Source organism: Pezoporus flaviventris, unplaced genomic scaffold (assembly GCF_033815535.1).
Source record: "Pezoporus flaviventris isolate CSIRO_AGI_PZ_B2104156 unplaced genomic scaffold, CSIRO_AGI_Pfla_v1 ptg000013l, whole genome shotgun sequence".
In the NCBI taxonomy this organism is placed as follows: Eukaryota; Metazoa; Chordata; class Aves; order Psittaciformes; family Psittacidae; genus Pezoporus; species Pezoporus flaviventris.
The window spans coordinates 32,873,833-33,018,011 of NW_026892561.1; the positions used below are offsets into that span (position 1 = coordinate 32,873,833).

The 144,179-nt window shown below is 40.0% G+C and overlaps 2 protein-coding genes and 1 long non-coding RNA gene across 10 annotated transcripts in view; 1 reads left to right on the forward strand and 2 right to left on the reverse strand.

The window, feature by feature from the left end:
- Positions 1-30,345: 30,345 nt before the first annotated feature.
- LOC133268213 (uncharacterized) lies at positions 30,346-105,602 on the reverse strand. 3 transcript variants are annotated; one of them, XR_009743002.1, is made up of 6 exons: positions 105,515-105,602; positions 41,008-41,126; positions 40,398-40,488; positions 36,347-36,461; positions 30,753-30,858; positions 30,346-30,588 (listed from the first exon to the last, which is right to left on the reverse strand). It is a non-coding gene; the product is annotated as an uncharacterized LOC133268213 (long non-coding RNA). The 3 variants fall into 3 exon arrangements; XR_009743003.1 differs by having other exon boundaries at positions 36,347-36,488; XR_009743001.1 differs by having other exon boundaries at positions 40,398-40,541.
- A 3,375-nt stretch (positions 105,603-108,977) lies between these two features.
- Positions 108,978-113,938, reverse strand: OTOL1 (otolin 1). Its single transcript, XM_061451073.1, has 5 exons — positions 113,813-113,938; positions 113,259-113,618; positions 111,851-111,940; positions 110,867-110,938; positions 108,978-110,738 (listed from the first exon to the last, which is right to left on the reverse strand). Exons 1-5 carry the CDS (start codon positions 113,823-113,825, stop codon positions 109,843-109,845), a joined length of 1,431 nt encoding a protein of 476 aa, XP_061307057.1. The 5' UTR covers positions 113,826-113,938; the 3' UTR covers positions 108,978-109,842.
- Positions 113,939-133,471: 19,533 nt separating this feature from the next.
- Positions 133,472-144,179, forward strand: part of SPTSSB (serine palmitoyltransferase small subunit B) — an 11,343-nt gene continuing 635 nt past the window's right edge. The window contains exons 1-3 of one of the 6 annotated variants that reach the window (XM_061452615.1): positions 133,619-133,692; positions 141,452-141,848; positions 143,193-144,179. The exon at positions 143,193-144,179 is cut by the window's right edge and continues 635 nt beyond it. In XM_061452615.1, coding sequence (XP_061308599.1) covers positions 141,826-141,848; positions 143,193-143,466 — 297 coding nt within the window. In that variant the 5' untranslated portion in view covers positions 133,619-133,692; positions 141,452-141,825 and the 3' untranslated portion in view covers positions 143,467-144,179. Of the gene's footprint in view, positions 133,693-133,726; positions 133,928-134,547; positions 135,166-135,573; positions 135,609-137,267; positions 137,479-141,451; positions 141,849-143,192 lie in introns of those variants that run through there. The other 5 variants (XM_061452614.1, XM_061452616.1, XM_061452621.1 and 2 more) reach the window with 5 other exon arrangements.

The following is a 144,179-nucleotide window of genomic DNA, read 5'->3' on the forward strand; positions in this document are numbered from 1 at the left end:
TTTAATCACAAATGTACATAATAACAGAATTTTTACAGGCTGAAAGATCATTTAACACAGGTCTGCATCATTTTTTGGCGAGCACAAGGAAATGTCACAAATTCCAGCTGCAGCTAAACATGCATTTTCATGCATGAATCATTCAAGAAAGATGCATGCTTTGGTGACCAGGAATGTTTTCTAAGCTCAAGAAGAAAACATTTAGAAACCAATGAAAAATTCATTGTCCTCCAGGGTAAGTTTGATTCCAGAAAAATCTTCCAGAGGAGAGCTGGCAACTCAAAAGTTTAAAGTCCTAAAACAATGCTGGGAAGCATCTCTGAGGAATTTGCAAGCAAAGTATTTAATTTTATTTATATCCCTTTTTATTCCTAACACCAAGCCATTGTCCAAAATCCGAGGGTATGGGGGAAGCCAGGCACTCCATAAAGTCCTCTAGACCACCAAGCATTGCCACACATTCCTGTTGGAAGTTCATAAATAGGAAGTAGTATGAAATCCTTAAACTAATTAGAGAGAGTCTGCCCTGTAGTTCATCTCCATCTCAACGCCCATTTCACTGCCTCTTTCATTTTCTCATAATTCTCCTTTACAATGTTTCAAGGTCTTTCTTCAAAAGCTGCAGGAAATCTGTTCATTTCTTTGAGCTAAATTTTGTCCAAGAAGGTGTGAGCTAAAATCAAAAGCTGTCAGGTAATCAGGTTGCACGTTGCCATACCTACTGATGCTACTTAAATGACCTAACTGTATTACTCAAATTAAATTCTGTAGTCTGCATTAAAATTCATCTTAACTCACTAGAAAAATTACCATTAGCTGCAAGAAGTTTTGAGTCCAGTACACTTGTAGAATTCCTGTACCTTTAATTTTGGAGTTTTTCTGAAGTTAAAATCATCCTTTCTGGCAACAGTGAACAGCCCACTCTCAAGAAGCTTAAAGTGTCACAACTCAGTAAGTGTGTCAAATGAAGAACACCTACTCACCTTCATCCCACAGTACCAAATACATCTGCCCCTTGCCATAAAAGAAATTTTTACTTTAGGAACATTCTCCCCTAGAAGTTCAGCTCCCTTCTTAGAAAATAAATGGGATGGTTTTACCTCATCCCTTACCCTGTGGTGGGAGTCCTTTCTGATAACCTTTTATTCCATTGGTGTTTTGACAAACTAATCAATGGGACAGTAGAAAAAAGCAACATTTTTCAATACTTCTGACATTATATTGTTGCTGGCAGTCAGTTTATTACCTCTTCTGTGTCAATGTGATTTCTGAGACTGACTGATTGGCTCTCACCTTGGGGCTAAAATACAAGTGATGCTGGGGCTACCATCCAGAAAGGCTTCAAGTTCAAAGTAGACCTTCAGCCCAGGTGAATAAGTGCCCTCACCTCTTTTACAGCAAATACAGGAAATGTGATGCTCTTTGAGACAGCAGGGGAGATGCATGGACCCTCAGCTTTTCTTCTAAAGGGCACTGCAAACACAACCACAAACTAGAAGACAAAGACCATGAAAACAACAACTATTTTATTCATTCTTAGCTCATGCAAGAACTGTATCATTCTCACTACCCACTATCCCAAACTCAGTGTCCCCAAGGCTGCTACAGCATGACAGTGTGCTGAAGCTCTCAGCTCTGACATGCCGTGGGAGCACATGCAGCCAGCAACCCCACAAGCCCTTGCCACTATGTCATGTCTCACCTTGAGGAGTTACACACATGGTAACAGCTGTGCTCATCCTGCACAGCCAGAGCATCCAGAGCCCTTCTACAGTGACAGGCACCCCCAGCTTTCCTCAGCTAGGCAGGAAAAAACAAAAAACAAAAAAAAAACCAACCTACACATACACACAAAAAAAAATCCATACACCGAAAAGCATGGGGGAAACAAAATGTTAATGACAAAATTCTCCCACCTTTTCCCAAAACTGTCAAACAGCTGAAGGGTAAAGCCAGAAACAGAACTGAGGTCTCCAAATTCAGTATCCCAGTTCTAGATTTCCCAATTCAACACATATCAGCAATAAGCAGAGTCCAACCCACTATTCATAGCCCCAAACCAAAGGTAGTAATCACAACATTTTACACATTAGAGATGTCTTATGTGAACTATAATATCCTCAATTTTTTAGAAGTCTACTTTTTCAAATTTTCCTCTAATTCTGAGGTTTAGAACAGTTATTTAAGGAAAAAAAAAAAAGGAAAAAAAAAGAAAACCTCTTGGAATTCTCCCCAATTCTTGCATAATTTACATAGCCTTACACAGACTTGGTCAGCTTGAGCTACTGTGAGAGAAAACATTGGCTCCAAGGTTAAAAATTAAGTCACAAAAATTGGCAGACTCCTGCCTGTAAACAACTGCTCACTCCTGAGTGACTGCCTCTTGTATTATACTTCAAGGGTCCTTTAGAATCCCATATTCCTGCCTTTCACTTCCCACTGAAATTAAAATGTAGTTAATACAAAAAAAAAAAAACAACCAAAATCTGGCCTAACATTACATTACAGTAAAGCATCATTTTCTTCCCTTATTGATTTAGAACAGCATAACTCCATCAACTTAATCTTAGTTATTATTCTGGTTAATCACAATGCTGGTGGAAGCAGAATCAAGCTCTAGGGGTTCTTAATGATTTTTCTTTTCTTTTAGTGAGTTTTGCTAATACGACACAACTGAATGAGTTTCAGAAGCCACACAGAGAGTCAAGGCAGCTTCTAGGCTAACTTTTCAGGTATTTCTTACATAAAACTCCCCTAGGATGTATGCAGCCAAATTGGTAGCTGAAGAGACTGGACATACTCATACTCCCAAGGGAAAACTTACAACCACTGTACATTGGCTCTAGTTTTCTCCAAATGTATTTGCTATAGGCAATGCAAATCTCAGAAGAATACTTCTGAGATTCAGTAGAGGAGAAGCTGCTGAACATTAGACCTGGGACAAAGGAATAGAGAGTCGAGAGGTAAAAGAATGATAAAGGATTATTTTTATCTTAGAAAAGGTCACTGTGAAAGTTGAATTAAAATGAGTAGCCGCAGTACAGAATAGCCCTGGGATACTTCAAAAAAAGGTTATTCAGTGCAATGTGAAACTGCATACACTTGCTAGGAAGCAAGGTCATACCTCCTATGAAACTTCTTCACGAAAAACTGATTAATTGTTTTAATGTAAATACTGACATTAAAAGAGATCTACAAAAAATACTTAGAACTCATGATGCATCCTTTAGGTAGCACTTCTGAAGCTGACTTCTTTCAAGCAAAACCTTACCTCCTCCACCAAAAAAAATATCATAAGAACTAAACAAGGGCAGACCCTAAGTTAAAAAACATAGTCTGCACTGATTTTCCTTCAGATACTGTCCTGGGTTTAGCAGTAGTAGTCCATTTTTCTCCTTCTTGGTAGCTGGTGCAGTGCTGTGTTTTGACTCTCAGCCTGGGAACAGTGCTGAGAACACTGACGTTTTTAGTTGTTGCCAAGTAAAGTTTACCCTGACCAAGGACTTTGTGAGGCTCATACTCTGCCAGGGAGGAGGGGAAGCTGGGAGGAAGCAGAGACAGGACACCTGACCCAAGCTAGCCAAAGAGGTATTCCATACCACAGCACGTCATGCCCAGGGTGAGGGGTAACTGGGAGTTACCCAGAAGGACACGGGGTCTTCAGGGTCAGACTTGTTTTTTTGGCGGGTGGTATCGTATTCTCTTCCCTTGTTATTTTCTCTTATCATTGTTGTCGTTGGTGGTAGCGGTGGTGATTTGTGTTGTACATTGGTTGCTGGACTGTTCTTGACTCAACCCATGGGAGTTGCATTCTTTCGATTCTCCTCCCTATCCTTCCTGGAGCAGGGAAGGGGAGAGCCCCTGGGGCGGCGGACACGGGCCTCGACTGCTTCCAGCCCAGCACCACTCACTGGGAGTGAGTGAACGATCTGGCTGGCTGGGTTTAAAACACAACAGTTCTTTTTGGCGCCCAACGTGGGGCACGAAGGGTTGAGATAACAACAGATCTACCCGGATTAATAGTCACTCGTCACAATGCTGATTTATTGGCTCTCAAAGTTGTTCCTCTTGATCTCACAGTTTCAGTATATTGCACCTTGCTTCGAGCCGGTATTTGCTGTATTAGTGTTTTTCAAGTGTGGAGCTTGGGCTAAGGTTCTTGTCTCATTGTGCTTTATGGTAATGGCTTGTAATACAATAGAATCATTGATCATGAAACTGATCTGGCTTATGCTCCCAGTTCCCAGCGCTGCACCAGCTACCAAGAAGGAGAAAAACTGACTGCTACTGCTAAACCCAGGACAGGCACTTTAGTAAAGAGTGGTAAATATGACAACAAAGAGAACTCAGATTACTAATAGTTCAGGTCCATAAAGTACTTTACACAGAAAAACACTTCAGAGCAGTCACCCAGAGCATATACAAGCTCTCATGTATGAAGAACTGTTGAACACATGACAGTTTGCAAATAAAATTGAACAGTAAAAAGCCTTAAACCTCTATTTTATTTTCTTACAAACGTTACTGACACCTATACAGCAACATATTCCAGTATTTTAACAAGAGGTCAGAATATGTGGGTCTTCTACAGAGCAATATTTACCCATGTAAGAAGCACAGTCACATTCAAATTTAACCAGGGTGAGAGCAAATCAAGCAACAAGCCAAATAAAGTCTGCAGCTTCTGGTGGAAATAGTACATAATGCTCATTTTTTAATGCAGTGGCAATGTAAAGAGTTATTTCAAGTTAATTTCATTTGCTCTTCTGAGACTGCAAACCAGAAACACTCCCACAGTTTTTGTACTTGGTCATCATTTTGCTGTTTGTCAAAAAAAGCAACCTTAATCCTTTCAATGTAATTTTAGTTCTGAAAAAGCAACTAAATAAACATTTCATTGAAAATATTTAAATAAAAAAACAACTAAATTATAAATATTTAAGTAATAAGATTATATTAAATACTTCAGAATAGTTGCTTTTGATATCAAGACTCATTTAAAGATTCTTTTGAAAAATCCTGTTTGCTCACGTATTTTCAAATATAATATTTCTGTTTACCATGTTAGCATAACATCCCCAAAAGAAACCAGCAACATCGTGATGCTTTTCAAGACCAGAAGAAGGGTAACTGCTCAGATACACATGGAGAAAGGGAGACACTATGGATATGTAAACATCATTTTGTGCAGTTGCTGGTATAGTAAGGCTTCCTTCCAACTTCCTTCCAATAGAGCAAGGAAGCTAGGAGCTGTCAGGATATCTCGACATTTTTCCTGTTTATTAAAAGTGGAATTTAACAGCATACCACTGCAGAGGAGCACCCAACCAACCTCTTCCTTCAAGGTAGAGTTTAGTTCTCAAACCAAAATATTTTGGTTCAAGTGAAATAAAAAGAGCGCTTCCTTTTATAAGATCTTTTCCTGATCTAATGCCTTTATAAGGATCCATTTTCTCAATCTCTCACCATATTTCTCAGACATTTTGCTGGTTTATTTGTTACTGGAGGTGCGGATATCAGGCATCCTAGTAGTAACTGCTGGATTCTAAGACCACATCTGGAATTCAAGGACATATCTGGAAGACGCATGAGGTAAAGATGAGTCTTTCCACACCCTTCCTATCCTGAAGGGACCTTCCTATTCAGCAGTGCCTTCCTCAAGGCAGGCCTGGAAGAAGCTACATGAAGAATGCCGCCAGATGTAGCTATTTCTGCTTTCAGGGAGTCTCCGTTTTTCCTAGTATTTTAAAACAAAGTGTGTGACCTCCAGCCTGGGCTTCTTCCTCCACTGTCCTATTCTTGCAACTCTGTATTTGCAGTATAATCACTCTGAGAATTTAAACCCACCAGGTAGGTCATAGTGAATCGTAACTGTAATAGCTGCACTTCTGGAATAGGGATTTGTCCATGCTCAGGAGACACAAAAAAAAAAGCATCACCAAATCAGCCAGGATTCAGATATCCTCTAACAAAAATAGTCTGCAACTCGCATTGCAAACCTGAAAAAAAAAACCAAACAAAAGAACCCCACAACCCCAACAACAACAAAACAACCACCAAGCCAACAACAACAACAAAACAACCAAAGGTTAACCATTTTGCTATTCCAAGACCAGATTGAAAATACTCATCTCTTTAGACCGATTTTTGTTTTGCAGTACTTGCAGAGGCTGCATACACATTTTGCAGACAGCAGGCTGTTCTCACACCAGGGAGCCTGGGGACCAGGCAACCTCTGTGCCTCAGCACTGGACACCCCATAGGTTTCTAAGAATAAGACATTGAAAAGATTCTGTTTACTACAAGTTGAATTCATTTTTCACTTTGGTTTTCACTTTGGTTTTCTTTTTTCTCTTTTTTTTTAAGTTTGATAGCTAATTAGCACCTCATGCAGTATTATGGTTTAGAAATTTCAAACCTGGATTTAATTAAGCAAAGTTGCAAAGAGCTTTAAGTTGCAGTTTTGTCTTTTATTTTTGGGGGAGAAAAATATTTCTCTGCAAGTAAGCCAGTTGCATGTTTCTGCCTATTTCTTGAGTATTTGTCATAGGAGAAGCTGAACAAAATGGGGCTGAAATTTGGTCACTTTTATACGTTATTTGGCAATGGGCAGTCCTGACAAAATTAATAATTAAAATTCATAAAAGATGTCAACCCACACCCTGGTCTTCCAAGTATGTTGCCCTCTGATCAGCTGCATTTCTATCCTCATGGAGATATAGGTCTGTCACCAAATTGTAGATTTCAGAAACTCAGATCTGCATTAGAAAACTCACCTGCTAACCAGGAGCTCTGTGCAGAATAAGAGAGCCAGAGCTCATAAGGATTTATGCCTATGGCCAACCAGTAAATCCAAGATGAAAGCAAGATTTCAGATGTAAACCTGAGAAGACCTGGAAAGTGGAAAGATTAATCAAAACAAGTGAACATTTTCCAAGAGAATATCCCATTAAAGTTTTTTCAACCCAATCTATACGTGCCACTAAATCTTTCAGGCTATTAAGTGTCAACCAATTATCAGTCTTAAGTCACATTTTGCCAAAGTCTACAAAATCTAGCTTCTAGCTAGATTTGTGTATTCTAACATTTAATACTAAATACTACTGTTTACATTTTGGTGCATAATCACAGAACATGGGTTCAAAAATCAAACACATATTGACAGAAGAGTAAGTTTTACCTTTATGCATGTAGCTACACTATATGAGCCATAATTTGAGTGCAGGCAGTTACATGAGAAATCAAACTGCCTTAGCCTCTGGGAATTTGATTAATTGACATGTCTTCCATTACTGAATTCTCACTTTGCACAGTGTCACTGGATTCCTTTTGTACTGAGTCTCCTTTTTCCTTTCCTTGAAAACATCTCCAATATTCCCCCTTGGAGCAGATAGAGATGCACATTGCTAACACACAGTCTCACAGATTTGCAAACTCTTCTGGAAGAACAGTCCTCATCTTCACTGGTAAGAAGACTTTAGCTACAAAATTGTGCTTCAAAAGAACTTACAACTTTGGCCATCTGTTTATAACATCGTTTTTGCAAATTCTCTTTGAAGAAAAAAAAAAAATACAAAAAAAGTGGATCCGGAAGTTAACAGCTGTTTCAGCTAGAAAGGTATTTCACACATTGAGAACTTGCTTACACAATACTAAAATTATTGTGTTTATATAGACAAAAATCTGGTTTCCTAATTAGCACTGGGAGGCGTGTAAAGCAAGCTAGATGCTGCCTGGCCAGTATTCAGAAGACTGCAAGTTTACAGTATTTGTTCAGGGGTTTTTCCCTACGGAGAAGGTTTTGAAGAAATGAATCCTCCTACATTAAAATAATGACTTGACACACAGCTCATCAAAATGCCTCCACAATGAAATGTTTCTTTGACTGTTCTGCTTAAAAAAAAAAAAAAGAAATATATAATTCCACAAAACTTGTACATTAAGTATTAATTAACTAGAGGAAAAATGCAAAAAACCCCACTCAAATAAATAAATAAATGTAAGCGGTGAGGAGAAGCAAGACAGGCCAACCCAATATGGGTGATAAGCAAACTTCTACTTTATTTGTGACGCACTTTGCTTAAATCCACGTGGTGTTTAGCCATGCCTGCTAGGCACAACAGTATTGGTTAGCTCTACACAGCTTCCTTCACGTTCTCCTCCCACATCCGGTATCCGGTTACCTGTGAGGCCTACCCCTTGCCTTGCTCGCACAAGGCCTCTAAGGCTCCATGGCCTTGCTCTTAGAGCCATTCTGCAAAAATAAATAATCATTAATCCAATGTGATTCAATAAAATAAGAGCCACTGAAAATTTAAAGTTACTCTTAACATGAAGTATAGATGCAATATATTCCTGTGAACATATATTGAGCTGCTAATAGTTTTCTTATTAAAAATAAACAGATCATAATTTCCAAAGAAGCATCTGGATGCTGGGGATATTTAAAAAAGGGTGGAGATAGACTTAAAGTTGTGTCCTAGTAGGCTGGGTTCATGGATAATAGAGATACACAGGACACAAACTTTCAAAACAATTGAGCGGTTTTATTATCTTGCCACTCAGAAATTTACTTTCTGTATGCTTTCTACTCCATCTGCTAAAACCCTTTTCTGCTACGCTACAAATGAATTATCAACACTACTTTCTTGGTTTGTTAAGACAACCACCAGTCTCATTCAGCCAACCCATATCAATTTTCCCTCGCAATCATTTATTTGTCTTGGACGATGAAGTCTTTGAACTCTGAGTTTTAGGAAGGTTGTTCAGTGGATTCAGATACAATTCATAGAATCATAAAATTTTTAGGGTTGGAAAGGGCCTTAAGATCATCAAGTTACAATCCCCTGCCATGAGCAGGGGCGCCTCACACTAGACTACGTTGCCCAAGGCTCTGTCCAACCTGGCCTTGAACACCGCCAGGGATGGAGCATTCACAGCTTCCTTGGGCAACCCATTCCAGTGCCTCACCAACCTTACAGTAAAGAACTTCCTCCTTATATCCAATCTAAACTTCCCCTGTTTATGTTTAAACTCATTACCCCTTGTCCTATAGCTACAGTCACTGATGAAGAGTTCCTCTTCAGCATTCTTGTAGGCCCCTTTCAGATACTGGAAGGCTGCTATGAGGTGTCCATGCAGCCTTCTCTTCTCCAGGCTGAACAGCCCCAACCTTCTCAGCCTATCTTCATATGGGAGGTGCTCCAGTCCCCTGATCATCCTCGTGGCCCTCCTCTGGGCTTGTTCCAACAGTTCCATGTCCTTCTTATGTTGGGGACACCAGAACTGCACACAATACTCCAAGTGGGGTCACACAAGAGCAGAGTAGAGGGGCAGGATCACCTCCTTTGACCTGCTGGCCATGCTTCTTTGAAAGCAACCCAGGATATGGTTGGCTTTCTGGGCTGCCCCTGAACTGCCATGTCTCATCAGCTTGCAGATGTTGGTCCAGCCTCTAGTGCATGTATGGAAGGGCAGTGAAGGTTTAGGTCTTATCTAGGGTCTCCCTTCTCACAGCATGAGTTGTGTCACTCCTAGGATCTCATATATATTAAAAAGAGACTATGAAAAAACAACTTCAACAAGAAGTCAAAAAATGAAAAATGGGTTCATAAACTCTGATGAATTGAGTTAAAGGAGTTTATCAACAGAGCAGGGGTAAAAATGGATGTAGTTCAAGCTATTAAAAAACTGTGGTGGGCACAACTTAATGCTGACATTCAGCACAGCACCGACTGAGCTAAGATCACTGTGCTCTAGATGAATTACTAGCTAAAGTGCCCAACACTGCCATAAATACAAGAAACTGAGACATATCCATGTTCATCTCCTCCTGGAACATTTAAGTGTTTTAATTCATCATGTAGGCACAGCACCTTAGCCCTCAGAATCTGAAAGCTGAAATGACATGCAAGGCACAGGTATATGAATTAACTTATAAACATAATATTCTCAAAGAATATAGTACAATTTGAATTTTCTTTTTTTTTTTAGAGAAAAAACAGCATATATGTCCCTATCATGCAGATGGATTTATCTCCCACTCTTCAGCCCTGCAAATTTGCTGTCCTTCATAGCCTATCATCATCAAACAGCACTTCAGGGCACAAGAGAGACTCACTGAAAGACCCTGTGTGGCAACACCTTCAATTTAGTCTGAAATTCTAGATCCATTCAGCAATAAGCCAAGTCATTGTCAATGACACCAGAAAGTCTTTGTAGACATCTATTGTACTCACAATGTTTCATGGCTTTCTGCAAAGCCACAAGACAGTTACTAAAGTCATGCCACATTTCCACAGTAATGTTCTAATTTCATCACTGCAGCAGGCTACCTGCACAGGAGAGAAACCAGATTAGAAGTGCTCAAGAAAATCAAAATTATATGGAGAGAGAAATGCTCATTGTACGCCTACATACCAGAAGCTAGGCACGTAGAATTTGGAAAATTAAGGGATTTAAAACACACCCCCATAACCCATCAGCATGTTTCATGACCAGAGGCAGAATATAACAAAACTTAGGCAGAATAAATGTTTATTAGCTAAAAGTGATAGCACAAGCGCATGGACTCTATTTTCATGTTGAGAAGATTCAGTAAAATCAGGAGGTGAAACTTTACCTCAAATATATCAACTGTGAGAATACTAGATTCTCTAGAGTCATTTCATAGGCTAAAATACCTTCAGATTAGGATTTATACATTGTACTCACTGGAGCAAAATGTCCAGCCTTTGGGATGTCGCTTGCAGGGTTGTTAGATGGATTTAGGCAACATTATAGTTCTAAACTGAATTACAGCATATAAATGAAGATGTGCAAAGCCTTGAAAAGTCAAATGGATTAACAGCCTCACAGAAGCAGCAGTATATGAAAGAAAGGGACATAATTTTAAAATAATGAGAATTTGGAATTTTTTTAAACTCACTCTAAAAAACAACATACAGCGATCAAAATTACCACCTAGCCCACAGCTTCAGTGCACGCTGAAGGGGTTGAAAACAGGAAAAGATAAAAAGACAGCATTCTATCCTCAGAGGAAAACATAGCTGAGTCCCACACAGAAAACATGGTTTGTAGAGCTACTCATGCACCTAGGTCTTGCAAGGCAAGTCCTCCATGTTCCAACCACTAGACTGCAGTGAGCACATATAAGCATTTTCTACCTGATGTTCAGAGTTTGGCTTTGAAAGGGTAAAAGACACTTTATTTTGAATGACAGGATAAAGCCCGTTTCTGCCTAAGCCCCCTCATGCGGCAGCAAAGGGGGCTGAGCCTCCCAGCACACAGATGCAAGCACTGCACAGACCAAACAGCAGCTTCATCAGTGCATGGCACAGCAAGCTGCAGATGTGGGGCACCAACAGGCACCACTGGTAAGGAAAGCAGAGAACTGCACCGCAGCATCACTGTCACCAGCACCATCTCCTTAAGTTTCATTATGTCCAATTTTCTTTCTTGTGGTTTATAACTTGACATTTTAAATTGCACTAAGCTCAAAGGTAGCGTGTACCTTGTCAGGTTGCACACCCTGTGTTCCCTCCCCTTATGAAAGGTAACACTAATTAAAGCACAGATTAGATATTAAATTCTAAACCATTGCTTTCTTCAGGTAACATTGTCTATTGCTATTTTTTTTTTTATTTTCACATGTGGATTCTGAAGAGGATGGCTGTGATTTGTCTTGTTTCTTTCCATAAATATTACCTGTCTTAAGATATTTCTTAATTCCATATGCACATATATGCATTTGCATGCTGTCACCACAAGTTACAGCAGCACAAGGTCTCAGCAGACATGCTGATCATCTTTTGACCACAGGCTCCCAAGGAAACCAGAGAGCCTCTGGTCTAGCGTATAAATACACCAACAGCCATCCTGGACACAGAGCTCGAGCCATCTGCCCTGGTGTCAGGCTGTGGCGTTTTATTCCACAAGGAGAAACTCATTCTTCTGTAGCAAATGACACTGTAATGACAATAAAAGCAGGAGCAATTTGGAACTAGATGTTTTTTCTCACTAGGATTTTTAAGTTACTCTGGAATAGCACTTGTTATGGTCTGAAGTTTTGCACTATTGTTTTCCAGAATATGAACAGGAACCAATAAATGTAAGGAAACCTAAAAATCAAAGGAACTGTCATCAAAGCAGGCAAAACCTGTAAGTCCTGCTCCCCTTAAGTCCTGTAAGAAAAGAGGCTGTTAGCTTTGAGAACAAAAGGATTTCAGGCTTCAGGATGAAGTCCTTCCATGGCACAGGCACAGTCAGAAACACTTACCATCTTGAATGCTCATCTCACCTGGGTGAACTTTATGTCCTTTAAAAGAAATAATTAATATCAGAATATTACTTTTAGCATACATTAGGACATCATGACATAAATGAATGCAGGGACCGTTTAACAAAGCAATAGAGGAGTTTTGTTAGCCTCTTCTGAGATCCTTACAGACCCACCTCTCAAGCAGAGCACCCAGAGACAGGGCTGTTAGCGCACCTATCTGTAGTGCCTGGAGTATGCACAGGGAGTGGGGGCTTATCAAAATTGATTTGGAGCACATGGGACAAGAATAATATTCTTGCATTAAGGAATTAAGGGCATTATGAATCACCCAGCTTCCGTTTGATGGGAGTTGAACTGAACCCTTGTTGAATAAGATACGGCATATGAATATGGAATAGCGTGTAAGAGCTAAGCACAAGACAGGCTCCAGTGGGTGCCCCTTGTGTTGGATTTCTAGCACCTTACATCTAAGGGGCTATAAAACAATCTCTGTCTTCTCACAGACTGAATGTACCTCATACTGACTTTGTACTTCGAAATACAAGTTTTCTTATGGCTCTGCGACTACATGCCAAAATACCTGTGCACGTCTGCTCCAATCTCCCACAGATTCTAGGACCAAAACATTTTCAAAGCTGTTTTACCAGTAGCTTTCCAACAACTCATCTATACATCTACAGCATTAAATCTTTTCTTAAGATTAATTTTGCAGTCTTTCTGTTCAGATTTTGAGTGAACTATTAATCATAAGACTAAGAGATTCTTAACTAATTAATGGCTTTATGGTTATAGCTGTGATTAATCAAGTATTGTTTTGCTGCACTCTTTATAAAATACTATTTTATATTTTTATCAATACTTCACACCTACCTTGTCACATTCTCAATTGCTTTTATATTTAATGCAGAACAAAACGATTCACAAGCAAAATAATTAGCCTTTTTTTGAATACAAGTGCTGGATTTTAAAGTGAAAAATGCTTAAAGGTATTTGATGCAGATTTAACACCAAAATAGCAGAAGTTTGAAACACTTGCTAGTGGTTTCCATGACATCTCTGTCTTGCAACAGAATTACAGCATCGGAAGACATTAGGCACAACAAAAGACGTCTTACAAACCTCACCCTACTTCAAGGCACAGTATCTTTCATGGTTCCTTTTGAATAGCACCAGCAAATTGCCACATTCCCCAAACTGCATTCAACCTGGGAGACAAAACAAAGACACAAGAGAACAGACCCCAGCAGCCAAGACTAAGGGGCTGAGAAATCAATGCCGGTCTAATCTCCATTCTAAAGTCTTCAGCTCATATGCATTCCCCATGATATTTTTAAAAACACTTTCTGATTTTCCTCATCCATGAAGTTACTTTTCCAGCACTAAATGCTCTGTGTGGTATCCATCTCTACTCAAATGGCAGAAGTGCATCCTTTGAATGCCAACAATCTTTATAGCTGATTATTTTATTAAATAAATAAAAATATGCAAACTGCATGCAGGGGGAATATATTTTGGGGGGATGTGAAAAACACCTATGCATATTAAACAGCTTATTAGTGGTTTCTAATTTGCAGGGCAAAATAAACTTTGGTTGAAAACATACTTTACCTTCCTCCTTTTTACCATTTGGCAGACAAGATGTGGTCCTGACAAGTCATATGCACTTCACCTCAAGGAGACATTGTTATGTCAGAAAGTTATGAGGCTGTATTTACTGTGATCACTGATAAATTAATTAAGATTCCTTTAAAAGTGGTGGAAATGGCCTATTTATAGTTCAAAGTGTATTTACAAGCCTCAGAGGAAAATTGCAATTACATTTTCAGTTTAAAAATGTCATTGTCTCCCCTGACCTTTTGTTGCTTTCTCATGCCCTTCAAAGCAAAATGAATTCATGAGAAGTGCCAGATAGAAAACTTTAGCAGTTATGTTATCAATTTGCAGAGCAGAGGCTCTGGCACAACAAGCTTTTCTTCTTGTTGAGAGAGACCTTCTCTGTGAACACTGCTTTAACTTTTAACCACCATCATAACTGATGCAACTATGAAGGATATGGTAAATATGCTGAAATGTAAAGTGAGGTCAGGCTGAGATTTGCAAAATGTACGAGTCTGCTAGACCCAGCTGTGACAGAGGTAAGGTACCAGGGCCATAGAGCTGCACAGCCACTCTGCCCCAAAACCTGGCATATGCACTCTTCATTGGATGTGCTGTGTGGTGAGCATTTTCCTGGCATTTATCTGACATGAAAATCTATCCTTGCTTGCACAGTAAGAGCCCATCCTGCAAGCAGTATGCTACAGCCATAACCATGCTCACTGCTTTCCCAGGGACCCTAATGTAAAAATCATGTGCTTCTCCTATTTATTCCCCCTTCTCATTTCCATGGTCTAAGCAAAGGTCAGCAGGTTTGTAGTCAATTACTGCACAGAGAGGGATACCAGTGCTGTCTCCTGCAGCTCTTTAAAGTCTACACAGAGAAAAGGCAGAGCAGAGGTAGGTACCAGCTACTCCTCCCAGCCTCTTGAGGGACATGGGGGACATGCTCAGACTTGTGAGGGCCTTAAGACCCTAAGGTGTTTCCAGTCAAAGTGTCTCATGATACCTCAACAAAAGGGTAATTCACCTTCTGGAATGTTCTTCCCTTCTCTTTGTTTCCTACCCTGTCCTGCTCCCCTCCTGCTTGCTTATTTATTTATTTATTTCCAATGCTTTCAGTGAAACTATGAATCAGGACACAGAGTTCAATGCAAGCTTCCCCAGCCCTGGGAAGCTCCATGTAATCAACCCAAGTGTGATGATACTTTCAGTAAATCACCAGGCGTTTCTTATAATATGTTTTTTAGATGACTTATTGCTTGTTATCAGCTAATTCATCTTCTAAAAAAAAAAAAAAAAAAAAAAAACAACACAAAAAAAAACTTAAAAAAAGAAAACAAAACAAAAAAACACCAAACAAAAAAACAAACCAAACAACTCTTGCACAGTTAAAAATCAGCAGTAGATCAGAAATCGCAGACATGGGTAGGGTTTTGCTCCCTGTGGGCAGAAATTAAGACTCCTAATACAAGCTAACATCTGGTTTAGCCTTTCTGTCATCCAGTCCAGCTCCACATTACATCCTGAAATAAGCATCTGCAAAGTAGTTAAACAATCACTTAAACTCCTTAGCTAACTCAGTTTAATGAGCAATTAATATATTTAAACTAAAACAAGTATCTAACCTCTCCAGTCTAGATATGGCCATCACTGGGGTCTGATCAACTGCCATTCTGCTCCTTGCCCTGTTATTTACACTTGCAAATTATGAGCATAAAATATCCTCAAATAAGTAAATGCAAAGAAACAGGAAACAGTCTTAGGGGGACAAATTATTTTCTCATTTACATCAGGGTAAACCCAGAGTAACTCATTCAACTTCAGCCAAATTAAGCTGTGCTTATCCTATGGTAAGCAGGAACTCTAATGACTCTCTAGTTTTTCAAGTCCAACCCCCAGGCCCATTGCAGTGAAATCTCTGCTATGGTACTCTCTACAACACCTGGAGGTTCACATGCTTCAGTTATTTGTACACAGATTTCTTTTAAATAGACTCTTTCAAAGGTTTATGATTAAACACTCCATTAAAAGGCTTAAACTATGTTACTCAGTTCACATTCTCTGCCCAAAGCTGCAGCTGATCTGTACACAAGACAGAGAGCACAGCACAGGACCACTGCAGTTATTCCCATATTTTGCAGCATCTGGCTGTACAGAAAATCCTGGAAGCATCCCATACCCACCCCCAATAAAAACTACAAGAGCAGGGATATATTTGTTTTCCTACTTGGCTACAATGTGACTCAGCTTCCAGATCAGCACTTTTAATATAGCTCAAATTAGTTTAGCTATAGCTCAAAAAAGCATTTTGCTGTTTCAGGCTGTTAACCACAATGTCTTATAAAATGAAGCATGTTTACTGTCATTTTGGAAAAGTCATTCTTCCTTTATGAATTTGGCTATGAAGGATTCAAAAGATACCAGTGTGGGACTGCTATCATGCCCAAGCCAAAGCTGTCAGGCTTCATTACTTCCAAGACAAAAATTACAGAATAACGTATTAAATGCTTGAATAGAAATACGTAGCATGCCACCACTATCCCATGGTAATGGGATGACACCAGCTGCTGGTGCATTGCACTGCACAGCCTCCCCTGCACTGCAGTACAGGAGCCTGCAGATAATGAACACAGCAGCCCCAAGCCAAAGGTGCCTGCTTCTTACAGCAGCCCCCAGAAACACCTCCAATGGTGGGAGAAGGCTACATCTTCCTGCATGGGAAACCAGCAAGCTGGTTTTGAGGCCAAATGAATACAATTAATAAATACATGCATTTGTAAAATAAGCCACATTTTGCTCTAGAGAATACAAAGGGGAGAAAGGCCCACTTTCTTTATTGGGGTGCTGCAACCAAGAATTGCTTTCTAGAAACAGCATTAGCCATCAGTGACTCTCACTGTACTTTGTGCCTGACTTGGGTTTGTTTAGTTATGGGGGTTTTTTGGCTTTTGGGAGCTGGTTTGGTTTTTTGTTTTGGGGCAGGGAGGGGTTGTATGGTATTGAGGGGGCAGTATTTTTGTTTTGGTGGGATTGGGTTTTTCCTGGGGAAGCAGCCCTAACCTTATTAAACAGCACACTGAAATTCACAAACATCCATAAACATACCGCCTAGACCCTCAGCAATCTCAGGAGCTACCCAGTTCCCTCAGGTTAATCAGTGCCCTCTCAGGTAAAATACACACCAGAGCCTGGTACTGCTCCTTTCCACCTGCCTTGCTGTTCTTCATCCCTTCTTTCCCCCACTGGATCCCCTCCCTTTTATCCTCCCACACCATCTCCTCAGATCTTTCATCATTTGAAGATAAAACTGTAGCCACAGTGAGTCAGCCACCAGCCTCTGCCCTCTCCATGACAATATTATCCCGCTTGAGGGGCTAGCGAATAGATTTGGGTCCCGATTTGTACACCTGTATAATAGACACCTACTTAGAGCTTGACTTAGCATTGTGTTTTCCAGTTTCCCCTAAACAGCTTATTTTCCAAAAAATAAGCTGCCAGGGTGAGGTTTACCCACAGGCAGAACACTTGCATGAAACCCATTCACTTCAGCTCAACTTAAGCCTTACTTTGATGGTTTAACAGGAATTTACATGGTATACAGGACTCACTCAAGTTCCCTACACAGGGAAGATTTCACCCTCTTTGCACTTCAAAGTCTCAGCTTTCTCAACCAGCTTTTCAGAATGTGCATCCCATTGTGCTCTTAACACTTTTCATCCCTTTCAAATTTCACTATGGTATCTTGCCGAGCTATAATAGTGTCAGTCCATGACCAGCAGGGATCAGTGAGCCAACTGGAAACACAGGGTAGCTCCAAGCAGCATGAAGCAAATGTCCTACACCAGTCTCAGCAGTATCTCACAGTACCATGCAAACAGCCTCGAGAAGCCAGTTCCCACTACAGAGCTGTACCTTCAAAACATTAGCCGTTTTGAAGAAAGAAAGAGAGGAAAACTTTTCAAGATTGACTTCTTGCTCTTGCTGCTGGCAAAAGAACCAATTGTATGTACTGCTCAATCCATGCAAACAAAAGCTTTACCACATCCTCTGTCTTCCCACATTGAAAGGCAAGATAACTGGAAAAGGCCTTTTAGCAATGGCACCTACACTAGAACTGCTATTTTCAGGAGAAGGGCTCTAAGTTAACTGAGAGTAGAAGTGTGTGGCCTTGACATAGCCCCAGATAGAAGAACAGTGCCTCCCAAAGTGCAGAAGTACACAGAATGCTAAAACAAACAAAGCCAAGCTCCTATAATTAAGGTATTTAAATTTACAACAGAGCAACCATCAAGGCATTTGTACTTTCTCTTTCATGTGTCTTAATTAAAATTTTGTCAGAAACTTAGGGCTGGCTTTCAGAAGTGCCCAGCACTCCGTATTTCCTGTTGTGAAATTAATGACCAGGTTTTCAAAGGGATTTTTATCATGCTTTCTTTAAAGCAATAAATATTTTCGTTGTGCATAGTTCCAAAAAGTACACATGATCTCACTACACCAACAGACTCACAACACTCATCTTAGACATGAACTCTGTGAGCAAACTTTGGTTCTTATAAAAGCCAGCTTATGGAGTAGGGGAGGCTCTGGAAAACATCCGTGGGAAATACCGCAGACAGATCCCATCCCTGCCTAGGATGAGGAGTCTTATTTTGTCACGGATATTACCATTCTGTCCCCTGCTCAGAGCTTTCAGAAAGCAAGCCAGCTCTCTTTCTGAAAAGAGAAAGGCCTGAAGATGGTCATGAATGAGTCCAGCAGTTACAGTGTAGACCTGGATTCAATTATCTCCTCTCCCCAAAGGGAATTTATTGATTATTACCTTTGGAAGGAATCCAAATGCCCTGAATCTTCTGCCTGGGTCACAGGTATGTTTTTGAACCATTCTGCTACAGTAGTTTCATTAATCTCACATCTTCTTTAGATGAGAATTACACCTTAATGATTGGTCAGGCTATTTATCTCTATCCTCCCTATTTAAAACTTTCCCTATTTTATGTTATGGGAATAGCATTCTACACTGAGACACAAATGAATCATGTCCTGGGATCTAAATGTTTCCCAGAGCCAACTCAACAACAGAGTCTTTCTCAAACTTTTGCTGAAAAAAAAATATTAAGCAAGGAACATTTTATTCTTTCTAACAAAGCAGAAAAGTTTGTGCAGAAAAGCCTACAGCCTAACCTGATTCTGGCATATGTAAATTAGGGAAAAGAGCTGAACTCAAATCTCCTGCTTCCATATATGCTAAGCCGCTGAACTGTTTCAGAGGTGGATGGGCTTATTGAGTGGCTTGGTTTTAGAAACCCATGAGCAACTCTCTGTATTAACAGGAGTTTGACATGGGTCAGAGTAGACTTAACATGACCAGCATAATTCTCCATCAAGTATGAATCTTCTGGTCCTTCCCCAGTTGAATCAGAGCCCTTGGCTATTCAAAACACAGCACACCCCAGGGATAAGGGGACTCTTCAGAGTGCTGGGGCAGGGCTGCTGCATTTCTGATCACCACAGAGAAGTTAAAAAATGGTCTCCCTCTAGTCCAAGCTTACTCAGCTCCTAGCAGGATGGTGGAAAGTCTCAGACATCAGTTTAGGACTTTCTCTGTGAATTCCACTGTGTCTGAAGGTGAACCGGATGGAATTTAAGGTCTTCAAACCCATTTCAAGAAATTCACCACAGCTTTTAGCCACTAACCTCAGCTAGCAAGTACCTATTTCATGGGGGGGGGGGGGGGGGGGAGGGGGAAAGCTTTACAAATTAAACTAATAGCATGATGCTTTGTGCTACATTTTTCAGACACTATTATGCATCATACAATGAACACTGGGGTGCCAGGATATCAAGTCTTTGTGTGACCTCAGGTACTCAGAATTTCTCTTCCCCATTAATACAAAGATTGCACTTCTTAGGGGTCATTCTGATTAACATTTCTTAATTGAAGGCTTTCTTGCTATCTGTCATTTGGCACTGACTGCACCCACTAAATGCAATTTTGTAATCCTTTCTCATTTAGCAGTCCAGCCAGCAGCAGCCTTCTCCTCGTAACACCTGTCCCAAAAGCTGACTGAGCTCAGGCAGTATTAATCCAGAGAAAGCAACTTCTGGTTACAGCCCTCAAAATACCAGGCTGTAGAAATAAACACCTGCTGCTACACAGGTGTTTTGGGCAGAAACGTAAGGCAGAAAGAACTGCGGAAGAGAGGAGAACAGACTAGATGCAAAGAATTGGATTATTTTCTTTAAATAGAGGTAAAAGACCAATAATAAGATGAAATGAGGTGAAGACAAATCAGGAGCAAGAGGAAGAAGGCTATTACCCAAAAATAATTATTAGCAGTCTTCCCTTCTGGACTCTAGAGCAATGGTACAGGGACTGTTTCACATCACCCTGCTCCAGCCAGGACTACTGTCTCTATTCATCCATCCTAAATATCAAAGTACCTTCTACTGGCCTTCTGCATAAAATAATGTCCCACATCAGTCAGAGGAAGAGAAACACATTGTTAGTTGACTCTCTCAGAGTTTTGGCCTGCTCTTTTGCTTTAATCATTTATTTTGTACACACTTAAATGTGCATACAAGCATAGCTGTTATGACAACACTGGAGACTGCCACATGTTCCTGGGATGACATTTGCTGTGTCAGTGAAATAATGAATGGGTTTCCTTAGACCCAAATGTTCATGATATATAAATACTTTGTCCTCTTTAAACATGATATGAGTAACTTTCTCATGTCTGCTTCGTTGATGAAGTTTTCAATAATTTGCTTGGATAGCACTACATACCTCTGATATATTTTTAAAGTTAAAGAGTAAGGAACATAACACATCATCTCCTCTGGAGCAGTAAAATGTTGCCCAGTGTGACGAAAGCTTTTTTCCAGCAGTACAGGCTAAGTGACAGGGCTGGGCGATGTTGGTTTGAGGTTTTTTTCCTGCTAGAATGGTTACAGGCAACCAGAATGGAAAGAAGTCAAGTAGCTAATGGCATGAATCAATCTTAATTGCTTTCTACATTGTACAGAAGCAAGGAAAAAAACCTTGACCTTACCAAGCAAAATTGGCAGGAAAATATAGCTTCTCCTTAGAACAATCTAACCTTCAAGCACTCCCCTTCTAGCAAGTTTCTCTAATCCCAGACAGATACACTTATCAATCATAGTGGATGAAAGAAAATGAATCTGTCAAAACAGTGACATTGCAAAAATTATAACCAGCAGTGCCATTTGTTAATTTGCCCAGTACCCCTCATTCTCAGATTTGAGGATTTATCAAATATATATTTCATCCAACAGACAAAATACTTCACCTCTGCCTGAAAATAATAAAGATTTAGTCTGGAATTTATTCTGGCTCAGGATCCTGGGACTCCTGCAAGAAGCTTTTGAGGGGGCTCTCACATATCCCAAGACACGGGACTTCAATTTATCTTTCCATAAAATAAGGCCAATATCTCATCCCATGGAGGTGATATCACTTCAGCTATCAAAACTGGAGAAAAACATCATGCGAGCTGAAAGAATTTTTTTTTTAAATATATATTTTAAGTGCTCTCCCCTTGTTTATTACATTTAAGTAACATTTTAATTGAATTTAACATGAACAAACAGCAAAAAACGGATTTATCAGTGCAGCTCTTCCCTACATTTGTCTGCTCACACAGCATTTTACATGTCTGAACGATGTACTATGACTCTGAACCAGGAAGATATCTGAACAATACAAGGATGTTCCAGTTAGGACAATCTCAGCTCCAGTCTGCTTTTAGGTACATGCATCCTTTCCACTGGATAAATTCTGCATCACACACGAACATCTGAGGCCTCCATCTGGCATTCAGCTGGAACAAAAAGTTTCTGTTGAAAGTAACTAGAAACACAATACTTACAAAAATTAGTCTCCAGACTTCCACATCTTGCATAGAAATTAACGGATTATTCAGAATGTGAAGCTTAGTCTTGGTTATATCAGTCAGAACAGCACCATAGGAGAAACTGGGATAAAGATGAAAACATTTAAGGGGGGAGGGGGGGAACCTAAATTTGTATAAAATATTATTCCACCAGAAAAAAAAAAAAAATAAATCCCACTCCTGTCACTGCCAGTATTTGCATCAACTCTTTCAACCACTTAATTTGCAGCCACCTGGATAGCTTAGTTATTGGTCAGGTACGGCTTTTAACTATTTAAAAATACATGAAATATTAATAGCAAAACAAAAATCCACTTTCAGACCAGGCTCTCACCTTTGTCTAAAATGTGTCTATTTTCATCACAAAATCCTTCAAGCAGAGACAGATTTTATTTTTTTTTCTAGCAAGAATGGGACTCGTTTTCATGCAAGGTAGGGCTAATTCCTGAGCAAACGGTTTAAAACTTTCTGAGCAAAAACGTTCCTGCATAAAAAACAAATTCTTCTAACCCATATTGTACATGCCTTGATTATAGAATTAAATCCATGTTAATGGACGGTTACCTGAATGCAAATATATCTCAAATAAAAGAGCAAAAATGCTCACTGCAACATTTTGATATGTTATGCCAACCCACATGAGCTAGTGGCAGCCATTCTGTTTCTCAGCAGTCAGTTGTCTACAACCCCACTTGAAAACAGAGTGTGGAGAGACCAGGAACAAGTCCTGCTGGTAGTACAACTGGTCACCAGTATAGGAGCTCCATCCTACTGTCATCTACTCACTACCCACTCTGTAGATGCATAAAAAAGGTGATTAAGAAGCAGGGCAGAGAAGGCCATAACTTGAGCTTCGTCTTGAGAATTCCCAAACACAGGTATGTTCACTGCACAGAGGAAACAGCAGTCAATATTTACTTCCAAAGTGGTTCAGCTTCTTCTTCTTAAAATAAGAACAAGTATTTTGGTTAAAACTGAAAATGGTTAAGAACCATCAGTAGTGGCTTAGAAAATGTTCAATAAATAAGACAATATAGGCAAAATATACTAGACATTAAAGGGACAATAATCATCTGCTGTTGCAGTTTCATACCATGAGTTGCGTGGGTAAAAAAAAACAGAAAATAATTTACTTTAATAGGCAGATATTTTGACATCTTCACATTCAGTACCAAGCCATAGCTGAGGTAATAGCTTGTTAGTTTTTTTTGTATAAACAGCATATTTAAACAATAGCAATAGGAGGTGGGTTTTTTTCCTTTTTACACAAGATGCAGTAACAGTTCCCATAACTCCTTTGTATCATACAAGTATTTTTCATTAAATACTGTCAGCAACTCTTGCAAATTTATGTTTGAGTTTTTATTATTTTATCCTTTTTTAATCTGTTAGAGGTTTCAAGATTAACTCCAATTTAAGAATGTTTTATACCTCTCTTTGACAGTAATAAAAAAGAATTCAAAGAACCAAAAAACTAAAGGGCAAGAAGAGTGGACCCCACATAAACTTCTATCATCTCACCACTCTATCTTATGAGTTTAGGCATTAGTCAGAATTTCCAAAGTTTTATGTCTGACATGTGATGATACAAGGCTATCAAACTAACCTATTCTACTCTTTTCCAGCTTTATATTTAAAAGGAAAAAAAATAAGAAACAAAAAACAACAAAAACAAGAAAACAAAACACAAATAACCTCTCTCTGATGCTCAATAAATGCAACAATACATTATAAGCATTTAAGTAACTCAACCATAGACATTATCAGACATTTTAAAGCGATAAAGCAAGTCAGAAAAATTGTACCCAGTTATTTGCAACTATAAAATTAGGGCTCACTTTTCAAAATCAGCCACCTTGAAAATAGTAACATATTCCATATATTCATATAAAAAATCAAAATGCAGGCTAAGAAATGTCTTTTTTAAAACAAGAAAGATAATGAGAGTCAAAGCTTTTCATTAGGACCAAAGTGGTCCACAACAGATGCAATCACATAAATAACACTGCAAGACAAAGCTAACTAATAAAAACAATTTTCACTATGTTTCCTTAAGGTTAAAAAAAAAAACTTTCCCCCTTCTCCTACCTGTTGCTAATGCAACAATATTACAACCTCTAAATGCCCTGAAAGAGAAAATAAGGTAATCCCCACATAACTCCATTAAACTATGGTTTTTTTCCTAAATCATTGAGTTTGAGTTCTTTAGATCCAAACAGCTCATGAAATCGTGAGCTGTAATTCCAAGTACCTGCAGACATAAGGTATGGTTGTTATCCGTTTTCTTCATGACCATATTTTCTTTGACTCTCTCACTATAATGGTTTTGAGCAGATTCCTTAACACATTCCAGAAGAATTTCTTCTTTTGCATAAAACATGAAAATGTCAAGCACAGAAGCCTGCACAGTTCACTGCAGCCAGCAGAAGCCATTGATTCTTGCATTTATTTCCTCTATATTTCAAATCTACTCCTCATGCCACTTGTCACATAGGGTTGACATATGTCACAGGGCACTATTATACGCTGTGGCAATGCATAGCCATCAAATACAATCTAAAAGACCATAATATATTTTAAATAATCCTATGCACACTGGCTTGTTCTGTTTGCTGTGGCCTTAAATTTGCCAGAAGTCGACAGTCATTAAAACAATTCTGAGAATACAAAATGTCTCTTCTACTAAAGATAAGAAAAACTAAAATAAGTTGAACATGCATCATCATGATAAATCTTTTCATTGGTGTTTGGTCGAATAATGGTCAGACCACAGGATGGAAATCCAGTATGCCAAGAAAGCCAGGTGTTGGTATCACAGACTGTGCTGGAGCAGGATTAACCACCCTGAGTTACCCCATAACAAAATTACTGCATTGCTACTCTGCTTGTAACAGTGCTCTACAACTGGTCATACAGGCTCAGGTATCTTCACCTTTCAAGAAGTTACTCCTGGCCATGAACCATACAGTGGACAGTACAATTAGAGTTCACTGCATATTCATTTGGGGTCACACAGTGGCATAAAGAGGTGTGGCACCATCAGCAAATTGAAATTCTTAATGCAGAACTGGACCCAAGAATATGTGAAATGCTACTGAGAGAGGATGTGAGCTCTGAGAGAACCAATGAAGAATGGATACAGACAAACAAGTGCAGGCACATTGATATGACAAAGGCGGCAGAGGTAAATATCTTCTTACTATCGTCATCAAGTCATTGTAAACCCTAAATGAATTCCACTCTTACATGGGAAGAGAATTGAGACTTCATATATATTCAGGTATGATGTGAGATTATATACTACAAAGTGATTTCCTGCAGCTTCCAATACTACTAATTACTAGTAAAGTGTGTCAAATTAAAGAGAAAAGGAAGAAAAGGTCAGTCTCTTCCAAAACAAACTACCTAGCACGTATGTTATCCAGAAAATTTCAAATAAAACAGTTATTATTTCCTGTTCATCAGATCCTGCATCCAGCAATCCTTCACCATCTTCACAAGAATAGTGAAGTTTTCAAGGGGATGCCCCTTTCAGGGGCCTTTTTGGTTTCTGCTTTATTTTTAGTGAGATTTCTGTTAAAAATAATTAAGCAAATACACTTTTATAAGACTGGTACTAAAATACTAACCTATCAGCTCAGAAATGTACCTTTGGAATAACTGTATAAATGCCCTTTGGATTTACAATCTGTACTACCATGGAAAAAGGTCTTTACTGCAACATCCTCACTGCTTATATTTTTGCAAGGGGGAAAGCAAATACTGTGAAATTCCTGTTCTTGGTAACAACAGTCCTAGCTTTAGCAAACACCTAATCTATGCTTATCTGTCTGCACAGCTCAATACAAATTGACATGTACATGTTCCACAGCAAAAGAGACAGAAGCAAATACATGCATATAATCATAGAATGATAGAATCATGAATAGTTAGAGTTAGAAAGGACCTTAAGATCATCTGGTTCCAAAGGGGGGTTGTAACCATGGGCAGGGACACCTCACACTAAACCATGTCATCCAAGGCTCTGTACAACCTGGCCTTGAACACTGCCAGGGGTGGAGCATTCACAACTTCCCTGGGCAACCCATTCCAGTGCCTCACCACCCTTACAGTAAACTTCTTCTTATATCCAGTCTAAATATCCTCTGTTACCGCTTGTCCTATCACTATAGTCTCTAATGAAGAGTCCCTCCCCAGCATCCCTATAGCCCCCCTTCAGATACTGGAAGGCTGCTATGAGGTTTCCACGCAGCCTTCTCTTCTCCAGGCTGAACAGTCCCAACTTTCTCAACCTGTCTTCATATGGGAGGTGCTCCAGTCCCCTGATCATCCTTCTGGCCCTCCTCACATGGCTGCATCTTAGTTTCAAAACCAGGCAGGTAAGAAGTGGCAGAAGGGATCTCACCACTCATCTTCCCCTTATCAAAAGAAGAATCAAGTACACTTAGGATAATCCCAAATCATGTTTGTCACTAGATTTCTTTAAATTCTCCAAGACCAGGGCAGACAGACAAACACCTTTGAAAGTCACAAACATTTCATTCTTCTCAGAGGAACCTGCAGGTCCTGCATCCTGCCTGTCTAAGCTCCAAGTGTATTCTGCGCACACAGTTATGAATCCACAAAGTCCTTCTTTGCTTACCAGACAGCACAGGGCCCCTCTTACCTCAGGAGAGTGAGGTGCATCTTCACCAGACCCTTATAAATCTTGCAAATTTTCTTTTTTACACTGCCTTCATATTGACATGCCAACATGTAACAGCTTGTTAGAAAATGGAAGAGGGAAAGTCAATTTATGTAAACTTTTTAGCAAAATTTTAAATACAATTAACAGTAAAAGTTTCTCTTGGGTTCTCCACCAGCTAAAAAGCACTAGAGTTGGCTCTGCTCAGATGACCCCATGCTTAAACTTCCTGAGGTCAGGAAACACCAGTGAACATCACTTGGTCTCTATTCTCCATGGGGGCTCTAAGGCTCTTGATCTTGCTTTACTCAATATTAGTTCTTTGTTGTAGCATCTGTCTCAACAGAAAGAGGCACACTGAAATTTTAGAAAATACACTATTATTTGAAGTCCTATTCATGAGTTTAGTCATGTAATTCTAAATATAAAAATAGATGGCAATAAATTGCAGTCCCTTGTGTATCCATGAAAACAAGTTTCCCTTCAAGTAAGTACAGTTGGAAAAAGTTCCATTACCTGAACATACACACACAAAAAAAAAAAACACACAAAAAAAAAACAAAAAAAAAAGAAAACCCAACCCAAAAAGAAAACCCACATTAAAAAATAAAAAAGAAAATAAAAGGCCAACTCTGCTTAATCTTTAGAGGCTTATTTAACATAAACTTACTTACTCGCACATGGAGCTACTTTCTAAGCATTTAGCAATGGCAAATATTTCAGTCAGCATTACAGTACATCAGCTTCTCTTGTTATGAACTAAGAATATGACATTTGAATTAAACTGAACTGCATTCGAGAACTAAGGCTGCCTTCAGGCATCTTTAACTTCCATGCCGAGTATTTATACTGCCAATAAGCCATACTGACACTGACCTGGACAAGATTATAGTGGTTGTCTTTACATTATGATGAGTTAGTCTTGCTCATCACTGACTCGTGACTTAGTCACTGGGGAAGAAAAGCAGCTTCAGCACACTAGAGCTTTACAGGTTTTGCTTTACTATCAGGCACATGTGCTTTGTGTCTATGCCTACTGCTGTCCAAATAACTAGGTTAAACTGGTACACCTAATTCATTAATCAGAATTATGCCTTTAAATGGCATGGCTTGCTGTGTCACACAGTTTGATAGCCCCATCCTTTTCAGCTGAAAGTTTTGACAAATCCTTGCTGACCTCAGTAATGTTTCAAAGCCATGAAATAATCCAGACCACACAATAAAATTTCTTCTACCAGCTTTGTTCATCTGAGCCTAGTGCTCTGTTAATGCTTTTGATACCCCTTTCATCTTAAATAGTTGCTGTAAGTTTTGACAAAAAAATGTCCTCCTTCTCTTTTCAGATACAATGACAATAGTAATATGAGGTTTGGTACCCAGACTTCCTTAAACTCAGAATCTTTTTTTCTTCCTTGATAGTGTTTCATATCAACAACACTGCCTTGCCCCCCACCTCATGCCAAGAGCATAAGACTAGAATTTGGTACTAGTACAGGTACTATGAAATGTGTGGGCTAGTCAGCAGCTTGCAGGTATTTTTCCGAAAGTTTCATATGTTTCTAGCTCATGTTTTATTCAAACTTCATTTAATAAAGTCCTTGAGCTTTTACTAAGGGCTTCCATTAATATCTAAAATTCCACGCTAGGTTAGTAAATTCTGTCATATGTCTTAATCATAAAACCTACCATATAACTCAGAGTAATTACGTAAGATGAGCTTCATAAAATGTCTTAATTGTAATGAGGGATGCTTTTCTGTATATATGCAGTATACACTGTTTACACAGTGTAAATGCCAGATTACACTGTGCAATCCCACAAGTCACTACACCCATGTTAGCAGTACTAGGAAAAATGGATTTCACTAGGTCACTCCTTTCTGAAATACAGAAATGACTTGAGAGGAATGACATATTCATGTCATTTATTTAGTACAACAGAGAGTTATTTTAATGGATTTCTTGACTGTATGCCTCTATAGCAGTGTTTTATAGCCTCCCTCATCTCTATACATGGATCCTATAAATCCCACAAGACTCTAACTTGCTGTCTGAAAAGGTTTCTCCCAAAATGACTCAAAATGGCACAAAAGCAGCAAGTTACCAGAGTTTTAGCTCAACAAAATTAAAATTCTGAACTCTTCAGAGCCAAGGGTCCTTGCAAAAGACATCTCTGCTGGATGCAAGGTGTTCCCCTGGCTTTCCATGACACAGCTGCCTCTGCTCAAGTAGACTTCTGCCACGTGCCTTCCATGCTAAGCATAGCTCCTTAGCACCATTTCTATGCAAATACTGAAACTTCATCTCCCATTTTACAAGCTAAATACGCTCAACTGGCTGAGGTGTGTACCTTCTCACTCAGATTTTGAAAATCAGTATCTTTCCCAAGGTGCTGATTAATTTACTTGCTCTAGCATAGTAAAAACATTCCCCCAGCCATCCACTGTGAGTGGATATAGAGAAGTTTATGGGAGTTTAACCATAAAACTGCATCCAATAGTTAATGGCTAAATATTTTGGGGTTATTTTCAGTTATAATGTACCTAACATTTCATAAGGATATTAATAAAACAAGTAACCCTTTATTATTTTATTACCCTTGTCCTGGTTTTGGCTGAGATAGCATTACTTTTCTTCCTAGTAGCTGATGGAGTGCTGCGTTTTGGCTTTAGTCTGACAACAATGCTGGTAACTCACCTCTGTTTTAGTTGTTGCTAAGTATTGCTTACCCTGATCAAGGACTATTCAGTCTCTCACGTTCTGCCAGTAAGGAGGGGCACAAGAAGCCAGGAAGAAGGAGAGGCAGGACATCTGACCCAAACTAGCCAAAGGGGTATTCCATACCACAGCACATCATACCCATTATATAAACTGAGGGCAGCTACCCAGAAGGGACTGATCGCTGCCTGGGTTGGGATGGGTATCGGTCAGCGTGTGGTGAGCAATTTTATTGTGCATCACTTGTGTTTATTGGATTTTTTTCCCCTTTCCCCTTTTAGTTTCATATTCTCTCTCCTTGTTATTTCCTATATCATTATTACTATTAGCAGTATCATATCGTATTTTTACTTATTAAACTGTTATCTCAACCCATGTGGTTTAAATTCTTTTTGTTCTCCTCCCCAAAGCCATCCAGAATGGAGGAAATTGGTGGGGTGAGGAAGTGGCTGTATAGTACTTACTTACCAGCTGAGTTTAAATCACAACACCTCTCCAGTAATAGGTCTCTCTCACCCTTATCATCCATCTCAAAAATATAACACAATTTTCCAGAGACTATCAGCTACTTTCTTCCCACTGCATAAGGAGTTTTTACTCAATCATGGCTGAAAAAATTAAACTGCCATTCTTAAAAGCATTAATAATTTTATTAGATTAGTTTAAGAGTAGTGAGGTCACAGTGCTGCCACATCAACAGAAATCCTTTTATGAGATTCAATATGGACTGAATGTGGCTTTTACCACTAAATGACTATTAATTACCAGAATATTTTTTCTGCCAGAGGTAAAGAATGGCTGTAGAAGTCGCGGTGTGAATGAAAACAACATGTTCTTTGGTTTCTGAATTCAGTGTCTGTTACTGAATGTCACAAATCCACATGACTTTTCCTACTCCTGGGATTTACATTTCAATAGCCAAGGAAAGAAAAAACAAAAAAAAAGAAAAAAGGAAAGAAAGTAATGTGTAAACTCATCTGGTTCAAACAGCAGACAGCTCTGTATCGAGTATTCATCAGAGAAAACTTGTGTGTACTGTTTATTCCAGCATGCTTTTTGGAATATATTTTGCTCCTGATAAACCAGTGACAGGACTACATAGATAACAAGTACAAAGAAACTGAAACTTCCTTTAGTTAAACAGTTTTCCTTTTCTTTGTTTTCAAACACACACAAAGTTAACGCATGTCTTTAACCTTGAGAACAGCAATGTCCCAGCATGATTACAGTTATCAAGAGAGGCTAAGAGTCCCTCTTTAATGTGACATATATTTAGATGCAAGATGAAAATGTAAAGTAAAAAGGCATTGCATTCTCATTCCTTTCTTGATATCCCAGAAGAACATTCCATTTTATGATCTTTTCTATGTTTCTGTGATATTCCTAGAATACAGCCTAGATCACAACAGAAAATACTGAAGAAGTGTGGAAAAAATTATATCAGCTTAATCTGCCAGGGCTGGTTAAAAAATGTATTAATTTAGAAAGATGGAACTAGTTTAGATAAAACTGTGAACAAGTAGTTTGTTTTTTTTCTTTCTTTCATATCCTCTCGTTACCCCTTAAGACTTAAGGGAGTACATTCAGCAGCTTAACCCCAAGGATGGAGTAGTGCCAAGCAGTTTTACTCAGCTGCCCGTGGCTTCAGCTACCTTTCATTTCCTTCTATGGGTGGGAAAGACTTAAGTCACTCGGAATAAAAGCATGGTCCTGTTCTCTCCCTTTGCATCCCATCTCCATCATTTTTTTTCTACAGACCCTACCACAAGACATAGAAGCCACATTCTTCTGCAAACATAGTGCTGCAAAGAAAAAAAGCAGTGGAAACATCCACAGAATCGTGAGACCTCACTTGGAGTACTGCGTACTGTTCTGGTGCCTTCAACATATAAAGGACAAGGAACTTTTGGAACAAGTCCAGAGGAGGGTCACAAAGATGATCAGGGGACTGGAGCACCTCCCGTATGAAGACAGGCTGAGAAAGTTGGGGCTGTTCAGCCTGGAGAAGAGAAGGCTGCGTGGAGACCTCATAGCAGCCTTCCAGTATCTGAAGGGTGCCTATAGGGATGCTGAAGAGGGACTCTTCATTAGGGACTGTAGTGATAGGACAAGGGGTAATGGATTAAAACTTAAACAGGGGAAGTTTTTGCCATGATTTTTCAAATATGATGGCTAGTGGCTTAGCAACTTCATTCGTAAGCTTCTTCAGGACCCGTGGATGGATCTCATCAGATCCCATGGACTTGTGTACATTCTGGTTCTTAAGATGGTCTTGAGCCAGATCCTCTCATACAGTGGGCCTAAAGTCTTCATTCTCACAGTCCCTGCATCTGCCTTCCCCTAATACTAGAAAGCTAAATGCCCCTATATTCATATGAATACATTACTGAATTGTGAATGGGGTTCTGGATTCTAAATCACAGCAACTGAATACCCCCTCTGTACTCTAAGAACATGTGTCTCTATTTCTCCTCTTGCTCCTCACCGGTGGGAAGTGGACAGCAGTTAGGCCACTGATGTACTGAGACTGCTGCCTATTAAGCTGATAAATACCCTTTCCACCTCCTCCTTTATCACTTCCCTCCTGTCTTCCACCTATGAAGCAAACTTTTTTAGAAAAAAAAAAAAAAAAATCACACAGAACAAAAAAAAAACACAAACCAAACCACACAAGCAAACAAACAAACAAACAAAAAAAAAACAGAAAAAAAAACACACAGCAAAAAAAACCTTCTCTGTCCTGTTTTGAGCATAACCAGGCTACCAGGTTGTCTAGTCCATGACTAGAACTCCAAGGCATTGGAATAATCTGATTGTTGATAGCATAGTCTACATTATCAGCCTCTTATTTTTCATATTCCACCTATCTCAAGTTCAATGCATGATGTCTGCTGGAGCCATCAGACCTCACTGTTACACTAATTTAAAAGAATACTACTTGCAGTTTGAAAGATCTAAAAAGTACAAGAATACCAGAAGAGGGAAAAGTCTGCTTCATGCTTTACAGGATAAAACATGTGACACCCTCATTTACTTTGCTCCAAGGCACTTTATAAAAATAAAAAGTGTTAGTGCTGGTGTATGGTGCACTGCATAGGAGATGTTTAAGGCTGACAGCAGCAAGAAAAACAAATATGACCCTTTGCTTTTATAAACAAATGGAAACTGACGTTAGTCTGGAATTTTAAATATCCCCTATCATCAAGAACTCAGTAATACAATGTACATTGGTCTCTGCAAAGTGACATTACAGGCTCATCATTTCTTCTTTTTATGGATGCTTTTTTTCATGTAGCTTAATGACAGATAAGGCACGTTTAGTAAAACTGTCTCTTTTACTGCTTTTCTTCCTTCAGCTTTCTGCAAAGACAACAGTGACCTTGCATAATCACCTAGCCACTGCTTTTCAGTTTTTCTGACAATTAAAACAAGGTCTCCTGAAGAGAAACCATGGAGGAAATACTAGAAGAAAGTCAATCATATCCAATAAAATTACTAAAACTGTAACTTATTCTAACTCAACATTATCCTGCTGTGTCTATCCATTAAGAATGTTTTACTGTCTGCCTTTGACTTCAGTTAATGAAGGAATATTTCTTACGTATTCTTTCTCACAAAGGATTACCACTGCAGTAGTATTGAGCAGTATTTGCACACACAGGGTTTGCTATTTACTTAACACAAGTTGACCAAACCAGGTTTTGAGGATTTTTTTATTTGACAATTATGTTTTTAAAGCATAATTCTTGCAAAGGTGATCTCTAAGAGGCAAGGCTAGGTTATGGAGAGCAAACCCTCAATACTGCATGCCCTGTTGTGACAGCAACTCAGATACTAGTCCAATAGACCTTCACTGTTCCCAGAGAAAGGATGGGTTGGTTGGTTGCATCTTAAACTCTGCAGGAAGGGATGGTTACCCCAAAGATAAAATACTGCTTGGTAACCAACCAAATGATCTTCCATATAAGGAGCAGAAAAGGCATTAGCATATTTGTCGTGGTTTAAACCCAGTCAGGTAACTCGTTCGCTCACTTCCCCCCCTTTCTTGCCCTCCCCCTGCTCTCGGAGGGACGGAGAGGAGAATCGAAAAGAATGCAACTCCCACGGGTTGAGATAAGAACAGTTTAGTAACTAAGGTATAACACAAATCACTACTGCTACCACCAATGATAATAATGATAAAGGAAATAACAAGGGAAGAGAATACAACACCTCACCACCCACTGACCGATAACTTGCCCCCCAAGCCCGACCAAGCTCTGACTGATACCTCCTCCAACCCTGCAGTCTCCCAGCCCTTCCGGCTAACTCCCAGTTACCTCCTGGGCATGACGTGCTGTGGTATGGAATACCTCTTTGGTCAGTTTGGGTCAGGTGTCCTGTCTCTGCTTCCTCCTGGCTTCCCCTCCTCCCTGGCAGAGCATGAGGCTCACAAAGTCCTTGGCCAAACCAAAACATCATTGTTATCAGCTCTGTTCCCGAGCTGAAAGTCAAAACACTGCACTACACCAGCTACCAAGAAGGAGAAAAATGACTGCTACTGCTGAACCCAGGACAATATTAGAAATAGTTTGCTTGGTTTTGGGGAGCAGAAGCTAAGTTGTAGCAAGAGCACAGGAAAAGTCAAAGAGCAGGACAAAGCAAGACAGACAAACAGGCTGTTCTAAGGAATTAAGACCCAGTCCCCAAAATGCACACACACACAGCTAGTTCCTACCATACAGAAAGTAATTCATGGATTGTTGGGAGACTTTGATTTTAGCCCTAAAATGAATCCATTAATCTAAGATCTTAAGGAAGAAATCAGGTATATGTCATCACCACTGCAAAATATAACAGGGATGTCCCCTGGAAGTTGTTGCATTATGGGAAGTTTCAGGCTTTGACATTATTTTCTGTCTTCTGATGAGCCAGGAAAAGAATTCAACTTTTGGGGAAAATCATCCCCTTTTCTGTTTGCTTTCTTCTTCCCTCCCTAGCCAACAGTCCTGCAGAGTATTGGCCAGAGAGCAAGCACATCATGAAAAAAACTGCGCAACTGGCATTCACAAGGGTATTGTGCGTAAATAGGTATTCGATATTAGGAAGAAATTAGATATTTAAAATTAGAAATTAGATTATTATATATTAGGAAGAAATTCTCCACTGTGAGGGTGGTAAGGCACTGGAACAGGTTTGCCCAGAGAAGCTGTGGCTGTCCCATCCCTGGAAGTGTTCAAGCCCAGGTTGTATGGGGCTTTGAGCAAGGTGGTCTAGTGGAAGGTGTCCCTGCCTGTGGCAGAGGGGACGGAACTAGATGACCTTCAAGGTACCTTCCAACTCAAATCATTCTATGATTCTGTCCTGGCTACATGCTCAGCTACAGTGCAATGTCCTGCACCTGAATTCAGAAAGGGTTGTCCCGAGGTATACGGTAACTGCTGAGCAATTTCTTTCTTTTGCAGTATGATACCTAACACAAGGAGGACATAAAGCAAACAGCAGTGTATTCCTACAAGTAACTATTTCTGTTGCCTGAAAAGACCCCATTCTCCACAAAAAAAAAGGAACTGGAACAGCCCCCATGTACACCTTTACCTACATGATCAAGCTGAGGACTACAGGCTTTAACAAGAAACACATTTAACTACAGATTATGTTGGTGTCAAACATAGGCAGTAGAAGAAATCACTTAAATGGTTATCAGGAGAGCTCAATGCACTTTTTATCATTCTTATACTCTGCAGAAATGCCAGCCACCCCAAATGGATTATACACAGCATATGCAACATATACATGGGGGAAGGGAGCATCATAAATTAAAATATATCTTCCATATCAGAATGAAAAAGGAAACTAGCTCTGTAACTTTTGAACTGCTGAGCAAGAATGCCATCTACAGGCCTATATTACAATTCTTCTCAGCTAAATATGTAGAAATAAACATAAAGTGAGTACTCAGCATATGTTAATATGACTTTCATATGCTAATGCAGAGTTCATTAAAAATAAACAAATACAAGAGTAAAATACTTGGAACTCCTTTAAAAAAAAAAAAAAAAAGAAATCAAAGACTACAGACCCTAAAATACTAAATCTTTTATAGAATAACCTAGAGAGGATCATTATCATTGCAGCACTGTGTTCTGCATACATATTTTATGAAGAAACTTTTTGCACATACTTTAGAGGTTAGCAGTGCATTACATTTTGTCTGCTGCTTGATTTAACCAAATGCAATGCCCTGAGGCATTTATTAAAACCAGAAGAGAGAAAAATGTTATTGCTGTTAACCTCAGATTGTAACACATACAGTGTTTCCTAAAGAGAAGCTGTCATGCTTCTTGTTAGCCCTACTTGTCGGGCCCTACTGAATTGTTTTGATACTCATACCAAAATAGTTAAGAATGAAAGAATTCTACCTTTATATTACTTTTATGCAGAACTTCCATATCTATAGCTCTAGGCTTGGTGACATTTTAAATCCTCGTGTGTCTACCGTCAGTAAAACAGATTGAGAAAAATGTTGAGTTATGCCAGAAATTTTAAGGACAGCACGAACAGAAAAAAAAATGTAATAAAGAAAGTGACATGCCAAAATATCTGAAAATGGTAAGAAATTACCAGTTTTCAAACAGAAAGATTCTAAACCAATTCCTCATCCATAACCTCTGGCACACATGAATAACGCTGGCCTGCAAAGACAGTGTCCCAGTTTTGTGAGGGATTTTTATTTAACAAAATGTAAACAGATTAAAAACACTCCTGGGAAACTGAAAACAATCTATGTGGGGATTACTGTATACATGTAGTTTCAGTCACCCAGAGATGTGCTAATGCCTTCCTTACTAAGCCTGAATAAAATAAAATTCCAGATCAGTTCTCCAACAGAATTAATATATTGATTAGGAATAAGACACCATCAGAAATCAGCCACCCAGAGTACACTGTACTAAAACTCCAGTCTGATGCAATGCCCTGGCATTTAAGAGTGGAGGCTAGTTTGCGTGACCTCAGCAATATATATAGAAAAAAAGCCCAGCATATTATGACAAAGCTTTACCAATTTGCTCAATCTCCACTTATTCACATCAAAATGGGGGGAGGAGGGGAATGCAACACAACATAGACACACCCAAAAATGTTATTAGAGTTACAGAGATGCAGATCATACCTCACTGTTGCCTCTCACTCCTTCTTCCAAGGAACATCAAAACTGTAAAACCAAAGCCCAGACCTCATACAGAAGAATAGTCTTTCATCAACAGCTCTTCTGCCAGCTGTGTAGGCTAAAAGATGATAGGATTAGCTGGGACCTAGTGCAAATAAGGAAAGATCAGGTTGACTATATGTTTACAGCCTGCCAAAACACATGCTGCTAGAGCAAACTCAAAGCTTGACTATTCAAAGAGAAAATTATGCACTATTATGCCTGTTGGATCCATGTGAAGTCATATCTTTAGATACAGTTCAGAGGAGCTGACAGAATAAGAAGGGAAACTGGAGTCCTGTCAGTAGCCTGAATGAAAGCAGATGAATCAGCAAATGCCCCAGAATTAGCAGGGTTTAAGGTTTTGTTACTAAATACAGTTGTCACAAAACACATTTTTTCTAAAGCTCGAAGTAGCGTCTTGTAAAACTTTAACTTATTTTTCAAATTCTTCATTGTTATATATTTGTTTCACTGACACTCATATACTTATAACCTCAGGCAGTTTGTCCTGTAGAGAATGTATCAATTTAAACTGCCATTTAGAACAGTTTTTCTCCCTTCCTGTTCCTTCCACCCATATTTTCTCTCTTCCTATCTCAAATTATTCCAAGCCAAATAACTTCAAGCTCATGACTTTTTTCCATTTCATTATTCAGTTTGTATGGCTGTCAAACAAATGAACTCCCTTTGATTTGTTTGGTTTTTTGAGTGTGTGGATATATTAATTCTTTGAATTGTAGGTACTGTTGCTTAATTTTCTAAATAATGCACTGACTACTCCGTGTTGTCACCTAGCAAATAAAACTAAATGGCAAACTTCTTATTGGAAAATTATTTAAATAGTTTTACCTATAGGAACTGGACTTAAAGATGGCAGAAATACTTAATTACAGGAGCAAAAGTTCTCTATTACTTCTACTACACCATGTTTTTTGGTAAAATGTGGCATGGTGTATGATGTCCTACACAAAGTGGCACATCTTAGATTCAACTTGGCTTCATAAAACTCAGCTAGTAACAATATCAAGTAACAGGTTCTTCTTTTTCTGATCATCCTGGAAAGTTTGTTTTCTGGATGAATATTTAGCACATAAAATCTGACTGCTTTGTGTTCTCACATCTTGACTGCAATCTCTGTGAGCTGTCTCCTGTGAGAACATCCAGCCAAGGACAGAACAAGAATCCCGAGTAGACAGTGCTGCATGGAGGGGGGGGGGGGGGAAAGTGGGAGCCATCCTTCTGGCCTTCTGAAGTGATTAACAAAGCAGCACATTCTGAAGATGTGAAAGGATTTCTCAACCAACATAAAAATCTCACAGGCTAAAAGGCGGGGAGTAAGGGTGCCTCGTCACACTGCCCTCAGCCCCACAATCAGCTAATGCTTCCAACCCTCTACCAAGAAAAGCACAAGGTCTAGAGATCTCTACTCACCATCCAGATCCAGATTATTATGGTTGGATTTGATGATCTTAAAGGTCTTTTCCAATTTAGTCAGAGTTTTCTCCAGAAAGAGTTTTAAACTGTAAGGATGTTGTTGACAGAAGGCTGCCAATGGTTGACCTACACCTTCAGCAAAACAAAAGTTCTTATTTCATAAATTTAATGATACAAATTGAGTTACTAAATACAATACTTTGAGGCCAAAGAGAAGATCACTCCAATGTGGAAATCTGTATTTCCCCCAGAAAGGGACATCAGAAGCACAGCTGGCAGAGGTGAACGAGATCCTTCAGTGAGTGGTCCAGGGTGGCCCTGAAGCTGTTAGAGGCATCTAGAATGAATCCCAAGCTGCCCTTGGCTTGTAAGCACTTACACTGTATCACGAGTTTTCACATTTTCAAGGCAGAGAAGATGCCAGTGCAACAGATACATCTCAAGGTATAAAACGTGTGACTGTGATTCACTATTAGGTCACAAATAATATTGTGATAGTTTCTGGGCTTTGCCCAAAGAGTGTTTTGGTCCCAACTCTTCTCTCCCCCACAACATATGTTGTAGTTTTTGGAGCTTCTATCTCACATCTCAAGTCAAAAGAAAACAACTGTTAGTGGGTATGAGATACAGGAGCAGTAAACTTGCTGCACTTATAAGACAGATCTTTTAATAGGACTGTGATGATTAGGAACTGATGTGATCCCTTTGCTCCTCACACGTTTTCAGTCATCATGGGCTAATCATCAGTTCAAACTCTTTCACCCATAACCATGAGGACTCTATTCTAGCAGAAATACCCAAGCGTTACCTATTTTACAGGCTTCACGGTGCTCCCTAAGGGTGACTGAATAATTAGTTTTGAATAATCTACAGGAATAAATTTACCATTTTTTAATGTATAATTAAGCAAGGAATCATTCCCTACTCTTCTAAACTTATTCCACTGACAAGTTTCTTCTGGGTGGTAAATGCAAGTTCTTACAGTTGCCAGGACCATGTCTACTTAAAAGTTAATCCATTCCTCTTTGAAGGTTAAGAAAATGCTAAGGAAAACAAGATATGAGGGCTTAGGTAAAGTGGGAGGTTCCAAATCACTGGAGCTCTGCTTATTACAGAGCTCTGCTGCTTCTGAAGCAGCAAAAAGCTGCACATGAATTTACCTTGGAGAGACTGTCCTGACCTCCATCCACCTTCTCTAATGATGATTGTTCCTTTTCTAAGTGGGAGATGTTTGCCATGCTACTATTTTACATTTACTCCTTGTGAAAGCAATTTTTCCGTCTTCTGTTACAGCACTAGGAGAGGGTGGAGAGGACAGAGAGGACCTTGGGAGCACTCGTGTGGGTAAATGTCTCAATGCAGAAATGAACAAGCTATTTAGTATGACAGAAAGCAAAGATCTAGGAGTGCCAGGTACACGATTTATGACCCTCATCCTACTTAAATCAACTGCCATGCAGCCCTTGACCCTTTCGTTCCTGGTGGTAGGCATATGCTGTCTGTGCACCTCTCGCTGCTTGCCTGAAGTCAGCCATCAGATGCTAAATAGCAATTAGACTCCACTGGCAACAGTGTAACCAGGTGACTGGACAGTGTCAAAGGCATTCCTCTTCGAGAGCTTTATAATTAGGGTAGAAAGGCAAGTGAAATAGTGTAGACATGCATTTTAAAAGTTCTGCCATCTGATCTAAGTTTCTGCTAAGGTGGGTGGAACAGGGAACATATGCTTCTTTAGACATGATGGCAGTATCATGTTAAAAAGGAAGGAAGGGACTATGACAAATAAATTCAAGTTCCTAGTTCCCTAAGCAGGACCTATACCTTGAGAGAAGAAAATGCTTATTCTATTTCAAGAAAATAGATCAAAATACTCATTGTGCACATTTAAGGAGGCACACTAAGAAAATATTTTTAGATGGGATTTCCCCTGTCTCTGAGTACCTCAGTATAGTCTCCTATAGGAATCACTACATCAAAATCCATATCTAGCCCATATGAATTTCTAAACTAGTACCTGCCACCTCACAACAAAATACAACAAAAGAATTCAATTACCAAATTATTTTATTATACCACAGTAAAACCACATATAAAGCACGACTTAAAAAGCCTTTTGCTGATGCAACTCCAGATTCATTTACTAACTGCTTTTCTTAACAGTAACATGTCATACACACAGCCATGACCACAGCTTGCCAAAGCATTTTGGTATCAAGAGCTACCCTAAGAAACAAAAAGAATTACTGCTTCCTGTGGAACATGATCCTGGAACTCAGCCAACAGCAAGATGGCTGAACTGTATTCAATTTAGAAACCGATTTTCCAGTCTTTCTCCCTGTATATATTTACATAGAGAAAGCCAGAGACTATGGAGTGCTTATAGGTATAAGCTGTAAGTCTTTCTATGTACAAGATGCAAATGAACTAAATACTTATACTGAATTGCGTATCCTCTCTTTCAATGGCTGAGAAGATAACCAACTATAAACATGTTTATTTCTGTTCAAAGTTCTAAATTACATCTATAAAACTTTGTAATCCAGCTCTTAAATGTCAGCAGACTTGAGAGCAAACTTACCTTTGGTCTGTAGGCAGCTGCCGGTGTTTAGAACAGCCATTTACTCCACATAAACACAGCAGTAGAGCTGCTTTCAGATGTGGGCTTTAACCTACCAGGAAGACACAGCTCTCAAAGGGATGAATCAAATCAACATTCCTGCAACTTACAATTGAAAGGGGCAGCAGTACTGTGTTAATTGTAGCTCTTTTCCTAGCTATTTTAGCTTCCTTTTAATTGCTATTCTTGAGATTAAAGGAAAACTGCCCTTTCCTGCTAATCAGATTTTCTATGCAAAACTAGTCCAAGTTATTTATTCTGAACTATTCTGGAAAGCTATGAGGAGGGACAGTTCTATTATTTATTTTATACTCTTTCTTTCATAAGTTGTATTTTATTTCTTAGCATTCATCTATCAGCCAAGCTAGTAAAAATTGTTGCTTGTTGCTTTTTATATTACTGAAATATACTGAAATTATGTGAACTAATAATAATTATTTTATTTCCATAGTACCAGAATTAGACGTGCCTGAGAATAAAGAACCAAACTCTAGTGCCTTCGTAGCCAACCAGAACAGCAGAACTGAGTCCCCAAGTTAATAACACCAAGGACTTGGCTGAGATGAATTACCTTTTCTTATGCAGCTGAGATACTCAAATCTGCCAAACTGCTCTGGGTGCCCAGATCTCATTCATTTCAGCACACAATGCTAGTCCAAATCCTAGTTTGGACTGAGCTATAAGGCAGCTCTGAAAGAAAAAAAAAAATTAAATCTCTTAAATCTTACTTGAAGTGTCATTTCTTCTGTTCCTCACAAAAAACATGGATGGCAAGGACAGAAGTCCATAGCTCGTTTGGCCAGCCACCTCATTCCATCTGTAACATAGTATAAAGGGGAAAATCTTCCCTGATAACCAAACTGCATCTTTTCTACCCTTTTTCAAGGTTATTTTTTCCGGGGGGGGGGGGGGGGGGGGGAGGGAAGTCATCATCATCACCTGTAATTATAAAAATAAGTAATAGCCCATACATAAACTAAGAAAGGGCAGAAGAGTCTTCATGGCTTACACAGTTCTTTAGGGAAGAACTCTACCTCTGAAACGTAAAAAACAATGATGGGATATTACTAACCTCAGACTCAGACCAATTGACCCCTCAAGCACATGACTATGGGAAAGGTTTTATTTTAACTCAGCATGTGCTGTCCTCCAGGAACCATATGCTTCTCTAGCTCTGGATAGAGATTTGCTTTGGTAATTTTGGATGGTATAAGAACAGAAAGCAGATTGAGACAGACAGAGTCGCTCACCTATCTGCAGCCTTCAACCCACCAGCTCATTTGGAAGTTCTTACACAACATTAATTGACACAACAATTAACCAGACTCAAGAGTACTTGTTCTTGTAGTGGTAATATATATTTAGTATCTGCTATTAATGAGCTCTTGGAAAATTTCCCATAAGATTTCTTTGAGCAGGGATACAAGATCTGTTATATCCATAAAACACAATAGCTTGCAGCTGTGTTAACATGCTTAGAAGCACATTAATGACACTATATTATTAAGCAAGTTCAAAGACAGAGCAAACCATTTCAAAACCCACCCCAGACCCAACTGGATTTTCAGTCTCCTAACAGAAGCGCAGCTATCTGCTGGCTGATGGCATTGTTCAGGACCTCTCTGAATCTTCCTGCTTTTACCCGTAGCCCCCCAGCCATGAAGCAGCCTGATTAGGTTTCTCTCCCTACATCCTTCTTAATAGAGATAAACTTAATAGAAACTCTCTGCAAGATGCCAAAGAGAGCCAATGCAGATGCTCAAAAACACACCAGCCTGCAGGCAGAAGGCACAACACTTTGGCAGAGACCCTGAATGGAGCTCCAAGCTTTTGGGCACAGCTGGAAGCTCCCACCACACACAGTGCTAATGCTGGCAGCCATGCATCTACAAACGGGTGTATCTTCAAATCCTTTTCCCTTCCAAAATCAGAGATTAGGTATGTTCCTAAGAGTTGCCTAGCTGTTGCTGTTTAAATGTCATTGCTGCTTTCTTATGCAAAAGTTATTCCTAAAATCTGTACAATCTCACGGTGAACTACAATGACTATTCTGCCCACAGCTCTACCTTAGTGATCTTAATGCAGAAGAAAAATACTCATTTCCACAGTGTAGACTACAGTCATACAAAGCTTGAACTGGTTTTCAAAATGCAGCAATACTCCTTATGTTTTCCATCAGGACCTTTTTTTTGAGGTAGCCCACTATGAAGGTACCACCACCACTCCAGTTTCACAACTGCATCCCAAAGCATCTTAAATCTTACTCAGCGCAGAGTACATGCCCTGCAGCATTGCCTTGAAAATAGTCATAAAGAAGGGTTGGAAGCTGCTGTTCAAAATAAGAGGCAGCCAAAAGGCAGAAGAAAGGCCACCAGTGGGGACACAATGAGCTGAGTGAGCCTGCAGAAAATATAGTGGGATACGTGGTGAAACAAGCAGAACACAAAGAAGAGAAGGAAAGAAGAAAAAAGAAACAAAAACAAACAAAAAAAAAAGGAAGAAAAGATTCTATTGTCTACAGGGAAGCAGATGAGATGCGGGCAGCAGGTTAAGAAGCTTAAATAGCACTGAGGAGTACCCAGCATATTCAAAGTGTATTTGAAAACTGACCCTGAAAACGCACAAAGATGGCAAGAGGAATAACAGCCCTTTCTAAGATACCCCCTTATTTACTGTAGGCAGAAATTCTAGGGCACATGCCACAGGTGTCATCCCGTATCATAGGAGGGTTATGTCAGTTTTAGAGGGACACTAAACACCAGAAGTTTTGATTCAAACACACATAGCCTTATTTTTACCAGAATTATCCAAATACAAAAGTCACATCAAGTAATCAAGCAGGCTAATCCTCTGGAAATGACTAACTATAAAACTCTGCGGGAGAAGTGGAATGCCCCATCAGCTTCACCAGTGTTCACGGTAAAATAAATACATAAATTTTCTGATAGTTGAAGAGGAAAAAAAAAAAAAAAAATCACTGGCAGATGGTCATCCTAAGTGCTATGGTTTGTCACCATATATAATGAAAAATAAATAAACCTTCTGTTGCACAGTAGAAGAGAGAGGCTTGAACACCTGCTTCAAATTATTATACTATAAACATTCTTGGAGATTGGAAAGCTCTGTGTTTTAAGAAAGTGAGAAGTGCCATTGCCAGCTAAACTAAATTGAGTAGGCTTGGGTCCAGTAAGCGGTGAAAGAGAGAATTATGTGTGTAGCCACTGCTACATAGCTGATAAGAAAACTGAGTGGGCATGAAGTTAAAACCTAACATTGCAAAAATCCTGTCATTTTATGAAGTTCATACATAAATAAGTTGTGCAAATTGTATTTCTTAATGTACTTCAAGTATTTTCTTTTCAGGTTTTTCATCTCTGGAATCCCTTTGCAGCAACATGGATGATTTGAAATGAACAAATTACATTAGGTAGGTTTGGCTAAAATTGTTCATCCATTATCTAGCAAAGACTGACCGGATTACATTTTACTGCATGAGATGCAAGCTGTTGCCGCTTCCTCATTTCTTCCAAACCCATTCCAAAGTTGGATTCAAGTTCATGTCAGTATCCAATAGAGCTGTCAGTGCCTTTTGCTGATTCCTTCCAGAAAACATCTGCCTCCTCAAAGCTTTCATAATAAAATGCTGACAAAATACTATGGGGCTGCATGTCCAATAGTTAACCAAGAAAAATAAATGTCAACAATAAGGAGGTATTGTCCCAACACCCCTATGCACAGTAAGTGAATACTGGGAAATACGTTCTTCTCTGTCCCATCAGATACATATACTTCAGTGATTCGACAACACTTTCTGTTTCTACACCGTGAAATGGGAAGAGCTAGCACACTTATCAAGCACATTAAATAGCAGAATGTCTTTTAAGTCAGTCTGTAATTTTATAAATTGGACAGATAGGAGCAGCTCTGCTAAAACATCATTCAGTTGATGCAGACTATTGCATTCACAACAGGGATGCAAATGCATAATTAGATATAAAAAAGTACCAAGGAAATAGGGCATATTTTATTAAGCAAATATATTAAATTTATTATTTGTGTTCCTAGATACTTCAGGCTTTTTAGGCAGGCATCAGTATGCCACCTTTCAACATGGAAAATTGCTTACAGAAAACATATCCATATTGTAACTGAGTCTCCTTTATACTGCTTCTGCATATCCTTTACTGGTATTGCTATTCTTGTATAATATGTATTATTACATTTGTGTCACAGCAAACTAGAGCAGTGAAATTGAAGGAATTCTAAGAGTTCCTGTAGTCTTCTCATTACCCAAAGGGGAAAACCAAAAGATATTTTAAGGTGGTGCTCTGTCTGAAAGCCCAGGTCAAACATTCAGCTATGAAAGCTCTAACAAAATGGGGTGCAAGCAGTGCTGTGCATGCTAAAAAGCAAGGGTGGGGAGAGCCAAGCATTTCCTGGGCAAAGCATGGGCCAGGTAACATGAAGGGGTGACCAGGTTAAAAGGACTGACCCATGCACAAGGAGTAGCAGCTGCAGATGCTCCCACTCACAAGAGAGTCCGGCACATTCATCATTCACTGGGGAGATCAACCCATAAACAGCTTCTAAGCTTTTTAGATAGGTCTTTTGGCAACCACCACTCCCAGATTCGCAGTATACTATGAATAACTGCTTAAAAACTTGACCTGGTTTTGTTCAGACTAGCCATAATTTTCCTCTCTAGGGCAGAGTTTGTGTTTTAATAACTGTATGTTGCATGTTCTATTTGGTTTGTGTTTGTTTCAATATTCCTACAACTATGCAAGCCAGCTGTCACTGTCCTCATACAGCTCTAGGAACAGCAACTTAATACTTCTTGCTTTTTGGTTATAGTTCAGCCCAGAAATACTGACAGTGAAAGCAAACAGAGCAGAAAGGTATGGGCTTTTTTCTTTTTCACTTTTTCCTCCCACACACATTACAAATGTATGTGTTGTAGCTGTCTTACAATCTACATGGAGGCAAGCTCCTCGAGCACCTAATCGGCATAGCTCCATCGATTTCGTTAAGCTTTAAGTTGAGCTAAAATAAGTAGTAGTCAGTTATTCACAAATGCTTTACAGTGTTTGCTTGAGTAAAAAATAATAAAGAATATTTGAAGACACCCAAATGCCATGCTAGTTGGTACATCTTATTATTCTACTTGAACTAAAAATAAAGGATTTATTTATAATTGGCTTGCTTTTCTCCAGCTGAACAAAACTCAACATGTTTTATTCTAAGTACAAGCAGAAGTACTGCAGCTTTTCAGATTTGTCTTTCAAAGCCAGACACTGGGATCACAAAACTGACACCCACCTCTTTCCTGTTTAAGATTATGTTCAGGCTCAATTTTTTATATTTTTAATTTCAGTACAATGTGATAGTTACATAAGTGTGCCTTCCAGTTGTACTGAATCTTCAATCAGAGTTTTAAAACTATTTAAACATAGCTTTATCTCTTCTGGGCACAGAAATTATTGTGGAAGGTAATCCTGTTTATTATTCTCAGAATGTTAATGAAAATTATAGAGTATTTTTTAAATTACATTCACTTTATATGCTTTTACTTTTCACATTATGACATCTGGTTAAATCTTCAACTCACCATACTCCTGAAAAACACCACATGAGTGCATTTCACAGAGGGCTGAGTATGACTGTCAACAGCAGCTATGCAGAAGGAGAGACCATGAGAAAAGCAGACACCTGCAGGCTGAGCTTGCCTGGTATGTACCTTCTGTAAAGCCAGTCACAAAAAAAAACGAAAAACAAAAACACCTTGTCAAGACCATTCCAAAGCCAAAAGCAGTACTTAAGACTTACTGGTTTTTGTAGTAAGAATCTGTAACTTCCTCTATTTGCCATTAAGCCTAAGGCAGTAAAAGTTCAGCCTCTTCATTAAAACGGAGACAAAAAAGCCTGGAGGATTCAGTGTCTGCTGTCCTGCACACATTGAGTGTTACGTTTGCGCATCTGTCTGCTTCGCATCTGTTTTTAATTATGCAAAAGTGGCATTATGGAGAACGTAGCAATAATCCGAGTTTCAGATTTATAGAACTGAAACCTTCTAAATTCCTTTCCTCCACACTGATTGCTACTTGTTTCTATAGAAATGAAAGCCTGAAGGATAGAGTTAACATTGCTCAATGTTTTGATTAGGACCATACACCATAACCAAACAACAACATATGGAATTACACAGGCAATCCTTGATCTACTCCTCTTGTTAAAATGCTAAAGCAAGTTGAGCATGTAACCTCATACAATGCTTTTTACATACTGGAACTTGATGCATATGGGTATATAGAATTAGATTTATCTACATGAGTATTTCCAAGAATATAAAAACTAAAAAAGCAGTTTTACATTATCAGTTTAACAGTTCCTAAAAGTAGAAAAGCAAAAGAAATTACACAAATCAAACTTCCTCTGTGGAAAAGAAGGCCTTTACAAGATATATATTATTTTAAAATACTTAACAGATCTAAAAGTTGCATGAAGTTTAGCTGAGACTCCTGTCACAAAGTGCTTGAGCACTGCAGGATATCTAGTTACAATTCCAGACACCATCACAAAGGCTCTAAGCCTACAGTGTGAAACGCATCCTTACTGAATATTGTGTACTAACACCTTCTGCAGGAACGGAGCCAGCGCTGAGATTCGGTGTGATGGCCAGTGAGAAAATTTTTGACTACTGCATTTCAGTTTTCATCATCTCCTACAATACAAATCTGCAACTACATTGCTAAATTCACCAGCCTGCTCTTCCAGTCATTTAAACATAGTTGGCTTTCTATTTTATTAAAAAAATTAATCTGAAAGACCTACTTTTACAGCAGTAACATCAATATTTCATACTCTTCAGTTTGCTGTAAAGGCACCAGGCTGATCTGTACGTTTAAAAATAAAAGAAAGAAAAAGCACTGACCCTATCATATTATGCAAATATAAAATACCACCTTTGTCTCCAAGGGAACATCGCATTTTAATACAAAGCTACAGAAATAGCCTGAGAATTACAGCTAAAAAAGAAAAAAAACAACCCACAGCAGACAAAGCATTAAGATAAAGGAGATTCTCACATTCCTTAAAAAAGGGCTTCCTATGCCACAAAGCATTCCCAGAAGGACTTCAGAAAATTATTATTTTATTTCTCTGACATATTTGGCACATCAGAATGACAATGCATGTTTAGTAGTGTCCTAAATTGTCACACGTGATCTATTTTAAATGGCTGAATAAAGAGCCATTAAAAATGGGGCCGCGTAGCAATGCTGATCATCAGCAACTCTCAGCCCAGCAATCCATCTCTGCCAGCAAAAGTTTTTATTCTACCTTTTCATCCCTTTATTATCCATTTGCAGACTGACCCACTTATTGGCAATAAAGCCAGGTTCCTATTTTATTTATTTATTTATTTAAGGAAGCAAAGGCCTAATAATTTTGCCATGAAAGCAGGTGTGCACACACAGCTAGCAAGACAAAAACTATTTGTATGCGCTGGAGACCTGCTGATATATGGCCAAGATTCCTGCACTTCAAAGGAAGCTGTAAAAGTGTATGTTTAATCATGCTCTGAGAGGAGATGACTACCATGGGTTTTTCCTGAGGAATCCTCTGCTATCATCACTGGAAAGTTCTGAGCATCAGCTTAAGCTTTTTGCAGGGGGATGATGTACGCCTCAGTCTCATTTAATTTTGCAATATTGTCTGCTTCAATGTATATTATAAAACATACCAGCACAAAGTATAGCAATGTAACACAGAAATACCAAGAGAAGACATACAGAATGAATTACCCTTGTAACAGCCTCTGAGATGTAAGCACAGTAACATCGGCCAGCATTTTTTGAGTGTTTGTGTTTCCCTTTTTTTCTTTTCCTTTATCTGTTTTTAAGATAGTAGCCTAAACTAAGAGTCAGCCAACAAAGTAACTACCCTACCTCCATTTTATCTAATCTACACAACACAAAATTAGGGCAGTGACACACTTCAATATGTATTTAGGCTCAAAAAGTCATCTGAGTCCCTCCGAGGTCAAACACACATTTAATTTATTTCTGAAACAGGGACAAACTTCCTTGTTTAAGTGGAAACAGTAACAAGCAATAACATGCTATGGAGATTAATCATGGCTACTTAAATCACATCACATGGGAAAAAACTTAAGAGACCTGTATCTCTCACCTGCACTGTCTTCTGACATTTTGAGCTGAGAACCATGAAATGCATTCATCTTCAGTTTAGGGTACCCCTTTGACTTTTGCTACTCAAAAACTTTTCCATCAGCAAAATGACTAAGTGTTTTCTTCCACCTCTTAACCTCATCCCATTCATCAGTACTAATGCTGCACATTAAACACTGGATGATATCACACATAGCCTCAGCTGAACTCAGGATTACAGCTGTTTTAGATATATGGCTGGTGGCATTGCTAGAGGCAAAGTGTTTTGTTCCTCTGTTTTTCACATACCACCACTTCTAGCATTCCCTACATTCCACACACTACAAGTAGAGGCCTAATATCAACCTTTAAACATGTACAAAGTTCCTGCACTAAAGGAGAAAGGACACTATTCTTCATATCTGTTGGGAACAGTACAAGACTAACAGATTTTAAAAGAAGAGGATCTAACTAGGATATTGTGATTTTTGTCTGCTACTGAGTAGAGCTAATCAGTAGAACAGAATATTTAGGAATCTCCATTAGAAGAGGTTTTTCAGAACAGTTTAGACAAACATCTGCCAGGGAGGCAAAGAGATTAGAAAATCTCTGGTATAGGAAAGAAAGCAAAAGCTCACTTCTAGATTTTCTGCCAGCTTAATTCGGTATCCTGCACGCTGTCAGTATTCTAGCCAAAAAAAAATTAGAGAGCTAAGTCACCTTTCCTGCTGTAGAGTACAAACTCAATGTCAGAAATGGGATTATAAACAGGAACTTGGAACACTGGTTTTTCTGTTCCTTCACAGCAGATGCATTGTATATGTTTCTACTCACACATATGTTTCTATTCACATTGTGAGGGTGGTGAGACACTGGAACAAGTTACCCAAAAAAGTGGTAAACGTTCCATGCCTGGCAGTGTTCAAGGCCAGGTTGGACAAAGCCTTGGGCAGTATGATCTAGTGTGAGGTGACCCTGCCCATGGCAAGGGGTATGGAACTAGATGATCTTAAGGTCCTTTCCAACCCTAACTATTCTGTGATTTTATGATACACATATATGCATACAAAAACATTCATAGTCATCTGACCTACAAGTAGGAGGCACTACCCAAGACTGACTCTGTGCCTGGGTGGACCCCATCCTTTTTTAACACAGCAAGTGTTTGACTTCAAAGCATAGAATCATAGAATAGTTAGGGTTGAAAAGGACTTTAAGATCATCTAGTTCCAACCCCCCTGCCATGCACATTTATCCCATGAAATGTTTCCCTGAGGCTAACCTGTGTGCTCTCCTCTATCTCACGTTGGAGGGTGGCACCTGAAGGGGCATACTGATGCCTCTGCTATCCCTGGAGCAGAGCAGGAACGCATCCATTCAAATCCCCCTCAGCAGCACAAAGCAGCCTCCACTCAATACTTAAGGAGCAGAGGAGTTTCCCTCCTGGCTTTGCCTCCTTCATCTACAGTGAATACTCCATGATGTTTCATAGGTTATATTTTTATACACATGTTACCTCTATTTTTTAAGTTTTATTTAGTAACAAACAGCTTGTCTCCTTAACAGTAAAGAGCAAAGTGACAAAAAACAAATTAGCTTCTAAATTTAAAACTGTGTTATGTTGTCAAGGCAACTGAAAAAGATCTACAATTACATAAACCAAATAATACATACTTGTAAGAACAGAACCAAAACTGATTCTGGAAAGAGGTGGTCTTGGAATATAATTACACTAAAATAATGAGCTAATAATTTTAAAACACATTAGCAAAAGAGGTTGCATTTGAAAAAGTCAAACACTCACAAGTTATAGTCAGGAAATGGCTTCCAAGAGACAAGCAATGAAATCTATGTTTGCTTCGTTACAAGCAATGAAGTTTGTAATGAAGTTTGCTTCATTACATTATAGGTACAAGTTTGCTTCATTACAAGCTTATAGGTACTCCCAACACAGACACAGTAGTCAAAAAATATCTTCTGATGCAAACAAATCGTGTCATGAACCTAAATGGTAGAAGTGAATTGTTCAATGCCCAGCATTGTAGAGTAGTACAGCAATGGTAAACCCTTCCAGGACTTCTTTATAAACTTTTGCTCTTCACTGAAAGCTACGGTTTTCTTTGGAAACAGTCAAATTCGTTCATGAAAGTCAAATCCTGAACAAGCAAACAGCCCCCAGCCAATCAAGTGAGCAGGTCTGCTGCAGGAAGAGATGGATCCAGACACAGGTCCATCAACCCTACATGATGTGACAGGGAAGTTGCCATGGTGACGGATACAGGGACACCCCAGCTGACCACATGACCCTATTGTAGTCCAAAGGCCTTACATAAAGAGTTCAAGCCCTGCCTCAAGCAGTAGCAAGTTGGTACTCACACCATCCAGCACCTCCTCCAGCTCCTGAGTTTAGTGCCCATGCCACCAGGTGATAGCAGGAATCCATAGCATCCCTCTGCCCTATCAACCTTCACCTCTGAAACCATGTTACATGTCACACTAGTGTTAAACTCAAGATGTCCCAGTAGCAGCATGAACCCCAAAGCAGCAAAGAAATCAGGAGACACAAAAAAGGATTTCTCTTCACTTCCTTCAAAGAATCCCCCTTGTCCCACATATGCAGACCATGGAAATTGGACAACAGAAATAAAAACATTAGCATTTGATGCTGCTGAGCAAAGTACCCACAAAACCTATGCATTTAACTAGAAATTGATCACCTTACTGAGCCCTGCAGCTAAATACCCTCAGTAGACAATATGGGACTTTCTTTGTAAAAGCAGTTATAGAAGTTGAAAAATAAGAAAGAAAAAGAAATCTGCAATCAAATTGCCAAATTCAATGTAATAAACATTTCTTGTTGACCTTCTACAAATGGAAAGAATATGTTACTAAACATAATAAAAAAAACAAAACCACAAAATTAAAACCACATTCTAAAGTAGGACCGTAAAATAACTATTGCATATAATATGTTCAGTGTGTTCCTTAATTCATCTGGATAGGTTAGTTTTTTAGTTGTCTGTAAAGACCGTGACCAGAACTAGAAGTGTTCTCCATCAAAACCTGTACAAGAAAAATAGGCCTGGACTTTCCTCCCTTCATGACATGTGAATTACTAAGCAGCTTCAACCCCACACCTATTTAAGAAAATAAAGAAATCCTGTTGGTCTCCCTCTGCTATTCCACTCAGTCAATACCTGGATAACTCCTAGCTATTGGGCTTCAGCAGCTTCCTCATAGCTGAAGCAGAGATAGACTCTATGTAACCATAGAGACACACAAACTCAAAAAAAAAACCACCCCAAAAAACAAAAACAAACAACAAAAAAAAACACACAAAAAAAAAAACAAAACACAAAAAAAGCCCAGCACAAAACAAAACACATTTCCCCATCCTTGACATTTCTTTCATAAAGGACATCTCAACATCTGCAAATCTTTGTTCTCCTTCCCTAAAATAGGTTAGGGACCATTGTAAAGACCTGAGTAATAAACTAAGCCTTCCAAATATCTACGGTGCATGTGTTGTTGCAGCAGGGTAAATATCTCTGCTGCCTGTCCCACTCTATTTATATTCTTTCCCAAAGGACAATTTAAAGGCCAAAGAGTTTCTGAAAGCTTTCTAGTCCTCTACTTCTGTAGCTTGCTGTTGCCAAGACAGATGAGTATGAGCAAGACAGAGAAAGCTGTTTTCAGCTGCAGAATTTATGGGACTGGCAAGCCAGTAACAGATTTCTAATTGGATTTGTCTCTTGCTATTTTAATTTGGGGTGCTTGGCTATCCAAGTGCAACACAGTAAGTTTGAGAGCCCCTGAAGTATCAGGAGTACAGCCACTAAAAAAACATGTATAAGCACAGCAAGTTGCCTTTCACATTCACTCCCATACATGAAAAGCCACGATTGTCAAGTGAAGACAGGAAAGCACTTATCTCTGTGTCCAAGAAATGTTTGGTATTTCTTCGTAGCATGTCATAATCCCACAGCGTGACTGACTAGCCTGATGGTGTTTCAGAAAGCTATCTGCTGATTGTCTTTTTGTTTTGAGGTATAGCCAAAAGATACACAGTCTTCCTCACTAACCAGACATTACACTCAAAATGAACCTTACCTCTTCTAAATCCCTTTTCCATGTGCCCTATAAAATGACAAGCTTACAGCAAATCATCTGCTGAAAAAAAGTTACGGAAAATATACCTGCATTGCCGGTGCCAACTAGGTATTAATTCAAAATTCAACCCCACCAAAGGTTGTTCCATGTGAACGTGCTTGGTCTCTGCAAGAGGCAGACATGACTATGACTACATAAGTGACAGAATTAAAAATTTAGCCATGCTCCTTCTGTATACTGGTGTTAAGCCCTCTACGGATACCAGCAAACTATCCAAAAGCTGCAGTAGTTGTCTAGATGTGTTTGTAAATTACTTCTGAGGGTTACCTGAAATATGACTGGGTACCAGGAAGCTCTGAGCACTATACTATTAGGAAGAGAGAGCTGGAAGGGCTCTTGGGCCACCAACACCAGTCATCTCCCTATTGACAGTAGAAACCCTTACTGTATCAGTCCAGTCCCTCCTAAAATCAGTTATGTTCTTGCCCAGTATTCCCAGCCCTCCTGCAGCTAGAAACCTTCAGTTAATTTCCAGCCTAAATTTATTCAAACTTAGTTTATATACCTGTGTCCAGCTAACAAAAAAAAAAAACAAATCCTCTAAACAGCTTCCCCCCTTTCTTTTCTTCATCCCCAATGTACTTACACAGGGTAATCACATTCCCTCTAAGTCTTCATTTTGCTCAGCTTAACAAGCAGAGCTGCTCCAGCCTCCCACAGGATCAGCTCTCCCAACCCCCATCAGCCTTTCCAGACATCTGTTCCAGTCCCAGCTGGGTTTTCCCCAAGCACAGGTAATCACAGCTCCAGACAGATTTCAGATGAGAACTCGACAGCACCTTTCACAACACAGAGCATCACATTAACAGGTCAAAAACACCCTGTGACCAAATAAAGACCCCAAAGGGGGGCTGTTGTTGCTGAATGATGTGAATATCATTAGTCCTCAGGACACAGCCCTGAGCTTGCACTACTCAATTTTATCCGAATTCTATTATTCTAGGCTTTGAGGTTGTGTAATTCTGTCTAATTAATCCAATCCTCCTCAGTGTTGACACTGTCTCCCAGTTTTAGGTCATCAGCAAATTTCATTAGCACATTTTAACTTTTGTGCCAAAGTCATTAATTAGAATATTAAATAATATGTCCAAAGCCAGTCACCAAGAAACTACACTGACAGTTACCCTCCAGCCAGAGACTCGCTCTCTTTCAACATAAACTATTGTTCTCACATATTTGGTCCACTTCTTAGGCCCTTTACGTTTTTCCTATTAAATCCAGTTGTCCCCTGTTTAACTAATAATTAGCTTCCTGGAAACCCTGTTCCATGACTTAGCCTTTGGAGACTAAATTAAATTTGTCTGTTTATGCAGGCAGGGAGGGTACGCAAGGATACACAGTGCCCAGATTTGTGGGAAATGATCACTGGGGCATTGACCCGTGCATGGGGCAGCAACCAAAGCTGCCCTGACAACTTCTGTGTGAGCAAGAACCATGGTCAGAGCCCAGCATCATGCTTTACACCAACCAGAGGGCTAAAATGGCTGTTGTGGCTACCTCCACCTAAATTTCCTGGGTGGTTTAGCACCAAGGGTGGTCTGTCACATCCCTGCCCTTTGATAAAGGAACATATATCACAAATGGTGTTAAAAAAAAACACAGCCAAAAGAAATCCCTCACCAACCACCAAAAAAAAAACCACAAAACACACAAACCAAAATAAACCTTCAGACAAAGTTTGTTCTACTAAAGCATCATGAGTACAAGACATTTTCTAGAAGAGTTCCCTGGGCAACACAGGTATTCCTATAAGGTATTTTCAGTCTTTTTCAGAAATGGCAGGAACTTCAGTGAGGTTACACCAGGGATTAATGTGACCCACTCTTTGATACACTTAAAGCAAATCAATCTTTCATGGGCCTCAAGCTGTGAATACCTGCTCAGATAATTAAAACACTTGGCAGGGAACCTATTCAAAAGGTCATCTTTTAACAAAGATTAATTCAATTTTATCTCATACCCATAAAATTTGAGACAAAATAACATCAATAGATTACTCAGTGTATCTCATACTGGCATTAAAAAATGCTACTTATATATAGTAGGAGTTAGAAGGAAATTGCACATGCACCTTAAACTCATACCATGTAAAATTAATGCAGGATATTGTACTGTTGGTCCCTCAGCAGAAGACAAATAAAAGCATTTTTTCTGTAGCCCAATCTATATAAAAAAAAAGTTATTATATTGCAGCATGCTTAAATTCTACATATTCCTAGGTGCAAATAGAGGATTATATAGTACTAATGTAAGCTTTCCTTTTGCAAAGGATTTTGTGGATGCATCCAGCTTTCGAACCAAAGAAAGTCTTTTTTCACACAGCAAATAGTTACACTGTGCAACATGGAAAATGTCCTCCTTCCTTTCTCTTTCCCAGGCAAGCAGAGTATAGATGATATCTAATAGATTAATTCAAGAACAGGAAAAGTTTTCACAGGGTGCAATTGGAAAGAGAGCAAGCCCTCGATCCAAATAGGACTGAAGTCTCCAAGACTGGATGCTGTTCTCTGGGCATTTAATAGTAGTCCAAGGAAATAAAATTGGTTGCCAGTCTTATTTATGATCTGTACCAAAATGACTGATTACCATCCTTCAAAAGTGAGACATCTCAAAATTACGCAGTTTGTCTTGATAAGCTGATTTGAACTAGTCCATTTAATCTATCATGATGGTCTTCATTTCACCATACAGTATGCATGAAACTGACGGTTGCAAGGAATCAGTACCTAAAAAAGCCAAAAGTGCATATTTCTGGAAGTAGATTATTTCCCCTTTTTCTGCATAGGCAAACCCATGCATCTGCTTGGAAAGCTTTGCAAGACTTAACGTTTGGACTTTCCTTTAACTATGTTTAATTCTTAAGTTGCTTAAGGGATTTTGATTCGGTTTTTTTAATCTTTGTTGTTGCTTTTTTTGGTTTTTGTTTTTTTTTTTTTTTTTAAAAAAGTCCTTCTAAAAGTGGAGGTGAAATCTCAAATCTGACACTCCGTTATGATTACACTAAAAAACCAGTTCCAACATACTGGTATTTTTATGTTGCTGCATTTATCACAGAGAGATTTATGCCTCTCTGTCTTTATCCTAAATGCTTCTAATTGGTCCCTCACACAGGCATTGGTTTCAAAGGGTCAGAAGATGTGAAACAAGAATCAACTTTTGTAGTATCAGAACTATTTCATTCAATTCATACAATGGTGAAATTATGGACTCTCAAAGAGATATGGGTGCTGTTTGTATTATGCGGGAGTGAGATCTCGAAGGATGGGATTTTGATTTCCCACCTGGCTCTCAAAAAGACAAAGAGAAAGAAAAACACTCTGCCTCTAAATTTAATTTGACTTCAGAAAGGCAACCAATTTCAGGCAGCAAAGAAAAAATTCCCTGAAAATGAAGAGAGGCCTTAGCAGAAAGTGAGATAAATATTAATACGCTTGTCTCCAAGATCAAACCCAGGCTTTTACAACAGATAAAGAGTGGCTGAACCAAGACAAGATGCTGGTTTTTTTAACACACTTCAGTAACAACTGCTAAACCAATGGGAAATTCATTTATAATATTATAGAATACCCCAGTCAAGTTATGAAATATTACAGTGTAAAATGCAAAATGCAACAGGACCCTTTTAAAATTAATTATTGTCAGTCCCTATGAAAGAAAATAAATAACCAACAGCAAAAAATGTAATAAAAAAACAGCACAGTAGCTTTTGACAGACATTGAATGCCAGTGTTTATGGGCCCAGCTAAAAGAGGTCTTTGCATTCTTTTCTCAAAGCATTAAAGTGCAAGAACTTATCTCAATTTGTAAAAACACTGAGTAGTAGGAACATCATCACTGTCTTTTCCATTTAGTAGACAATGTACATTTGTGCAAGTTGACTGGGGTGTGGGAGAAGCTAGAATATATATTTCCATTTGTCTAAAGCTTGTGATTTTAGCCAAGATTTGGCTTACAGTTCATGCATTATTCATCAAATAACTGCAGAGTTCAAGCCATAGCCTTACACAGATGAAAAAGAAATTAGCATATATGATAGAATGTGCAAAACGAATCTAGGGGAAGCCTTTCCTTTCTTCAGTGAACTGACTGGCAGAAAGCAGTGGCTTACAAGCAACAGTAAGGTGAAATTTAAATGCCATGTTAATTTTTATTAACCAAAAAAAGGAAGCATAATATTTCCGGAGATACAGGGTTTGTTCGTAATTCCTTAAAAAGTAAGAAAATTATTTCAGCAATATGTTTTCTCATCTGTGGATTATTCTGAGCAATTTCCTACTATAACGGAAAAGATCTTCACACTGATGCAACATTTGAAGGAAAACTCCAAGTACTCCAAGTTCTCCAACAGGATTTAGCACCTCCACCATAAAAAGGCGAGATGCTGAGACTTGGAGTTATTTGGGATTTATGTTTAGACTTCAGAAATCTAGCTGTTTCACCAGAAAGGATTAATATGGAGGGGGAAGGGTTAGCTTACGTTGTTTCTCCTCTAGGAAATAAATACTCCCCAGTGACATTCATCTAAAAGAGAAGGAAACTTGCTGTCAGACAGCTAATCTTTAGTACTCCAGACATCCACCTTTTGCAATGACAGGATGTGAGCTGTTCCTTTGAACACATAAAAGCAACACACTGCTTCTAACGGGAGGAAAGACCTCAGAGACCACAGGTGTTTTTAAAGAATATATTAGTAAGGTAACGTTAAAAAAAAAAAGCATTTTAAAGACAAAATAGCTTTTTCTTCTTAAAGTTATTAATTCTCTTAAATATGCTTCATGGGTCATGTTTGTCAACTCTATTTTAAAGATATTTGTGTCTAAGAGATAACACTTTAGTTACAACATTTCCTTGTTCAGCATGTAACAAGCTGTTGTCAGCAGCTGTGCCCTCATAATTACCAAAAAGAAACAAAACAAAAAAAAACTCAACAAGACTTTAACAGAAAACAGAGGATGGGAGAAATGCTGCTAGGTCAAGATTAAGAGGCAGAGAAAGGTTACTGTCTGAGGTGCTCATAAAAACTGAATGTTCATTCACAGAGTGCATTTCACTGACTGAGAACCAAACCTTTTTTTCACTTGATCTTTAACAAATTTCTGAAACTCATAGGGTCACAGCTCTTGCTGATAATCTGTTAGTTCTACCTTACTGCAACAACATGGAGCTACCACCGGTGAACTGGATGATGAAGAGGAAAACTTAGCAATTCATTAGAGAAAGGTAGACTTTATTCTTTTGATGATGGATGAGAACTATATTCCACAAAGACACCCTTCATTCATCTCTGTTGCCATGCAAGAACTTCAGGTAAGAAACTAATCTCAGTATTTCCCAGAACTCTCCTCCCACAGCATCCCAATATGGAGGTTCTGCAGTTATTTGATGTGCTTTTAGAGAAACAGCAGTCCCATTGAAAATTTCTGGTCACTGAAGGAGTTTCAAGCTTATACTATACTCATCTTGAGAAATTAAATCAGATAGATACAAAAGAAGGTAACAGTGAACTCAGGCAGACTAGATCAACATGTAGTTAAAAGATCATCATCAAATGATGTTCTATGCTGCTTCATAAATCAGTTCAACTCATGAAAACAAATGTAATCATACACTATCAAAATTAAGGACAGTACATTACTTTTTGGAAAATAATATTGCAGCTAAGATGAAGACTGTATGAAGGACTAAGGAAAAGAATAAACTCTTCTTCATAGCCTATTGACTTGTAACATTCTAATCAGAATTGAGATATATCAAAGCAGCAAATGCAATATGAAATATGGCTCATTGAGATATGTGGACTGTGTACATTTTAAAAATTCCGAAGATAGCAGGCAGAATAACACAGGAACATTTCATTTATCAAATAGAAGCCCCTTGTGCTTCATGGTTTGTTTGGGTTTTTTAATTTTGGATTTATTTTGCATGAAGTGAAAATGAAATTCACTTTTGGAAGACAACTTTAGGTAAAGTAAGAAAAGCACTGACAGTTATCACTGGACTAGAAAAGAGCACCAGTGATGAGAGGCTGATCAAGCTGAGGAGAAAGGCAGAAAATTCTGGAGGTAAGACGAATGGGGAAGGATGCAATAACAGCCTCAAATGGGTAAAAGCCACTTCAAATGAAAAGATTTTGTTCTACATCTCTGTCCATGAGGGACAGGACAAAAGCATTTGACTTCATATTTAACTTCAAATTTCTGGCAATGATAAAGACATATTGGAAAATCCTGGCTGAGAAGCATGCAAAAACCATTAGCAGAGTAGAGATGGATATCAGCATGGGATAACATTGATACACCTGGATGTGCAAGTGATCCCTTGTCTAGGATCCTGTCCCACCTTGCAGGCTACCAAGTTGAGAAGCACATTTTTTTTAATGTTGGAAGCAGTGAATCAGATGCTGTAGGAGATGCTCACAGATGTGCAAAATCTATCTGCAGGACTTCCTGGTTTTAGTAGGAACATTCTTTTCTGCAGAAACTTTTGACATTGAGAGTCTAAAACAGTGCAAACAGAACCTCAGACTTGATCCAAACTGAATTCCTTCTTAAAAAAAAAAAATTAATAAAAAAATTAATTCTGTTTACATTAACATGAGGTTTTATATTACATCTTTGAAATTATAAAAAGAAAGCTTTTCTTCTTTTCTTTTAAATAGGTGAGTTGAAGATTACAAGGAGACAAGGCAACATAACCACATTTGTTTGTCGTAATAAATGTAACGTGTTACTGTACAATTGCTAACTATACTTGACCCATTTGGTTGTAATATTCTTGCTGCCTAGGGGCACACTATCAACCCTTTCACTCTGGGAAAGGTATCTAACAGTTTTCTTAAATCACCTGTTTATTTTCATTGCTTGCTGACATGCTCTGCACTTGAACATAACATAATTACAGTTCCCTCAAAAATGTAAATAAAGCCTATCTGTTTCCACCTAACTCAATACATTTGGCATATATTCCTTTGGAAAAAATAAAATAAAATAAAATAAAAACAAACAAACAAAAAAAAACCATACTGTCCTTGACAGCAGAGGCTTAGGCTGCCTATTATAGACAGACTAGTCCTCAAAAATACCTTTCTTGTAGTCCTAGGAACAAAACACACTCTGAGGCAATCCATTTCAGGAGACAGAGTTTTCTGCAACCCCTATCCTTTCTCACTTCTCCTCTGAACTTCTGAATGTGCCAAGGACTCTGTCCACATCCATGGTTTTACCCTGGATGCACTCTTACGCTCAATTTCCACCTGCTTCATACTATACAAAATAGCCACAGATTCTGGCAGTACCTCTTCTAAGCTCAACCTCAAAGCCCATGTTTCAGCCTTATCCTCCTTTGTTTCTTGCTGTTGATCATTTACTGTTGCATAGACAGGCTGCTCAGCTACCCATTCTCCTCCTTACCTACCCAGCAGCAATCTCTCCCCACTTTTATAACCCATCCCTGGTTTTGACCTAAACCGCATCTGTGTACACTCAGAGACTACCACAATGAACACCCTATGCATGGGCAGACAAACTGGTTCCCAAACAAATTCTGCACTCTTCCATCTTCTGCAGTTCATTATCACAGCCCATACCGCTAACCTGATAGTTTACTTCTTGCCAGATCATCAGTTTTTCAGGGAGGGAGTGGGTCCCTCTGTATGACTTAGGTTGCTGATAAAACACCATAGGAAAAACTACAAGATAAACATAAGAAAAATAAATCCCCCTTCTCAAAAAAAAAAAAAAAAACACCAAAAACAAAACCAAGAAAACACCACAAAACAACTCAGCAAAAAGGCTAGGTTGCTGCTCTGTACCCAATAACTTCAGTAACTCACACTCTCAGATGGAGTCTGTTCACCTTCAGTCTGCTGTTTCCAGTCTACAAGTGATATCACTGCAGTAAGTTAGGAGACATTTCTGTTTATTAATAAGGGCTTCTAGAGCTTCCAGAAGCTTCTGGAGATTCTGAAGGCACAGACAAAAGATCATTTCTCAGCCAAAAACATTCTATGTAACATGACCATAACCGCAGAGTTTTACAGATCACACCAACAGATATTTTCACAGATTTTAGACTTTTAATATCACATGGTGTATGAAAAATCATCATGCCAACAGTGGCTCATATGAAAAAAATATGGAAGAAGAAAACAATTTGAAGAGAAAATTAAATTCAGCCGTAAGCCCTGCTATGCCCATTGATGCCAGTGGAATTACTGCTATGCTTTCTTCCGCTTTGGTTGCAACATAGATTATGTAGATCACCTAATATAAAACGTGCCTCGCAGTTTTGCTAAGAAGGGGGATAAGCAGAGGCTTAATTGGAGCACAGAGGATTGAGCACATCCTAACTGTTGTTTGACCAGTCTTTGTGGAGCACACCCACAATGTTGAAACCTGGTGTCCTTAATCAGCCTAGTTAGGTAAACTTTCCACAATTGGTTTAGAAGCCATTGAGACAACATCTGTGCTAGAACCAGTATAATAAATCAAGCTGTACAATTTGAGGTGGATGATTTGAAATTACAGGAATGCATTTCTGCTAGCATAGCATCTATTATCTTTCAGTTTACAGCTATATATATGTAGTTTTATAAATAAATGTATTGATAAATCCACTAAAATGATAATAATTCCAAAAATTTATTTAGAAATCCAGTAGAACCATAATAATTGTTATGCATTATACGTAAAGGGGATAGAAAAACTCTTCTAACACACACAGGTAAAAATAACTGTATGTCTAACCAAAATGGGATTATCATTTACATCAAATTTTTGCTTCACTTATTTTGAAACATTGCATACAACTAAAAAACCTTTAATGTAGCAGTGACTGTGTTACTGCAGTTCTTTCAATGTGGCAAATGAATTGCAGGGAGGATCGATTCAGGCAGGGATGCTGTACATAACTGACTGCAGGAGGTGAATTTCACTGATTTCACTAAACAATAATGAACCATATCTAGAGTTTGTGTTGCAAAAGCGCAAATACAAGGTAAGGCTGCTTTATATAACACACCTTGCCTCTTAACTGTCCCTCTGGGTTCAACCATCCCAATCTTAGACTGCATTTAAAGTTACATTAAACTCATTGTTAATTGCCCTTTTATACATTCAAATAAAACAAACCACCTAAAACCAGATGTTATTGGCCCTGTTTATGAAAATCATTCCCAGAGAAGTTCCTTGCCCTTCTAGCACCTTTCAAGGATGAACTCATTTTCCTTCTTCCCTTTTAAATCTTGCCACTAAAATGGAGCAGCAAGTAAGCTAGTAAGGCTACCTCTTTCAGTATTAACTAAGGACAGGAACACTGCCCTCTTCATTTATGTTTCATATTCTTATCCTTTATTTCTATTTTTTAAAAATCCATTATCATTTTTGCGTCACTTTTCCTTTCATGCTGGCCGTCTTCTGCTACCAAATAGATCATGGTAAAGCTGCACTGGTGCCTGCGCTTTTAGCAGTATAAGCTACATCCTAGGCAAATCTACATAAAATTAAAACTGCTAATCCCTTGTCCCACCCAACAGAAAGATGATTTATTTCAAGACTTTGCACCCTATCATTGTACTGATACACTCTGAAGAAGTAGTAAAGAAGTAAATACTTTTTATTTCTATGGGACTTCATTTTACAAGATCTTATTGGAAATTTCTTGTGAACTAAAAAAAAAAATGTACCAGTTCAGTCCTTTACCATCATATAAATCTGGTTTACAAGTCTGGACTTTTTAACACTATTTTTTCTGCCTGTAATCTGGACAGCCAGTAGAGGACACGTCCTCGCTAATTCAATGGCGATAAATTTAGTAGTCCTTATGTGACAAACGGAAAGATGCTTGTTAAATAGTCATTTAACACCAGGCCATTAAAAATTATAAAACCCCCTATCATTGAGTATTCATTACCCTAGTCACAGATAAAGGAGGCATAAAATGCCACCAGTGTGGTGTATTTGAGGAAAAAATTAAGGCTTTGATTTTCTAGCAGTCATTTTTATTGAAAGCTATAGACAAATTGTGCAGCAGTACGAAGATATGCTCAGATAATGAGTCATGCAGTGACAGTAAGCTTCTGCAGCCTTTGTTTACACTATGTGGCAGGTTTTCTTATGAATCGCATGTGGAAAAGTTTCTATGAAGACTCAAGAAGGTACAGGTGCTGTGGGTTATGCAAATTAACCATAAAATGCTAAGGAAGTCAATGTTATGTCACTATCCTGATGGATAGAAATGTGTTTAGGGCTGACAGGCAATCTGAAAATTACCATTGCATCTCATTTCCTCTTCTGAGAGTTTTTGTTCTTACCGAATGAGGAGGATTTTGAATATCATGATCAAACAGCAGAAATTGGCTGCCATCTTCTGACACTTCACAGATAATGTACTGTAATTTTGCTGAGGCAATTATCCTGATTCTGCTGTAGAAAAGCGCTATCTAACTTTCACAGGAGAGCGAAACGGTCAGGACATAGGATATGACTGGTAATGGCCTTAAGAAAATAATAGCACAAAATCCTTCAGTGCCCACAAAATCACCTAGAGTTTTCGAATATCAAGAGACACACAGAAAACAAAGTAAAACATGCAAGAAAGGTCACAATGTTGAATCTCAGGAGTGCAAGGAAATTGAATTTATTTCATGGCATTTTGTGTTTATATTACAATCCTACACTGGAAAAATAAAAGCTGTTATATTTTCTATGTCCAATACTGTCCACAATAACTGCTATGCTACCTTATTTCAACTCTTCTTATATATAGTTTTGAAAATAATTCAAATGCGCTGTCCATGAATTTGCCCATGTAGATACAAAGTTAAAGGAGTCCTACTACTGTCTCAGCATACATCTCTTCACACCTCAACATAAAGGTGCACAAAACAACAGCATACCAACACCTCAGATACAAAAAAGAGGTATAACTATAAAACTTAAGATAAACTTAAGCCTAGTGTTTTGCTCTGCTTAATTCAGCATTAGGGAAAATTAAGCAGCTCACATAGACTGAGTAATAGCATCTCTTAGAGTGAAAGTAGAGTCACTTAAATATTAGGTAGAGAAAGATCTATATTACAGACAGCTTAGAGTGACATTTTCTTCTGTCATTGACTTTTGTTAGCAATCAAGGAACTTGATGCCTGGCAAATACCTCCAGATAGCTAGATTGTTGGGTGTGCAGTTACATGCAGAACAATGTTATTTATTGATCATAGGAAAACATGAACAGCAGAATGAGCTGCAAGTACGTGATGTATGGACCACATATTCAGTCAGGATTTTAACTGTATTTTGATCCCACTGACTTAAATTTTTAGGGTATATTTTTTAAAATTAGGATGTCACTGCAATAAAAAAAAAGTATAATAGCAACCATCTATAACATAGTTATATGTTATATAAGCGTGTGTGTTAAAAACAGAGATTTTTCATTACAAATACTTCTTCAGCCACAAGTCAGGTAGGAATTCCATTCTGCAACATCTTTCATGCACCATATTAGTTCATCTGCAATAGCAAGTACTGAAAAATCCCTTAAATCTTTTTATACCTCACCCCTTTCCCTGCTGACCACAACAGAACAAAAACTGTTTCACTCAGTCGCTTTGCTCATGCGTACCATCGGTTGTACATAGACTGAGAAACAGACCTTCTATTAGACATAATCAATCCAAGACAAACATATTTTGAAAAGAAAAATGAGTTTGAAACAAAAGATCTGCTATGGTGTTGGAGGAATAACTGTTTGATGTTGCAGAGGAATTTGCAGAGGTTTTTTAACCATTTGAGAGAGGCTGATAGGAAAATACTGTTTTAAAAATAATCAAAATTAAGTTCACATTAAGTGAAGCAATTTATGTCCACTTATTATGAATTTTATTTTGATGAAAAAAAAAAGAGACAAGGAGAATGAGAAGGTCTATGCACGAGCCACACATAGTCAGGGATACTGTACTCTTGTGCACACACAAAGGAACATCTAGAATCAACAAAAAACAAATTTTTAAGAAAAAAAAAAAGTAAGCTAAGGAAAAGAACAGAAATAAAATGAGCATAGAGTAGGGAAAAAGAAAAAAAAGAGAAGCACCCTGGAATGCATATGCCATACATAAACATGTATGTATTTTATATTTTAGAGAGGTGACTGCTATCACTCAACCATCAGTTTTTACACTTTGTAAATGCTAACTCTGTCTCCGGTTACTTCTTCAGAATTTTTGGAAATCACACAACCCAAGCATCTCAGCTCGGTGCTGTACTTAAATAACACTGTCCTCCACAAAAGTCCATGCACAAATCCTGCTGCTCTCTTGAAAGCCCAAAGGAGCATTCAGAGATTTGTGATGATGAAGCCTTGGGAAAGGGAAATATTTTGAATCTTCCAAAAGATGAAAAGTTTCCACATAGAGAAGGGGAACAGAAGGAAATTGTGTTAAAAGTAGGGCCCAGTTCAGTTAGCTTTCTCTGGCTCAGCTCCTGTGTACACTTACAGAGAAAATACATTAAATATCTTGTTAACCAAAATTACCTATTTTACCAGTTTCTCAAGCTCTGTTGTTTTGCTTCCTGATTTTATAGCTAGAACCTTGAAATGACAGCATGATAACGTGCCCTGTGAACTCCACCAAGAGTCTTCAAACAACACAATACCATAATGCCTTTATTTTTGTTTGTTTGTTTGTTTTACATGCAGACTTCTTGGTCATAACCAGAGCAGATCACTTTGTTAGCCAGTTTGGAGTCAAGAGGCTGCATCGCTGTGCTAAGTGCACTTTCCCAACATACGCCTTTTTTTTTTAATCTCAATTTAGCAGCATTGTTAAGTCTATATATAAAAATTTATTAAAATTAATTTCATTAGGATGACTCTTGTCTTAATGAACACAACCCCTATCTTTGTCATAATGCTGGTGTTGTTCCAAAAGTATTTCAAACCTACCAATGCTGTGACCCCCACCTCCACTGCAGCCAGCTCCCACACTGCCCACCTGCAAATCAAGCAACACTCAAGTTAATCATGACATTCGTTACAGTCTGTTGATTATTAAAGAAGTTTTTTTCTTTCTTGCTCCTCATAAGCTCCAATACACATAGGCAAAAAAAAAGAATAAATAAAGAACACCGGCATGTGACAGTTGAAAGTATTAGGGCTATATATTCACCGTATGCCATATTTATTCACACATTTCAAGTCTGACATACAGAATTATTAGGTTATTTTATTGTGTCATGAGAAGTATATTTTAAAATATATCTTGAATATAACTTGCACTGACACAAAGTAGAAAGAGCCAACATACTTTAAATAATTTAAACCCCAGGTCTTATGGAGCATTAACTTGTATCAGGAGGTACTCACACACAAATAGAAAATAAGCCAGATACATTTATGGCATATTAACCAGCACCAGCAAGGTGTGAAATGAAAATTTACATAATTAACCCATATGAAACAGATGAAGTAGAGACAAACCACACATAAAAGCTAAAACCTAGAGAAATGGAACGAGATACTTTGTGTGAATTAACCTACAATGACAAAATCAAAGACGGGAAGGACATATAGGTGATGTTAACTCACACCAGAGGGTCATGAAATATCTTTTCTAAAGCCTTTTAGAACTTTTAGAGGTTGTCACTATACTTTAGCAAAAAAAAAGCACTGAACTACTGTTTACAAGAAAATTAACTGGCCTTGCAAAATTGTCTGGGAGCAGAGCACAACCACTACCCGAGTTTAAATAAAATTTAACCACAAAAGTTTATTCTTTTGCACATCAGGAATCTGTCTCCAAGACAGCAGCCCAGGAAAACCTAGATGTAGGTGTCCCCTACAGCATCTGGTCTAAAAGAAAAGAAGATTTTGCTGCTTTGCCCTGGAACCACTGGAATATTGTCCAACCCCAACGACGTTAGCTCAGGGTACACAGAGCAGGCTGTGAGGCCAAGCATGCAGAAAACACGTTACCAGAATTACAGTCATTAATAATGGAAATATAAATTCATGCAAGTAGAAAATACAGCATTGGTCTGGCTATTAAGAAAAAAACTGGGTGCTTTGGAGAAACAGGTCATGGACAGGACAGACCTTGAAAGAAAATCTTGGAAGTTTTGCTTCTTGTCTAGACTATTATTTCTTCCCCCCACTCTTCAACACAACAACTCATCTTAAAAGATACTTTTTAAACAGGAATACGTGTTCCCAGCTATTTTATATGCAGTGGCTTTAATTATGAAGTTAATCTTTATATAAGTTTTGTTATGCAAATATATATTGATATAACAGGATCACTTATGTACTTTGAGTATGCCCTGTTTGCAACCTTTGTCACCAGCACAGGACAGATTATAGTTCTGTTTCTTATATTTATTTCCATGAGCCTCTTTAACATGTCTGGCCAGTTTCAAGCCTACTTCATCTCACCAGGAAGCCAAAGGACTTTGAATAAGGAACTCTCCTTCAGAAACTAAGAATAATGTTAAGCTAAAGTGCTAATTCATAAAGAAAGACTGACACAGCTGGAAAATTTTGCTAATTTTTAGAATTCTTTCACAATTCAGTTCACTCTCAAAGACGTTCACAGGTAATATTTTATTTACATCTATACCACCCACATTTCTACAGACATAATAGTGTTAATTCCACACATCAAAACATTCAATATGACATATTTTGCTAAAATTTAGAAGCTAGTACCTCAAAGTTGCACATGGTTGGGTAGTGTCAGCCATTACTTGAAATGCAGCAATAGTCAGCCCCCCCTTTTTCTTTTCATAAAATAAATTATATGGAATTACAGCAAATATTGAGGGCAAGAGCCTGCTCTGATCAGTGCTGGGAAGATTCAGTTCAATTGAGTTTCACAAGATTATGCTCTTCAGAAGGTCAGAAAGCTGCAGGGAAGCCAGCCAGCAAACCTGGTTAGAAGTCTGTATCAGTGACAACCTAATCATATCAAATTGGTTGGGGCTTGTGAGTTTTCTCATTTTGTTTTTGTTTTGGGGTTGGGTTTGGTTTTTGGTTTTTGGGTCTTGGATTTTAGCTTTTTAAAAAAAATAAAAATAAAAAATTAAGTATTCATACACTTCTATAAGAAGCAAGCAAGATTCTCCTTTGAAGAGCATCCTACACTATTCTCCAGCATATTGTAAAGTAGCCCTCTTTCCAGGACTAGCAGGAGCCTTTGAATAGGTGATAGAGATTTGAGGTTTGACATTGCTGAAGAGTTACCGAAAAAACTAAGGTTTCTTGCTCCTGTCACATCTATACAGTCTCCACAACAGAAACCTAAAATCATCGTCTAATATTACTAATATTTCTCAAAGGTATCACTTACTGCCTCACTGTTTCATTATTTGAATCATTTTTATCCTTCTGTACAGCTCTTCTTGCTCAAAACTTATCACTATAAAGGAGCTGCTTTCAGACTCCAGATACACATTAATTTTTGAAGGCTTTATATTAGGATCTTGAGTGCAGAGCCTGACTCATATTACTCACCAAAGCAGGCCCAAAGGGTTCCTAATCCAAGCTAAGTGAGTGAGTGAGAAAGTGCCTGTTACTTTTTTCTTTTGAGAACAAAATCTAGGCTGATTTGTTAGGGCTAGGCTTTGAACTAAAAGAAACCTGAAGAACAGGGTCCGAGTTTTACTGTTTTGTGCTCCAAAGGTTTCCTCAGCTGAGCAGACAGTATCCAAGGATGGAAATGCATCAATTTAGAATTCAAGAGAATTTAATTTTCAGAAGAAAGATGACTTGTGTGTCATGTGCCTTTTTTTTCTTGCAAAATCAGCTTACTTTGAAGGCAAATGCTAATATACTAAATGTATGCTCATGTATTTGTCCTACTTCTGCAACCTATTTTAAGCATGAAGTAATTCTAAACAGTCCATGATTCATCTCAGGTTAATAAAGAGACCGAGCTGGAAATAAAAGAATGGTCTCTAATATCTGATTTATTTTTGATAACTGTTTTATGTATGTAATAACAAATAGTTATGATTCTATGTCAATTCTCAAAACAATTATCCAGGTTTTAGTACTTACTAAGATCTACGCAAATTCACAGGATGTTCAATTTATTTCCCCAAGTCTGTGGGTTTCCTTTTTCTTTATAGGAGTTATCAGGACTGCTTGGTACTGTTCTTTTTAGATTACCACTTTTCCCAAAATAGAACACCTCAGTACCCACAATGGCATTTGAGTCTTACCTGCACTTTAGCATCTTTCTAAACAATTTGCTTTAGCTGTAGTCTAACGACCTTTTTTATGTTTTCCCCAACTTCTTTTTGATATTCTGTTTAATATCTTTATCAGTGATCTGGGCAAAGGGAATCGAGTAAGCCCTCATTAAGACTGCAGATGACACCAAGTTGGGTGGGAGTGTGAATCTGCTGGAAGGTAGGAAGGCTCTAGAGAGGGATCTCTGTATATCAATGAGCGGTGGCCAATGGTATGAGGTTCAAACAAGCCAAAGTGCTGGGTCCTGCACTTGTGTCACAACACCTCCATGCAACCCTGCAGGCTTGGGGAAGCCTTGTAGGAAGCTGGAAAGCTGCCTGGCAGAAAAGGACCTGGGGATGCTGACTGACAGACATCTAAATATAAGCAGGCAGCGTGTCCCAGTGGCCAAGGTGCCAAATAGCATCATGGCTTGTATCAGAAATAGTATGGCCAGGAGGATTTGGGCAGTGGTTGTCCCCCCTGTACTTGGCACTGTTGAGGCTACACCTTGAATACTGTGTTCAGTTTTGGTGTTCTCACTACAAGAAAGACACTGAGGTGCTGGAATGTGTCCAAAGAAGGACAATGAAGCTGGTGAGGGGTCTGGAGAACAAGTTTTACGAGGAGCAGCTGAGGGGACTGGGATTCTTCAGCCTGGAGAAAAGGAGGTCCAGGGTGGGGACTTTACTGCTGTCTACAACTACCTAAAAAGAGGTTGTAGCAAGGTGGGGTCAGTCTATTTTCCCAAGTAACAAGCAACAGAACAAGAGTAAATGGACTCAAGTTGCACCAGGGGATGTTTAGATTGGATAACCAGAAACATTTCACCAAAAGGGTTGGCAGGCACAGGCTACCAAGAGAAGTGGTAGAGTCACCATCCCTGAAGGTATTTCGAAGATGTGTAGACATGGCACTTAGGTATATAGCTTAGTGGTGAATGTGGCAGTATAAGGTTAAAGGCTGGACTCAGTGACATTAAAGATCATTTCCAACCTAAACAACTCCATGATTCTATAAAAATGCAGGTGAAAAAAAGCAGAAATGAGAGTACTCATGAAGCCAGCATTCAATTTGTCAAGTCTGATAAACATAGTGGCTGCATCTAAAATAAGTGCCTCATTGCTTTGTGCCCTTGCATCAATTAACATTTAATTTGACTTTTTACAACCTCACTTATCACCAATTTTCATTGCTTTGAAGCTAGCAAATGTTAGCTTTTCAAGTCAGTCAGTTTATGATTACTTATAACCATCGCAATTTCAGTTGAATGCAAGGAGAGACAAACATAACACAAATGCAGTGCTCCTTCAGTACTGGTAAAATAAAAAAAAAATCCAAGTAAAAGAGGACTATATGATCCTGTTAGTTTTCTAATACATATATTTGATGGCAAACTAAACCAAAAGCAGCTGCAGAAACACATTGTCTTTATCAGTTTAAACATTATCTAAGTCTTTTGAGGAAAAATGGACTATTTCACTTTCCTATTTTATCTGTTCCTGTTTACACTGTAACAGATCAAAGTAGCAGTTTATTAAATTTCAAAACAGTTTTAAAGAATTGCAATACATATTTACACTGCCCACCAGTCTATGACTGTTCTGTGAGATTTTGACACCAGATCTGTAGAAATGAACCAGTGACAGCACCATGGTTTTATCAGAATTAAAAGAGGATATTAAGGACTTGTAAAACTGAATAAAGATAACTCCTCTCCTGTGAGGGTATGACCTAACCACTGTTTGCAGCATGAAGGAAGTGGGAACACAGATGGCATTTTTCAGTTGTCCACCTTGGCATTTTTTTCTCTCCAGGTTTCTTGAAGCACTGCTTTCAGTAAGTTCACAACCTGCCTAAATGACACCTCACAGAGACATGTACATACAAAATTGAGTACAACAGGCCAGAGTTATGAGCATCTCGGTAGATAAATTGCTTTATTCCAACTGAGTGATCAAATAAAAATAAACCCAATCCCATATTCCTGCTATATTAAACAGGAGTTTTCAGATGAGGAGAACCAACATGGCACAGCTGTATATCTCCCACATACTCACAAAAGCTCAAACAGCACTGGCTATAAACAGTCTCCATTTTCTCAGCTCAGTACCTTAAAGCACCTATTCTTGAAAAAAGTTATGATCCTCTCTAAGAGACTGGAGCAAATGTACTCATTTACATCCATATTTCAAGTCTTCAGAACAAATTACTGGCGATCAAAACCAGGTCTGACAAATCTAGCTTCAGAGAATCCAAGCCACTGTACTTCCACCTTCAAATGCAGTCAGGAAAAACGATCAGGTGAGGCCCTGCAGTGAGACAAGGGAAACCACATGTGGCATGGAAAATAGGAGACAACTACGGGTCATAGCCTAATATGTGCTTTCTGGGCACAAACACCCAAAATGTGCTCTTACTTGCTGTCCCTATTCTCCAGCCCAGCCAGAACACAGGTACAGGAGAGTGTAGAGATGAAGTGGAGAAGCAAAGTGTACCAGGGAAAAACACCTATTTCCATACTGTTCAGCTACCAAGTCTTTTCTTTAGACAGTTAGAAAGCCCTGCTTATGGAGAACTGATCATTTCTCATGAACAGCAGCTTTCTAAAAGGAATAAGCACCCTTATAATTCTTTGATTCCTTTGACGCTATGGAAAGACCACCTGCACCCATCTTTCCTTTGCCTTCTGATGTCTTAGCAGCCTCTACTGCCAAGTTAAGTTTTTCTGCAGTATATAAAGCAGAAAAAGAGTAAGAGATTACACTTCCATCCTCTTCCTTACATCAATTGAGAGAGAACATACAAGTCTCTAGTTAGTTGTTCTGATGAAGTGATCTCAGTTAAGCAGCTGGTTCTGAACTATGAATAATTTTTTGCTCCCCACAACTGGTGTGCCAAGCTTCCCTCTGGGGAGCTCGCTGCAGGTTGGCCACCAGCGGCACAGATGACAACCTGCAAGAGACTGCTTAGGAGTTGACCAAGTCCCAGGGGACATCCTCACCCACAGAACAATGTTCCTGGAGAGTTGGTTGCCAATTAAAGATTCATTTCATCTTCAAAAACTATATCTGAATAAACATGACCCCTCAGCTCTTTCTTCTGCTTTCTTTGGGGCACTTTGGTCTTCTTGGTCTGTCTGGAGGTGTTCCCTAAGACTTCCATGAAAATCAAATGTGACAAAGAAATTCAAACACATTAACAACTGGAAATTCAGTGAGATAGAGATACTCAGAGATGCCCAAATGAAATTACAAGAGCACTGTAGTGCTCTTGAATCACCTTTTCTCTCCAGCTGCAATCTAAATTAATTGAAATATCTGTTTTGAAGACAGCTACAGGAAGAAAGGAGGAGAATAACGCTTTGATCTATAAAAACATTGAAAGGAACATGTTATAGTGTCAAAAGGAAGAAAAAGAGGTAAGAAACCTAGTAGAACTAAGGATAATTCAAGCATAATACAGCATTAAAAGAGAATTTAAATGTTAGAAAATTGGTGAAAGAAAGCCTCAAGAATAACTTTGTGTAACTCCTTTTAATCTTAGAAAATTTCAACACCTACGTGGTAAAATCTGTAGCATCAAAACAGCTACCAAGACAAAAATAAACTAACTCCCGTGTTCAAAAGGTATGGCAGGCTGGTTGTGCCAGGCAGAGTTTATCACACTCTGTTTTCCTGTGGAACACGTGCATTTTCAGAAATTAAAGTTTGGCCGACTCCAGGAGAGCATTCAGCTCCTACTTTTAATAAAATGTAACCCACGTCTGTAGTCACCCCAAATACAAACATTTCACAAATTAAAAACAAATAAATAAAACCACATAGAGCCCTCTGGACAAGAAATATTTCTATAAATAGATTTTTTTTCTCCCATTATTTACAATTTCTTCTTCTCAATGCAATGGCATCAGCTCTTATTTATAGTGATGTTTTCGCCAGGGAAAATTAGGTCCTACTCATCCATGAAAATCCCAGCATTTTCATGAAAATGGATTCATCTAAACACACTTTAATAAAAATCACTTATGAAGCATCCAGCAAGATGTAAAGCTTGGAAGCACTACTATTCTTTTAAGCTACAAATGCTGGAAAAAAATATATTGCAGCAAAAGCCGTTATGAAAACTAACTTTGGGAAAAGTTCCAGCAGAGGCATGTAATAAACTATTCCAAAAGGATCATTCTTTAATTTTTCAGAAATTAAATTAATAGATCAGCCAAACCAACAACTAAGATTTGCCTGTGACTCTAACCCAAAATCCACAGAAGCCAAGTCAAAGCTTTTCAAGGACAGAAGATCGATCCCTTCTGTCTGATGACCCTAATCCCATACAAAGCCAGTAAGACCATTTGGCTGGTAAGGCACAAGGCAAAAGAAAACACTCACTATGGTATAAGAGTTCTATAACCCAGGAATAAACATGTCAGTGGTTTTCTCTTCATCTACCTTTGTACTGATTTAGTGATGTTGCTTGACTGTAGCCCAAGCACAAAGCCTCCATCTGTTCTCATGGGCAAGGAAGCAAAACAAAGATTGCTAAGTGACCCCAAGAGCTTTCATAGATGCTGGGCTGGCTTGAGAGAAGGAAAGAAATGTCCCAGAACTCTAGAATACAAATATACTGCTTGTCCCCAGAGTGATGTAAGCTGAAGGGTACCAGGTTACCAAATATTCTTATCTGGGGAGAATCCCTTGTGCCTTCTTGGTGGGGGGAGGGAGAAAGAAAGGGGAGAGAAAGAGAGGGGAGGTATGTGTTCTCATTTCTTTGCATTGCCAGATACGTCTGGGTGTACAGCACACACATGCCAGAAGAGCATTGCAAAGCTTGGTAGCAGCTCCTAAAACAGAAAATAGACTAATTTACAAATAATTTTCTGAAAGTCACAAAAAGCTTTCCTACCTTCTACTCTACAAAGAAAACCGTTCAGTCTGCCCCTGTTATGCAAGACATCACAATGTGCTCTTACCTCAGCTGTATCAGAGCTAAGGACAGGGATTTGTATCGGCCCTGATTTGGGGAGCTGCCATGGGAGGGAACTTTTATCTAAATGGGATAAGTGACAGAAGAATGAGACACAGCCCACTGGCTGAGCAAACTGGAGCCAGAGCAGGTGAGGAGAGATCAGCCTCCGGCAAATTCTTGGCAGCAGGAAAATGTATTTGTCTTTAGTTTATGGTTTAATTGCAACAGTTTCTGTAAAAGCACGAGCATAACAGTAGGAAAGAAAGGGGCCTTTTTGTGCCAAAACAAAACCAACCAACAAAAAAAAAACAAAAAACAAAAAACCCACACATCAATACTGGTTGGTAAAAATTGATTATTAAAAAAACCCACATTTACACAACAGTTTCATGACTAATGCACACTTTATTCAATACAGTCTATGCCTCAATTCATTAAAAAGTATGCGTCACATTTTCTAAACTATAAATTATATTTACCTGAGCTGTTGGGCTCGGGTGTTCGAATTACTCAACCAACCAACTAGAATTAGTTTGTAGATGAATTTCCACACCAGACAGATGTACCAGCTGTTGGAAGTATAAAGCTCCTCAGCATAGCTATTCCCATTATTAAAATTCTCCTTAAGGAAATAATAGACCAAACAAGAGGCTTAGCTGAAGATGTTTAAAAGTTCCTGCATATGATGTTGGAGCTATTAAAAGGCGCATTAAACAGCTTCCAACAGGAATGCAACCATCTGTTTTACACTGTCATATAGACAGTCTAAGTATTCTAGGCAGGGTACAGTTCCTCAGTGGGGTCTGAACTCTGTTTAAATTTAGAATTATCTCAAAGTCTTTGAGTCTTTGATTGATGTCCCAGTTACTTTGTGACCATTCAAGGGACTCCTCTGTTTTCCATTATTTTATGCAGCAGCATTTCAGGCTTGATCACCAAGAAGAGGGAGAACAAAAACTGTACTAGTATTACCTATTCCTTAACAGACAAGTCTGACTTCTGTACACAAATCCCACATAAGAATAACAGTTAATCATATTCAGATCTTTAAATGGTTTTATAGTAAATACATTCAAGGGAAAAAAAGTAGCATTTATGAAGCTCCTGGCTGTTGTTTAAAGATTTGATCCACAAATCCTGAACAGATATAAAATAATAAATTCTCCTGAACATGCCTTCTAAAATTTAATGTTTTTTAATATTCTCAACAAAAAAAATATATATCTTCCACAGTTTAATTCCAGACGAGTAAACACTTAGACTAGATCCAGAATTACCTCTCAAAAAAAAAAAAAGAAACCATCACACTCTGCAGCATAACTCACCTCTGGTAAAAAGTCTGTGGAGCTACATGCACTTATGCCAAAAATGGCAGTTGTCACAGTCCCTACATAGTTCATAATTTCAACTTGGTCCACACTACACTGACTTTTTTATGCCAATGAGCTCTATTCCATGTGTTTCGCTTAAATGTGAATCATTTAAATAAATCTGCATAAAGAAATTAAAACTCAATCTTTTGAAAATCAACAGGAGCACAAAGATATTTTTCTTCCTATGTTAAAATATGTAAGAGCAAATATGTATTTAATTATTTAGGGAGGAATCTGCAAATGTTTACAGCACTGTCTTCATCCTTCCCATTGAAGGTTTCTGGTAGCCTTATGTTGATTTAGGAGGCTCAGGGTTGCAATTCCCTATGGGCAGGCACCAGGGTGTAAAGATCCCACACTGGTGTAATCTTGGCAATTTATATAAGGTGTTTATTAGAACTACAGTTACCATACGTAGGTGTTCTGGTTTAAATTAAACCAATTTACAATTAAAACAAAATCTTTTCATTTACAACTGTTCCACATCAGACAAGTTCTCCAGGAGGATCAACTGAGAAACCATGGTTGAGATGCAAAGAAAGCTTACATGTACACTAGATTTATTTATACCTGAAATAACATGAACAAATCCCAGCTTCAGAGCTTTCGTACAGAGTTAGTATTTCCAGTACAAATGTAAAAATGATAAAACCAGTATTTCGCTCATGAAGATTTTGAAATTACTGTTTTTAACAGCACAACAGTATTTTTGTGGACTAGATGTTACCAAATATCAACTTATCCTCAAATTAAATGGCTTTCTGCAACTGCAGGAATATTCTCAGCCAAGCCAGAAAGGTTTTCTGCTGATCAGAATTTGTTTTCATTCTGCTTTGTCCATCAAAATAAGTTTTACAGAGAATACTCTTTCACTTTAACCTGCTGGGGAGTAGATAGCAGCAACTGGGATGAGGACCAGGCTCTCCAGCTCAAGCTGTTCACTCCCTGTTACCAGACAACCCCCAAATACCCAAGAACAGGTATTAAAAAGTAGAATTACTAAAAATGTAAAATAAATAATTCTTGTAAAATATCTATTACCTGTCAAACAACATCTTCCTGCTCCACACGCAGAACAGAACATTAGGGAATTCCACTAAAATTAATGTCACATCACTTAACTCAGATGCCTAGTAAAGCAATTGACCTCCAGAAGGAAACTGATTCCCATCTAAGAGCAGAGCAGCAGCTGAAACCACACTCCACAGAAAAATGAAGAAAATCACTGTTTCATGAGACTAAATCATGTAATGAGGAAAAAAAATTTTTTTCACTATTAGCTGCCATATAAATAAAGAGTGCACATTTCTCACATCTCTCTGTATGTTCTGAAATATTATTTTTGGCAGAAGTATAATTGAAATGACTTTTCATTAAGTATGAACTCATAGGTTTTACTAAAGGATATCTAAAAGTATTAAACACTTTACATGCTACCATTAGGCATCTGGAAACATGTTGCTATTACAGAGGAGGATGGCAGTGAACTGTAGAGACATGAACAATGAAGGAATGCCTTCCTATCCAGCCAGGTAGTTATGGATAATTATTTCACAATAGTTGACCTAAATTCAAGACAAAGGATTAAAGAGTAATCACTCTGCGTATTGGTATTCTCTACTTTTACCTCCTTGAACCAGTTCTGAATATGGACTCTGTAAGGACAACATCATCACTTTTTTCAACTAAATAGATTGTATTTGAACCCACATAAATAAAGCGGAGAATAGAGTCACGGGTATCCTCAAGCATATATCAATTATGGTTTAGTGTGAGGTGTCCCTGCCCATGGCAAGGGGGTTGGAACTTGATGATCTTAAGGTCCTTTCCAACCCTAACTATTCTATGATTCTGTGAAAAACAAAGCAGGACCATAGCTATTGTAACTATGCACAGACAGGCACACAAGCCACATTTCACACATTATAAACCAAGATAGAAAATTAATATGTATACAAGATTCATGACATTTTTGTGAGACTCCCAGTGTAAATTGTAGAGCTAGTTTATATACCATGAAGCACAGGCACATAGGCAGAGCACTCTGCCTCTGGAAAGAGGACAAGCTAGCATAGAGCTGCACGAGGGAAACCAGAGGTGCCCATGCTGAGCCTGAGTCTGGGAAAAAGAAAGCTGAAGTACCTTGGGTTGGCCCACCACTTTCAGTGGAAACCTTAAAAAGAAACAAGTAAACAACTTACTGCCATACTATTCACTTGTGTGTGGAAGCAAGCCTGCAATACAAAACCCAGATCCCAAACACCAGGTGACACAGCAGACCTGACAGAAAGCAGCAGGTTTGCTTGCACAACACGGAAATGGTCCGTTGCCAAGCTTTGCATCCATGAGTGCATACCCAGCAGCTCCAGGTAGGAGGAGGAGAGAAGAAATAATTTCCACTCCCTGGTTTATTGTAGGACAATTCAACAGAAGATACTCTGTTCCTTAACCTGCTAAATAGCTGAAGGATCAAAGGAGCCCATCAAGCACCTTCTGAATTGCATCAGAGCAGTTTTTCTTTAAACAAGTAAGTTGGATCTAATTTCAGCAAGACAGTTGTGTTATACTGAGTAAAGAAAAACCAGAAGCTCCCCCATCACTACTGTCTGACTTTGATCAGAGAAATGGCCAAGGAGGGGGAAATAATAGTAACAGAGCTCAGATTAATTCCTCTTTGAACAGGTGATAACTGATATTTTGCTATCAGATGTCAAGGCAAAGGCGCAGTCATGGCAAAAGACCATGGAAACACTGAGTGAGTTAATGGCTTAACATTTCCGTGGAAAAGGTTTATTCTTCTGTGATAGCTAAAGGCAGCAAGAGTGATAGGTTTGGGTTAAAGAATACAATATATATTGCATCTGGGATTTTAAATACCCTATGTTTATAAGCATTTGGTTCATTTGGTGCAAAATGTGCTTAGAGGGCATGTTACACATCTTAAATGTGACATGAATTTTAGATCCTCCTCACAAGTTTCATTATAGGCTCATGCCTACTGTCAAGGTCATGATTTAAATGTATGAAACTGTATTGAAAATCTACATAAGGACATTAAAGTAATATAGGAATAGTCTACCTCTGTCCCAAAAGATGGAAGTTATTCATCTAGATTACAAAAACATGAAGTTAAGAATAGAGAGTGATAACCATAAGATCACAGGAATGCAAGATTTTAATAATTTATGTTTAAATATGTTGTACTGGCAGAAGTTTTCAAGGGAATTTAAAGGAACTGGCTTCAAAGTTGCTTTAAAATTCAGGATCTTTTGAAAGTCTACCTATCATTAGTATCAGTATCTCCTGCTGGCCAGAAATAGTCTGGAAATAAATATGCAGCATGTCAAGAACAAAAAAGAAAAAAAAAAATCAGAATAATACCTGCTTCCCACGTATGCTTCTAGCCTTCTAGCCAAGAAGGAGCTCAACTTCAGAGTTAATTACTAGCCAGACGATAAGACCATCTTCCCTGTTTGATGCATTGTGCACATACTGTCCTTGGCAGCCATTAACAGTGAGTGTAACACCACAAGAGAACAAGTGCATGCTGTATCCACCTCCTCTGCCCTCACAGCTCTTCTGAAACATTTTCATTTGAGACCTCCATGTTTTTTTGACTCTTCTGCCCTTCCTGCATGTGAGAATAGGTTTTGAAAAATCTTCAGCAGGGGAGGAGGAAGGGAAACACCAAAACACACACACATGGGAAAAAAATTAAAAAAAAAAAAACACACAACAAAAACAAACAACAAAAAAAAAGCTCACTTTTAAGTGGTTTGTTAGATGCATAACAGCCACCCCAAGAACAGTGATCACTAATGATCAGCGACAGAGGGAACAGAAGGTCTACAGTTAAGAGTTTGGAGCTTTTACCAAGATTTCAGTGGGTTTTGTTGGTTTGTCTCATTTTGGTTTTAGACTGTAAAACAAGAGATGTCCTGTAAGGGTGTTCCATGGATTAGGCCCTCAAAGAGTAAGGAAAAAAAATATTAAAAAATAAAATAAAAATAAAAATCAGTACCCTCATGAACTTGGAGGTCATCCACCACAAGAGCTGCTTGCTGTAACACACTGCGTACTGATGCATAGCTGAGACCTTTCTAAATCTGTGTACCAGAGAAATACATCGTGAAAACACAACATCTGGCCTCTTATTCTTAAGTATGGTTTCTTCCAAAATTATAGTGACTTCAGCAAGAAATAGTATTAATATGAAAAAAAAGGCAACCTGCCCCGGTTTTAAGGTCAGGATCAAAATAGTCACATCATTCCAGGCTACTGCCTGGCTTCTGCTGTCTCCTCCTGCCCAGCCACAAAAGGCAAGTTATCACCAAAAAATAGAACAACTGAGAGAGTATTAATAATCTGGTCATGTCTTCTTGGCCGTAAATAAATTACAAAATTAACATAAATTAAAACATACAGTAACTGTTGAATACACCATGTCTGCAAATCATTAGTCTGCTGCAAAAATAGGACACAATATTGCACAACAGAAGGGAATCTTAAATTCCTTGGCAATGCTTCCTTATCCTGTCCTTGAACCAAATCAGCACCCCAGATAGTCCTGCAACATTATACATGTGTGCATATGAACACATATCCTTCACCAAAGCAGAAGTGGACCTGTACAAAAAGCAATTTCTGTTGCTGTAAAGAGTCACGGGTCAACAGACCTTTGCTCCTATCTGCACAGTGACCTGGCAATCTTAAGGCTGATGCTTGCTTTCCTTCTAGAAAGGGTTCCACAAATTATTTCCCCATGAACACAATGAAATTGCATCTCCCACATGAAACAGCGTCAGATAAGCGCAGTGACTCAATTCTAGAGTTTGCACCAACACAAACTCCATTATGTCACTTTTACAGGGTTAAAAAAAGAAAAAAGCCAGCATAATCATTTTGGAAAAAAAAAAAAACAAAACAAACACACACACCCCCTTAATTAAGGGCAAAAGCTACTTTAGGAAAAAAAGAAGAAAAAAGTGATGCCTTTAAGATGACAGGGGACAGAATTGGCTATTTGCAGGAAACAAGATCCCAATACCTGTTTGCTCTGCTGACCCTACAGCTGTACCCCATTATGCTGAGTGAGGAAAGCTCAAAGAGCCTACACACAGAGCAAATGCTCACTCTGCTTGCATGATACCAGCTTGCATTAGGGAAGGTTCACAGCTCCATCACAGCATCAATCCTAGACAACCTAGACCTCAAGCTATTAAGCGCTGCCAAGTGGCAACGTTGCAGGAAGACCCCAGCAGCTGCATACACAAGGCTGTCTGGCTAAGACATAGGAAGGCAGGCAGCTTGCTGCTACTCCAAGAGAGCTCTCACACATCTTTTTGTCAATAGCAACATCAAGTAAAATTAAAATAAATTCAGATAAGTTTGGACATGAACACTTCCATAAATTAAATCAAAAAGCATCTCTCCATAACATACTATATATATACGTTTCTCATTTTGAGATTACTGAATATTGAAAAAAAAAAGAGGTGGTTTGGGGGTTTGGTTTTTTTGTGGTTTTTTTTAAGGTTATATCAATCTGGTATTCAAAGTCAGTCCTAGCAGTAAACCCAACCCAACTGTCATGTGACAAAAGATGGAGAGTCAGCAAGGAACAGTGAAGGCTGAAGAGCAGGGCAGACTTTAGAAGGAGGTTACCAGAAAACAGGTTCCCAGTCACAACAGGGAAAGAAGTGCTTTTAACAGGAGATAAAAAACAAAAGCAGCTTAGACCACAGAAGAAAATCTTCCCTAAAAAAAGAGGAACATAAAAGGAGGAAGTCTAAATGAGAAAAAGCATATCCTAAAGAGCATCAAGAAAGTGCTGTGAAGTGCCTGCCCACTTAAAACACTGCCACAGGGGAGGTCTGGGAGAAGATGCTGATAGTACTCTGCATCTGGAAAGGTCAGCCTGCTCTGCTAGGCATCTTCAGTACAAAAATCTCTTCACTAAGTGGCAGCAGCTTTCTTGGCAGGGCCTTTTATCCTGATCTGATCCTTGCTACTGATGCACCAAGGGGAATAGATCTACTTAGATGAAATTTTATCTCATCCTTTAGGGTCAGACTGTCCAGTTCTCAGTCTCAGACTGTGCCTGTAGCATGGGGGACACTCTCAGAGGCAGGTCACATGTAACGGCTATGTGCAGCTGATCATCCTTCTCCAACATTTAGACCCCTACATTTGATGTTAGGTAGTAGATTAAGTTTACTGCATATGTGAGTCGCTGCAAGCCCAGTTCCTGAGCCCTCAGATGTTTTTTGCCTGCCTATGCAGAGTACTGCTTTGAAGTAATTGCTAATTTCAAACTTAACCCCATATTTGGTAAGAAGCCAAAAGATAAAAAACAGGTGAAAACAGCACACTTGCACTGCAGATTAGGTTAGGTATTACAGTCATTTGTATAAAACTGTTTTAAATATTAATTTCTCAGAGTAATGAAATCTGTCAGTGTTTTAACAAAAAATTAGCATGTTAATGAATCAAACTCAAACACCTCTCAATAAAAAAAAAATTATCTAGAACGTACTTTGCTCAAGAAGTTGATGTCCATGAGCCTGAACTCACTCAGATGGAGACCCAGCACTTCTGGAAAGGAGGAATATCACTTTTCTGCTTCCTTCCACCTTGCAAACCTGTCTGTGACATTCCTCCAGGGTCTGCAGAAGAAAAACAGAGACCCCCCTCAACACTAAAAGAAGAGGTTTTGTATAGAGGGAAGCTGGTTCCACCTCAAGCAGCACAGATCCACTTCAAAGCCCTTTTGAGCAGGAGTTGAATTTTATTTTTTACAAGGAACTGCTAGAGCCTCCTAAGGCCCAACAGTCTAGTGACAATACTTTAGATACAGTATTCACTACTGCACCCTATGTTTCAGGTTCGCAACCATTTTTCACTAAAAATAATGGGGGAAAAAAATATACTGTTCTTGTCAGAACAAGAATAGGTAAAATTGTACCATTCTTGTTTCCAAGGGCTCGCTCCTGAGAGTGCGCAAAGGGCTTTTGAATTCTCCAGATGTCTTCTATGTCACTGAATAGCAAGCAATTAAAAAACAAGTTACATTCGTTTTTTTTTAACGTATTTTAAGGATGGAATCTAAGACTAAGCACCCAATGCCCTTCCTTTGCTTTTGCAGCTGGAAGGCACCATATCCAGTGTTAGTTTTAATGACAGAACAGGTACAAGCAAGAACAGTAATGTGCTAAAGGCATGAAGAATTGAGAGTTGGCACTACAGTGTTTGGGGATTATTTTTTTATATACCTATCAATTTTGTTTCAGTGATTCATCAGTATCCATGCCTCATGCCTTTGTGCATAAGGCGTGTTTATGAGAATGAGATGAGTTTCCATTTGGGATGTCTGTCTTCACTTGATTTAAGAGAACAGATTTAAAAGAGCGGTTATCAAACACTTTTTCAATACTGCTTTTAGTGTAGCATGGACAGAGATTTAAGAGTCCTGTTGATAAACTAGATGTGAGAGAAATAATGGGGTTTCTTTTTCAAACACCTTGCAGATATTGATAGATAAAATGAGGAGAATTTGTGAAAACAAAATAAATCCACCCTTCCTATAAAGCTTGATTAGATGCATTGATTGTATAATAAAATGCTACAGTTTAATTTTAATAGGCTGCAAATGATGTGTCCAAAATGAGGAGCATCCTAAGAGAAGATGAAGTATCCTCCCCCTCAGAAGTCTTCGTAACCCAGTTCAAGCCAATGAGATTGATAAGCAAAATACAAGTCAGACCTCTAACATGCTTAAGGTTTCTAGTGATTAATGGTACTGAAAGAACTCTCACCAGTTATAGCTGGCTTTGGATGCCTCAGGCAGATCTCAACAGTAAATCCATACTAATTGTTAAAGAAAGAGGCATTACCTGAGTTTCAAATACTTAAAACTAATTGTCCAGAAGAAATCCATGGGCTAGGGTGTATTTGCAGAATGTATTAAAAGCTAACACTGACTTTCAAATGAGCTCAAGAAAAATCTCATGTTGTTCTCAGACAGCTGGAAAAGAAGTTATATTTTCTGATAACTTCTTCATGGCAATTATGCATTAATGTTGTGGCATTTTAGATGCAGATAATTCAGGCTAGAAAATAAAGCAGACATGCACTTATACTGTGACTACATCTGCAGCATCTCGGGGAAAAAAAAATTCCACTTTGGACAGGCCTGGGGCCCACTGAGATTGAATGTCCTGCACATGATTTTTCATGAGACAGTACAAGAAAGCAATGGAAAAAAAAAAAAAAAAAGGTAGAGACTGTGATAAGATCAGAATAGGAGAGAAGTCACCTGCAAGTGACAAGTTGTTTATAGCCCTGCAACTTTGACTACTCAATGTTCTTTGCTTAGCATGCAATTATAACAAGTCCAGACACACTTAATGGAAACACTAAAAAATTTTCACATCAGCAACACCACTACACAGCAATTGAGGATGGATACATTTCCCTAAACAAGCAGGTTTGAGTCATAAGAACTAATTAGCATTCTAGCAAGAGCAAAAACAGGAAAGGAGCAGCAAAACTTGGGAGGATAGATCACAGGAATACTGTAAGGACACTAAGTATCTGGGAAAAGTCTTTACAGCAGTTATGCTAACATTTCAAAAAACTTGAGCTCTTGAGGGTGGAAATTTGGCCAAGATCAAACAACATATGAGGAAAAGAACTAGCAAGAGAAGCAAGGAAAGGAAAATTACAGATTACAGAAAGAATAATTCAAAACAAAACAAAACAAGACATTAGATATTCTGGCTTTAGGCTAAGCTAACAAAACAGCTGAATTTACCTTGGACTAATCTAGCTGGTTTGATCAATTAGTCTATTGTCTAATGATAAAGCCCTTTGAGAGAGATTTTCCTACTCCATTTAGTTGGCGATACATTATCCGGTTAAATAGACCTTCTGTTCTTTCCTGCTTTGCCATGTATCGTATGGTTTGGGGATTGTACAGTCCTTGTGAATAAAATACTTAAGATATGCAAAATTAAAGAATCACTTGTAAGTGCTTTGCAATATTGATAACAATTATATTAGGTGCTGGAATATTCTGTCACTGGCTCATAAGAAAAAAAACACCACCACCAATAAAGGAGAGCTCACTGAAGGCTGGTATACAGCCTGAAGGGACATGGGAACAATACACAGAGCTTTGCTTCACTACTTTTTTATTACTTATTAATCACTTTTTTGAATGATATAAGCAATCAAAAAATTTATTTGCACATGGTTTTGGCTGAATTTCTGGCAGTCTTACTCAGGAGTTAAAGGAAGATTTTAATGGCAGAATCAACCGTTGTGGCATCCTGACACTGCCATTATAATGAATGGAAGAACTGACCAAATGCAAATCTTTTCTTCAAAAATGTCATCCTTTGCTTTTTGTTTTCCCTCAGATTTTTCTGGTATTAAAAAGCTGACTCTGCTTAAGAGGAAGCAAATGGCATGAAGACACCCCCATTCACAGGAGCTTGAAGGGTTGTCAGTGATGGGAAGTGAAATAATCAGGAAGAGCAGAAAGACAACCATGTGGCAAGTTCCTGCTGCAAAGCAATAAAAAGCCCCTGTAATAGAAGACTGGAACCTCAGAAAGTGAAGCGTCAGGTTGAGAAATGCTTTGACAAAGGTAATGCACAAATAAAAGGTAGAATGTCTGGGAAGAGGCAGCAGTGGGAAGGAAAAATAAAAATTATTTATACATAGCAGAGGTTTCAGTAAGTGCTCAACATATGACAAAGACTAGATAGAGTTTCACAACAGCTCCTGGAATGATAATACACGACCTAACAAAATTGGGCTAAAATTAACCTGCTTCAAATACCAGATACAAATCCTCTTTGTCTTGTTCCAATCTCAATTTCACATCTATAAGTTGCTTCTTTAGAAAAAAAAAACCACCATACTCCAGAAGAGAAGAATTGCACTGCTGTCATTTCTGTAATGTTCTGTCCAAGAGCAAGAAATTAATTTGTTCATAACTTTGAACTTGGTTGCAATGTCTATGTCACATGACAGGTAACACAGACCTGACAGCAGCTTTGAATAAGTAATTTAGGACTTGATACTATACCCTAGTTATGTCCAGGACAAGATACCTGTGATGCCTATTTTTTACTTCACACACATTTCTGTGATCACCAGCATTTCTCAGCATCAGCCAAGTACCTCAAAAGGAACAATGAACTGCCTTGCACCAAACTGTTCGATGCTTGTGCACAGCTTCAACTCAGGGTAGTCCAAGACAAAGCCAGATATAAGCTTGCTCAGTTACCTGCTCATGGCATTGTAAATGTGTCCTCACAGCTTGGAATAGACATGAATTACAGATTTTACTAAGTTTATTTATATATTGCAGTTAGAAACCCACTCCCAGCACAATTCAGGGAGCTGGCATGTCAAAACTTAACGTTTTTACACAGCAAATCATTTGCAATGCTCCCTGCAGACAAACCATATGCTCCTCAGCACTTCATCCAGAGCTGCACGTAACCAGTTCTTTCCCTGCACAGCCCAGCAGCAACAGCTCAGACAGCCATGGAAATCACCACATGGAGACCTGACAGGCTGCTTCAGGGTCCCATCAGTTCACTTCCCACATCTCCAAAACCCTACCCAGCAATAATCTGCAGCATCTGGAGCACTCACAGTAAATGAGGTCTTACCTCCCTGCTTCACAAAGCAAACCTGCACTGCGACCCTCTAGAAAAGTCCTCCTCAAAGGGCACTTTTGCCATCCAAAGATAAATCTTGTTTTCCCTTTGCATCCCAAGTTCATTTACGTCGATAGTATAAACTCCCACAGGCTTTGGAGAGGTCTTATAACATATTACACATGTGGAGAGGCACTGAAGAACAATTTGAGCTACACCTGAATGAGACATCTCAATCTGGCTGTAAATAGCTCCTTATTAACAAAGGCATGGAATTGCAGATTTCTATTCAATTGCAAGTTTTGCCACACATGCTCCAGAAGTTAGAGCTGCTATACAGCCTTCTGCTGTAGAAAAAAAAAAATTGCTTTGTTTATTTTGAGTAATAAATACTCGTTCATATAATGGCATTTCTAGCATTTGCAAATTTGAAAACACTGTAAATCCCAATGCTTGCCCGCTTTAAGCCTTTTAAATCTCAGGCAGATTTGAGGTTGCACTAAATCTCATGGAAAGTGGTTCACCATAAATCTCAGCACAGCCAGGGTGCATTGAACACATTTTGCCTGGTAAGAACACCTTGTGAATACACAGCTAATGTAACAGGTCCAGCATACCAATTCCACTCACATATGCCATACCTCGTAGGAGGGGCTGGCTCCAGCAAAATAGTGAAGTGCTCCTAAAGCATTATAGAAAGAAAAAACATCATTTTCTGGAAGTACAGGATTTTTTCTGCCCCACTGAACTTTTTACTGCTTTCAGCAGTGCTGATTTATTAGGACTGCTTTGGGAGACAGCACTCCAAAACATCTTTAGTTGTAAAACCCCAGCAATGGAGAATAACTTTTACAACTTTCAAACTGTCCACTGTGAAAGATTTTTTTCATTAGGATGAAAGCATTTAGGGATTTTCAGTGTAATATGGAATGATAAATCCACTGAGAGCATGCCTGGCCTTGGTTTGGAGCCCAGGAATGATGAAGTACTCCTGGATGGACAAGTTACTCTTTCAGTAGCAGATATTTCTCTGTTTAAATTAAGTAAGTGCTAGTGAAGAAATCCTGCCACTGTGTAAAGCAGGATTTTTTTTCCCCTTGAACTGGTATCTGTAAGAGCCAGCAACAAAGCAATAAACGGACAGAAAACTAACTAGCAGATCTCACATGCAAACAGTATTTGCCCTATCACACTTTGGACTTGTGAGGTAGAATTGCTACCAGGTGACTGCAACAGCTTCCAGCAGAGCACAAATACAGCACAGGGGCTGCATGGCAGTCCCCCCATCCCTGTGCCTTGGCACCTAAAGGTCATTTCATAATTACTTTCTTGGAAAGCTCATAGAACCACGTAATCAGCTAGGTTGGAAAAGACCTTTAAGATCACCAAGTCAAACCACTGTCTACTCATCCTGCTCAGGACACCAGTATCACAGCACTGATGTGGGGTGGAGAGAGGTTGCATCAGTGGAAAAAGTGGTGTTTAATTCCCTATTCCCCTGCTCTCTGCTGTAGTCACCAGGCAGGCTGCAGCCTTCAGCCTCAAAGCCAGGCAGTGCTATCCCATTTCTCCCAAGCCCATTAATTTCATACTGCAGTCCTCTTCCATTCTTCAGCTTAAGGAGCCACCTAGAGTCATACCTAAAGAGACAGCAAGAGGGTATATTTTGAATCTTTTCTCATCCAAGGAACTGGCAATTAGAGAGCAAACACAAGCACAACCAGCACACACACAACACATACATGCCCCATGTTGATGGAGCCCAGAGTGCAGCAAGGAGCACATGCATGGCTCATTACATGTCAGAAAAGCCCAGATGAGCATGTGGCACAGGCAGGGAGAACATCATCCTTCCCAAAAGCCTGCTGCCCCAGCACACATGGGGCTTGTACAGCAGATTCTTCTTATATTCAATGATGCAGGAATACCTATACCTTTTGCACCAACTTGAAAAATTTTGTTTCATGTATATTTGGCTTTTCAATAAAAAGCAGCAAGAAAAAAAAAAGTCATCACTATTTTTCCATTAAAACGAAGCACAGAACAGGACAGGACATTTTCTTATCCAATATTGCTAAAAAGCGTTTCTGCATCCACTACATATTTTGTTAATATGTAAATGACACAACAGAAAATATTTCCTATCTTCATCAAAACCCTTCCAGTGGTACTAAGCAATTCCTTTGACAAATAAAGGCTCCACCAGGAGCCTATCTATGGGGGAACACACATCTGGAGTGCTAGGTTTGCAGCTGGCACATATGCCACAGGCTTCAGCTTACCCACATCAGAATGTGCATCTCACTCCAGAGTGCTTGGTAAACTCAAAGTACCCAGAAAATTAGTATGTACATTATTATCTGAAGAAGAAAGTATTGCCTCTGGAATATCTTCATTTGTAAACAAAAGAGAGGCAGAGATTTCAAATATGAGTGCTGTTTTATGCACTGAATTTATTTCAGATACTGGTGTCTGTGGGTTCACTTTAGATACTGGAGTTGCGATCCCTGTAATTTATATTATAATTTATTTACTCAGAATAAAACAGAGGTGTGCTATACCTAGCTTGATGAAGCTGATTGTTACCTAAAATCATTTTTATTCTAAGTTACTTTTTCACTCAAGTGTTTTATTTTAGTTTTAAAATAACTTTCTGTAGTCCAAGGCCTTTTTTGTTTTACTTCTTGTTTACTCTTTTTTGGCCACCAATAGATGCTGTAACTTTAATCACATTGTGTATGAATTTTGTTTGTTTGTTTAATTTAGGGGTGGTTTTATGAACCTCTGAAAGAATATATTTAGACACTTTAAGTTGCTTTCCTTAAAGTGAGTCAATTACAACCAATTGAGTGGAAACATTTACATTAGAGGTAAACACAGATAACAACAATGAATAAGAAACAGGAAGATATATTTGGAAATAGCCAGAAAGCCTGTGGCATGGCTGTTTATAACTGTGGTTACTGCTTTAATAGCTTGGAGGTTTTTTTCCATTATTACTATTCAACTGACAGTTAAGTTGTGCTTAATTTCAGATTAGTCTATAAGGTCTAATTCAGAAATAAGACTTATGATTTGGCACAGCAGAGCCCAAGCCTCAGTGCATTGTGGATGCATCCTCTTACTGCAGCCACTGGGCTGAACCCAGAATAAAATTTCTTTTATTCTCCTCTTTCATTTCTTTTATTGCTCCTTTTAAAGGGCAGTGGAACAAATAACAAGGAAGAGGTCTTAAAGTCAATAGTACTCAGCAGCCCTGCCTGCATGGAGTTAAGAGAGTAGTTAAAGCAGAGTACAAAAGCTATATTCAAAAGCCACACATAGAAGCTAATGCATCAAGAACAGAGTGCCTGCTAGCTGGGAGTCACCTTTTTGTGCAACAATTGAACAAAATCAATACATTTCGATTATTCATTACATTGTCTCAAGTGCAGGAAGGTATGCTAAACTTCTCATTTTGGTGCTGAGGTCACACATTCAATAGGGATGTAAAGCACTACTATACAGGAAGTTACCTTTGACCATTAATATTCCGGATTAACAGTGAAAACACAAGCTAGAAACTACCTTCTGAAAGGCAAGTACAGAAATAGTTGGGCTGACTCCACACTAATCATCCATGCAGCTGTGTTGCATCCAGCTTGCAAGTAGCCCAGTAGCAGCCAACGTTGATGACCCAAGCTGTGTTTCACATTTCCATGGGTGTGCCTCAAGCCAGAGAAGGACTCCCTGGAGTCAGTGAGATGGAGCCCACGAGTAACAGAGCAGAAGCTGCACATATGCAGAAGCAAACGCAAGATCAGTATCTAATATCAATACCATCACCCCCAGTAGTCAAAGCCACAAATCAAAGACCTAGCTCTCTTCCAAAAAGGTATTTAGTCCTCCTGCTAGTGAGCAGTCACCCTTAAACTCAGTATCAAATCTAGCACTAAAAAGGTCTGGAGAGAAAAATGACGCTCATAGACAAAGATCAGTGCTCTGTAAAACCAAGATGCAGAGCAGATTCTTCCAAAAGAAAATGTATCACACTACCCTTCACTGCAGCCCTGTTTGTTCAGTTTTACAGACATTTACCAATGCATTTTGGAAGCATAAATTCCAAGTCTGATATTTATTACTAGCTTAGAAGACAAATTTGGCATAGGGAGAATTCCTGGTTAACCCACTCCTCAGCGACGACCTATCAGTGCAAGAGAGGAAAGTTCTTTAGAAAAAGTTTAAGATACCTGAATACTGTGTCCTTCTGCACAGTTGTTATACCATAGAACATGGCCACAGCTGAATCTGGAGTGTGCAGCCCATTCACAAATACCATAACTACAATGTCAGGTCCAAAGGTCTACTGCTATAGCTGTAAACAGCAACATGGTCCTGCAAATGTATTTATTCCAACTCACTTCACACACTTACATAGTTTCCAAGCTATAGCTGGAAACTATAGCTGTAAACAGCAACATGGTCCTGCAAATATATTTATTCCAACTCACTTCACACACTTACATAGCTTCCAAGCTGTACTCACTGGAAAAGTATTTTTAAGTAAATTCTTCATAAACCGAAGTTTCAGAGTCCACCAAGCAACTCTCTTGCTCCTCAGCACTTTCATCCACATTCTTCATCTGGAGTCACCAGTAGGTAAACTTTATGGAAGAACCCTTAATGCTGCAGATACAATGCACTAAAGGTGGCAAATACCACTTAAACTTCATGAAACTCTCATTCTGGAGCTCTGAGCTTTCAAACACCATTCATTGCATCTTGGTATCTTTATGTAACAGCAGTGCAAGAAAAGCTACAGCCAATAGGGCCTGTGACTACTTCTTGCCTGCTAAATCCACATGAATAAATCTTATTAAGCTTAAAGGCAAGCTGTTACTGCACTTGTTTGATAGATTTATTATCCCCAAAACCTAGTGCACTGATGTGAAATGCAAGTACAAATTGAATAGTTACACTGTACAAACAGCCATCTATTAGTCGTATTATGGAACCAATAAGAACATTGATAAGGTGCTCCACTGGGATGTTTAACAAGTGTCAAAGCCTAGATTGAAAGAGGCATTCATCTGTGAGAATCAGTGAAGATATATACCCTCATACCACAGCTAAATTTCACTCGTATCATACGGGAAAGCAAAGGATGAAAAAAAGAAAATAGTGAGGGGCTGTCCCTTGCCCTTCTATTGTGTTAAACACCTTCCTGTAGATGACACTACAGGATCCTGATGAAGCTACTATAGCTTTATAAGTTGACCCTACCTTCATTAGGTGGTGGACCGAAGACCTCCAGAGGTGCCTTTCAACCTAACTCATTCAATAGCTGTGTTTCCAGCCAAGCCATGTGTCAGCCCCACCAGCTATGAACTGCCATTAGCCATAAGCCCTTGTCAAAGCATCTGATAAACTCGGGGTGGCAGTCTGGGGGGACATGCTAGGCACCTCCCTCCTGAACAGAAAGTCTTCACTTAAAAACACAGATTGAATTTTCTAGGAATACTAGAGAGCAGAGTTACAGTTCATCCTAAAGTTTCAGTTTTCAGGAATTTCTGTGACAGACACTACACCTCTGCCCTCAGAATTGTCTCACCTTTGAAAGCCAGTGAATACATACTGTAAAGTAACTGCCCCAGAGACGAAGAAAACTCAGCTGCCTTGTCAAGGTGGTCACACAGAGTTCTGCTACACATCCCTTAAAGCCTTGTTCAGCATAAGCAATTCTTACATCTGGCTTCAGTCTATTCTACATGACCTAATTTATTTCCTCAGTGATGTTAAAACAACTTTTGTCTTCTCTTATATGCCGACACTGCTTATGTTGCATTTCACAATGAGAAATTTTGGTGGTGTTTCTCATTTGGATGTCCTAACACAACAGATTTTGTTCTTTCATACATATAAACTGTGTGAAAATCAGTTTTAAAACATTTGACTTTAAGGGCTACTTCCATTAAGCTATCCTGAATCAAAACCAAGATATTCATCTCCTCTTATTCCCATCTGCTTCAGTGCATGTCAAAGAATATTAATGTATTAGAGATTTCTAGTTAAAAAAAAAAAAAGGCCATTTTAAAATAGCTTAGACCGGTGTGTTAGTGACTATGTTTAAGAAATCATTGTACTGCAGCCTAATGAGAAAAGAAGTCTGTAGTATAAAAAGTACTTTAGAAAGAATTATTTTATGTTTGTATGAAGCTTGGTAGTGTTGTAGAAATTAAAACCCCAGGGACCACAGCCCAGTCCAGATCAGATTCTGCATTTCTACAGTGGTTGTAGCAAGCTGTTATTCCTGTGGTCAACATGCACCAGGCAGTTGTGAAACTGTACAAGACGTGGAAAGAACACATCACATTTGAGAAATGTGATGAATTTGTAGGTTAATAATTGTTATAAAAATCTAGCCTTGGGCACGATCTGATTTAATTATTTTATTACAATTGACTAACATCAAGAGGCAATAAGCAAGCAGCACTGGGTGCGCAGGGAGTCTCCTCTCCGCCAACAACGCACACCGCGGTTTTTGGGGTACAGTCTCTTATACTTCTCGGTCCAGGGTTTCAGTTCCTGGTTTTGAGTTCCAGCCAATCCTGTTGTCTTCTTTGCCCGAAACTCGATGTGGCTCTTTTTCATTTGTTTCTGTCCAGTTGCTGCAGTCTTCTCTCCAGGTAAAGAAACATACTGAAACTTCTTGGTAATACATTAACAGAAAGATGTCTATCACAAGCTTAACCACAATCTTAGACCCGTATATTTAACGGGATGTGTCTCCTTGGTTACTTAACCCCCTTAAAGCATTCAAGCAGCTAAACAAAGCTAAAAGCATTCCTTATTGTTTTAACAGTCTAAATGGTTAAAGAGGGGACTAGCTTATTCCCTTCTTTCTTCTTCTTTCCCATCATTACATTGACAACAACATTTATTACAATCAAGGTCATTTTTACACATTCCACACATGGTACACTGGTCACAGGTGCAATGGTAACAATGATTTCTAAGTTCTTGACACGAATCATTCTCGTATTCTTTACAATAATCATTTAGTCCAAGAGATTTTCTAAGGCCCAGCTTGCAGCTGAGAAGAGGAAAAAAAAATTACAAGTAAAAAAAATGGGTTGCACAGTTATTCAAGTGGAATCCATGGCATAGGAGTAGGAAGGGACACAGGCTAGCACCCAACTCTGGGATCTGGGAGGCACCCACCAGTGCTGGGTGTCAGACTTTATCACTGGAGATTGGCATCGTTAAATATAAGGCATCTTCAAGTGCTCAGGAACAGATGCTACATGAGCTACAAGCAGACAGAAAAGACAAAACAAATGTCTTCCAAGCACAAATGGGGGTTGAGGAAGGAAGGACAGGAACTAATACTGTTCTCTCCCCACCCCCGAGCCTCACAGCATAAAAACAGCTTATTGGTTAACCTCACACCTGCCAAAAACAGTCTGCCTCTGCCCAGCTGCACCATGGGAAATACCTTGTGAAAATTAGATATTTAGTAAATAGGAAAGCTCTAAGGCAGAGCTTTTAAGGGAGGCTTGTGTTATCCTCCACAGTGGAGGTAGCAGCTAAGGACACAAGACCACAGCAGATTCACATCCTGGCTCATTCCAAAATTAGAACAGATCTTACAAAATAAGATAAAAAGCATGAAGTTAAAGAGAGCTAATACCTCCATCAAGTTAATTGCTTATAGTGCCTGCAAGCTCTTCCTGAAGAATGGAAGGCACAATTGTTTCATAGCACTGACACTGTGTTGCGAACAAGATCTCTACTGGTTTACTCATATTTTCTCAGCTGTCAGTCACCAGGTCAGGCATGACTGCCATTCAGTTATCATTTTCCATTCTTCATTTACTAACTTCTTCAATAACTTCTCCTAATACTGCTGTTTCCAGGCACATTGCTCAGAGAGGGCCCACGTCCAGCCTAAGCACTTGGCTGCTGTATTCACATGCCCTTGCTACTCACAGCATCTGTTTCTTCAACTGAGAAAGCCAAGACATCTTGCACCAACACTGTGAAACACTAGTGAGGCCCTTCAGTCCACAAAGTACAAAAGTTTAATTCTGACATTCGCAAGAATTAAGCAAGGGGAAATATACCTTTTTTATACATAACTTTGCACAATCTCCACTGCTTTGAGCATGCATTAGCTGTGAAATAGAGACACCCAGTAGCAACTCCTCAGTGCAATACAAGTATATTTGAGGGCATGCAGAACACTGGCTCAGACATGGTTTCATTTGTTTGGTAACCATAATCCTGTTCTTCAATAACTCCCACATCACCTCTCTTCTCCTTGCTTTTCCATCTGAAATGAGTTCCAGAGCTAATGAGGCACCTGGGAAGTATCAGCTACTGCAAAGAAACTGACAACATCTTTTCCTCATTCTCCAGGCAGTAAAGGGGAAAACATAAACATCTCTCACATTGAAAGCCCACTGGATTTATTTATGCTTCAGGCTCCAGAAAGGCTAACAAACTTTTTTTTTTTTAAGACCACCTCTAATTACATACCAGTGATTTGCCATCCAAAAATCAGTTGCAGGTAAAAGATAACAGCATTTGGGTGTCAGATTAATCAACAAGCCTCACAAATCAAGATGTTTAAGTGCTGTACATGGCACTTACAGCTATTCTGTCTCCAAAATTTGCACGTGGAGACTCTAAAAATGGGGAGGTTTAGGTTTCAATTCATTTCTGTTTGAGGCCTTATAACAAAAAAAAAAAGACAAACCCAAAACAGAATCCCACACGTGGGGGGACACTTAAGACTCTAGACTGCAATAGTTGCAGAGTAATGAACGTTACGCACTGAGGTTTGCACTCCAGTTCTGTGTACCTGAGCTCTCACCATAGACGCATATCCTTTGCATTAAAAATTCAAAATTAAAAACAATGCTAAGTTCAGGGATTTGATCAATATTTACAAGTTCTCAGCACAATCCCTCTGAAATACCTGCACACTTTTGCAGGTCATATATAGGTCTTCAGGGTGACACGATGGCTCATAAACAGGAAAGCTGAGTAAGGAAGAAACAGGCAGATGCAAAGGTAGATACAGCAAAGGCACCAGGAAATCACATTCTTTATGTACGTCACAACCCTAAAATACACAAAGGGAAGCACTGATAAGCATGAGCCATCCCACTCATGGGCCCAAGCTTGGCCGTGCATGCAGTTTCTGGGATATAAAGTTATGAATGCACCTTCTAAGTGTAAGTGACATCCGGGCAATGCCTCACCACCACGATATCCCCAAGCCCAGTGCTCTCCAGCCTAGCTGAAGCATCAGCTAATAGCAAAGAGGACACAGCGAGCCTGAGGATGGTGGACGAAGCAGCACGCTGTGCTGAGCCTTGCTGTTACAGGGAGCCTGTAGACAGGTTCATAATCAGAGTAGTGCATACACTGCATCTAATTACATTGGAGGCCAGAATCAACCATGCAGCTCCATTACCAGCATGAAGCCCCTCTCTGCAACCACCCCACAGCACCAATGTCAGAACCTAAGGTAGGTTCGACACAGCAGCAGTTGGCTTGATTTTTCAGGGGACTTTGTAAGCCAGAATTCTCTCTGCTTTGCTGGTCTGTTCGTAGCACCACATTGCCATCTGCTGTCCCTTGCCTTCCCCAGCAGCCTCGCCAATAACTAGGTGAAATACAGCAGCGCAGCCAACAAACTAAACAAAGCTCTTCAAAATGCAAATAGGTCCGCGATCCATCACTTTTTAAAAGGGTTTTAACATTTTAATTAACTATTTAAGAAATACAAGGGATGAGCTTGTGTATTGTGCTGACCCTGGCTGGATACCAGGTGCCAACCAAAGCCAGTCCATCGCTCCCCTCCTCAGCTGAATAGCGGAGGGAAGATACAACAAGAGGCTCATGGGTTGAGATAAGGACAGGGAGAGATCATTCAGCAACTACTCTCACAATCAAAACAGAATTGACTCGGGGAAATTAATTTAATTTATTACCAATCAAATCAGAGTAGGATAATGAGAACTAAACCCAAATCTTAAAAACACTTTTCCCCACCCCTCCTTTCTTCCTGGGCTTAGCTTCACTCCCAAATTCTCCACCTCCTCCTCCTCAGTAACAGGGAATGGGAGTCACAGTAAGTTCATCACATATTATTTCTACCACCCCTTCTTCCTCAGGGGAAGGACTACTCTTCCCTGCTCAGCATTGAGTCCCTCTCACAGAAAAGACAAAATTCCTCCACAAAACTTCTCCATTATAGGTGCTTCCCATGGGCTGCAGTTCATCACAAACTTCTCCACCACGGATGCCTTCCACAGGGGCAGTCCTTCAGGAACAGACTGCTCCAGCATGGTTCCCCACAGTGTCCCAAGTCTTACCAGCAAACCTGCTCCAGCACTGGCTCCTCTCTCGGTGGGGCCACAGGTCCTGCCAGGAGTCTGCTTCAGTGTGGGCTTCCCACAGGGTCACAGCATCCTTTGGGTGTAACCCTGATGCGGCATGAGTTCTTCCGCAGACTATAGGAGGAGATCTGCTCCACCATGGACCTCCATAGGTTGCAGGGGCACAGCCTACCTCACCATGAGCTACACCACAGGCTACAGGGCAATTTCTGCTGTGCTGCCTGGAGCGTCTCCTGCTCCTCCTTCACCTTGCTGTCATTAGAGTTGCTTCTTTCGCATATTCCTGTTCCTCTATCCAGCTGCAGTTGCATAACGTTGGGTTGCGCACATGCACGTGCACGCGCACACACACACACCCCTTTTTTAATACATTATCCAAGAGATTCTACAACCATCCCTGATGGGCTTGGCCTTAGCCAATGGCAGGTCCATCTTGGAGCTGTTTGGCGTTGACTATCAGACATAGGGGAAGCTCCTAGCAGCTCTTAAGAAGCCACTCCTGTAGCCCTCCCACTACCAAAACCTTGCCACAGAAAGATAAACAGCCTGCAAGGATGCAGTCAGATGAAGCATCACAAACAACAAGCAGTATACAACAGCAATTCAAGTATTAAATTTGCATGCATTAGGATGTTAGTATGCGTGGATGTATCACTTCAGAAACAGCTTCTTATGCTCCAGCTATTATCATTCAAAAATAAATCTTGCCTCTTCTGCTTATAATGTCTTGTTTTATCATCCAACCAGGGAATCACACCTCAGCTACCTCCTTTTACAAACAACGTTCATGGCTTGCCCATGACCCTGCCTGGGGTTGTTTGCATTGGGTTTGGGGTGGGGTTTTTTTCCTAAAGAACTTCAAGAAAGATTTCAATTAAAATGCAGGTTTAAGCAGTGGCTTTGGGATGAGGCTAACCAGACTCAGGGGATGGAACCTGGGTCTTAATTATGGCAGGAAATTGGAAGAACATTCTTTTTCCAAAAGTTACCTGGGCGTGAAAAGTGAGAAAATAGATCTAGCAAAGGGAATGCCTTCCTCAGCAGCCAGAAACGCAGAAAGAACAAGGCACGAGGCTGTTCCTTATCAATTTTGACTGGCCTAACTTGCATGCCTCCTTTTTGCAGCTTGCAGTGCAAGCTCAGGAGGAAGCAGACAGATGGACAATCACTTATCATTGGAGAGACTTAGATCAGCAACTTAGAAGTTCAGATTTATACCGGAAAAGCAAGTTTGTCATCCAAACAAACAGCTATGCCCTGGGGAGATGAAAATAATCAGGATAGCAGCAGAACTAAAATAAAACCTTACAAAAAAAATAAAGGCTATGAGTATGTAGAAGACAGAAACAAACACAGAGTGAATATAAAGAAAAAGCCACAGCAACACAAAGCAAGCAGATGTAACTGCTAAATGCTCATTTCTTGTGTGACTGCATTTATAACACAATGAAAGAAAAATGAGATCTTAAAAGCACTGAGTGTACTAGACTTTGTAACATATAGGTCCATATATTTATATTTTCTCAAACACTTAAATATTTCCTGGCCCCAAGTTTTGCAGAGGAAGACTGAGGCTGTCAAGATCCCAGATGTAACCAGCTGTGCATGTACTGATCCCTTCCAGCACTGTGCCATAAGCAGCTGGTAAAGCCTCCTCAGCACTGCAAGAGGTAAACACCCACCACATAGTCTGACATTGTGATAATTTTTGGCACATCCTACACAAGGCTATGGTAGTCCAGGCACAGGTTCACTCGGTAACATGCATGGGATGCACCCCATGTCTGCCAGCAGCAGTCTCCCTGCACAGGCACCATGCAGTGCATATTCACCTTGTGAGCATCAGCAGCTAGATCTAAGAGGATATTCAGGATATATTAAAGTTCAGGATTTAAGATTAAAGTTAATGGGGAGGGGGACATGGGGCAGGTGTGTCTCAGAGCAGGGTATCTTATGCCATTTATTAAATAGCTTTTCTAAAGTAATTTCCCAGAAACATTCTAGAGGAAGCAACCTTGCCAAGGCAGAAGATGGTCTGGATGATCTAACCATCTCTCATGTCAGGGCTGTGTCATTACCTTCAGTTTTCATTACAGATTACATGTGATACACAGTGTCTAGAAATAGCATATGCACAGCAGGTTATTCTCCTGGACCCTATAGCTTCCCACCTGTCCAGAAATTGTTTGCCAGATCCACAGATGCATATTCCAGTAAGTCAGAGGCTATCATCTTGTTCAGCAAGAGGACACGGGGATAAAGAGCTGAGATATTGTTCGTATTTACCCTTCACAGAAGGCAGGAGGGAAAAAAGCAAAAACCCAGAGTTGCGGGAGTATTAAGTATTCTCTCCAGAAGCATGTCAGACATCTGGATTACACTTGGCAGTCAAAGACAGTTACACTAGTCCCTGCCCTGTTTCCATCTCCTTGGTAAATTAACAAGGATGAACTGCTTATTACTGTGTCTGCCATTTCCCACTTCTCTGTACAGCAACAGCATCAGAACACCAAGCAGGCTTTGCCTGGGAAACAAACCCAATGAGAGTTTCAAACCAAAATGCATGCTGGTGTTATTTGTTACAGTAGGATAGGTCTAAAGGCTTTATCTTCAGATATTTCTAGACGAAAGTCAAGATTGTTAAATCAAATTTATTGTTTTAATAAACATATCAACAGTGCTCAACGCCTCAAAGAAAAAGTTAACCAAAATATACCTTTTTAAAATGCAACCTGCAGCCTGTTTTGACCAGACTGAACTTCAGCCTGTCTCCATCAGTAAAATTTCTTGCATCATGTAAAGCTGGCTACCTAAGGGTTTTAGGTGCTTGAACAACAGAAACCAGAAGAGCAGTATGTTGCACAGGTAGAGGAAACCTGCTGCTTTTGTACTGAATACAGGCAGAAAAATCCTGACAATTCAGCCTGCCTCCATCAGTACTTTATTCCCTCTTGATGCGATGGAACTGCTCTGGAACGGGGATTGCAGGAGCACGGATATCACAAAACAGACAAAGAATAGGAGCACCAAAACGTTAGAAATATTTCAGTCCTGAAACTGCTTCCAGACCAAGCATCATGACTCAAAGCCAAATACTTTGCAGTTCAAAGACGTGTATCATTTCAGTTATTTAAGTTTAGCTCAAGGAAATAGATTTTAAATGTGAATAGTTTGAGCAGAAGCACTTGGAAGTCTCATCACCAAGAGTCTACAAAAGCACTCCCTATTTCTTGTACTTGGTGAGAAGCTCTAGCACTCAGTTACACCCTTTGCCTTACCAAAGGCTGTTGTTTCAAGAACAGAGCAGCCTAAAGGTACAGTTTGCTTATCACTGATGTAACTGAGATATTCCTGTCCACTTTTCATTTATATTCAGCACTGCAGAGGTAGAAACCTCCAGTTACAGCTGTGTCAGCCACACCAAAACTGCTGGCAAATTAATAGTTGCTCAGTCTTCCCCTCTAGTCATCATTACAGGCAGAAGTTAAGTAACATATGCATCAACTCCCTTCTCCCCATTCATTACCCAGGAGAAGCAGAACTAATTAAATATCAGCCTCAAAACAGACAATTCTTTCAGCATGAGGGAGATTGTGAAAAATCACATTCTCCCATTAACTTCTCACACAGGACCAGAAGAGCTAAGTTAGAAACCCACCAGCCTGAAGACATTTTCTCCTCCAATTTACATTTTAATGGGAGTGTAGAGGACTTACTGCTAAGCGTGAGGAGCCGGTAGAGCTGTGCACACTCTTAGGGTCTAATAAATGCACTGACCCATATTTTTCACATTTTATGGGACAGCAGGGAAAACTGCTGAAAGAGCTCATTTGAAGCTATGTTAATTACACTGTCTATGGGAAAGCAGAGGAACATGCCACAAGGAGCTACCTGCAGCTGTATTTGTGGGACAGCTTAATCTATTGTTTAGAGCAGGTAATTGCATGCTGGAAGAATCACAGGTTCTTATGAAATCTGGACCACCGAGCTCTGTGGTGGCCATGGTCAGACCTCAACTTCCCGAGCTGTTCAGACCACTTCCAAAAGCTATAAAGGCAGTGGGGATTTACTAGACAAAAAAAAAAAAAAACAAAAACAGAAAAGCAGCATTTGAATTGAGCTTTCTTGTGTAATTAGGTCCTCCCAAGTAACTGTATCAAACTACAGATGAGTCCATAAAAAGTTCTTATCTGTGGCATTTGTTCAGTCTGAACTAGCCCCAACACTGGCTGCATCTATTGGAGAGATGTTTCTCATCCTCTTCTCACTACAGGGAAACAGGTAAAGCTAAAGGGAGCCCTGTGCTGCCATCCTGCTCATCAGCTTTCAGAAGCAGAGCAGCTATGCAATTTGAGAAATGTCAGCTTCCATCACATATTTTGGAGCCTTTCAATCCATATTTTATGGCAAATTGGCTGAAGATCACATTGGTACATGTGAAATAGGTAAGAAAATAAGCAATTCTGCTGGCTGCTCCACAGCTTATTTTAAAAATAATGCTCCAGCAGAGGGTAAAAGAGTTGATTGAAGTTTTTTCCTCTCTTCCATGCAGCATGTGTGGCTCTACCAGAGCTCACCAGGCCCTGCAGAGACCTTCCCAAACACCAAGAGCAAACACCTCTGTTAGATGCTCTAACATATGCTCTGTGCATGCATTCATGTCTGTGGTGATCAAGGTACCTCCTGAGCAAGGCAGTAATGGCAGCACAGCTCACTCACATAACTCACTGAAGTTCAGTCCAGGTTCCTATACAAGCAGGCAGTCACCCTAAGCATCCATGTGTTATAAATACTGAACATGTTCATTCTAGAAACTGATGAATCCCTGATTATTTTATTTTGGGGATCTTGAGAGGGGAAAACCACCACTATCTTCAACTGTTGTAACTGATCCTAGAACAAAAGTAGTCACCGTCAGCTAAACTTCAGTAATGTTGACTTGGAAAAGCTGTGATTTGCATGCCATGGAGATCCTGAAAGCTTTAAGATGACTTTTAGTTTAACAAGGCATTTTATTTTGTTTTGATACCAAAGAGCTTACTAAGGACTTTGAAACTGGTGAAGTTTATGTCACCATTTCGTCCCATTTGCAAAGTCTCCTGCAGTTTCAGCTGTACTTTCCATGGCTCCAAGCTGCTTCATTTAAAAAGAAAACATTCTGAACAGGCCGATAACAGTTTCATCCAGCAAGATGTGTTCTCTGGGGCCATAACTGCTTTGAATCTGAATTATTACAATTTGTGTTTATAAAAGTATCCTCCATAACCCCAATCTTACACCTTTAAAGCCAATTTACTGGCCTGTGTTATGCAGCTGAATACCAAAAGAAAAAGGGCAAGAATCAAAGTGAAAAAATAACAATTTAGGTTACAAAGTGATTGTATTATCCTGACATTTTATTGACTCTTTAAAATTAAAGAGACACTGAGACAGATACCTTTATTGACTAGGTTGGTGCCCTTTCAATATCAAACTGATGAACAATCATATTAAGCTAGCTACATATTTATGAATACCCTATAGCTTAATAAATTCTTATGGAGCAATGACAGTTTACTTAGATAACTAGAAATGTCAGAATAATATTACACAACCACCACAGAGTATTATTCATTTGAATCACAATCCAACTAAAATAAAACCAAGTGCTTGTTTTATGACTTCATCTTCATAGCAAGCTTCAGTATTCCAAGCCCTTGGTGACTCAGCACAGTACTCCACAGATGTAATTTTTACTTACGAATTATTGATTTGTCATGAGGGAGCAATAGGCTTAGGGTTTAGGTATAGAAAGAAGAAGCACAGAGATAAAGGCAGGCAAGAAACAACTATGGAGACAGTTTAATCATAGAGCAAGAATGTATGTTCCCTTTGCCAGGGCAAAAAGGCACACCAGCGATTTCTCCACTGCCTTGTGGCTCTTTCTAAGAGAGAAGCATTTAAGTGTTACGCTGTCCAGAAGAAACATGTTTACGTTGATCTCTTAACAGAAGAACATAAGAGAAAGAAAAAGCAGCTTTATCTGATTATCTACTCTCCCAGACATCTGCCTGGCTTCTCAAAAAAGACAGAACTGGGCTAAGAGACCACACACATCAGCCCCTTTGCAAAAATTAAATAAAAATAAAAACCTCACTTCAGATGCTCTGTCTTCCAACACACACTTGAAATGAAAGCTCCTTGGAGCAGGAACGGGAGTCAAGCATTTCTATCATCTCAGAGGGGCTGCCAAAAAAGAAAATGAATCATTTGTTTCACACCACATCCACCAGAAAAACAGGAATCAAAACTGACCATACATTTCCAAGCTATATTTTATCCCCTCCTGCTCTACTGCAATCTTGAGTAAGGAGCAATGATCTTTAGGAAGAAAATCTTCCATTTTCATCCAAATTAACCCAGGCTTTTCAGCAACACTAGTGGGGGAAGAAAGACTTGGTTCCCCCACAGAAGCAGCAGCAGCTGAGAGTTTGCTGAACTGCTCTCACACACAGCATGCAAATGAAAAAAAGGCCCCAACCCTGCACTGAATTATGCAGAGCAAGAATTAGAGTTCTTCTCTGAAGCTGTGCCTTGACAAGTAAAATAGTTCACTGAAAAACACATTTCTGGAAGCTCTGATCTAAGAACGCAGTACTGCTGGATAAAAACCTTCTCCAAAAGGCCTACCTGGAAAAAGAGACAGGGAGAGGTAGGGAAACACAATTACAGACTACAAAGATATTTTGGTCATGCTGCGTAACACTGATGAGAGATGTATTTGATTGTTACATATACAACAATGGTGAGGACACAGGAAGTGGCCAAGGATCAGCAACGAGACAAAAGTAAATAACATTTTTAGTCCCTGCTATAAATGTATGTATGTACACTGCAGATACCCAAAACCTGATCTGTAATCTCTTCAGATAATACTATACTCTTCCTTGTAAATACTCCTATACCAACTTTGTTCCTATAAATTATTTCTATCAACAGCAAGAACACTGAAAGAAACAAGTCTTCCTTTGCCTCAATTTCCCTTGAAGTGCAACAGGGATTTAGTGCTCAGTTCTTCTAAGTGCTGCTCATCACTCCAACATTTTCCCCTAACAAGCTTCCCTTCATTGTTTTACTAGGACACAACTGCAATCTAAATGTGTTAAAAAAAAAACAAAACAGAACACACAACAAAAAACAACCCAAAAAACCCAGCTCTATTCACCATGTTCCTTTAAACTCCACATGCTGTAGTTTGTAACCATATTCATTAGCTTCATTGACTTCAAGCAGAGCCAAACCATAGGCTCCCCAAAACCCCACTGTTCCTCTTATCTGCTCTCTTCGTAAATACACAGGTCCAGACTCAACAGGGATACAAGTCTCAGGAACCTCATTGAATTCAGTCAAACACATCAGCAGGGAACCCAGATCACCACCTTGTTTACTGCAATTAGGACAGAACTGGAATATTTTTAGAAAAATGCTGCATATATGTTTGAAATAAGACATTTTAACCTCTTTTCCTGTTCTCTTCCTCTCCCACTACCTCTGCACCTTTAGATCAGACTTAATTTTTTCCTGTTTATATGACAAGTATATTTAATAACTGCACTTGTCATGATGAATTGAACAGGCAATCCCAGGATTTGCACTGTGATTTCTGCTAGCCACGGCCAACAACATTCATGACAGCACAGCCATGGGGTTTACAGGGGTCAACTGTCTACAGGAGGTTCAATCACCATTTAGACACCCTGAACATAAGTAGTAAAAGCAGGGCCTTCCTACCATTCATGACCCCATAGGAAATATACAGACATCAAAACACCTATGTGCGTTGGCACATGCAAGCACAAAGGTGCATACCCAGAAACAAGCATTTAAGGTTTACATTAACCAAAATGCCCTGTGTCCTCCCCACATTTTTTGTTGCTTGCTTTTGGTTGCTTTTTTGTTTTGGTGTTTTGTTTGGTTTTTTTTTGGGGGGGGGGGAGTATTTAAATCCATTGACCATAAACAGGGTTTGAGTTCTGTGGAACCAGCTGCATGGAGCTTTTCAATCAAATACCAGAAAATGAAGTTATTTATGAGTTTATTCTCTCAAACAACATTCAATTTTTTGCCTAATTTGATAGGCTTTAACGTAACTACCAGACATTAACACTCACACAAATACATGTTTAATGGAAAACTTCTGAGATCTCTGTTCCATGATTTTTTTATTATTTTGTTTTTAATTTGAGTCAAAATTTGCAGAGTCTCAACCATGAAACAAACTGGATTGGAGGTTGAAAAACAAAGCTTAAATTGAGAAAGATTAGTTAAAGCAAAGCCAGTGCATTTTCCTTCCATCTACAGCAAAATAGGAAAGTTCTGGCTGCAGCAAATGGAACGACACCCAGAAAGCTTTTCCATTAAGACAGAAAATCCCCACTTGAATGTTCTTAAAAAAAAAAAAAATAAAAAAAAAGACATTCAAAGAAGCCATTAAAAATGCACAAAGTGATTTCAAATTTACCCAAAAAAGATTGTTTGGGGACTTTCAACATATATATCAAAATTCAGGTACCTCTGTAGAAGACTATAGTTGTTGTTAAAAGAGACCTTGCAACATCATGAAGAACAAACCCTTTTCATTTTGAAATTAAACTGTTGTGTGGTGCACTACTCTGCCATTCTGAAACTATTTCAAATAATGTTTCTGAAACTCCAGCCTCAGAGGTACAGCTTTGCAGACAGGGCACATAAAACTGTGACAGAGCTCTTACTGTGAATAAATAATGGTGGCTATATCTAGAAAACAATACCAGCCTACGCACTGCTTGATAAATATCCCCTATTAAGAAGCTCCAGCGCTTTACAAGCATACCAGGTAACTGGCAGCGATTGCACTATAATCCATTTTAATTCACATCAAAGGATGCTTTTTCTCCTTTCAAGGGAGAAAGTCTTTCTGCAGCCACACTGTAAACAAAGTTACAGACCTCTGAAAATACAAGACATATTTCAGCTGAAATACCTCAATTTGGATTATTGTGCTTTCAAACTTCTTATGAATTTCTACCTTGAAGTCAGCATGCCTTCACTAAAATACATCAATTTTCAACCAAAGCAGTCTACCAGCAAGCACCCACATACCTGGCTGCTGCCTGAGACACAGCACATCAATCCAGGAGGAAGACTTCACCAAGGACGTCTGCCTTCCACCACCCAGAACCACCAGGCACAATCTCTGCTCCTAAAGAGATACAGGATTCCAAGCTACTAGGATATTACCTCTTTTATTAACCAACAGAGCAGCCCTCAGACTTTGCAGGTGGGCTTCGTTCTGGGGCAAACTCAGCTCAGCTGGTGAGCAAGACAAGATGCCTGAAAGCAAGTAGTGACTTTCAGGAGCACAGGGCATCTGGAAAGCTAGAGAACAAAAGTAAGAAGCACAGGGAGAGCAGAGTTACTTGGTGTAGGATGGTGCCTCTTACATTACTCTGAGCAAAAACCAGAGACCCACCAACAAAATTGTGACAATCCTAGAATGGTTTGGGTTGGAAAGGACCTTAAAGATTGTTCCAACCTCCTGTGCCATGGGCAGGGACACCTTCCACTAAACCAGGTTGCCCAAAGCCCCATCCAGTCTGGCCTTGAACATTTCCAGGGATGGGGGAGCCACAGCTTCTCTGGGCAACTTGTGCCAGGGCCTCACACCCTCTTAGTAAAAGTAAATGCTCATACTATGGTATTGGTGCAACACCTGAGATAGGGATGAAAAGACATAAAAAATACCAGAAAACTGGTGATTTTCTCAGGAAATCAGAACAGCTTTGTAATTTCATTAGAGGTGACTGCAGCATGATTTGTGCCATTTGAGAGTGTGATTCAACACTGCTCGGACACCACTCCAGGTACTTTATTTACACTGAGATGAAAGCAATGGCATAAAGCAATGCTGTGCCAGGAGCCTTATTAAAGTATCAAGAATTATTTTCCTTCCCACCAGCATACTGTTTTCTGAGGTAGAAAGAGCGGTTTTACATAGAGGGCTAAGTTGCCTAATGCAGAGCTCCAGTACATTTTTACTAGCAAGGCACCCAAATCCTCCTGCATATTTAGCCTTACACATCCTAATTAAAGAAGCAGCTGCTTTTTATGGCCTTATGTCAGCTTGGAATAATTTTTCTTGGTTATCGAAAACAGCTGCTCTTCTGATTAGTACACTGAGCATTTATTTTCTTTTATACCAGTGTCAAATTGCTCCATTGCAACACAGATAGGAGACACTTGGTGTTACAAAATAAATCTGTGCTAAGTAGAAGCACAAGTGAAATGGAACAAATATTTTGGCATTTTTAGCAGTGCTACTTAATGAGACAAGGCACATCCTCAATCAGTTCATTCACTGTTGTTCTGACAGGGAATGAAAAATGAGGAAAACCATATAAAAAATAAGAGATTATTCTAATACTTCAAAACTTGCCATAGAGCAGTTTGCTTCTGTTGAAGGTTGTTGCAACAGAACACTTCACCAAAGTGCCCCACAGCAGTGAGATTGCAAATGCTACTGGGGAAAAAAAAAAAAAATAAAAGATGTTTTAAAATGGAAAATGGCTTGGATTGATGTTTTCTAGGCAGATGGTATTGGGGAGGCTACCTGAAAGCTGTCAGAAAAGGGTAAAGCCCAGGCCCCAGCAAGCAGAGGTACCCAGCTGGTCAGCAGCTCTGTTCCCCTTCTTCATTTCACCCCATCCTGAACATCTGCTGTGTTTAAAGCTCTGAAACCCTTTGAGCAGGGAGGCTTCATATGGCCTTTAAAAGACAGAAAAAGCTTACTGAAGCATCAGCCCACCTGAGTCTCTGTGTGTAAAAGGAGGAGGTGTGTACATTTTTTTGAAGTGAAAATTTCAGCTGATTTGAGGCAATTTTTGAGCCCAGCTGTGGACTATTCTGATTAAAGGTATTTGTTTAACAAACAACACATGGTTTGGCCAAGATACCAAAGTAGAAAAAATAGTAATGTAGAGAATCAATATCTTCCAGGCATTCTTGTTGATTCAATTTGATATTACATAAAGAGAACTCCCTCTCTACAAAGACCCATATTTATCCAAACTGCCCCACACTGTGCTTAACACACTCAACTTTGCAAGGTATTTGCTTAATGTATTTTAATTAAATTATTAAAAAAAACCTGTTTTCAAAATAAATATCAACACTTTAAATTAAACTAAAAGTACCACTGGCACAGCTATAGACCCTGAGAAATTTATTAGCATGAAAGTGCTGTGTGTTATTTCAGTAGCTTGTATGCATGCTTATTGCGTTCCCAGTCAGGGTTTCAGGCAGAAATCCCTTCCACTGTTATTTGGTTAATGATAAAATGAGTCCTTAGCACAGGTACCAGCACAAACTACCATCACAGCCCTCCCACATCCATTATGGGGAGGTTAGAAATCGGTCAGATTGTCTTAAAAGCATCCCGCATTCTTCCCCAGGATCTGGAGTTCAGACCTTGCATAGCCTAAGGTGTCTCCAGCTGCTCCTGTTAACCTGCTCTCGGAGCACCTTGGCAGAATTTTTTCAAAAGAAGCAGGTGCTGTTATGGTTGTACGGTGTTGCCAGCCCTGTCTTTCTCTGGAGCACCAAGCAGTTAATTTATGGAGAGGACTAGATATGAGCAGGTTCTTGAGAGACCCTCAATTTTTCAGCCTTTCTTTTGTAGAGGTTATTTGAGCTAAAAGTGTAAGAAACTTCAGCAGGAGAAAATTGCTAGTCTGATGCCTATATCCCACCATCTGTTACAGGGGCCGTATGCGAAGCAGCATGAAAGCACAACAAAAGAATTGAGGGTGTTGTGACAGCAGCAATCTAAAATTATTATTACAACTACTTGGTTTTCCTCAATATTTAACAGCTGCCAGAGAATTCATAAACTGAAATCTGCATCTTTTATATACTTAGTATTCTGGATTTGAACTACATAGGAAGTAACTCAGATTAAGCACCAAATTAAGTACCAACTTTTTGAGAAACCCAGTAGATCTTACATTTAAATTGCTGATATTGAAAGAGGGCTGCAGAGCTGGCAAGCTGAAGGACCCTTTACATTTACCAGATAGATAGGACCAGCCTTTTAAAGTTGTGTTGTTTTTATCTTAAAATTTAACAGTAGTTCTCTGCTGTTCATTTTCCCAGCGGATAAAAAATGTCTCAAGAACACTTCATCTTGGTGCCATGTAAAAAGAGGACATTAGAGATGGGGACGTGATTTATGATGCTATTTGAATATGGTATGGAAAGCACCATGGCAATTTAAGCAAGGAAAGTTAAGACCAATGGGAACGGCAGCCTAATCCACCCTGTCCTTGTTGGGGTCAGACCCAGAATTTGCCAAAACCCTAGGAAATGTCCCAGGCTTGTGACTGCCTGAGAAGCCAAGTAAATCCCAGTGGTACTGAAGGCTAACCATGGGACTTGAGTTTAATTTCTTAAAAAAAGACTGATTGGAACGATTTTTGTGCCATAGCTAATATGCCAAAGGTGGTGTAAAGTTACTGCAATGACAGAAGGTGCATTAATAAGGAAACATATCCAATCTGACATACAGAGATTATTCAATGTCATATTTTTATTTCACAAGATTCAGTTCCATTTTGGCAAGCCAGCTTTTCTAAAACGTGCCCCCACTTCCCCTGGTCTGTCACAATGCCTTAGGCCTGGGGAGAGTGCCAAAGCCTGCCTGCCCCCCCCTCCACCTTGCAGAAACGGCTGAATCAGCAGCAGCTCAGAAATGGGGGGGTTCTGAGTAGACTAATAAGGCGGATTATGCATCTCGGTTACTTTTGAAAGTTTCAGCTATATCTTTGCCTAAGGACAATAGTTAGGTTTTTTTACGCTGATCAAATAGCTCTAGTAATCTTTCAGGCAAACCTTCATATAACTCATGATGAAGTCTAGAGCACTAGATAATACCGATTCAATGATAAAATAACTTTAAATCTTTTCATGTGATTTCAAGAAACCTACTGCTTATGTTCACATCTGATTAAGCTCTATAAATCAAACTCTGCAGTCCTTACCAAAACCAGTGGTTTTCAGTACTGACTTCCAGAGGCGTTTTGACCATGCAAGGGTTGCAGAAGCTGGCCTGATTAAAATTGCAGTTGGACAATGAGTTTCATTACATAATTTGAATAGGCTACTTAGAAACCTGAGGTCTATTATGTGAAATCTGCTCCCCATAATGGTTCTGCTGGTGTTTGGACAACAGTTTCTCTTAGCCATCGTCCATCTGCACAAAGGATGTGCCACTTCTTGGGGCTGCTAGTTAAAACTAATCCATATATTGCAAATATGTTTTTGTTGAAAGATCACAAAACCTACCAACTAAACCAATATGCTAAACTGAAGCTCATTTCTCCTCTCACAAACAGAGGGGAAAGCACGTTTCTCAGTAACATCTTTGACCTTTAAATCTATAGCAGTTTCTCAAAAACATCTGGATACAGAAGAAACCCTGTAAAGACACTGTCATCCTCAGCACTGACGTAGACCCCATTCCAGTCCCGTGCAACCTCCAGCCACACCTGGTCGCCTGCACTGAGCTTCAGGATGGTGAGGAAGGATGCCTGGTCAATCTCCTGGCCATAGAGTGTCTCACGGGCTTTGGCCACCTTCTTGCTGCGGGCGACAAGGCTGACGCGGGCTGGGCGCCCTCTCACTGTCAGGTGGTAGGCAAAGACATACGTGCCAGGCACACTGCAGTTGAATCTCCCGGTGGAAGGGTTGTAATCTTCTTGGTCATTGTACAATATCTTGTCAAATCTAATGGGGACGTTGGGTGGAGGGAAGGGCTTGGACATGCCAGCGCTGAATGCTGATCGCAGGAGCTTTGCAGTGTCCCCTCGGGCACCCTTCGCCCCACGGGAGCCTTTCTTTCCTGGAGCCCCTCGGCCCCCTTTGCTGCCAGCAACCCCCTTGGGCCCAGAAGGTCCTGTCACACCAGCAGGTCCAAGGTCCCCTTTTTCACCCTTACTTCCTTGCTCACCCTTTTCTCCTTGTTTTCCATCTGCCCCTGAAATACCTTCAACCCCCATCTCCCCTTTGTTCCCTTTTTCTCCCTTCATGCCCCCTTCCCCTCTTTCTCCCTTTGCACCTTTTCCCCCTGGCTCCCCGCAGTAGCCCTTCTCCCCCGCGTCTCCCTTTTCACCTTTATCACCCTGTTCTCCATCCACTCCTGGGTTTCCAGCATCTCCCCGATCTCCCTTGTCTCCTTTGGTCCCATTCTCACAAGTGTCCCCTTTGGAACCCTTTTGTCCCTTCAGGCCAGGGAAGCCATAGTTGCCCTTATTGCCTTTTACTCCAGCTTCACCTAAGAAAAGAGCAAAGTGTGAGGGAAAAGATTCAAAGCATTAGTATTGGATTGGTTTACAGATGGAAGGGCAGGGAAAGGGAGAGGTCAGCACAATATTTCTGGGTTTCCTAGCCCATGTAACATACCTTGCAGCCCGGGTTTGCCTGGATAACCAGGGTTTCCACTTACTCCTCGCTCGCCTTGCTCCCCTTTGCCTCCTAAGACATTTCACCGTTAATATACTGTTGATGGTGTTGTCTGCAGCACAGCAATCATTACACAGAAGATGACTGGTACCATTTTGAATGTGTCCCTCATTTCATTAATAAACTGGAAATGAGCAATGTATTTTCAAGAAATGCCTTCAGAAGCCATGGCTGAATCTCACAGCACCAAGCACCACCATGCAGACAACTGCATCTCACTCGAATGTTGGATTTCTGACTCTAATCACCACCTCAACTGGGAGGCAGTTGCTGGTGTTTAATGGCAGGATGGAAATGATGACAGTTCTGCATTTCTCGCTCCTGGATTGCCAAAAGTATTGTTCAAGAAGTGAATCAAAGCCTAAGAGACTGCACTGAGTGAATTGTGTAGCATGATGCTGCTAGTACCCCCCCATTATCAGCTTTCCCATGTGTTTCTCTGTGACCAAAGGCAGACACAGGATCCTACCAGTAGTGTGTGGCAGAAGGACAGAGGTGCCCTAAGCCTGAAACGAAGGGCAGGGTTTCCTTTCTGTTACTACCGAAGGATAATAATTGCTCTCATCTTAGCTCAGATAATTTTTTCCTGAGATACTTAAATTGAAATGCAGCTTCTACATCTGTGTGTGTCTTCCCTGGTATTTTTTTCCTATTTATATCCCTAATCCAAAGCAAACTGTAGTCAGTTTTTAAACTCCCATTCCAAACAAGGCATTTACAGTGAGATCTTTATGAGCAGCTGCTCCTATGCTACCTGCGCATACCGAGTTACTGTCCCTGCACTAATGCCAGCCAAATCTCTCAAGGTCTCAATCTATATCAGCATACTCCATTTTCTTTGATAAATACTTTTTCCTATAATTTTGTGGTATTCAGTGAGGACAACAGCATCTGTTTCTGAAATGAGCAGTTAGTCTGCTTTACCTCTTTCTCCTTTAGAACCTTTTGGACCTTGTGGACCTGGGGTTCCTGGCAGACCTTGCAGACCAGCATCTCCTTTTTCCCCCTTAGGTCCTGTAACATAATGACATCCACAAAATTATCTTAGTAACTCAAAAGTTTAACTTTAGATAGAAAATCTGCAATAATAGCTAAGCAACATGTCATTGAGGAATGCATATAAGGAAAACTCCATCACCCTGGGAAGAACCAGCTATTTTATTTGAAATCATACAACCAATGCAAAAAAAAATGTGAGACAGATGGGTTCACCCTGAGCCCTGCTGCACTACACCTTGCAGCCACTACAGCTGAAACCCTACAGTGGGGCAAAAGGCGAGGGGCAATACTGAATTGCTCATGCTAGGGTTAGTGGGGTGCGTGCTTGCAGGTCCCCAGTCAGGCACATTTTGCCTTTCAGCTACTGCAATTACCAAATCTTAGTTTTGCGTTTCACTCTTGGCTGTAGTTAAACACTTTTAGACCCCAGCTTTCAGCTTCCTCATAGCCACAGGAGCTCAGACATTCATAAAACATAAAATATAATCTGTCTTTAATATCTGAGTGCTTCTAAGAAGTTCCTACAGCTTCAATTGTTTTTTACTTTTTCATCCACTTGGGAATCTAGACTGCCAGTGCACATCTGGGAGCACACTATCTATGGCAGCTTCTTTCATCACAGTAGAACCAATTTGACACAAATACGTTTCCATCAACACTCAAGAGACAAATGAGTGCAAACTCCCTCTGCAGCCATTATCATCTCCCTTAGCCAATCCCTCCCAAGCTATGGGAAGTAAAAATCTCTAGAGTACATTTTATTAAATGAAAATTATTTCATTATTTTACCACCTTTCCTCAGATGAGTAGTTTCTATCTCCAATTAAAGTGAACATTTACACACTAATGCACTATTCATTACATCAGTATTAGAATTAGGCACTTTACAAATATATATTTTAGCAGTAGAAAAAAGAGACAAAGTATGTCTTATAAAATATTTAGGTGCTCTATACAGAGCTGCCTCTAATTAGGGCAAGTATTTATTTTAAAATTTGAACCCAAAATTATTTTTGTATATAACTTCCTCTTTTCCAAGGAAAAAAACAAAAAACAAAAAACAAACAAACAAAAACCCACATCAAGAATACGGGCTTTTACCATAAACCTTCAGCAAAGATACAGAACTACTTGCAAGTAGATTTAAGATTCATAAAACCATGGTTAAAGTGATTGTGAAAGGAAATCTGTGACTCCCAGAGGATCAGACACAGGGACAGAGAACTGAGGAGAGCATTTGCTGCATAAGTCTTGCCAACTCATTTCTTGAAGGAAAAGCAGGAGACAACTTGACGAGCTTTAGCTGAGCGCAGCGAGACAGGCATCGCCATACCTGGGGGTCCCTGCTCCCCTGGCTGCCCCCGGGGCCCTGCAGCAGGAGGGCAGCAGTCACAGCAGTTGAAGAAGAAATCAGCTGTGTCAAGTGTGTAGTTCTCAAAGGGGAAGAGCGTGGTGGCCCCTCGGGCTGCAGGGCTCGGGGTGGGTAACTTGGCTCTGCCTGGTGCTGCTGGGAACAGGCTCTTCCCCATGAGAGGGGTGAGAGGGGGGTGAGAGGCACTGTCACCCACTAGCTGTAAGGGTTTTGTCTTCGTGTACTTCACAGCTGGGGTCACCTTCACTCCTGCATGCACAGCAGTAACAACCAGCATCACAAACACTGACACAGACCCCAGTGAGCTCCACATGCTGGCAGCTGTAGGAAAAAACAAATGCAATAATTAATTGCTGCACAGCAGCCTTTTGCATTCACAAGTTCCCTGCAAAGCTAGCAGACCTGTGTGAGTAGCATCCAGCACATGTGGGCATCTGAGTGGAGGACTACATTACAAAGTTTCACTTTTTATGGTGAAAGTAAAACCAAGTTAACAAAACCTCCTGCCCGCTCACCCTTATTGACCATTGCAGTCCAGCTGCTTCTATTAGCAGCTCCTGGTAGGTGGCTGGAAATGGTCCCATGGGTGTCAATAGAAGTTCAAGGAACTGACTGAGAGTTGCATGATCACTGGGATACCTGATTTCTGATGGATTATTAGGAATAATTCAGTAATTATTTCAGATTCCAACACAACTGCACAATATAAAAAGCTTTGCTCTAAAAGAATAAATAGAAACAAAATGAACATCAAGTATTTCAAAATTTTTATGTCAATATTTTCCTTGTTATAGACTGATTTTCTGGTCTTGTATATTCTTTTAGCATAAACTTTCAGGACATTCTTTTTTTCTTTAAAGGGTTGATTAAGCTGAACCAGAAAGAAAGAACAGTCAGTACACATTTTTTTCCTATAGGACAGATGATGTCTCTCAGATGACTTGTCATATAAAGCATCTTTGTTTCTTTTTTAAACCAGTGTACTGACCTGTAAATACAAATGGAACAAGACTCCTTTTCTTGCTGAACCTGTAATCTAACCTTTCTTAGCAGCTAAGGCACTTCATTACATGAAAAAGTCACCAGGAGAAATGCTGACTATATTGCCATTCAGATGGCAAAAGGTGGTCTGACTCAAAGTCAGGTATTTGGGGGCTGGATTATAATCTTTCCACCTTTAAGAATTCCATTTTAGAGGAAAAAGTCATGATTTTTTTCCATATTCATAGAAAATCAGATCACTTAATAGGAAATCAATTATCCACACAAAATCCCCAGTGATCACTGCTGGCCATCACTTCTGTTCTACTCATTCTTCAACCCACTGCCTACCATAGAGGATAAAATATCCTTTCTCTATGCATGTATCGCATTAGGACAGGATACTAGGCACTGATTTTTGTCATAAGTGCATATTTGCTCCCGACCAGCCCAATCAACCTTACCATGAATAATTTAACTCCAGGATGACATCTCATTCAGTGCATCGATATTTAATTGGATGTAAAAAATCTACTAATTGTTAGCAATTACAATAATTGTTGTCCCATAAGAACATTGTAATAGCACACTTATTCTTTTGTTTGGTCCCTAAAATTATAGTATTTAGGTATTCTAGTTCACAATAGGTATTTAACCCCAATCTCCCAGCTTTAAATATCAGGGAGATGATTGTCCTTTCTGTTATTTAATTAATTCAAATTCTTCTACCCAGGAGGAAAAACACTCTTCATGCAGCTGTATATTCATTACAGACAGCAGCTTTTCTTGAGACAAATTATATCACCACTATGTCTTAAATTCCATGACTTCATTGCAAATATCCCGCTTGAAGACTAAATGACAAGCACATGCTATCTCCTACCTTATAAACAGTCCTGCTCCCAGCATGACACCATCTCAATGGCACTTTGTAAAAGGCAATTTTATTTACTGAGAGATTCAGTTTTATTTGTGTAACAGCTGCTTCCATGGCCAATGGGAGCCTGCATGGTGTGGTGAGAAGGGAGGATTGGCAAAGTCCCCTGAAAGGAGCAAGGTGACATTGAAATCTGAGGAAATTCAAAAGCTTTCCCCAGGCTGGGACACTGCTCTTCACTTGGGACTTTTTTGTTTCTTCCCCCAGTACCTGCTTTGGGGTCTTTAGGGACACTCCTCTTTCAACTCACAACATAATGTTTTGGTACCATCAGATTCAGCATGAATTAGTCCATTTGCTGCAGCAGAGTCTGGGTTTCTCTCTCAGTATTTAGTGTGCAGAGTTTGGCATCCACTTCCCTCCTTGCAATGGGAGTTTAGAAGGGGTAAAAGAGAAATTACACAAATAGCTGTATGGGATCATGAGTACATGTGTGCATGTGCCTGCATGGAAATGCACTGAAAGGGGAATTCAGCTATGAATTCAGCCACAATTTCAGACTGTCCCAAGGAAATGCAGAGATGGAGCAAGGAAACACTTTCTTCGTCCTCTGCTTCTGGCCCAGAGCAGTGTACCTGTGGGCAGCCATGCTAAATAGCAGGTTGGCAGAATGAAACCCTACTGGGAAAAGGGACAAACCCATCCCAGGAGAGTTGCTACCATGTTCTTCTCACTGGAAACAATAATCCCTCTGAATTTCATAGGCTGACTGATTTTTCTCACTCTTTCCCAGCAATCACAGCACTCATTTCCTTCCCTCATGACCTTAAAATGGGGCAGCATTTATTCTTAGATTTCCCAGCCTGGTTCAGAGTGCAGTACAACATGCAGGAATGTGAGGCTGCCTTTCATTGCCTTGTCTTGGTGAAATATGAGCAAGAAAACAGTCTCATTCAATCAGTCTGAATTTACTACATACCAGTACACTCAAAGTTCAGCTGCCAGACAAGAAAGGCTGCTTGTTTCAGACAGGCTGGAGAAAGCAATCAATTCACCTTTAATGTAAGTTGAGAGAATTGTAATCCTCCGTGATTTACTTGCAACCACCCTTTCCTGCACAATAGTCTACAGCTGCCAGCAATAAAAGGTTGATTAAGGAAAGTGTATTACTAAGCATACCAGGTTAGATTGATTCACCAGCTTTTCAGGCTATTTCAAAGAAAACACTCAGGAGTTTTGCAGCAAGATGCTCTAACTCTGTGTAGGACAGGGGCTTCTCACAGTTTCTGCAATGGCACCTGAACAAGCACTCACTAATGCTCATATGTAATGCTGAAAACAGAGCTGGATCCTGAATTCAAACAGACTTTTTAAAAAAATTAATAACCCTTTTCAATACTGTAATTGGACTACATGTTTTAAACTGAAGTTAAAAATACTTGTGACTTCAGCAGCTATATTTCTGACAAGATCATGGACACATAAATTGAAGATAAAAGGCAATCAAACCAATTATAATAAAATCTTTATTTTGATCTTAACTCAGGACTTTTTATTAGCAACATTAGTTATTCAATGGGGAAAGATTAGCCATTTTTGACCAAGATCACTACACATTACAAGTTGCCTCATACTCACCAAAGCTACTCTTTCACAGACTGCAATTTAATACCGTATTTGCTGCACACTAAAGCTAAAGAAACACAGCTTTAATCCTTGGTTAGTGTATTTTCCTATATAACTTGAACAGTTGCAGTCTGGAATAGAATTATTAGATCATGTAACAACCACAGCTTTTTAAATTATACAGTCCATATTGAATTACTGAAGCAGTTTGGAAAACTCATGGGTTGAAAGTGTAAATTAAGATTTAGCACTAGATTAATCGCTCTGTTTATTCAGGGAATATGGTTCTACTTTTTACTGGGTTACATCTTACATAAATTATGTGTGGAGGCCATTAAAATTCCCTCAAAGTAGATGTCAATCACACTCCTAGCCTTGCATATTTGCAGGTGTCTGGTTTTGACTGCGATTTGCAAAGTTAAGTAAAAAAAAATGCTGTGTTTGTGCTACTGGTTTCTACTGGCACATCCATCAGCCATGGGTAGGAAGGGCTGTGATCTTTTCCTAACTGCTGGGTCACTAAAAGCTCCTCCTAGGGCTTGGCAAAAGCAAATACATGAAAGCCAGTGCACCCTCTAGAAGCTTTAACCAGCATAAAGCAATTAATTCCCCAAGGAAGCAGCATTCTTCCAACCATTAATCCTTACAGCCCTAATGTCGATTTGCCATCATTATCAGAGACGGGAAGGAAGGGAAGGACTTTGCTAGAGACCCTCACCTCTATGCAGTCTGATGCTCCTCCTGGCACACAAAGGGGTTCTGAACCTGGATCTTGTCCTGCAGCATCCTCTCTCCGGCTGTCATTGTAAAACACAGAGGGATACAGCAAACTGCATAAATATATTTTGTATTAAATTAACAGGACTTTTCTTCAATGAGATCTGCAAAAGAGATTTAGAAAGCATCTCCCAGAGGGTTCCATTTCCATTTATTTGCAAATAAAAATAGAAAATCTAGACCTGCAAATACAAGGTAGACTGACAACCCAAAAGAAAAAAAAAAAAAAATTCTGGTTTGGAAACAAAATGGAGGAAACAGTGGAAACTGAAGCAGCATAGAAAATAAGCCAGGTTTGTAATAATAGGTAATTTAAAATCTTAATGTTCAAGTATTAAGGAGACAAACTGATAGGATACCCACATAGAATACAAATTGGATAAAAAACAAATTAGATTATATTTGAGCTAAGTAAAAAGTGCTAAATGGAAAAAGTGCTAAAAGGAAATTAACATTTCTGTGTGAAAAAATAATTAACACTTTTCACAAGATTTCTCACAAGTCAGCAGGACTCCTGGAAGATACCATTCTTCCATCCCCCCCCAATAATTTAACTTTCTGAAACACTGAAATGTGTTCTGGTTTCCTTCATTATTATTATTTCACAAGTTTGCCAATGACACCAAGCTGTGTGGTTCGGCTGATGCGCTGGAGGGAAGGAATGCCATCCAGAGGGACCTTAACATGCTTGAAAGGTGGGATGATGCCAGCCTTATGAAGTTCAACAACGCAAAGTGCAAGGTCCTAAATCTGAGTCAGAGCAGTCCCAGGCACAACTGCAGGTTGAGCAGAGAAGAGATTCAGAGCAGCCCTGCGGAGAAGGACTCGGGGGTGCTGGTTGGTGAGAAAAAGAGCATGAGCCAGCTTCAGTGTGCACGCACAGCTGAAACCAACTGTATCCTGGGCTGCATCAAAAGGAGTGTGACCAGCAGGTTGAAGGAGGTGATCCTGCCCCTCTGTACTCATGAGACCTCACTTGGAGTATTGTGTACATTTCTGGTGTCCTCAGCATAAAAAGGACATGGAACTGTTGGAGCAAGCCCAGAGGAGGGCCACGAGGATGATCAGGGGACTGGAGCACCTCCTGTATGAAGACAGGCTGAGAAAGCTGGGGCTGTTCAGCCTGGAGAAGAGAAGGCTGCATGGAAACCTCATAGCAGCCTTCCAATATCTGAAGGGGGCCTACAAGGATCCTGGGGAGGGACTCTTCATCAGGGACTGTAGTGATAGGACAAGGGGTAAAGGGTTCAAACTTAAACAGGGGAAGTTTAGATTGGATATAAGGAGGAAGTTCTTTACTGTGAGGGTGGTGAGGCACTGGAATGGGTTGCCCAAAGAAGTGATAAATGCTCCATCCCTGCCAGCATTCAAGGCCATGTTGGACAGAGCCTTGGGCAACATTGTCTAGTGTGAGGTGTCTCTGACCATGGCAGGGGGTTGGAACTAGGTGATCTTAAGGTACTTTCCAACCCTATCCAGTCTATGATTATCCTACGATAATCATGAAACAATTGAACTAAACAGAAAACAGACTGAAATGAAAATTTTCTGCTATGTTGTTAATTAGGGAAGGGAATATTTCCATATGAGTCAGTACAATAGAAAATTTGTTAAGTCAAAATGCAGCTTTTTTCCTCCTCTCTTACATACTCAATATGCTGTATGTGTATATACAATACAAAATACATACTCTTTATCCTAAATGTTGCTTAGGGACAGCACTAAACTATCAGCAGAAATTCTCCCTTGTTGGGTGGAAAATAAAAAAAAAAAAAAAAAGAAAAAAGGAACCTTTCTACTTTTTTTTGTTAAAACCAACTGGAAAAGCTATTATTTCATTCAATTTCATTCTCTCCCCTATTTTTCTTCTGTCTTTTCTCGTATTTTTAACCTGGAAATCCAGACAGCCCATGTTTTCCAGGTTGACCTCTTTTTTCTGGGTACATCAGGATGCCCTTTGAACCCCAGCACTCCTTGAACACCAGATGACTCCATGTGACCCCTCCAGCACTTTCAATCCACTTCTCCTCTCTTCTCCTTGGACCCCTTTTTCCCCTGATTACCTCTCAGCCCTATATCACCTTTGAGACCCAGTGGTTTCTCCTAGCTTTGAGGTCTTCCAGGACCAGTCTGCTCCTCCCAAGAAGGAAATCCTGTTTCACCGCTAAGCACCTGATCTCTCTTTTCTCCTTTTGGTCCTCACTGTGCAAGTCCTCCTGAGGTCCTTGGATTCCTCTCTTCCCAATGTGACCTGGTTTACCTGCAAAAAGTTAAAAATTGTTAAATTCCCTTTACTAAGAGCAACAAGTCAGAACAGAGAGAATACAGCTCTGTAGGAGAGCCTTCACTGGTCATCAAACTACATTGTCATCTAAATAATGATTTTTTTTTCTATGCAACATACGACTACTGAGAACTAAGCTGTAAGTGAGGTAAGCACTTGTTGTAGGCAAGTAATATACTAAAAGATCAAAATATTTTTCTATCTGATGATGCTTCTCTTCAGATGCTATGGAGAACAGCCCAATGGACACCACAGCCATCCTGTAAGCACAGAGGTTGTATGCGGTCTGTCCACATGCACAGCATTTAGTTTGCATTTTTTTGCAAGAGAAAGAATTATGAACTGAATGCTTGAGAGAAATAAAACTTTAAAATGAAAAAAAATGGATCTTTCTTTCCTTTTACAGTTGTTCTGTTTTCAGCTTAAAGCCTGGTGGAGGTTTCACTCGCAATAAAAACATTAAATACTGTGCGGTGTAAAAATTAAACAAGTCATTTATGTAGGAAAAGGAGCTACTACTCATATAGGATTTTAAAATGCTTGACTTCAGATAAATACTGCCATAGGGATTTTCACTGGATGCAAAGGAATAAAATAATCTCCCTGTAAAAAATCAATATAATTGCATTTAGTGCTATTAAGATTCAGATACCAAGGGGAAAATAAGATCAGAAAAAATCCTGCATCAGGCTATGCCAGTATTTCCCACAAGCCCTACACCATATGTTGTTTTAAATTTCCTAAATCTGAAGGATGGCAGCGCAGTTACACCCAAATAGAGATTTATTGCACTTTGAAGTATAATGGCTAGAAGGATCCAAAAGCTACCGTTTCACATAAATAAGCATTTAGGGAGTTATTTAAGAACTATAAGAACTTTATGATACCTTTTACATTCTATCAAGTCAATCACTCTAAGAGTCCCTAAATGCATACTTAAAATACTAGTAACATGTACTTATTTCTGTGAGAGACCCAAACTACAGCACATAAGTTACTGTAGCTCATCAGGCTGAACTCCTACACTGGTGCCAATTTTTGAAGCTCTTTTAAGAGTGGAAAATGGCCCTCCACACAAATGTACTTCCCCATAGGGGGGGCAGAGTGGCTCCACTCTAAGCCCTGTCCCGGGCACAGATCCCCTTTGTCAGGACCTACAAGTGCCCCGGTCTTGATAAAGAAACACAGCCATTATGTTTGTCTGGAAACTCTACACAGCCAAAGGTAAAAAGTGATAAAATTACCTGGCTCCCCTTTTTCACCCTTGTCTCCCTTTGTTTCAGGCTCGGGAATGTCACAGAATCCCAGCTTTTCTGGTGTATTGCTGTTTTCCTTCAGTGTGCTTAAGAAACAAAATAGTCCTCAATAGCTGTGCCTTTGCAAATAGCAAGCGGTAGGATTGTTTCCCTCCTTGTCTTCAGTACTACCTCAGGGAAGATGATACTTCAGGGTGGGTGGGTCTGAAATTCCAGGCTGGTTGGTGGTAGCAGCTTGTCCCTTTGGGACGAGGGCTGTCAGCCCCTCTGCCAGCTGCATGCTGCAGCCAAGGATGCCAAAGCAGCCCAGGAGCCCCCAAGCGGCACCCTCTGGGAGCAATGCAGTAACACGTCCCTAGCCCATGTTCCTGATCACCGTCTCCCACTGTTCCTGTTATCGATGGGAACTGGCTGAACGCACCACAAGCAAGAGCTTCCTCAGCAAAAAGGCTGCCTCTAAAAGAAGGAAGAAGCGATGTGCAGTGATAATGCAGTGCAATTACCTCACCAGAAGAACATCTACCACTGCAGAAACTTCTTTCCTATCCACAAATACAGGGATTGATGTATGCACAGGATTAGATGCTAAAATAAAGAAGAAAAACTGCTCATATTGTACAGTCTTTAAAGAAGCACAGAAAGATCTCCGCTGTCACTATTTAAAGGACATGCCAAGCAACAGCTGCTTTATGCAGCTTCCTGGAAATTATATTTCGTGGTTGAAATTCCTTTTTTCATGTTTAATACATGAAACTCATGAAGTAGACCCATGATGTAATGTGCTGCCTTTGTGTTCTTTCCTGAGCAAATTCTGCAGCTTAAAGTGGCCACTCTACACTTCATGATGTATATCCCCATATTTAATTATTCCAAGATCAAAATAATCCCAAAGGAAGTACGTAATTCCTATAGCCTGTTACAAACCAGCAGGTTTATGCATCTACATTTATAATAGATTATGTTTAAACAGATACCTGATTCAAAATATTTATCTCTCTCAGTCTAAATATTTGTCTGTAAACTGGTGGAAATCAGTGACCTCTATAAACAGTCATGAGCTACAATTTACCTTTTCAAACTACTCACACTGTGAACTATATAATTGTATTTTAGATAATATCATAGCGAGGAGATGAACTGTGAGAGTGATTTTATATGAACATCCAACTATAACTAGATTTTTTTTGACAATTTAAAGAGGTGAGAGGCCCTTCTGGCTTCTGGTGAGTGCAATTCAGACACCAAAGTGCATTTACAGAGGATCAGCATGTCGGCAACAGTGCTGGAGTAGTCAACAGGCTGCTTGGACCACCCTGAGCACCTTGAGGAGTATTTCTACATCTAAGCACTACAATGTGGTGAGTTTAGATATATTTATGTATTTTGTACATATATATATACATGCATAAATGTATAATGTGAGTATTTCCAGGAAATTTTCCTATTGCATATTGTTGAACTCAAAGAATTAAAAGTGTACTATAAAGTTTTATATTGTCTCTAATTTTTTGTATCCTTTGTTTTATTGCCTCACTCAACCCATATATCCACCTTCCTCAAAGTTTTTAGGGGTACATCACATCATGCCAACACCTCCTCTTTCTCTCAGACACTGACCTATATCACCCTCACTCCAATGCTACACTTGGCAGCTCTACTCATGCAGCACAGGCATGAGTATTTGAGAGTCTTGCAGAAAATAGGCAGTTTCTCACTTTTTCTTTGCACGGACCCTATAGGCCCCTAAAGGCCAAATGCCTAAAGTTCAAAACCTGGCCAAAAAGTGTGAGACACCATTGTTTAAAAATTCATACTCTAATATTCAGAATTTAAAAAATGTTTATGGTTTTGGGTTGGGTTTTTTTTAACAAATAAGGAAAGATTTGGGCATGCATCTGCTGCTGTACATGGATCAGGTGCAACTATTCTCATATATGTTAAATTCTCATAAAGTTCCACAGAGGACTAAAATTGACTTGACTGGCTGCCAAGTTCTAGGAATCTTTTTACTGTTAGAACAGGCAACATTTACCAAAGGTGTATGCTTGGATCACTACCACAGCAGCGCTGTTAATCAGCAAAGGGCAGGTGTTTTCCAAGAACCTTTATGCCAGCACTGTGGATTAAGCCAAATATTATCATTTCCATCTAATTATTTCACAGAGGGTCTCTCTACCTTCATACACCTGCCACTTCCCCTTCTGAAAGACAAAATCTAATTACATTCATGAACTTACGCCTATGTACTTTCTTTTTTAAGAAGGGAGATGTGGTATCAAGAAGCAAATCAGGCATCAGCACTGCCAAACCTTATAGTTTTGTAATGAGACTTAGGACTCTTAATCTCTTCAAACCTTGTGATTAGAGAAAATTGCAGATTTCATTTTAAAAGTTGGTTTTGAACCTTGTGTTAAAAAGGCTCAGACACTAGGAGGTAAATGACGATAATTCCAAATGTAATTATATTTAAACTTTTTGAGTCTCATAATTTGAGAATTACTCACAGTTTGTAATATTTAAGGGACGTCAACCTGGTAACTACAACCATTTTTTACACAAAGAGAGAAGTCATGTTTCTGATTTCTGAGTCAGATTGTGTCCTTGAAAGTATTAAGATATATACGTAGGAATAATATCAACTAAAAAAACAAGATACAGGACTCAGTGATAGACTCAGCCCTTTCCTAGTCCTCAGCTACACCACCAGGCTTTTAATTACTACAGGCTTTAAACAAAGTCTATGTTCCTGCTGCACCTGCCCAAGAGATGGCAATGTCTCACTGTCAGGCACACTGTCCAAGGCAAAGTGCTTTGCATTAGCAAAAGCTTTTGTCCTAAGCTTATTATTTCATACTAAACACTGCAATAATCATCTATTTTAATACTGTAAAATCCAGTCAGCCTGAAACTACCCAACTTAATAAGCATCTTATGAGACAAAGGGCTTATAGATCTCCACAACAGCAAATTTTCTTCAGCAGAGAATCTTGTCCTGCTCCTCTGTGGCATGTCAACATACAGTGACACAGACTTCTTTGCAGGTTATTTTACATCTGAAGGTGTTGCAATAACTCTTGGAAATAAGGAAATGGAAATACCTACTTTCCTTTAACCTAAATTCTTCTTTGCTCTGGCAAATACATGTTTTGTAATAAAGCAAGGTTACATCCTAGGTCACAGTGCTGTAGACAGTCATGTACTGCAACCTTAAAATCCTGATAGGAAGCAAAAAATCTGGGAACAAAATTGTCTCTTGGTGTGCTGGACTCAAAAATGTAGGGAGTTTATAGCATCTACAAAGTTACAAAGCAATGGAGGTGAGAAAATTGTTTTTTTGTGATGTACAAACTAGATGCAAGGGAATTTGGATGAACACTAAAGTCAGAGGAAGGATTCCCACTGATTTCTTTGGAACACATGCCTAATACCATGCAAGGTGAAAATTAACTATCCTAGAAACACAACTCCTCATTTAACAACAGGCAAGAGACAGTGTGAGAACAGCGTGGTTTGGGGGTCATTTAACACCTCAGCATGCTCAGAGATGAGCTGCAGAGGCACCGAGACACACATTGGGTTTGCATCTCCCAGAAAGCATAACCACCCACGGTCCCCTGTGCAGCGGCTTCAGATGCCAGTGTGGGGCTGGAAGAGCATCTTCTGGCTCTGCCACAGCTCTGCTACGGGAATTTCACAACTAGGAGTATCTGACACTCTGAAGGCTTACATTCCCACACACCAAAGCACCATCCATCTTTCTCCCACGCATATTTATCCTAATTTCCCCTGAAGATCACCTGAGAGGAGCCACTATGCAAACCTCTCCACTTTTGCACCTTACCTGGCAGCAGCAGTAAAGGCAGCAATATCTCTGAAATAGTAATACAGGGGAATGTATAATAACAATAAATATAATTTCAAATAATTTTAAAAATTACTTGCATTTTTTAGATCTTCTGATTAGGGCAGGAGCAGAGTAACTTCCTTTCCCATCTCTTATAGCAGGCCTTGAAAAGGGAGAAAGAGCAAAATGTGCTTCAGTGGGAAGAATTTCTACGGCAATAGCTGCTGTTTGCAAGGAGGTGACAGAGCCTGGGTTGGACTCCAAATGTAGTGCAAGTTTTGCCATGTGCCAGACTTTGTGATGAAATGTAGCATATTTTTACAAGCAGAGCTGAAAGACAAAGAAGGGGGTTCCCACGTTGGCAGGTACAGCTGTGAAGAAATGGGATGAGGGGGCAGAAGGTGGGATGGAGGAGGATAATACAAGAGGTTTCAGAAAATGTTGAGAACTGCTGTTTCAGCCAGAGGCTCAGCACAAGAGGGCACTCCAAGTGCTTCCAGCAGCCCTGCCAAGGATGGTTTTAGAGCCTGCACCATCCAAACCTGAAGCACAGGCATCCCAGCCCTAAGCTTCAATCACCACTCCAGAGCCCAGACATCATGATCCACATCCTAAGGATCCTGCTCCACAAGCACAACAGACATTTTCCTGGGATAACTTACCAACAGCCTCTAGAGCAAAACGGAATTCTTGAACACTGAGGATATGTGATTAATAGCTAAAACACAAAAGTCAGGTATCTGTAAGACCTACACTTTTCAAACTTGTCTCCATCAAGAGCAGTACAGCAATAAATGCTGAATCTGTATGGTCACAGTATATAGGGGAAAACAAAAATAACAACAGCAAAACTACCTATGGGTAAGAACTGCTCATTTTAAGAAAATTTTCCATAGCAAACTGGTATCAGAATGACTAGGACTAATCACAAGGCTGACTGTACTCATGCAACATTGTAGAAGAGTGCAAAGAGATGAAACAGATAGTAGATGGAATTGCATAATTTTAAATTCTCCAGTGTCTGGGTACAACCCAGAGCAGCTGGAAAACTGCCTGGCATTGCCATTCAATGGGCAGTTCCTTCCAGACCACTACAAAACACAGCTGCTTTCTCCAGAGGGATACTTTAAACTCCCCAAACTTCATTTTTCTCTAAAATACTTAGGAAGCAGTTATAGGAGCAAATGACACATTCACTAGCACAGCCGTAAATTGCTGCCTACCTACTGGTTGAAGGCAGTTAATAGCACAAGTCATCCAGCAAATGTGGGAAGAGGAATGGGTTGTGTCTTGAAGGTATGAACATCCCTGGCTGAAGCTTGCAGCAGCTTTGCCTACCAGAAATCAACATCTTGTAAATGACCCAGTCTGCTAAAAAGAAAGAATTCTGCAATAACTATACCTACAATACTGGGACTGATGCTGTTCAACATCTTTGTTGGCAACATGGACAGTGGGATTGAGTGCGCTCTTAGCAAATTTGCCAGCAACACCAACCTGTGTGGTTCTGTTGACACACTGGAGGGAAAGGATGCCATCCAAGGGACCTGCTTGAGAGGTGGGCCTATGAGAACCTCACGAAGTTCAACAAGGCCCAGTTCAAGGTCCTGCACCCAGGCTGGGGCAATACCAAGTACAAGCATTGGTTGGACAGAGAATGAATTGAGAGTATCACTGAGGAGAAGGACTTGGGTTGTTGGTTGATGAAAAGCTCAATTATGCTTCGGCAGTGTGCGCTCACAGCCCAGAAAGCCAACCATATCCTGGGCTGCATCAAAAGAAGTGTGACCAGCAGGTTGAAAGAAGTGATTCTACCTTCTACTCCGCCCTTGTGAGACAACCCTCCCCTCCCCCCACCGGAGTACCGCATCCAGCCCTGGGGCTCCCAACACAAGAAGGATGTTGTTGGAGTGAGTCCAGAGGAGGCCACAAAGATGCTCAGAGAGCTGAAGCACCTCTTCCTATGGAGACAGGTTGAGAGATCTGGGCTTCTTCAGCCTGGGGAGAGGAGGCCCTGGGGAGACTTTAGAGCAATTTCCTAGTGCCTAAAGGCGCTGACAAGAAATGTGAAGAAGGACTTTTACAAGGGCATGTAGTGATAGGACAGGGGGAATAGCTTTAAATGGACAGAGGGGAGATTTAGAAGGAAGAAAGTCTTTCCTGTGAGGGTGGTGACGCCCTGGCACAGGTTGTCCAGAGAAGCTGTGGCTGCCCCATCCCTGGCAGTGTTCAAGGCCAGGTTGAACGGGGCTTTGAGCAACCTGGTCTAGTGGAAGGTGTCCCTGCCCATGGCAGTGGGTTTGGAACTAGGGGGTCTTTAAGGTCCTTTCCAACCTAAACCGTTCCATGATTCTATGATTCTTCATTTCTATGACATGTTCAGAACTTCTATAGTTCTGAATATAACAAGATTACGATTATAACACACTCATTTATATAGACCATTAAACTGGCTATGGCAATTTAGTACTGTCAAAGGGACACATCAAGAGCAGAGAGTGATGTGAAGATCTGATTCATACAGGATTATAGGTCCCTCCCAGCATTTGTATTCCAAGTTGATTAATCCTCTGCTTCTAATTACTTGTTGTACCTGATCTCAGAATGCCACCCGGCCCCTCCTTTAGCTGCGTACAGGCAGAGTTGCCCCAGCTGGAATTTATCCAGGACTGATATTTATGAGGACAATTGATAGGCTGCTTATAAATAAACACATTTAATGTATGCTACATTTAAGCAGTTTCCCTGTGAAATATAATTTCTTGCTTCAGACCATGGATCTTACCTTGCACAAGTTCCAACAGAAATTGCATCACAAGTCAGGATAAGATCCAGCCACTGCTGCCACCAGCAGCCAGCCAGTGCCTGCCTGGTATCCTGCATAGCCTTTCTTGCCTTACAAGCGCCTTTGCACTAATTTCCAAAACTGAAGCTATAGACCAATGCGGTGTTCATCTAAAGCAAGTGGAGAGGTAATCATCCACAAATCATTGTCATACACATCCCACAGAGGTGATTGCTCTATCCAATCTGCCCTACAGTTATATGTCCTCTAATTTGTCAGGCTGACTTTAAATGCAGTTTTGTAAGGAGATCAGTCTTTGACCTTCAACAAGAGAAAAGTAACACCCAATTAGGACAATAATGAAAGCAGTAATCAAAGCATCACCTCTGCCCAGCATCCCAGTTTAGGGATGGTTTTTAGGAATATTCTGCAAACTCAGACAAACCAAGCCTTATGCTTACTCTGGAAGTTTCTTTTCCATTATTAAAAAGAGCCTAGCTAGCTGGACAAAATCTGAAAAAATATATCCAGATATACCACTCTTGCAAGAAGAAAAGGATTTGGGACTGTTGTTTTGTGAGGTTTGCAGGCCCATCCTTAACTCTGCTCAGGTAACCAGGCCTGCAGAGGACCCTGTGGTATTTTCCTTCTTCCCTTAAAGTTAAAATATACTTACCCAAAATAAGACTACATGAAAGAAAGTGGAATTTCAGACCTTGCTTGCAGAACAGAAGAAGATCTACCATTTGCAGAGAACGGGTGCAGACTACATAGTGGAGTTAATAAAAGCATCATTGTGGCACATGACTTTACAAATATTTAAAATTCAAAGCTTGCATACGAATACCCAGCACACGCAATGACTGTGACACAAAACAGACGCTTAACAAACTAAGGTGTTTTTAGAATGTTCATCCCTTTTTGCCCTCAAAGAGTCACCTTAATCCCTAATGAGCAACCTCATAGCCTAGTGGTTTACCTTCCAGGATGGATGAAGTCTATACATGTGAATGGAATAAGCTGCAGAAGACAAGGGGCAGGGGCACTGCAGAAACCAGCCTCTGCACCTGCAAGTAGTAACCAGCCTGCAGGCAGCAGCAATGCAGCAGCAACATGCAGCAACAGGGTCAGGTTGCAGAACAATGCTCCCTGGAAAGAAAGCAACTTTCCGGAAGTCACCTAAGATCCTACCTGAATTCAGCATCCATGCAAGCCATGTGGGCAAAGGCAAGCTGTGGGAGCTTAGAGAAGGAAATGCGAGGAAACTCACCTGGACAGTGAAGAATGTCCTGATGTGCAATCCAGCCACCCGCTGACCTGAGCTGTAAAGAAACTTGCCTCTTGGCAAGTATTTCCGCAGCACGGTGTGACACAGAGCCTAAAGACTCATGAAATACTCAAAGACTATAGTTTTGACTTTATAAATGTTATGCTAGCCTTTATGGCATATAAGTGATTTTATTCATGTCTCAAAGGGGATGTTTCCTGCAGGAGTGAAAGACAACACTCAAATCCCCAGTAATAATTAACACAAATCCCTAGTGATAAAACAAGGAAGGGAACAGATCTTCCAGAGCACCAACCCTGGGGAGACAAGGAAATGAACTCCCTTGTTTTTATACAGGTTACACCTTTGGTATGATTTTTACAAGAAAGAGCACAAGACTCTTATCAAAACCTGAGGTTCAAACAAGTTTGGAACAAGCGGATGGCAACCCCAAGGAAGGGGATGGCTAGGCCTAGGTTATCTATGTTACTCATCTTTTATTGTATAGGCCTGGTTTTAAGGCACTGGGAGGCTTCATTCCATCCCTGGCTGCTCCAGCTGGTCTAGTAGAGAAGTTTTCATTTCCTTTTTTTTTTTCCTCACTTTCCTTTTGTCCCTGTTTCATTGTTTTGCTTTTCATTTCTTCCAAGGTGCAAGCCAGTGGGCTTCTCTTGGGTCAGTGAGTGGAGGACACCACCCAGAGCAGGCAGCTCGGGGAGAAAAAGGGGGTGAAGGGAAAGAGCCTTCCCTCTTTCGGCAGCAATGCATGATTAATCAAACCACGGCCTCCTTTAGAATAAATACTGTCCTACTTCTCACGAAAAAGATATTAACCCTCAATTCAATCAGAAGGCAGTTCTGACCATCCTTCTTGGTAAGGTTCTCCCCTGGAAACACAAATCCTTGAAACACCAGCAGGGCTTGTTGGGGTCCCTGAAGCCCTGTCTTCTCTTAAGGCAGACAACGTTTGATTATTTACAAATCCATAATTCACTGTAAGGCAAATCCTTCTCCATTTGATAAGATAGTGTATGTCATTCATATACACACTGAACCTTCATCTTACATAAACTGGCACCTCATGAGTGAAGGGTCTGAAGCACAACTCTCACGGTGAGTTGCTGAGGAAGCTGGAGTTTGTTTAGCCTGGAGAAAAAAAAGCTCATGGGGGACCTTCTCACTCTCTACAACTACCTGAAAGGAGGTTGCAGTGAGGTAAGGGTTGGTATCTTCCCCCAGGTAATAAGTTATAGGACCACAAGGTAGGTAATGGCCTCAAGCTGCACCAGGGGAGGTTTAGGTTGGGTATTAGGAAACATTACTACAAGCACTGAAAGAGGTTGCCCAGGGAAGTGGTGGAGTCACCATCCCTGAAGATATTTACAATACATGTAGATGTGACAGTGACATGATTTAGTGGTGGACTTGGCAGTGCTAGGTTAATGGTTGCACTTAATGCTCTTAAACATCTTTTCCAACCTAAACAAGTCTACGATTCCATGATTCTAAAGCAGCAATCAGTGGGAGCGAGTGAAGCAAGACAGTAACAGATCATCAGGGTGATAATGAGACTGTGGGAAAGCTATTTGTAAACTCCTCTTTGAAAAATACCCTAACAGCTAAAGCAGTTGCATGGAGCAAGTGCTCTGATAACCAAGAATGCGTTTGCAAGTATTTTTATGGGATTGGTGTAAGTGATACCCACCTGCTGCTCTAGCACTGGCAAAAACACTCTTACCATTTCAAGCACCATCTACTTAGGCACCAGGTAATTTACCAAGCTAAGCTGCATGCACAGGGAGAGTGAGGGGCTCCCGTAATCTTCCAGGACCAATGGGAGCTCTATTTCGAGCTAGAGAGGGGCACAACTATATTTGTTTAAAACAGAACCTCTGCATAAGTATTTTTTAAGGTCAAAGACTAAGCAAGCATCAGCTCTGCAGTCAGCATCCATAAAAATCGCAGCAGAAGAAAGAGGTATTGCTCTCGCTGTATGAGCTGGGAACAAAAGCATCACATCCTGATTGCCCTTTTGCTGCCTATGCAGGATTGTTTGCTTAAGTACCTTTTAAAGATATTAATTGAGGAAAGGGCATTTTTAAAGCATCATTAAAATGTGCTCAAATATTACAAGAACACCTTTAATAACAGCAGTTACATCTAGCCCTTGAAACAGTTTGCATTCCTTTACAGTCTTCTGTGGTTCAGAAGACACCAGCTGATACCAGCACAGCAATAACATGTCCCTGCTGCACTGGAGGTGACCCCAGCTCCCACAGCCACACATCTGGGACAAACCTCCCCTCTCTGCAGCAAGGTCCCCACCAACCCAGAGGCAGACTGGGGAGCACAGCCATGACCAGCTCTGCGGGCAGAGCTGTGGTGACAGCCACCTCTGGCAGAGTGAAACTATGAGCCGAACAAACCACTGCACAGCTACAGAGAATGTGCAAACTTCAGCTCACCTGCAAAAGCACATATTTGAGAGTCAGCTTGTTGCACAGAAAAGTAGGCAATTTACCAGCACAAGTTCTTTGTCTCACAGTTCCCACCTAGTTGTAAAAAGCAGCTCTACTTGTAAAAGTAAGAATAACCTTGCGGCTAGCTCCAGTCTTTGGGCTCACTGTGGTACCTACTGCCTTTGGGGGGTGGGTGCATGTGTCTTCTTCTTCAGTGTGAGCACAGCCATAAGCCAAACAGAAGTTAGTGCCTACAGCCAGACAGGCTGTAGTCAAACCCTCAGAGCACTGCTTCATCAGCCACATTCTCATGCTGCTCCTGGCCATTTGCTCTCACCTCTGTGGCACAGAGAGACACTGGCAAAATAAACTTATTTTTCAGCAGGTGACTCCCATAGCTCAGCTCATCCATCTGCCATGGAAGGGGATGTACCCCAGAGGGTCAGGCAGGGGGAGGGCCTCCCCAGGTGTCTCAGTGCCATGGCTGAGGACAGGCACACTACACTACACCCACAGGCTCCCATATGCTTTGGGGATGTTCCTTCCTAACCAGCCTCAAGCAAGTGCCCTTAGCCAACCTTCAGCTGTGGGAGCTGCCTGCTGCTGATCAAGGCAGGGACCTGGCACCAGCAACAGCCCCGGTCCTGCCCACACCTGGACCACATTCACAACACCCTCGTTTTCAAGTGCGGAAAACTGAAGTTAAGGACTTTTGCCCTGAAAGGCAATGTGAGTTTCTCTGCAGCTCCTGCTCAACATCTAAGTCCCAATGCCCAGGTGTGTCTGGCTTAGGCATTTTTTAAAGAAAGGCTTTGTAAAGCAGCTGCTTCACTGCTCCTTCAACAGCTCAGGGCAGAGCAGGACAACCAGCGGTTCCCAGCACTGCTGAAATCCAGACCTAGGCTGGCAGCACATCCAAACAGCATGCATGAGCCCGCATGGCAATGCCTGGAGCCCCCCTGCTCTGGTGAAAAGTACAGACGTTTCACTGAACCTATCATGCTGTGCTCAGAGCCAGCACACTCTTTAATTCATTTGATGTGTCCATTTAAATGGGATGCTGGCTCATGCCCATGCACCCAGCAAGGACTTTGGTCATTCTCCACAAGCTCTTCATTTTGGTAGAGTACCAGTGCAAAGTTTTGGGTGCAGACACTACACTAGCAAAATTCATTTTGGAGATGTCACCAACCCAGGGATACCTCATCTCAAGCAGCACTACCCTGCTGGTCCCAAAGCTGAAGCCATAGGCCACCTGCAAAAAAACAACATCTTAAACAAAAGAACACAAGACAAAACCCAACCTTTCTTAATGCCATTTGTTTATCACTTAATTAGTATCATACAGTAACAGGTTTTAAGGCTAAGAAATAGGATCAGCCTGTCAAGATCAGGATCTGCAATTGCTCCGCTTCATGAGATCCTGGTATCCTGCAGCCCAAGGGGAATACATTGAACAAAGCATTTCTGTTAGTTTTATTTCTTACTTACAAATATATTAAGTTTTAAGTAGCTCTTTGGCAGTGAGCAGGACAATAAATCATGCTTTTATATACAAGGGACAGAATAAACTAAGGAAAGCAAAGCCTTGTGGTTAGCAGTAGTAGTCATGTAGGATTTCAGTAGTCATCACAGGATTCCAGATAAAGTCTTGCAAGGACTTGTCCATCCATATCTCTTTTCTGGGAACACCTCATCTGATATATTATCACCCTTCTCACAGGCCCATATCAGTGCGTATGCTCACAGCCGTGCCATAGCACACTGCAATGCTCAGGTCTCTCCCACTCAGCCCATTTCACCTGGGAAGCTCCCAGGCACCTGCCCCCACACCAGACACCCTTTCATGCGTCCACTGTGCTATAAAGTGTGTTACAAGCTTATATATTACAAAGAATGCATACGATAGAAAGCACGGGCAGTGAATACGAGGCAGTATCCCTGGGAGGGCTGGTGCAGCTAGTGTAGCTGGTGTCCGGGTCCCCGCAGCAGGGACACGAAGCGCGTTACGCAAGAACATCGTTAGGATGATGCCGCCGACAGCCGCAAGACTGCAAGGAGACACGGCACGGCCCAGCAGCCGCCAGGCCGGTGAAGCCCCGGTAAACGCTTTCCCCATCCTGGCTCCACGCAGCTGCTGCGGCAGCGGGGCGGGGCGGAGTGGGGCGGCAGGGACCGGCCCCCGGTGCTGCCGCTGCCGGCGGGCGCGGAGCGGCGCGGAGTGGGGCGGAGCAGCGCGGTAGGTATTTAAGAGCGGCGGGGGGTGTGGAAGGGTGATGCGTGGAGTGGTGTCCCGCAGAGCGGGGCCTCGGTTTGTCCGCTACCGGCGGTCAGCCCATGCTCCACCCGCCCAAGGGCACCTAGGCGGAGGCTCCGTTCTTCCCAAGGCTTCCCCAAACCAAGGGGCCGGTGACCTTGGCCGAGCGGAACCGTGTAACCTGCGCTACAATCGGCCGTTCAGGAGGAGCAGCTCGGTAAGGAGTAGTGGAGGAAAGGCCTTAGAGGAGGGGTGGCAGCAGTAAAGCCTCCAGGATTCACTCTGTGTGCTTTCCTCAAGGTAGCTGGTGGTGTTACAGAAGGACCTACAGCCCTCAGCAAGTCTCTGGACTTGTTGCTGTAGAGCTGCAGTCCTGGTGGTGTTGGCAATACAGCAGTCAGGAAGGTGGTTTAGCCTTAGTAGGAGCTCACTGAAAACAAGTTGAACACCCAGAAGTAAAAAGGCTGAAATAAGTCAGGAGTGGTGGTGGTGGAGGAGGGAAGGCGAAGGTGCTACTCATACTAGTGTGATGGCAATACTCATGTTTGCAGTGGTTTTCTTAGAGTTGATGGTTGCTTCCAGTAATCCTTAAATGTGAAGTAAGTGCAAGAGTACCTCCCTGTTGTATAAGTGCAGTTGGGACAGTGTAGAGGAGAATACCTGCAATAAATCCTACTACTCCATTTAATCAGCATGCATGGTATTTTTTGGACTGTGTATCTTAAAATGCTTTAGGAGTTGGAATGCTCATTTATCTTTGCTCATGAACATCATGAGTATGGCACAAATAACTATGTCTTAACAGAAATCCTGTGAGTCCTTGGAGTGCCTTCTATATGATGCAATTTCAGCAAAGAAATACATGGAAGCTCTGCATAGAGCATGTATGTTTTTCTAGCAGTAATGGGCAATATGGTGAGTGAAAGGGGGCTTGTGGAGCTGCTTAGGGCTATGGGAATACTTACTCCACCCCTGCGTCCAAAAAGCATTCAGGATGTGAAGTGTACAGGACCAAGGCTCAGGTGCTCCTGGCCTGGTAGGGGAAAGCATCCATTGCTCTGCACTAGGCTCTGCCAATTTAGTTTTCAGTGAGCTTTTTAGTTGCGTACCTGAAGCCTGGCCACGCTCCTGGTATTGAGCCAAATAAGAATTCCCCAGCCCAGTGCCCCTGGAGGACAGGAGGCCATGTGGTTGGTCTGACAGATGACCCTTGTGGAGGGGAACCTAACCTGCCCTGTGTAGCTGGTGCTTGCTACCATAGCTCCTGTAGCCTTCTGTGTGCAAAGCACCCGAAATAAAATGTCAGCAGGTTGCTCTGAAGACCTCCTCCTTTCTCCTCACCCATGTTGTCTGCTTTAGTTAAACATAACATCACCCAGCCCCTACTGCTTTTCAGGAGAAATTGGCAGAGTGTTGCAACCTTGAAGAGCCTTGTCTTGTCCCACTACCTGACAGGTATATTTCTTGTATTCTCTCCTCCAAAAACTAAGGGGTGGCTTTGCTCCTCCCATGTTTGAGGAGCATTCTGCTATATCAGTAGCCGTGTTCAAAACTCCTTGCTCGTAGGGATGAAGGGGTCTGTGAAGGAAGTTCTTGTGAAAAATGTGAATCTCCCTTTTTACTATTTATCTGTTGCAAATATCTCGCTTCAGTTTTCTTTTCCCCTTTTTAGATCAGTAAGTGTCATGGTGCAACACTGTTTCCTTTCATTAGATCTCAAGGTAGAGGCACTTTCACAAGAGTTTGGTACCTGTTTTCCACTAATGCCTGTCATAACTATGACAGTATTCACCTTCTCATATTACATATAACCCAAGACTGGCTATTATTTTCAGCTGCTACAGAAATGACTCAGAGCAAACCAAAGAAGCCTGAATAAAAAGGAACTACATTTGAAAGTAAGTCCTTCTGTAGAGCCCAAACATCTTAGCTATTTTGTTTATAGACTGATGTGTTTACACAACCTTCTGAAATTTAAAATATCTTAAATCCCCTTGAAGGATCTAGCCTATGTCCTAAACCTGAAAAGTTTCAGAGGAATTGAGGTTCGTCACCAAAAGCAAAGCCAAAACACCTCTAGGATATCTCCTGGAAGAGTTTGAAAACTGTTTTTCAGTACTTGCAATTTAAACCTGATGCTGGTCTTTGGTCACAAATCTGAGGTCTCATTTGGGAACTTGCTTTGTACAAAACCATGCCAATAAATTAGGCTTACAATGAAAACATAGGGCAAGCTTGCCCTGAGATGTCAACTTGACAATTTACTGGCCCTCTCTGGAAGAGCTTATTGCCAGAGGCCAGTTCTGCTCTAACACAGAAGTCCTGTCACAGGAGGAGGACACAGATCTGAGAACATGCACAGCCCAGAGAAAGCTGGAAAGGAAGGGGTTCGTACATAAATTGTAAGAAGTAGCTAGTTATGTAAGAAAATGACTGAGGAAACTTCAGAGGAGGGAAGAACAGAAAATTCTTTGAAAAATTAATTTGGCCTGGGACGAAAATGGGACAGAGATTCTCCAGGAATGTCTTTGTTATAGAGAAGCTGCATCTTACTCTGTGCCCAAGTAAAGAAGAGTGCACCAACAAATCGACCTTCAAAGTTAGGAGGAGTTGGTGTTTGGGTTTTTGTTTGTGTTTTGTTGTTTTGTTTGAGATTTATTTTTTTTCCCTAAGTTGTCTTTTGCTTGCCATTTTCAGGGAGTAATTAAGGCACTGAGTCAGTCTAAATATTAACTGCTTTCAACTGTTGTGCTGTTGCTTGAATGGTTGGGAGCTTCTCTCCAAATGAGATCCCTACAGGTGCTTCAGATAATCCTCTCTTGAGGATCAACAGTTCATATATCATTTAATATTACTCCCCATGTTGTAGGCCATCATAGGCTCAGTCTGTGTACTTAACTCTACTAAAGGAGCAAACAGCATTTCAGAAATCACATGGGGTATGGTGCAATCCAGGTGGAGAGATAGCCTAAAAAGAATTCACTTGCTCCAGTTACAGATGCAGCTAAATTATAGCACCAAACCGATGCTTGGGACCGGAGTGCTGTTAACAAGCTGTTGAAGGAGCACACATATAACATGCACAGTATGTCTCCTGAGTTGGAGACAAGAAAGTCTGGGTCAGATCTTGTGCAGGTGTGGCATTGCCTCTCCTGTAGTGCCACTTGATGACTGTTTTGCTGCCTTATTTTATGCTACCAAAGGTAAAAGGAAGTATTTCTAACAGCAGTGAAAGGCGTTTGCTAGACTTCAGGGTTTTGTATGCATAATGTAACTTTTTTCATCTAAATGAAACAAAATATCACCTGTGTGCTACCACTAAGGTCAGCAGGAAGGAAAGTTAGTGTTTACAGATGAGGAAGATGCTAGAGCTCACTCTCTGAGCAAGGTAAAGCAAAAACCTGGCTGAATGCACCATTGCTTTTTCTGCTTTCCAGTTTCCACTCCTGGGAAATCTAAAAAAAAAAAAAGAGAAAAAAACCCACAGCCCATAGGTGCAGCTGAGCCACGTTCACCCACATCCAATATATACCATGTCTGAGTCATGTACAGCAATCAACTTTTATGAGGTCTGAACTTCATTCTGGTGTTTCATGAATGGCAGCAAAAACACACATGTAAGAAGAGTTTACAGTTCCGTAGCACAACAGCTGACAGTAATGTATGGCCAAGCATGCGATGAGGTGCTGATTCAGGAAGATGAATGCTGAGGAAGAGAAACCAGGGATGGCATCACTGCTGCTGTGTACTTTTACTTCAGAGTTAGAGGTGGGAAGTTATTTATTAAATGTCTTTACATATAGATTTTAATGGTGCAAACTTGTCCATAGTGGGAGCCATGCTGGGATTATTGCTGCTGTTCTTATTCATACTATCTGACATTATCTCCCTGTGAAAACAAGCTCTAAGGCACATTTAAACATCCATGTTTAAGTACTACAGTAACCTGAGGGTTCTGCTTGTCAGTGGGTAACAGGCAGCTCTCTAAACTGAGATGATGCTATACAGCCATGGGCCATGCTGTGTATGGGGAATCTGAGCAGCACAGATGCAACAGAGGAACAGACTGAGACTGTGTCCCTAGGAAATACTGGTGTTTGGATACTCAGCACAATTTTAACACCTGCCTTATCTAAAGTTCTTCCCAATTACTGGTCCACAAGACATGTATTTCATTCCTTAAGCACCATGCTTGGTGCTCACTGAATAAAACATTAAAGCAAATCCATTATGGACTGGGAATGTGAATCCCTTTGCTCTATTTGCACTTACAAAAATGTCTTTCTACATAAAATCAATGGGTTCATCCCAATGTTGTGTTAGCATCAAGAAGGCAAGACTGGTGCTTTGGGTGTAATAACAATAACATTACAAGTAAGTATGAACAATTACAGATAAATAACTTGTAGAAATATATTAATAATCAAAGAGGATGACTGCCCATTCCTAATAGCTGAAATTATTTACATATCAAACAGCTTTAAAGTAGTGATTGTGTTTTGCCCTGTCACACCTGCCATTTGGAGACTGCATGTTGTAGGTATCCTGCATGTGAGACCAAATACAAGCCTCAGGTGCTTGTGGCAGGATTTTACTTAAGCCCCAGGATGAGTGTAACCCCTTAGGATTCTGCAAAACCCACCAATTCTTGCTTCCATGCTATCACAGCAATCAGCATATGGCCAATTAAATATTTCTGGGATGGATTGTTTGCTTGTTTTTCCTTCCTACCTTCTTTATAACTTTTGGCTCTACTTTACATTCAAGGTCTCAGAGACCACCTGTTTAATGATCATGGAGATATCTCCAGCTCCAGGGTTTGTTTTTCCCCACTCTAGATAAAGTTATCTAGACCTGAATACATCTTGGAAACCCTTTTTCTCTGTATATGTAAGTCAACCAAATGCTCCTGCTGAGGGTGCAAGTTAGTTTTCAAGCATTCTTTGGAATCCAGTCTATTCCATTTGCCCTGAAAGAATGTCTCTTTCCACAGGAATTTCCTAGCAGATGCGTTTTGCCAGGCACTGGCCAGCCACCAGTCAGAACTGCAGACTGCTAGTGTGAGCGAAGTCCCCCAAAACACTGTTGTTCAAATCAGAAATTATGTAGTACAGTACCTAACACTTTGGGTCACAACTCTAAACACTAGTATAACACTTGTAACTAATGTTATTAAAAAGAAATCTTTAAGATTAGGCATGCTCTTAAATGAAACCTGGAATTTCTTGTGATGATGATTTATCTTTTCAGCTGCCTTAATCAGAGACATGTGTCAACAAGCAAGAAAAACAGGTTGCCACTTAAAACAATAAAAGCTGCTTTACAGGTTTATCTTCTTGCTTTTTTTGCTTGGAGGTGAAATTGCTGAAAATGATCTGAATGTTGCTTAATGGCTTTAGAAGCTAAATTCTATTCATTTTAGTCATAGCTGGTTGTAACAGTCCCATGGCCTCTAAACAGAAAGGCATTTACACAACACAACCAAATGTTTAAATTCTAATTTGTAGATAAATGAGTGCTCAGTTAAAATTGCAGAACAGCAAATTTTCTCCTGTTCTGGAATATTGGGAACTGATGAGCTAATAAGGCAGAACCCTTTCAACTCAGAGTGCCAGCTGACTGCAGTGTTAATGTAATAAAACCCAGTAGTGCTTAAAAGTTAAAGTGGAAGCCTCTCTAGGACAAGTCATGTTTAAAATACAGATTTTTTTTTTTTTTTTAGCCTTGAAAGTTTCTGTTTCTGGTCTGTCATTCCCTTTGATTATTGCTACAAGGTGATTGGTCTGGGTGGCAAGGCTGCCTGAGACCTTCTGAGGTAGGGAGCTCTAGGCTATTGTTTGTGCTTAAAACTGGCCCTGACTTAATGCAAGTGGAGTACCTTCAGAAAAGGTGTCTGTCACAGTAACAGTGGATTCATGTATCTCTTTCCCTGAGCAGCTGGCTTAAGATGGCTTTCTTTCCTTTCTCTTCTGTTTTCCTTTTATAAATTATGCATCTAGAATTGCATTATCCTGAGACATCCCTCATGTCTGCTGCATTTCCAAGACAGTCCTGCTAAGGGAGAAAGTCTCTGGGTAGATTAAATGCAGTGGAATTTGTTAGTGGTGAGGACAAAGACTGTAATTTGACTGTTTGTCTTTTACTTATCTCAACCTCTACCATTCATTTGGAGACCACGCAGCCTCTGCATTAAGATGGCTTGCGTTCCTGCTGGCAGTCCAGGGAGTCTCATTGCAGGTATGTCTGAGTACCTGGAAATGGGGTTATACTGTGTGTTGTGAATTGGAAGAACCAAAGAGGCACGGTTCTTTGGTTGGCTGCTAGGACTTGGTTACTGAGCTGACTGAAAATGCAGTCCCCAGGCTGGAGAAAGTATAACAAGGTCTTTTGTATAAATCAAAAGGTCTGCTCCTTATTTTACTTACTTCTGTCCTGGTTTCGACAACTTCATACTTCATTCATGTATCCATCCAAGACAGCGATATCTAGTAAGTGATAGTGGTGAGTCTGCAGCCTGGTAGCCTGGTCTAATATCAGAAAATTCAGCCTGGGGAATTTTTTTCCTGTGTTTTGCTGTTCTTTATACCAGCTCTGTACTGAGATATACAAGTATATGTGCTGCTGTGGGCAGAAAGATCAATTAGCCTGGGATCTTTTCCCCCAAGACCACTGCAGCACCCCTCTAATAACCTTCTCATAGCCTTAAACAGCCACAGCAATCACTCCAGTCTCACAGTTTCTCCATGTGGCTTAACACATATTTACTCAAGAAAGGTGTGAGTTTAACTAGCACAGGTATAACCCCAGTATAAATACCATAATCCTAGATAGTATGAGAGGACCCTTATTGTTTTCTTTTCAATTATATAGGAAAGGGCTTAACCTCTTTATTGAAAAATGTTGCTCTTTTTGCAGAATGTATAAATGGAGACACTTGGCTCCCAGTGAGTCACAGTTTGCCAGCTGTGCCATTTTTATTAAAGGCTTTGCAATATTTACAAGGCTTTAAGGCCTCTCTTGAGTTCTTCCTAAAAATAAATTATCTGAAAGGTATCATCTTCCATTCATAATAGGATAGAAAACAGTGGTGACCCTTCTCCCCAGCCTTCAAAGTAAAGCTGTTTACAGCAAAGAAAGTCACTGTGAGATATAAAATAGAAGCAATCTTCCCTCAGAAAGTACTGTTGGCAGCCTCCCTGTCTAGGACATGTAATCCAGGAGATATGGGGAAGATTGAACTGAAGGAAATGCACTGCTTTGGCAGAAGGAGGGAAAGAAAGATACACTGGGGAAGGTACTGATGGTTAGAGGACACAGAAGAAGAGGGGCTGCTGGAAAGTAAAGGCTGAGTGGGTGATCAGGCAAGTACAGAAATTTTTCTACGCAAAAATCCACTAACAAAACCAACCCTCTCTCCTTTTCATAGAATAGTTTGGGTTGGAAGTGACCTTCAAGGGTCATCTAGTCCAAAACCTCTGCAAAGAGCAGGGACATGGTCAACTAGATCAGGTTGTCCAGAACCACATGCAGCCTGGCCTTGAATGTCTCCAGGAATGGGACATCTATTGCTTCTCTGAGCAAGCTTTTCCAGTATTTTACCACTCTTGTAAAATTTTTTTTCCTGATGTCCAGCCTGACTCTCCCCTCTTTTAGTTTAAAGTCAGTACCCCTTGTCCTATTGCAACAGGCCCTGTTAAAAAGTCTCTCCCTGGTTTCTTAATGCACTGCAGTTTCACTGTAGTTGTTGCCAGAAAAGAAGTTATGTTCATGGAGGTGTTCAGAGTTGAAGAGTAACTGAGGAACAGATGCGAGGAGGTCTGGACAGGATGGAAGGAGAAACACTGGGAAAGGAGTCAGCACACGAATGAAAGAGAAGGAACAAAAACAGTTGGTTCCCTTATCAACAGCACTGGACGAGCACTTGGTGCATCAGTTCAGTTAGACTCTCTGATGAGCTTGCAATTGTTGCCTTCCCAAAGAAGAAAGGGCAAAAAACAAAATCCGCCTTGCAGCATCCCCAGATGGTGAGGTGTAAGCTAGGCTGGCAGGATGCTCCACTTCCCATGCTATGTGGGAGTGTTGAACTGCAAGTACCACTGACCTAAAGGAAGACACATGGAGAAATACAACCCATCAAGGTGAGTGCACTTCACAGTGCAAACACCAGACAAAAACCTTACACATCAGTAACCAAAGTAAAACTATGACAAGACGAAACAGGGATGCTTTTTACTGGTTATTTGTCTTCCCTTCAGTAAATACCCACATACCACCAGAATATACTGTACAGCCTTCAGAGGAGGTAAACTATTGAATATGCTAATATACTTAGCCTATATCAGTGTACCATCATTATTTTAAACACTGACTGCAAGTTTTCCAGTGCTAGCATTTGTTGCTTTGAGGGACAGAAAATTTCTGTTGCCCAGACCTCATGATGAACACAAGACTGGAGGGATATGACATGTCTAAGCACCTCTGCTCCTGGCATTTTAGGTAACAGAAGTGTAGAACAAAATGGTACATCAGAAGGTTTACTAGCAGTACTAAATCTGCTGTATTCCCTTTTCCTGTGAGTTGACCTGGGCAGAATGCATGTCCTTAAACTCAACCCCCCCAAAAAAGGAGTCCCCCTGTGAAGCTTCATACAGTTGCTTATCATTCTCTCTGAGTTTTCTCTAAGTAGATGTTTCTAGCCTGAATTTAAAGATTACTTAAAATACTGAAAAGCAATTTTAATAAAAAGCAGTGGAAGTCAAAGCTCATTTCTAGTTAATACTTGCTCAGCCATCCTCCTTTCTGTGTGGAGACAGGAATAATTAATGCCTAAAGGTACTACCTGAAAGAAAAATCTTTCCTAGACTTGCAAATTCTATTAAATACTCATTTAATATGTAATGTATCATATTTCTTTTTAATGAGCTAAAACATAAACCAACTTATGTTATTTGAGATTACTTTTTTCTCCTCCCTTTCATAGTTTGTCTTATTCCCAAACATTGCAGAATAATAACTATCAGAAGCAAAGTTTTTACAGAGCAGTTCTTTTAATCTCATCTTTACTCCAGAGCATATGAGTCTGCCATTCACATTTAATGATGCTGGGCCAAAGCCATTTCTTTTAAAAGCATATCTCCCTGAATTCCAAGTGAAATCCTGTGCCTTTGTCAGCTAATGTGGTTTTAATTCCTATTGCAGAATGAACAGCACAACATGCTCACAATCAGAACGCAGGAATTGAGAGTGCCCAACTAATACAGGTTCAGTAACTGCAAGCAGCAGTTGTTAGACCTAAAGACTGTTTTCTTCTGTTCCAGGGAAGTAAAGGTTGGTTGGTGATTGTAGCAATACATTATTTCTGTTTGAACTTTATGTAATAATTACATGTGTTATAAACCTGAAATGATGGTCACTACATCATTTTTTAGTTGCAGGTCTTCCTTTCCACTGCAGCTGTAATCCAGACTTCTCTATTATTACAGGTCATTTTCTCAAAATCGTTGGAAGCTGAAGATGGATATTAAGCATGTGAAGGACTACATCTACTGGCTGTACTACCAGTACCTGTTGATAACCTGCAGCTATGTGCTGGAGCCCTGGGAGCGGTCCATGTTTCACACAATCACCGTGACTGTTTTTGCTATGGTGGTGTACACAGCTTACGTCTTCGTGCCTATCCACATCCGCTTGGCTTTTGAGTTCTTCTCCCAGCTATTTGGAGGCCAGCCTGAAAGTACAGTTTCCATCGTGAACTGAACTTGCCTGAGTAGTGATTAGCAGCTCTTGCAACTTGTGAAATGCAGTGTCTTCTTCAATTTTGTGTATTCTGAGGCAGTTTTGCAGTGATGAAAATATTTTCTCTTATAAAACATGGCTTGCTTAATTAATATAGCTGAAAATCAGAATACTGCACTACTGGCTGCACAGTCCATATTAAAAGAAACACAGGCCAGCTTTTGCTATGTGATAATTAAACACATTACCTGGAATGCCATGTTTACTTAATATTCAACCAGCTCCCACTTTCAGCATCCTGATTTGATCACAGTGGCACATACGAAACAGCAAAGACTGTTTATAATGGCTGTGAGGAGAGGTACTACACTCATTATACATACAGAAGTTCTGCCAACAGAGTGCAGCGGCAAAACATCCCACATCTTCGTTGACCCAGGTTAGAGAATACAAGGAGATCAGTATAATATAGCATGATTTCAGCACTAATATCTGGCTGGTTATTGACTTCTGTTTCTAACGGATGGGAGAAGAAATCAGAACAGAGATAGTAATAGGAGTATGAACTTGAATCCAATTTTTTGCAACTGAGTTGCTGCATTGGATGGAGCTTTGAGCAGCCTGGTCTAGTGAGTGTAAGGTGTCCCTGACCATGGTAGGGGGGTTGGAACTACATGATCTTTAAGGTCCCTTCCAACCCAAACCATTCTAGGATTCTATAAGATAGCAGAATA

What these genes read in the sequence shown, in the direction of transcription:
- OTOL1 (XM_061451073.1), bottom strand. An exon ending in AGGGGAGCAGGGACCCCCAG is followed by an intron (nt 111,941 to 113,258) that starts GTATGGCGATGC and finishes ATTATGTTACAG; the next exon opens with GACCTAAGGGGGAAAAAGGA. An exon ending in AGGCAAACCCGGGCTGCAAG is followed by an intron (nt 110,739 to 110,866) that starts GTATGTTACATG and finishes CTCTTTTCTTAG; the next exon opens with GTGAAGCTGGAGTAAAAGGC.